Genomic DNA, 133,669 nt, shown 5'->3' with positions numbered 1-133,669 from the left:
GTATTTAAGGCATTTTAAAAATTATTTTTAAAAGGTTATGGAGGCACTTTACATAAATTCCTAACCCTTAGAGTAGTTATAATTAAAGTAAATCACAAAACAAAAGAATAAGGTAATATAATATTTATTAAATAATATAGAATGCAGCATTTGTATTAATAAAATATAATAAATATACGTATTTCATTATATGAAAATTTTGTATAGTCCATTCTCTTTAATATTAAAACCACATTCAATACTATATCTCAAAGAACTTGCATACCTTTCCGAGAAAACACACACGTATGAACAAGGAGATATATGTAAAATGTTCTTACATTGAATTTTGCTACAGTAATACGCAAACTGGAGTTTCTTGGAAATTAGTCAAGCTAATGACGTAGTTAGTAAACCTCTAGAGACATAACACTTCATGTCCTAACACGAAATGAATTTATTATTCTTAAAGAGCTAAATATAAACAGTTTTCGTGTCTTGAAAATGCTCTTAGTTGCTTAATTGAATACACTTATGTCTATTAACAATTAAATACATAGGCGGGGCGCAACTGGGTACACCCACTTTCCACCGCCTGTTTTCAGTCCTATGATGTGAGGAAGCGAGCCTATCGCCATATTGAGGACAAATTCTAGATTTCGGGCTGATAATTATTAAAAAAACTCATTATCACTTTGTCCGACCCGGAGATCGAACCTTAGCACTGCAATTGTACCTTAATATTAGGTTCTTATTTATGATATTCATGTATTATTGTACTGGCCAATTTGATCTGAAATATGTACTCTTTGGTAAAGAAAAAACATCGACATTGAATCCTCCCATACATAACGTCAATTTCATATACATAAGGACCTAATGCATAGCCACAGAGGCAGTTCATTTATTGAGGTCTAGGGAAAATGTTTTGACATAGTAGTTTGCTCTGACACTACATTGTAGGAACTTAAAAGCTCCCTCTAAGTAAGTTTATTAGCATAACAAACTCTCTATTTGATAATATATTTGCAATAACATAAATATAAGCGATCAATCTTTTGCTTGATCCTCGCATCAATCCTTAATATTCTATCTCCCCTTCATTCAAACCCAGAACATAGATCATTGAAACAAAGATACGTCGATTTTTGCAGCGATTGAACGGGGACAAGGGGTCATGTGGGACCATAGCGGCGTGGGAGAATAGTGGCGTGAGGTGTCGGAAGGTGGACCTCACTTCCCCTACCTCCCCTCCAGCGGCTACACCTGCAGTGCATCCAGCGCCGTCGGCAACCACGCCGCATGTGGTGGGGATGGAAAGGCGGCAGAGCATACTACAGGTATTAAGCAATCATGTACGGTCATGCACGTCATTAACTGACCAAACTCAAAGCTTCAAATTGCTATTTTTGTGCACCAGATTTTGTAAACAAAAACTAAGCTCAAGGTTAACCAAAGTGGCCAGATATAAAAAGATAATAAAATATAATCCGTTGTTCAAATAACCGAAAGAACGCGATGCACATCAATGAGGACGATATAGGCCCTAGCCTAGCTAATCACTCTATCTATGTCAACTAAGATGAAAGATCATAATTATAAATAAATAAAAGTGCTGAAAATATTCAGACCAAGCAAAATTTTATAACAAACATTTTAAACATATATAGAATAAATATTGCTCATATAATTATAATGTAAATATTTTTACATTGTCTGCAAACGATATTAAATAGAACCAAATAAACGTAGTTAATTTTGGGAATTTATTGAATTTCGAAATTCATCTTCAACATTTAGTCCTCAAATATTCCAAATATCGTAGAAACTTTTTTAATATGTCCAATGTATGTCATGAATGGGATATTAAATGAGAAACTAGCAAGTATCTCAATAAAAAGGTTACGTTAACATGTTATATCAAGAAAGGCTCAATTGATATTTTATTAATGTGATTGACCCAATAAAATTCATGAATCGATTTGCTAAATATGTGCCGATACATGACTTTATTATTGACGGGAAGTTAAGCATCTAGATATTTTACTATCATAAGCCAGGGTTGAAGTATGAAGAAGGGAAGACGGATCATACTTACATGATATATTCATAGATGATGACCGATATAATAGGTCATTCAAGTAGCTAGCACAAGGATACCCACACGTTGGGAGCTCTTTTATTACCATTTTTTTTTTATTTTGCTCTGTCATTTATTTCTTTGCGTATATTTTTATTTGTCACATGAAAGCTTTTTTTTTTATTTTATTGTCATTTATTTCTTTGCGTATATTTATATTAGTCACATGAAAGCATGAACTACCGTGGACATATTTTTTTCCCAATTGAGTTCACAAGAATTTTCATATATTTTACAAGACTTAAGATGGATGGATGTGGTTAACACATAGTGTAATCGGGGGAACGAGTTCCACTATCTGATACGTTATTCTTCCCAACCTGTGGGCATAATTAGGTCCCTCCACTAAAAATACATATTGTTTATGTGTAGCGTCTTGTCAAAAGTCCGGTGTGCTTGTATAATCTGGCCCTTGATAGGCTAAGGCAGGGTCCAGGGTCATGTTAAAGAAAATTGTTAGTCTTTTGGGATAAATTTTGAATATTTTTGAGACCGGTAAGATCGTGACCTAACGTAACAAATTGTTTGATTACAACTCTTTAATTGAACATAAATTATTTTCAAAATCATCTTCTCCAAATGTTAATTTTGAGATATATTTAGATCTAATATTTAGACAGAATATGGCGACCCATATTCCTAGAAACATGATCAAAGCAACATCTACGAAATGAATATCCATTTCAAATTAATTTATACATTGGATGTCTAGCAGTTTCATTTCAAACACCTATTTTCTGGTCTAGTTTTAATTATTCTTGTCATCTAAATGTTTTATAAGACAGGAGATATCAGTTATTTAGAATTCAGTAAATGAAATGTGTCGTGTATTTTATGGAATCTTGTATAGTATAGCTTCACCCCATTCGCTTTAGAGTATCTTCAATTTGTTTTATAATTTTAAATTAAAAGACTATAAAATTACATTAGGGGGCGTTCAAGTATTGTGTAACACAATACAAGGGAGGGGGTTCTTTTAAAATGTTACGAAGCGTTACAGAGACGGAGAGAGGGTTCGTACAACGCGTTACGTAACATTATTTTTTACGGGAATCCTTGATTGTATTGTACGTCATTTTTATTTTGTTCTCCCAAGTTTATATAATAATAATAATAATATCAGCCCTGTATTATATACTTGCCTACTGCTGAGCACGGGCCTCCTCTACTACTGAGAGGGATTAGGCCTTAGTCCACCACGCTGGCCTAGTGCGGATTGGTAGACTTCACACACCTTCGAAATTCCTATAGAGAACTTCTCAGATGTGCAGGTTTCCTCACGATGTTTTCCTTCACCGTTAAAGCGAACGATAAATTCACAAAGAATACACACATGATTTTTTAGAAAAGTCAGAGGTGTGTGCCCTTGGGATTTGAACCTGCGGACATTCGTCTCGGCAGACCGTTTCATACCCAACTAGGCTATCGTCGCTTTTTATAAACAAGTTTATAAACCTTTTTATTTTTTTTCAAAGATTACAACGTTAAAGAAGGTATTTTTAGTATTGCGTAACATAATTATGACTGAGATAAAATGTTCAATTGAGTGTAACTTTTTTGGAGGGGGGGGGGCTTACTGAAAAACGTTACGGCACTTACAGAGAGGGTCAAAATTATTAAAAATGCATTACGTAATACTTGAACTCCCTCTTATTAGTTTCATACTAAAATATCATAAAAGGAATGAGAGTTTCGTACAAACGATATCTGCATCACATTCTCCAGAAAACGACCGCAGACTCCGTTATCGCATCGAAAGATTTAAATAAAACAATTTGTATCTAGTTATTCTAGGAACGAAAGTGCTTATTTTAAAATCTCAACATATTTCTAAGAATCTGACCGTTGCGAGATATTGGATATATACTGATTGTTAAATACTTGCTTTTGCACGCGGGTCCGCCTACGTTAAAATGTTTTTCTGGAATTAAACTCGCACTTTGTATTATCCCGGATAAAATGGAGCCTATGTTTTATGTATACTCTAGCAATATATCGCTGAAAATTTCAATGAATTTCGTGTTTTAATTTTTGCGTGATACGTGTACAAAAATAGACGAACAGGCAATAATTTTAAAGTCTATTATTTTGTCTTCTGTTGCTCTAATAAAGACCGCCATTTTAGTTTATTCTCAATACCTTTAATGTACATTCATCGAATTGTTGCAATTTTGTTATGTGTATAGATAATTAAATTTCTTTTAAAAAGTTACGGATGTTTGTTCTAGGTTGCCTGGGTAGACGCCGATACCGGGCAAGAGCGTGTCCTGTGGAGGGAAATAGACAAGCTTTCGCGCGTGGTTTTCCCTGCCCTGTTTCTCCTGTTCGTAACCATGTACTGGCCAGTGTTGTTGCTGAAGACGAAAGCTTCTTCATAACGAGAAAAGCTTGTGTAGTTTGATGGTTTCAAGATTTCAATTGTGACTATGATAATGTTAATAGTCAAGTTCCGTCAATCATATTGGTCTAACGAACTTTGTTACTTCGCCGATGATTGGAATAATAATGGTCATCAGTTATGCCGGAGAAGTTAACTCCAGTATCAACTAGACACTAAACTTAGTCTTTAAGTTTTATGGCGTAGAGTACAAAATGGTACAAAAATATATCTGTGCTTATAAAATCTCTTTTAACAAAAACACCATAAAGCCTTATATGTAGACGAAATGCACGGATGATTCCATGATGTAGTAGGAAGTGGGTTCGAGTCTAGTAACTCGAACTTAGATGGTATGGTGTCGTTTGGTGTAATGTTTATTATCATCATTTGCGTTTAATGCTAACGTCATACTACGGTTATGATCTAATTCAAATTTTAGCAGAAGAGTTAACAATCAATGGAAGCCCTTTCTTCATTTTAAGATAATTGTTAGATCTACTTCGGAAGTATGAGTGATAATGTTGTTTCTAAACGAGATTACTAAATGCGTATCGCACTCTTAGAACTAAAGTGATCTGAAAGTTATAATTTCCTGGTTTTGTTTAAACACAAGCTGCCAAAGCATGCTCTACCCTATAACGAGAAAAAGACAAAATTATAAAATAGAAATAGAGATACTCACTTTCGACTTCCACCCAATACACTGCTTACTAAATTGTATTCAAATCTTTTGTATTCGTTTCCCACAAAGCTTTTTTGAGTTACGTCACCTTAGTTCTAAAGGTGCGATATATCAAGTGACCGAGGACGTAATCACATGGCATTAAAATGTTTTGGAAATTATTGCAGTCCACCTCTCATCTGTCAAATGTCTAATAACGCCATCGTGAAGTTATTGTGATAATTCATAGCTTCACCTTTGTTTCTCAAATGTCTAATGCCATCGTCAAATTATCGTTATAGGTTCACTTTTTTGCCAGTAAAACGCATTATCATTACGTGGGGTTATGTTGGGGAAACGTATATCAGAACGGTTATGTTTAAGCGGTCTTACGGCCCACTCTTGAGTATAGCATCATCCGAGCGATCGTGGGACCGAATCCCTAACCTATAGAGGTTGTCGTTGTGAATTTATAGATACCCACACCGGCATACCAACTAAAACCCGTGATGGTCTTCGGTACATACGGAAAGTCATAGCTTCCCCACGGTTCATCTCTTCATGCCTAAAACTAGTGTGGCCCCAGTATTAACAGTTACTATAAAACGTTATCCAAGTGTTATCTAAGCTGTAACGTTAGAAGTCACAAGAATTAATTAAATCAGACACCACCCATTTATTGAGATCAAAGCTACTTTAACGCCGCAAGTTGCTTGTTTCGTATTAATTGAGCGAAGAATTCCAATAACTTTGAACTGTATTCCCTAGCTTTGTGGTAGAAAATCAATAATTTATCCACTTAGAGATGGTTTCAATGAACAATTCTTATCGCTCAGACAGTGAAAAAGGACCAGAGTAAAGTTTGTTTCCCGTGTTTTAAACTTACTTCGATTAAATAGTTTCATTTGGAAAATAGGCTGTTCATTTGGAATTCGTCGTATGTTTTTATGGCAATTCCGCTACCAAATTACTATATAACATAGTCGATTGGGCAGTAAGTATTAAGTTCTAAAGTCATTATTTCAAGTGGGTACATTACATTTTGGTGAAAGGGTATATGTATATACTTTACAAATATTTATATTATGTTTAAGATATAAGAAATATTAAAATAATTGTAAAATACTTAAAATGGTCAGATTGGCTTACTCTTGGTTTTAAAATGATTAAATTATAAAAAATGCATAAAAAATTTAATACTATATAAATAAAACTGATATTTTTAAAATTCATTTAAAATGTTATAATTGGTACGAAACTACTATTACATACAAACAAAATTAATAACTGAGGTAGATAAATAAAATTATAAAATCAATGCACAATAAAAACATATCATAATTGTAAAAAAGGAACCAATGATATGTAAAGCATTTAATCAATCGACAATATTTATTTTTATTAGTAATTATAGAAAAGAGAAGGCATTTTATTATTATTATATTCCTACTACAAACTATTGTGTAATAAATTTATATTGTGGGATTTAATAATAGATGATTTATTTGGTTATTTACGATAAATTTTAGAATTAAGGTGCTCATAGGTAATTTAGAACAATGTCAAAGGCTGTTTTTGACAAGAATTTTGCCTTTTAGTACCAAAATATCTTGTTCTTTAATTAATTATTCTTGTTAAAAACAGTCAATGTATAACTTAAGGTCTTGTACATCGCGTCATAAAGATTAGTGTCGCCATCATCAATTGAGCTTTAATTCATTGTGATAGCTTGACTGTTAATCATACATACCTATAGTCTAGTTTTTGTTATTGAAATTTCTGTTGATAATGTTGTATTTTAAATAATCTTGCAAATAAATTGCGGCGCGGAGTTGTCTGTAAGCTCTGTGAGAATTTTAGAGCTATACTGTTGAGTAAAGCTGGTTTTGAAATAAATCTTTCTATTTTCTATTAAAAAAGGTACGATATTGGGGCTTAGAAGCATCGGTTCGTTACGTATGTTTAAAGAGATTCTTTTCGCAATTTCAAAAGTCTAATAATAAATATATTTAAAATAGCAACTAAAATCTATTATTTGAGCATTACTTTGCATGTAATAAAACATCATTGTCAAGATCAAGATATAAAGATGTTATAAACATAATAAAAATGTTTAGCACTGTGGTTGTTTGTTGAAGGTGATATTACGATTTTCCTTTAAAAGTGCATAATGTGATCTAGCCTTTACCTCGGACCTAATATAGCTGGCAAAATGCGAGTTACTCCTTAGTTTTCTTTGAAAGATAACATAGTATAATGGTCTCGCCCTATATAACACCACGAGATGGAATACGCATGGCAAAAAGTGGATGCAATGGTTACCCCTTTTGGAAATATGATCCACGTATCTCTGTGTGTTAGCTAGGAAAGATTATAAGTTATAAATCGTTTTACGACAAATAAGTGCTTTTCATTAATTATATTTGTATAAAGAAATTAGTATTTTAATATTGATTTCCATCCATAGAATGAATAAACTGATATTCATTAGTCTTTAACAATCAAATCAATTTATACAAAGATGAACGTCTTAATTGGAAACACTTTGATTCTATTTAGTAAATGAAATAAAATAATTTAAATATGAAATGATTAGTTCTTATGACTGTTATTATAATAATACATATCATTATATACTTAGTCTGGCCATAAATACTGTTACACTTAATTATAAAAAAATATTACATTTGAATTTCGAATCTGTCATTTTTATACGATTGTTCATTGTGTTTTCTCATTTTGGCGCCAATACATTGTAAAATATTTTGCGATATTAAAATGGTGTGGGGTGATAAAGAGAACCGAATCGCTGTGATAGCATTACACAAAGTAGGTATGGAGCCAAATGCAATTTTTAAAACTCTCCATACACTTGGTATTAGTAAAATGTTTGTGTACCGGGCTATTAATAGGTACAATGAGACCTCCTCTGTTTGTGACAGAAAAGATCTGGCCGTCCACGTAGTGTTCGTACGAAAAAGGTGGTCAAAGCAGTAAGGGAAAGAATTCGAAGAAATCCTGTCCGAAAGCAAAAGATTTTATCTCGGGAAATGAAGATAGCACCTAGAACCATGTCGCGTATTTTAAAAGATGACTTAGGACTTGCAGCCTATAAGAGACGCACTGGCCATTTCTTAACTGATAATTTAAAGAAGAATAGGGTGGTAAAATCGAAACAACTACTGAAGCGGTACGCAAAGGGAGGTCACAGAAAAATTTTGTTTACGGATGAGAAAATTTTTACAATTGAGCAACATTTTAACAAACAAAATGACCGTATTTATGCTCAAAGCTCTAAGGAAGCTTCCCAATTAGTCGACAGAGTGCAACGTGGACATTATCCGACTTCAGTGATGGTTTGGTGGGGTGTTAGCTATGAAGGAGTGACTGAGCCATATTTTTGTGAAAAGGTATCAAAACATCGGCACAAGTGTATCAAGATACCATTCTTGAGAAGGTAGTTAAGCCCCTTAACATCACCATGTTCAATAACCAAGTATGGTCCTTCCAGCAAGACTCGGCGCCGGGTCATAAAGCTCGGTCCACGCAGTCTTGGTTGGAATCGAACGTTTCGGACTTCATCAGAGCTGAAGACTGGCCGTCGTCTAGTCCCGATCTTAATCCGCTGGATTATGATTTGTGGTCAGTTTTAGAGAGTACAGCTTGCTCTAAACGCCATGATAATTTGGAGTCCCTAAAACAATCTATACGATTGGCAGTGAAGAATTTTCCCATGGAAAGAGTGCGTGCTTCTATTGATAACTGGCCTCATCGTTTAAAGGACTGTATTGCAGCCAATGGAGACCACTTCGAATAAGCTTTTTATATTTTTAATTGTTTTATATTTATGTATTAAACTGACACACTGTAAAAGTAATAAATGTTATTTGCAGTTAACAATTTTCTTTTTTCTTTATTACAATATTTATGGCAAGACTAGGTATACTTATATCCAGTTTAGGATGTAATTGATTACTTTTGCAATTAAATTAGTAAACAGGATTGGATATTAACCGATTAACTTGCAATTAGACTTAATCCGATTATGGTGAGATTAATTGTAATCGTTAATCGAGGTAATATTATTAACTATCGTAATTACATATTCGATTTTTGAGTTCATTCCACGTATGTTTGAAAAGTGAGTTGTACTAATGTCAACAAATATAAAGTAAAAATATATTGCCTAAAACCTAATTTTGAGTGGATTCCTAAAGTCTAAATTAAATTCCAAATATATAATTGTAAATCTGATTTATAAATTTAAAATGGAACTGTATGTCGTACGTTGTGTAGGTACGCATTGTTCTTTTATTTTATCTATAATATATTCATGCATGGAAATAATAATCAATTACCAATTATGCTTACAAGAATATAATCCGTTTTCCAATTATAAAATGTAATTGAAATTTTACTCCCAATTACATTTTGTATTCGTAATTGTTAATTTGTAAATCAATTGTTTTTTCCCTATACTGCTTATATTTAAAAAAAGTAGTATAAATATTATACTATGTAATTGTTATATTAATTATTTATGTAGATGATCAAAGTTCAATTGTTTTCAAAATAATAAAATTAAGTGTGGGTGGAAACATATTTATATTTATGAAGATAATATGTGTATCAAAATATCGACTCAAAATTATGCACCATGAAAAAAATTATTTTAATCTTAAATTTGTCATTACTTGAAATTCTTATGACGTAAAAATAAATGTACAATTTTAAATAAAAATATTTACATTAAAAATCAAAACGTCCAGAATTGATGATAATTAGAATACAAGCTATTATACCTAACGTAAATTAACTTAATAATTGTGGAAACATCGGCCCATGTATTTATAAATCGGTGCTTCAAAAATAATCTTTTATACAATTCAATAGAATTCAAAATGCTAAATTAAATATATATTATGTACAGATGTGATTGCTTTAGTGCTAAGTACAAATGCTCGTTAACGTCCATTTTGCATTAAAATATGGAAAATTCACCCAATTAGATTGGGTGATGAATTTTGTTTGTTCACTGAGAGAATTAAAGATTGTTAAACGTCTCTGTTTGTTTTATTTTATACCATTGCTAAATTAACAAGCAACTTTATTAAAATGATATAAGTCTCTTATTCTTCTAAAATTAAACGAGTAAAACAAATCATACGCCTTACTTTATTAAGATTAGTGGACCCAGCAGATTTGTCCTGCCACAGAGTTCCTTCTATGTAGACCAACTACTATCAATCAGGAACTAACTAATCTCTCGCAAAAATTTTAACTGAAATGGGCTAAGTATTTTGGAGATACGCGTGTATGAAAAAAAAAAATATACAAGAATACCTATCACCCAAATTTCCATTGTTTCTCGTTTTTTCCCATTAACTTTCAAAACTATTCTTTGATATAAACCTTGTCGTGATACTAAGAAACACAACATAAAAGGAATCAGTCAAGCCGGTCGAGCCATTTTCAAGTCATGCTCTTACATACACATGACAACTGATTATTATTTATACATATAAAATGGCAATGCGCTTTGTCAAATTGTTAGCATGTTTAGATATAGTCGTATACTATAACATCACCATTTATAACAAACCCATGATACAGGACAGAACGTTAGATAAAATTAAACTGTAATAATTGAGTTTAAATTTTAAAACACTTTTATTTGAAGTAACAAAAAATTCAAATAAAGAAAATTGAATAAAAATAAATTGCAGCAAACAATTTCAAGCATTTGACTTTATTGACTGCCTGAACAAATTAAATAGCAATTCAAGTATAAACAACTGTTTGCTTGTTTTTAAATCAAAAGGCTATTGTAAAATGGAATAGCTATCTTAAAGCTCATATTTCAACATTTTGTTTCGAATCTGGTAACTAAATAAGTATTGGTAAAATTTAAATTCACGTCTAGTTAGTGATTAGTTCGCAGTTGAAAGAAAATGTAAAATAATTAATAATCATGGATATTTCGGCCTTTAAAATTTCGTCATATTAAATTTTAAAGGCCGAAATATCCATGATTATTAATTATTTTACGTTTTTCTTCAACTGCGAGAACTAATCACTAACTAGACGTGAATTTAAATTCTTTACTTGCCAATACTTGTTTAGTTACCCAGATTAAAGCCGAAACAAAATGTATGAAAATGGACCTTGAGCTACCACCTTAAACATCTTTATAATACAATTGTTCGTTAATCGTTTTGCTTGCATTATTTTTTTATTTATAACAATTTATTGTACACCAAAAATCATAGAACAAGAAAAGAGAAAAAAAATACGAATGGCGGTCTTATTGCACAAGGAAATCTCTTACAGACAACCATGGGATGTATATAAGAGACAACGATTTAATTACTATAAATAAAATTACTGAGATAGAATAAAGATTATTTTAAAGGGATTTTGTGCTTTTGGAAACGAGAAAGCATATTAGTATGAGAAGTAATAAAAAAAAAACAATGCATAAACAAACTTTCTTATTAATCTGGTTTATTTAATGAAAATGGGGTTTATCACTACATTCAATGTGATTATGTTATCCCTATAAACAAACTTTAAAACATTCCTCTCTATAATTTAATATCGATGTAGCTTTCAAAAAAATTTCATCAGACTATTTTCGAACAAAATTAAACTATATTTCAATACTTTTTTAATGCTACCTTCTGACATTTTTGTAATTCGGTATTGTTCTTTTTATGTTTCCAAAAAAATGTTCGAATTGAATTACCTACCTACTAAATTACAACAATATAAGTAAGGTCAATCATTACTTCACCATAATTTATTTCTAAATCGATGTTTTCCACAAGCCGTTTACATACGCGCCATGATGGCTCACAAAGCAATGGCAATTGTAACTTCACGGTGTTAAAGTATAAAGAGTGTCCACAGACATGAGCGACGTAGGAAGCCACGTATACCAACGAGAATATATTACATTAGTGTCACAAAGTATGGACGTGTTTTTGCATGTTAAGTCCAATTTAATCAACAAATTCTAATACAGTTAAAAAGTAGTTTAAAAAATTCAAAATCTCAATTCCTTTGACCTTTTATGTTCGCACAAAAAAAATAATTTTGTTAACTAAGATAAACTTCAGAGGGTTTACTTTACTTTGAATAAATAAAAGGATATTTCGATTGAATTTACTGTGTGGAAATTATTGAAATTGTTTCGCTACTTTTGTGGATGACTGTACTAAGAAATATCTAAATATAATTACACAAACTTTTGTATTCTTAAAATTAGTACGATACAAAACATCAGCAACCAATGGTCCCATAGATAGATAAATATTTATACACCTACAACATTGACGTAAGTATATTCTATAGACACTAACGTCCATATAAACTGTTCAAAATCTGAACTAAAATGGCAACCAAAACATTACTGTTATAACCTATTTATTCACTTGAACAACAAATAATTTTATTTATTTGACTAATATTTTTTATTGAAATCCAGGTTTACACTTCACACACTCGAGTTCTTATATTATGAGCGGCACTTCGTATAACAGCACGCTGTCAATCATACTAAAGTAAGGTGTACGGATTGCAGTACAGTTGAGTCAAACGCAATGAGTCTACGGAACGCCAGATCTAGTACGTAGTAAATACATATCGGTGCCTAGCAACCATTCCTTCGTATCATTCAAACTCGATTCCTGACTTGTCATTCAAATAATCTTATCTTCGGTTTATCTTCGCTTCGACCGCAGCCGCATCTTTATCCGCCCGATCTCGTCAACATAAACACGGCGTCACGCGTTTTTCAACTAGAAATCATGTCACGGTCATATCACGCTCCGCGGAGGCACAATAGGTTACACTTCACGGTGCGCGAACTGGACAGCGTTTTGTCCTTTATAAATGCACAAATGCAATTACATTTCTATCCACGAAGAAAAAACGCGACGAAAATAACAACGCGGCTTAGGTTAAGGTTGCGTTGCGGTATTTTTAATGATGAAATGAGTCTGTCTTTTGCAAAGTTGCGAAGAGGCAGCACCTCTTCGCACCTCTTCGCTTCGTAGGATATATTTGATATCCACCCGGATAGCGACTATCGTACATGAGTTACTAAAACCATAGTGGCCCACATAAGTGTGTCGCGTTCCGGGATTCATAATCATCATCATCATCAACCGCAGGGTGTCCACTGCTGAACATGGACAAAAGAAGATTTCCAGATCGCCTATTGGAGGCGTTCCAGGATTAGCCTGGGTATATTCCAGTGAAGGGTCCATATAACATGATTCTTGACGGCTTCTCTTTCGTAATTTATGTGAAATGTAATTATCAGAACGATTTGCAGATTGCATTTATGTATATTAGTGTCTGTATATTGTGTCGGGTTTCCCTTGAAAAATTTCAACCTTCGCCACTAGTATATCCGGTTCCAACAGGCCGGCATAATTGTATCGACTGTCAAAGGGTAATCATCACTCGTCAGTGGACATGGGCGCCGCCAATATTAGTTTTAGGGACACAACTCTGCACATACGCACATTCATTAAGTTTTTTTTTTCGAATTCTAATCGCGCGGGTTTTTAAAATACTTTACCACAAAAATAACCTCCGTGGTCATTCACTTCCCATTATTGAAAATTTATTCAGTGACATATTTTTGACTGCCTCGGTGGCGTAGTTGTATTGCATGCCCGGTACAATAGCGCTCTGAGGTCCTGGCTTCGAATCCCGCGTCGGGCAAAGTGATATTTGGGTTTTTCTGCTCAGTATCAGCCCAGAGTCTGGAATTTGTGCCCGATATGGCGATAGGCTCGCCCCCTATCACATCATGGGACGGAAAATACTTGGCGAAAAGTGGGTGCCCTAGTTGCGCCTCTGCATACCCCTTCGGGGATAACATGCGTGATGTTATGTATGTTATGTATGTATGCATATTTTTTGTTTAATTTATGCGAAGGAGGGTGTACATGCATCTACCTGTATCCCCTACCAGTGCCAATATCAGTGAACATTCTATTGGACCCCACTCCACTTACCATTAGGTACAGTAGGGTCATTGTCGTGCATTTATAAAAAAAAGTGACTAGGAGAGAATACCTATAACATTACCGACTGTATACATTTGAATACAAAGAGCGTACATCTTCTTCTTCTATACTTATAATAAATCTGTAGAGAGGTCAATTCTGTACATGAAATATATTTCCAAAATAACTATCAGGGGGTGATTAGGGATCGATACTGATGCCAAAAATGCAATTAGTAAAATTTTGTCTGTCTGTCTGTATAACCGTTATAGAAACAAAAACTACTCGACGGATTTTAACGAAACTTGGTACAATTATTTGTCATACTCCTGTGCTGGTTATAGTATACTTTTCATCACGCTACAATTAATAGGAGCAGAGCAGTGAAGGGAAATGTTGGGAAAACGGGAGACGTTACTCAATTTTTTAAGCTTCCGTCGCGTGTGCAACCTTAATGGTTAAAGCTACACAGAAATCATGTATGACGGAAATGTTCTCCTTAAAATTATGTAAATAATATCTCACGACAGCATATGTCTATCTTTTATGGTTGACTCACAATAACACATGTAACTCCCGATAGCTTAGCATTTCGAAGCTTTCTTATTATATTTGTCTACTCTTACGTTTATAACACTCTCAGTCATCCCTAATTAAAAAAGTAAACATTATTAAATATTCCATAAAAAAGAATCATAGATATCGGTATAGAAACACCAAAGTTATACATGAAATACGCTAATAATAAGCCATCATGCGTGAATACTGAATCATGCTATAAAGATTATATTTGTATATATATAACGTCGCGAACGCACAGGCAGGCGGCTTGCTTGGCACCTAGAGTCTAGCGAATCACCTAGCGAGTAGCTTCGTAAAACGAACATTCTCGAACGTTCGCGACCGGCTCCATTTTTGAAGTCCGAAATCCACGCGGGCGAAGCTGCGAGCGGAAGCTAGTAAATAATAATTAGTTATGTCTCACACAATTTGATTTAAGTATTTTTAAATCTACCTATATGTCAGGAGAACGGCAAGCTCGTCATTCAATGGTAAAAATGGTATGTGGACAATAGTCTGGCTTTTATGTTTGTATATTTGTTTAGTCTAAGATTATTATGGAGTTTTTAGCATGTAACCGTTTTTTGTCCCTAAAGTAAATTTTAAAAAATTACTTGCATGATATATAGGCGTTCAGTGTCATGTAAGAGATAAAGGAGAATGCCATTCAAAGAGTCGTATCTCCGACTTTGTATACGAACGATGCCTACAAGGGTACCATTAGATAGGTCACATACGTTACAACGGTCGCCCAGACCGTCTCACTGGTATACAATTCAAATCACAAGTTACTTACACTTACGGCTATGTTCAATAAAACATACTATACATTGTACTTAGAATGTAGCGTAAAAAACGACACGTGTCGTTTTCTTGGAATTAATTAAGACTATCACGTGACTGAAATATTGGTCTCACGATCAATCATAAACATCAAAATTAAACGACATTGACTTACAAGTCACGTTTTTGCGCGACACTATAAGCTGTCCGGGTAATTTTAGTATTATGTTAATAAATGAAACTATAAATACTTATCTCTTTGAAAAGAACACTTTACCATAAGTTATTCTAATCATATATGTAAAATAAGAAAGTGTAAGTTTCGAATAAAATGAATATGAATTAAAAGTAATTCTAATTTTACATTCCTTAAGGCAAATACTACGAAGAGAATGTGTCTGAGCGGAATCAACATACTTTCAGTAAAATATACACACACATATGTACACTATATTCGCACAAAATTACAAAATTATGAAAAAATCAGAAAACTAAAACCCAGACTTTTGGCTAATATAATTGTTATTCATTTATGACTTTTCGCACAATGTTAGCAGAGGCCTTTTTATTGGTTTGAATGACGAGACGAACTTGCCTTTTACCTGATGGTAAGCGATAAGACGGCCCATAAACAGTTGAACACCATCCAAGGCCCTGAATTACGAAGTATTATTTGGCATTCTAATGCGCTCGCCATCCTGAGACATGAGTTGTTAAGTTTTATTATGTCAAGTAGTTACACTGGCTACAATGCCCTTCAACCGAAACACAACAGTGATTTCACATTGCCGCTTGGCAGCAAAAATAGGCATTGAGGTGCTACCTACCCAGGCGGACTCACACTATAATTGACCTACCAGCAGTGAAAATACACTAAAGATTAATATGATTTCATTTAGTAAAACAGTGTAAAAATTATCATTTTCTTTACAAAATGTGTATATATTATACACATTTTGTAATTGAGTATGATTGAATAACTAGTTCATAAAATGTAATAAACACCAATGTTGTACAAATGTTGATAGAAATAACTTGAAAACAACGTAGTACAACCCACACGTGTTCAAACACATAATTATTTATTCGTAAGAAAAACAATTAGTTGCATTCCACGATAGCACACGTTTGTAAGTGGAAAATATAAATAAATTAAGTTAATCAGCTTAGCGGATATTTATAAACCTCATTGAAATTAGACAGAGTGTAATGAAAATTTAAACCACAACAAACGTAATTGTTGTTTAAGTCGAAATTTCTTTGGCTGGTATTTCGTTCGCAAAATTCTCCGAATAAACTTAGAACTGGCGTGTTAAAGACCTAGCTATTTAATTTAATGAATAAAATTAAGATGCCGCGAAGGCGTTATCAGGTGTACCTAATTTACAATACAAGGACCTACCTAACAATTCTAGTTTATTTTATAATTTCGTAATTACAAAATAGATTAAACATAAACATAGAAATAAAGGAATATATTTCTAAATATAATATTAATAGTTAATACAGTGTAATTTTAAATGACACCCACACACACAGGGTAGTGTCATGTTTGGGAATTAACGTAATGTACTTAGTCTGGCCATAAATACTGTTACACTTAATTATAAAAAAATATTACATTTGAATTTCGAATCTGTCATTTTTATACGATTGTTCATTGTGTTTTCTCATTTTGGCGCCAATACATTGTAAAATATTTTGCGATATTAAAATGGTGTGGGGTGATAAAGAGAACCGAATCGCTGTGATAGCATTACACAAAGTAGGTATGGAGCCAAATGCAATTTTTAAAACTCTCCATACACTTGGTATTAGTAAAATGTTTGTGTACCGGGCTATTAATAGGTACAATGAGACCTCCTCTGTTTGTGACAGAAAAGATCTGGCCGTCCACGTAGTGTTCGTACGAAAAAGGTGGTCAAAGCAGTAAGGGAAAGAATTCGAAGAAATCCTGTCCGAAAGCAAAAGATTTTATCTCGGGAAATGAAGATAGCACCTAGAACCATGTCGCGTATTTTAAAAGATGACTTAGGACTTGCAGCCTATAAGAGACGCACTGGCCATTTCTTAACTGATAATTTAAAGAAGAATAGGGTGGTAAAATCGAAACAACTACTGAAGCGGTACGCAAAGGGAGGTCACAGAAAAATTTTGTTTACGGATGAGAAAATTTTTACAATTGAGCAACATTTTAACAAACAAAATGACCGTATTTATGCTCAAAGCTCTAAGGAAGCTTCCCAATTAGTCGACAGAGTGCAACGTGGACATTATCCGACTTCAGTGATGGTTTGGTGGGGTGTTAGCTATGAAGGAGTGACTGAGCCATATTTTTGTGAAAAAGGTATCAAAACATCGGCACAAGTGTATCAAGATACCATTCTTGAGAAGGTAGTTAAGCCCCTTAACATCACCATGTTCAATAACCAAGTATGGTCCTTCCAGCAAGACTCGGCGCCGGGTCATAAAGCTCGGTCCACGCAGTCTTGGTTGGAATCGAACGTTTCGGACTTCATCAGAGCTGAAGACTGGCCGTCGTCTAGTCCCGATCTTAATCCGCTGGATTATGATTTGTGGTCAGTTTTAGAGAGTACAGCTTGCTCTAAACGCCATGATAATTTGGAGTCCCTAAAACAATCTATACGATTGGCAGTGAAGAATTTTCCCATGGAAAGAGTGCGTGCTTCTATTGATAACTGGCCTCATCGTTTAAAGGACTGTATTGCAGCCAATGGAGACCACTTCGAATAAGCTTTTTATATTTTTAATTGTTTTATATTTATGTATTAAACTGACACACTGTAAAAGTAATAAATGTTATTTGCAGTTAACAATTTTCTTTTTTCTTTATTACAATATTTATGGCAAGACTAGGTATATTTTAAAATGTGGCCTACGGTAGATCGTAATACTAGCAGCTTGCGGTTCCGCCCACCTGAAAGGCTATTCTCGGAAATACCGTTCCCCTATTAGTATACCATTCCATTACTTAATAAAAAAAATTCAAGTAGTTCAGCAGACTTCACTGCACCTGATGGTAAACGGAGAGAGGTCTAGATTGAGTGTCAACTAATGAGAGATGATTATCCCTCGTCAATCGATACAATTATGCCGGCCTGTTCGAAACTGGATATACATAGATCTCAGAACGCGACACATTTATGTGGACTACTATGCCGGGTTCTACCTTATGCATGGTGGTCACTACCCAGACCGATACAAATATCCTACAACCAGTCAACAGGTCGGAAGGACAGCTCGCCTGAAGTTGTGTCACTGTAACAGCAACTGTAAATGTAACAGTAACAGCAAATCGAAGTAATAACAGCGTGCTGTTGCGTTTTTTCTATGATAAGTGAAAGATAAAAGTCAACAGTTGGACCGATGCGCACCCATATTTCTTCACAAAATGTGGATGTGTTTGGGCCGTAAAGATTTACATCAGATATTTTCTTATTTCACATCATGGGACGGAACACTTTGCAAAAATTGGGTGCTCTGGTTGTGCCTCTGCATACTTCTTCGGGGATAAGCACGTGTAGTGTGTTTGTGTGTGTGTAGTCCCGAGACATTGGTCACTTAGTTTCTTTTTTTCTTACCGTACGCTTAATTCCTACTCCATAAAAACTATGTATCAAGCCGGATGAAAAGAATCTTAAATAACAATGATTGTAATGAATGAACTAGTGAACGCGGAAGGTTCCAAGGCTATCCTATCTAAAAACTTCAACAATCCATCAAATGAATTCATCCGCATTGTTTGAAGTCAGCCTTTATGATTAGAAAACAAGGTATGGGTGGATTATAGAGTTGGCTTTAATTCTGTTAGTAGGAAAAATATAGAAACCGTAATGTTTTTAGGCTTTCCGCAAATGATTGCAACTTGTTATCGATATAATAATAACTTCTCTAATGAATTCTTCAGCAAATTCACCAATAGTTACTGATAAGTTTGTAAATTCAACTCCGATAGTTCAAACCTATTGTATGTGGTATAGCTATTATAAAAAGTTACCTCTGTCTACCCTTATGTAAAGCGTGACGTGCGTTGTGATGTTACTATAGAATGTCACAAATATTATGATTTTTTAGGATTACGCGAATGTTAGACATCGAAATGAAACTAGTTTTGGATATAATCATGAATTTTTATATTATAATTTTCTCCTGATATTTCGAAGACTGCAGATTTCGGGGTCACGGGGTAGATGCAAACGTCTGTCTGTGGACGAAAATTATAATAAATATAAACATAACAAAAATTTAAAATAAAATCTGAAACTAGTTTCATTTCGATATCATAATTATTACACACTATGGGTTAGAAAATTTTTATGAGACATACTTGGAATAATAATATGTGTTAATATGGACCAATGTTTTAATATGGACCTAAGAAAATCTCTATACTCTTATAATAATATTTTAAAAACACAATTTCAACTGACCGTTGACTAAGAAATATGGGCGACGACGATGTTCAATAATAAAAATATTGGTATTTTTTGGCATAAAACTGCAATATTTGAGCAACTAATTTGGAGATGTTGAAATGTAATATAAAAAATCGCTGTCTGTTTCGACTTTTATACATGGAATAGGTTTTGCCTGCGGCTCCGCCTGTGTGAATTTTTTCCAGGATAATTATTTCCGAGGATAAAGGTAGCCTATAGCACTCAGGTATAATGTTTCCTATTAGTGAAAAAAAAAATCAAACAAATAAAATATGATACTATGTAGCAATGAATGTAAAACTGTGGTGCATCTTCCAGTATTAAGAATATACAGGGCTATTTTGTCATTACGCTACTAAATCAAACTACATACTTATCTACTTGAAAATAACTCTTTAAAATAAGTTACTTGAGCCGAAAATGTAAAATAAAAAAGTGTAATTTTCGAACAAACAAAATTTTAATAAATATTTTTGGTAAACATTCGTTATTAATGCATGATTTTTGCCATAATGTCAGCAAAGGTGAAGACGAATATGTGGTTTCATTTAGTAACGCACCATCAAAATGACCCCGTATATCTGCCAGGGAACAGTCAATAGACAACAGATTATAAAAACTTAATAAATATATCACAAACATCTTACGTAAAACTTAAGCGAAGTAACATTGGAGTATATGAAGCAGTCTTTCAAGCGACGAGATTTCCTCGTTTACCTTTTCTAAAAGAAGATCTGCCAGTGTTAATACCTGGCAGATATATATTTTTGAACACTGGAGCATTATCCTTAAAAGTTCAATGTACGCGTTTATAAATATCTCTTCCTTTTTTATTGATGCTATAACATAACGGAGATAATAAATAAAGTGAAAAACTTTACGTTTATGCACAGTACACTTTTTATTGCAATTAAATGACGAGACGAGCATCTAACTCTCCTGATAGTAAGCATTGCAACCGGCCATAAACAATAGCAACACTAAACTTTTAGTAACAAAGTACTGCATGGCACTCCGCAGCGCTCGTCAACCTGAAACATAAGAAGTCAAACCCATAATTCCCAGTTAATTACCCAGAGTTGACTAACCCGGTGGCGTAGGTAGTTGTAATTGTATACGGTACGAGTACGACTTACACTGAGATCGTAGGTTCGAATCCCGGGTTGGACCAAAATAATTGTTACTGGGTTTTTCCGTCTTAAAAAACACTACTCAGTCGCAGCTCGAAATCACGAATTTGGCTGTGTGAGACCCCTGTGCCTCGGAAAGTACTAAAAGATGTTGGTCTTGTTGGTGTTGATCATGTCAGATTGCCGTCGAACTGGACTGTGAGAGTAAAGGAACAGAGAGTGCATCTGTGTAGTGCGCACACCCTTGTGCACTATAATATCTCCTGCTTACTTGGCTGTTGTCCGTTGAGATTGATCGCCGTGGCCGAAATTCGGTTAAGAATGAATCAATGCCCAGTTATTACACTGCCTATAATATTGTTCAAACCGGAATGAAGCAGTACATATCCTGCTGCATGGCGGTAGATATAGACATTTGGTTGACTCTGAAAAAAAATTAACAAAATATATATCTTGAATGACCGATTCTCGTCCAAAGGATCAAAGGGCGAATGAAATGTTTTAGTTACTAAAGCCAAGATGTAAGTACGTTAATAGTTAAAATTTTATAACGTAAATAATAATTTTATTTCCAGTAAAAACGATAGAGATGTCTCTAGAGGATAATATGAGTACTCGTAATGGTTAAACGTAATAAAGTTTTAAATAATCAGACGTAGCATCAGTTTAGTCAGTGTTTCAGTATATTCAGTAAAAACTTATACACATCAAGCCGGTATCCCCGGAGGGGTGTGCAGAGGTGCAGGGTACCTACTTTTCGCCTATGCGTTCCGTCGCATGATATCATAGGGGGCGAGTCTATCGCCATATCGGGCACAAATTCCATACTCCGGGCTGATATAACCCAATATTAATTTTGCCTGACCCGGGATTCTAGAACCCAAGACCTCAGAGCGGGTCATACCGCGCACGCAATGCAACCACGCCACCGAGGCAGTTAAGATACTAAGTAAAAATGATAAAGAAGGTAGTCTTAGTTTCTAGTAAAATGTGGGGAATTTAATTGTAACACGCGTTCTAGTTAAAGCTGGAATGACAAAAATAAGACGTATGTTTTTTTCCGCGAGGGATTTTCCTTTGATTTACGTTGAGCATCGTGAATCGTTTCTAATTCATATGAAGTTAATAGACGTAATAAATATAGATATGTTAGTAAATATACTATATAATAATAAATATAGAAATATTACATTGGTATATATATACACTATATATTTTTATAAAAGTGTAAATAGTAATGAAATATCATTTCCCGTACTTTACAAAATCAGGAAGTTATTTAAAAACGTTCGTAAACCTGTATATTTAATTATTTTTTTGGATATTGTATTGTAATTTCTTATTGTAACTAAACAGGTATAAATAATAGGCTTGTAGCAGAAACAAAAGTAATATAGCTTTCTATTAGTAAAATAATTTTCAATATAGATTTTGTAGTTGCAGAAATTAGCCCATGCAATCCTACAAACATACAAATATTTCCTCTCTACTATCTTAATATCGGTTACGTAAGTTAAAATGTCGGAATATCGCTTCGAAGACACAATATTTCAATACAGTGACTTCAAAAGCTGAATTTTACTGTAATATTGAATTATTTATATCAAAAATAATACGGTTAATAGACATTTTATTTCCTATAACTAGGTACCGAAGGTTGAAAACAACAAAAATTACCATAAACAGCATACTTGGATAAACCTCACTCTTTGGTGGAGTGAATGGTTGATCAATCATGCATTAGGCATCTCGCTCGAGAAACAAAACCTTGGTTTTTCAAATTTATACAAATTTACCTAAATCTCTCGCCTCAAATAAGTTTTTTTTTCGATATTCGTATTGCGGATAAATATTTACCCTGGAAATACTTTTTTACGCGGGTGGGGCTGCAGGCATATTACTAATGTGCAATCATTCTACAATCCATGTCAGTTATAAAATAAATAGGTCCCTTTATATCTGGAGTTCGGCGTTTACCTGGCGTAACCAATATTTCGTAACCTACCTCTGTCAGAAATATGCAGGCCGACGTTACCAATTATAATTCACGCACGCATTAATTGGGTAATTTGTAGATTTAAAGCATTATGATGAGATAAAATAACGTTTTTATCGAATTTTCGTAATTCGAATTATCATTTTAACGTGTGAATATGCTTTTTGTATGTAAATTAAATGGTTTTGGGTATTCAAAATATAATATGAACGTAGTTTGGAGGATCTCTCGTATACTAAAGTGATAAATAAAAAATAGAATAATATCAGCCCTGTATATGTATTTTATTCTATACTGTTCTATTGCTGGGCACGGGCCTCCTTTACTACTGACATGGATTAGGTCTTAGCCTATCACGCTGCCCTAGTGCCGATTGGCAGATTTCACATAGCCTCAAAGTTCTTGGAGAATTTCTCAGGTATGCAGGTTTCCTCACGATGTTGTCCTTCATCGTTAAAGCAAGTGATAATCAACAAAGTATACCCAAATAACTTTAGAAAAGTCAGAGGTCTGTACCTTTGGGTTTTGAACCTACGTACATCTGTCTCGGCAGTCCGTTCCAATCCCAATTAGGCCATCGCCGCTATTTACTGCGTAGAACGAAAGTTATACTAAGTAAATATTACAGTCGATTGTATCTATTAGCCCAATGGATTAGCAAGCTAAAGTGTTAATAGGCAGGGCAAATATTACGCAAAACTGACGGCGGGGCATATGTTCTAGAATGGAGACCACGTACCGTCAAGCGCTGCGTCGGAAGTCCACCTGTAAGGTGGACAGACGACTAAATAAAGGTCACCAATCCACGCTAGATGCACGTCACTTTTTAACAAGTCCGTCTGGATATATTTAAAGGAGTCCTTTTCCCAGCAGTAGACTTCATGTGGCTGATGATTTATCTATAAAGTCGATCTTTTCTCAAGCTGCAGTCCAAATTTCTCAAAGAAACGACGATCGATACGAGAACGATCTCCATAACTATTTCATAGAATTACTGTAGTAATTCGAATTGGTCTAGCGTAATGGACACACTTAACGCTTTAATAAATTTGTCTGAGATGTAATCTATATTATATTGTAACCGATATCTAAATGAAGAATATTACATTTTTTGTTTTATTATGTCGAAGAATGAACCCACAACCATACCTTTACTGACTACTACAATTGATTTATGAAAACAAAACACGTTTAGCACATGTAAAGTGAAAACTGAAATTTTAGCACTTACACTTTACATACTTTCGTTGTTAGTACAGAAGTTACCCAATCAGTCAACGCACCTTCAATGCTTTGTGAAATGGCCACACCAAATTTAAAATAAGATTTTATTTTCGCGGGCAAAATACGCCTTATCGCTACCATCACTTGGGGGGTGTGTGGAACGGTTATGTTGGTTTCATCAGTCTTACAGCCCACTGTCGACACTCGGGAGTATAGCGCTTATACTTACGCTGTACACCTTTGCATTGTTTTTATGGATGTTCTAGTATTATTGATGTTTTTCTATAAATGTTTAGTAGTTGTTAAATAGTATTATTTATAAATAAAAATACAAAAGATTCAATGGATAATTGATGACAACAAAAACCCGGAGTTTCTTCCTGCCTTTCTTCTTCGGGTGGTCATCGTTTAGGTAGCTAGTGAAAGGCTGGTAGGTTAGCTAGGTAGGGTTTTTATCGTCCTCGCCGGTGAGGGTCGTGACGCGTTCCTCCCTTTATCTTTATTAAGATTATTTCTTCTTTCCTGCCAGCCCAAGCTGGCGTTTTTTTGTTTACTTTTTACACTTTAATTTATTGTATGTAGTTTATTTTAGCGACTTTATCTAAGTAATAATTAAATATTCTCATGTACCCTGACTTATCATAAGTGCAACTATGTTTGCCTACGTGATGAATAAGCATTTTATTTTATTTTAAGTGTGACTAGAATTAAAGCGACCTATATCCGAAATTCTTTTTAGTCTGTCTTTGACCCGTAATATTTAAGTTAAAGAAATAATATTTACAGCGTATATTTCACGCCTTAAAGAATATTAATTCTTTAGTTGGATTTTTCAAAGTTATTTTTAGAAAGGCCTCTATAATGGCAGGGTGCAGAATGCGGCTTATTTGTAAAGAAATACTCAATCAAAGTCGTTTTATCTCCATTATATCGAGATCAATAATGTCTATTCATTATAAATGAATTCTGGATGTGACGTATAGATGTGTAAAACGCGTTAAAACTTTTAGTCATTTTATTTCAAAAAAATTATGATGTATTTTTAATCTAATTAAATTAATATCTCCTATCCTTTTTTACTATGATATAAAATTAGTCAAATATATACATATTATAAAACAAAGTCCCCTTTTCTGTTTGTCTGTATGTTATCGATTTTCTCAAAATCTACTGAACGGATTATTATGAAATTTGATATGGAGATAGTTTAAGATCTTTAAAAGGTTATAGGCTACTTTCTATCCCGGAAAAATATATAGCGCGACTTTTATCCCGGAAAACTTCTTCACGCGGGCGAAGCCGCGAGCAAAAGCTAGTATATTATATACTAATTTGACAATACATAAATTAAAAATATCTAAAAAAAACGGTACATATGTTCTTACTTATCGCTTTCCTTTTTGATTTATATGTATTTTTCTTTTATTTCTGAGTCCATAAGATCCTTATAAAGTTATGCATCGTCTTTATGTACTGAAACATTTAATTGTGAGTTTCTATCGAAATATCGGTGCATTTTATATGTTTTATTACGAGTTACAACTATCAAAATATCGTTGCATTTTATTGTCATTGCAATAATGTCGTTAGTTGTAATAAATAAACTTTTTGTCCACTTTCGGATATTGCAAAACGCTGATGATTCCGTCCGTGGCTAATGTATTTTTAAATAGTTTTCAATATGTTAGATGCGTAATAAATATTGGTTTTACATTAATGTTACAATGGACACTATCTGGCCAAGCTATATTCAAAAAAATATACATTATACTCATTAAATAAAAACATTTAAGATCTGTTATTTATGGTCTATCTTTTTGCTTGTTATTGCCTATTCGCCTGCTGGGATAGGATCGTCAATAAAAGAATGCAAAATCATACAGAGCTTGTATTACAAAGCACTGCTTGGCACTCTGCTGCGCTCGTCACCTTAAGTCGTAGTATCCTACGATTACATACATACGATTAAATCCTACGATCCTCGTGATGATAAATTAAGTACTTGATCGATAACTCTATAATATAGAGATATAATAATAATAATAATAATATCAGCCTTGTATTATACACTGTCCCATTGCTAGGCACGGCCCTACTCTAGTGCTGAAAGGGATTAGGCCTTACTCCACCACACTGGCCTAGTATGGATTGGTAGAATTCACACACACTCAAAATTCCTATAGAGAACTTCTTCAGTACGCAGGTTCCTTCATGATGTTTTCCTTCACCGTTAAAGCAAGAAATAATTCACAAAGAATATACATATAATTTTAGAAAAGTCAGATATCTGTGGTCTCGGATTTGAACCTGCGGACACTCGTTTCGGCAGTCCGTTCCACGCACAACCAGGCTATAGCCTAACTATATACAGTGTTTCCCAACAATAATTAGCAGCATCTACGCGATGCTTTGCCGTGGGATCGGAGCTGTGTACTAAACTATACAATAAAGTTTACGCAATTTTTATACACCTTGCGAAATTCATCGCGTGTTACCTTACGTAACAAAATCAGTAATTTGCAAGTTTCACATCAATGGAATTGAATTTATGCACGGTAATTGTTAGGTGAATTTTATGGGTGGTTCAATAATTTCCGAATTTAGGTCATGATTGGAATGTTTACACTCAATAATTATTTGTAGAGAATTTAGTGATATTGGAATGTGCTATTTATGACTGTATTGATAGAAGCTGCATTCGTAGGCTCACTCTTCATTTCTTCTTCTCTTACATCACTACCGTTATCTTTTTCAAAATTGTTACAACAACTAACTTGAATAATACCCGCATCACATTATCATGATCCTACATTGCATTATATAATACTAAGGACTTTGCCCAGCATGTTGATTTATTGGAAATTTTCTTTCCCGAGCGACCTCACCCTGGATCATACAACCAATAAATCTAACATAGCTATCCACCTATCGTCTAGGACTGGCTCGTCTCAATCACGTTGTCCATACATAAAAAGTATCATTAATTACACAATATTAACAAAAAAGAAGAGAACCTATTCACACAAAATAAAACCACAAATGACTAAAATCATAACCTTTCCTTCGACTTCATTAGCCAAGATATTCAGTAACGTTAACACACCAATTCTAATCGAATGTTTCTAATTACTCGAAGCACGCAATTTAAATAGTACACTAGTTGAGTGCTGAGCTAATTCCCAAGCGGCAACCGGTTAGCGTCGAGTTCGCGGCGTGCCCACCCAAGCGTTTATTCGAAAATTACATCCAGCTTGTCTACAGATTTCTTGCTTGTTTACATTTTTTATAGCTGAGAAAGGGTTTCATGGATGTGTCACTGGCCATCTTTATCTTCAGCCAGAGGAGGTTCATAGCTGAATATACGTCTCCCCTAAAGATTACTAGATCGACCAGTTACAGGCAGTCTGCATCTAGTGAGTACTCATATGTACTATAGGACTTTCATCAGGTCTTGGTACTGAATTTAAAGGAAAGATATAAAAATTGGGGATTGAATTTCCCCATAAAGCAGGCCGTCACTTCATTTTTGTTCTCTGTGGGATAGAAATACGTTCATGAACGATCCAGCTTATTCCTGTCGCCACATGAGACTACAGCTCCATCACTTTTTTATTAGACTATCGTTAGATTTTATTCAGGTTTCCCTTCGCACTTGTATCGAATATGTATTTAAAAGTAATATATAGTTTAGTTTTATTCCCTGACAATTGTAAGTAGACATAATACGTAAAGAGAATATAACACTATGTATAACTGAGACGTATAATAATGTTACACAGACACTTGTAGGTAGAATAATAAAATTAGTTTAAAAAAAGGTATCCTTTGAAGGGGCTATTTCGGTTTATAAGGCTGAACGAATTCTGGAAAATACGCTATAGAGTCTGCCACGGCAAATAAAAAAAAACAAACCAAGAATTAAGAGCATAAGACTAGGTATTAATATTACTTGCGAATTATAAGGTCCTGTTATGATGTTTATCAAAATGATATATATGTATGTAGATAATAATATTAAGATATTAATTATACGAAATCCATACATTTGTAGTTATGAAGTTTGTATGTCTGGTACGAAGTTTAATATTCTATGCTACACTGATCATTGGAAAAATACAGCTTCCAGTGATCTTACTCATCGCATTATCAGTGTAGGGAAATAATAAACTGCTTCCAACAAATCGTTCTGGTTTTTTTGCCGAATGCGTATATCATATGCCTGGTGATGCACGTAAAATTAGAATGTGGTATCGCATTCAGAATCTATAAAATGGTCAACAACTTCTTTTCAATCACAGTCCCAACGCAAACAAACATGGTTTGGATAAGATAACAAATGATAATAAAAAAAATAGCTAGTCGCGGCTAGATCCCTTCAAAGCATAACTTTATGGTGTAAACCACAAAACAACGCTGATTATCTGTAGTTAACATGTAATGATGTAGAAGAAGGTCTATTAGATTAATTTGGAATACTTTAGTCGTGACTTATGTTCAACAGTAGACTTACAAAGGCTTAAAATGATTATGAATATAGTAATGGCATAGAGTGAGATTTTCCAAAAAGTAACCCGAGTTAAAAAAATTGCCTTAGTTAACATATTGCAGCCAATCTAAGAGAAAACAAAGACTAAGACAAGCGTAAATAAACCTGAAAGGGAAGCCGGTAGGAATCGAGTTGTACAGGCGCTTCGCCACTTGTATATAGCCATCGATAATGCCACGCAAAAATATTTTCTAATACCTAAATTTTTCGACAGCAGCTATAAAATACCAGTCATGGGGACATTCCAATGAAGCTAATAAGAGCAAAGATGTGACAGGGTGTTCTTTTCCTAGCATGGCAAAGTTTCGTAGCACAATAGTTTTTGGCAAGGTAAGATAGTTCTACGAGTACGTACACTACAGTTTTATTATCGAAATACCGGTCACAATCACTAAATTTATAGCGTTCTTGCCGGACATACCTAACTACGCAGATACGCACCTTTTACGTGAGTTTTTCATGGTGTTTTTTTTATACGAGTACGGCTGTGACCCTGATGGTAACTGACTGCAATAACTAACTGCACCTAATGGTTTGTGGAATAAGGTTCAATAGAATGTCGACTGACGAGAGATGATTACCCCTCGGCAGTCGACACAATTATGCTGGCCTTTTGGAACCTGGTATACAGGCTGATCCCGGAATTCGATACACTTACGTGGGCCACTATAGCGCGTTTTAAGTACTTGTGTACGGTGGTCTTTATCTGAGCGGACATAAAATACATCATACCACCAGCAGTGTAAACGCTTTTGACATGTCTAAGATGTTTTTATTACATAGATATGTTGTCCGAACTCAATACTGGCAAGACGAAAGCAAGGTAATTGCCCGAAATTCGCTTAGTCAACCTCCAACCACTGTCGCGGCTAGTCGGCTTACTAATTTTTTGTATTTTTATAAATAAAATGCCTTCCTGTGTTTTTAGACGATGTACAAATTTTACTCCAACTCTGAATGAAAAAAAGTTTCATTTCATACGTTAGTATACACTATTTAGCTTATTTTTTAACTAATAAACGCTTTTTATTCGACTGTCATGGCGACGGGGCGGTCGACGCTCGGGCCCACTCGGGCCGTATCAATGCGGCTGTGTAGGTATGTGACTATAGTAAATACTGCGCTGTTTTTATGTGCAATTTTGTTAGTGTATAATAATATCAGCCCTGTATTATATACTTGCCCACTGCTGAGCACGGGCCTCTTCTACTACTGAGAGGGATTAGGCCTTAGTCCACCACGCTGGCCTAGTGCGGATTGGTAGACTTCACACACCTTCGAAATTTCTATAGAGAACTTCTAAGATGTGCAGGTTTCCTCACGATGTTTTCCTTCACCGTTAAAGCGACCGATAAATTCACAAAGAATACACACATGATTTTTAGAAAAGTCTGAGGTGTGTGCCCTTGGAATTTGAACCTGCGGACATTCGTCTTAGCAGTCCGTTCCACATCCAACTAGGCTATCGCCGCCTATATGTCGCGTCTATTTGTAAAACATCATTGACTAATGTGTGGTGTATTTCCATAGATCATGAATATGGGAATATATTTTTTTATAGAAAATTATAAAATCTATTAATCTTAAAAGATTGCTTGCTTAAAAGTATTTCATGAAATATCCGCTCCGATATTACATAATATTTCACTAAAAGAAAATTCCATTAATGCTGAACGAGCACAAAACTAGTATGCAAACAACAAAGTTGTTCAAGAAAACAAGCTCTTATGTTTTTATAGTTTTCTTTGATTGAATAAAGTCTTTTTTCAGTGCAAATAAAAAAAAAGTAAAGTGAGGATATGATGGATAGATACCTTTTAACTTAAGATCTCGAGCGAACAGGTTTCTTATTTGACGAACCTTATTCTCAAAATACATTCTTACTTTTATTTTCAAGTCAGTTATAAAAGCAAGCTTTTACAAGTCATTGGACGCAGTAGATCGCTACTATAGGTTTTTTTTTTATAACTCACAACCCGACCAAGTTTGATTATTGGCAAAAAGCAAAAATCGATAGCTGATCTTGACGTCAATATTCAGTATCAGTTAACTAATAGTCCTATTAAAAATTTTACGAGTTATTTTTACGCGAATTGTAGATATTGAAATAAAACTATTTTAGGATTTATCGTGGTTATATATTTTATAATTTTTTGCTGACGTTTCGAACACTACAGCCTTCATGGGCACGGGGGGGACTGAAGTGTTGGTCGTCCGCAGAGTCAAAGTTATAATGTCTACCTACATTTTACAATTATACAAAATATTAAATTGTTTTAGCTATTGACGGTTCGGTATGTGAATTTGAAGTTGAAGTGATCTGAAATCTGGCAGACGGTCTTTTGGGTTCCGATTTAATTAAATGTAGAACTGGATTTGGATCTGAAAATCCTAGGCTTGAATTGGTGTTCTTTGACAATGATTTGTGACTTATCTAGTAGAAAAAGTAAAATGTAGGTGGATATTGTAACTTTGACTTTCGCCGTGACCATGAAGGTTACAAAGTCTGTTTTGAAACGTTGTGAGAAAATTATAGTATAAAATTGCGATACAATCCGTAAAATCGTTTTATTTTAACGAGTTAGTTTAAAAATAATACCTACAAAACAGATTTGAATCGAATGAATATGTTTTGTTGTCAGAATTTATTTGCAATAAGTACACGCATTTATTAGTCTTTAAGGGGAGTCTAAACCTTAATCATACTATCCATTCCGTTTGCTAATTTAATGATATTATACCAAACTGCTGTGAGACAATGAGACGATATGATGTATCATGTAACAATGCTGTAGTTACATTTCGTGAGTTAATTGAGATTCTCGAAAACACAACGTTCACCTTCCTCCGTCCATCTCAAATACAAGCTTGTAATAATATTATTGAAAACTACAAAAAAGTTGTTCAAGAATGATCTTTTAATATTATTTTGTAGTTTTTTTCTTTTTTTTATCGTTAAGGGATCAATGTCTTTTGTTTAAATAGAAAGAGTAAAGTTAGGTATAATTATAATCATCAATTCACTGGAATGTAATTTCTAAAATATAGTTATTTTTGGAAAGGTTCTACGGAGAGTTTTAAATTGTTTCTAGAAATTTGTTGGTAAATATAATGTTTAAATTTCGCTAATTTCCAATTTTCTTAAAAATACTAATAATTTGTGCTTAAATTCCAATGAAGTCCTTCTACTATTAGGATCTTAAAACATTATTACTTCTCATATACAATATGTTGTGAATTAGGGGTAAAATTAAATAAAGCGAAGTTGAGTTCAAAACTTTTACCCAAATATTTACGGTAATTGAACTTCAATTCATTAAATTCTTAATACTGATTAACTGAAATACAGCCTTCAATACTGAATCTAGAAACCTAAAATTTTGTTCAGGTGGGCACATAAAAGACAATTTGAACAATGTTTCCGATACAAATTCAAATTCCTTAGACATTATGGGTGTAGCAGAGTTTGTAACTGTTACTAACCGCTTCTGCGATATAACGTACCCTATTGCAGCAACATCCTGTATATAACTTATTATTAATTTGTCTTATATAATATGCCAGTCGTTTTATTAACGCTGGGACGACGCATACATCTTTGGACTTTTGGGCAATAATATACGATCGTATTTATAACCAACCTCCATACCTACTTTAGTAATAATTATAAGCAGCTCATAGATTTAAAGAAGATAACATAACTTTGACCTTTCCAAATTTTGTACAATTTAAGTTATTTCATTAAATCCGTTTACACGGCTGGAGGAAGCTTCAAATATAGAATTTCCATTTCATCGACTTATACTCGACAATTATATGCTGATACTATAAGTAATATATCTGACAGACATAATTACACAATTCATATTCATTGTTTGATCCAATATAGTATAATATGATAAGATTCTGGAAATTATCTGGGAACCCATGAAACTCTCCAAAAATTTCATACAATTATCATCTTAGACAGTAGACTCAGTTCCTAAGGCTCAGATATTCTGGAATGTTGGTTATAATAAGGATTCTGGAAATTATCTTGAAACTCTCGACAGGCTCAAGCTCATTCCATCATGGGACAGAATATACAAAGCTGAAATCGGGTGCTCCAGTTGCGCGTCGATGTTTGTTCGTCCGTTCGCGTGAATGTGGATATATCTGAAAACTCATAAAACTCTCTTTCCAAATGGATTGTGTACCCTCCATATTTTTTAGCATTAGCAGTGGTGATTTCCTTTCGCATTGCAAATATGGTTGTTAATTTAGCAATGCCTTGTCTCTCATCTATAAAAATAACACTGACTGTATTAATACAAATAGTATTCATAATAATATTATGCTATTGCACCATATCAAGCATATAAGAACAATAAAACACCTGTGCTGTGATAAATTCTGTTTTGTATTCAACTGGCGTGTGACATTTTGTTATAAAAATACATTTTGTTTGGTGTATGTAATTTTGTTAGACTATAATCATATTACGTGCAGAGATGATAAAATTTAAACAAATTTCTATTCCTTTTTCAATAATTTTCTCTTTTTCTTCCTTCTTTTATTAGACGTTCTCTCGGTATTACGCCAGGATCTGACGGTATTCTTACATGTAAGTTTTGCACGGATTTGCTCTTTTAATAATCTCTATCTGTGATAGCTTTCGCCTGCGACTTCATCCGTGTGAATAAGGTTTCGGGGTAAATATTTTCCCGGGATAAAAACCAGTCTATAGTATTCGGACATAATGTAGGTTATTATCAGTGACAAGAAAATTCAAAATTGCTTTGTTGTTCTTGAGGTTAGTGCGTTCAAACAAACCTTTCAGCTTTATAATTATATTAATATAGTTTGGCAGATCTGAAAAAAAAAATAAGTATGCATTCTTTATTTAAATTTTACTTTATCTGGGTATGTGATAGGTCCAATCAAAATATTTGCCGTGAAGGATAAAAATACTTCGTTTCGATTCGTATTAAATCATTCAATTCGCCTAGGGTTTTACTGATAGTAAAAACAGAAACTATATTTTTGCAATCGTCTTGTTGAGTTGGAGATAATTAGTCTTCTGTTACCCTCTAGCCAACTTTCAAACAAGAACAAAAAAGTCGTTCATACAGAAACATTCGAAATAACCTACACTCTAAACATTTGCGCCAAATCCTCAGTATATAGGTAAATATATTTTAATGTTTCTTAGAAACTAATTCACAGAATGTACAATTTGACGAAGTTTATCAATCAGTCCTTGTTCGGTGTATTTACTTAGAACATTACCCTTCGAGGAACATATACTATGACACATAGGCTACAATTTATAATGATTTTTTGGCATTTTAGTCATAATTTTATATCGATACATATCAAGTAAGTCCAAAAAAAATTGCTGTGTGCGTACGCTGCCTAAACCGTTGGAGTTAGACAAAAATGATGTAGCGTAGAATTGTTTGTCTTAAATAGTCCTAAATAAATGTCCGCGACAGCATATATCTACCTTTTATGTGGAAGCCACTATGAACAAAATAGTGAGCCATAAATATAATTAAATCGGATACTTTTTTTACAATGCTAAGCGGGACTTTTATCCCGGAAAACTCCTTCACGCGGGCGAAGCCGCGAGCAAAAGCTAGTAACCAACATTACTGTAAAGTTTCATCCAAATCCGTTTAGTAGTTTTTTCGTGAAAGAGGAACAAGCATATATACATCCATCCTCACAAACTTTCGCATTTATAATATTACTAGGGTAATGGCACTTAGTACTTACTAATCACCGTTTTGTTAATTACTTCGTATGCATCGCATTATAAATAAAATATAACTCATTTGATCATTGGTTAGTATACTATAAGCACATTCTTCTACCTGTCATTTTCAAGCGTGTTCCTAAAACGATTCCATTGTTTTTACTTCCAGCCACCAGCCTCTTCAAATCCGTGTACGAGATCACATCCTGGACAAATCATGTTAAAGGCTATACAAAAAATGTTTCTTAGTAACGCTCTTATCTACTTATCGTACATATTATAAAACTAAGTCCACTTTTCTGTCTGTATGTTATCGATTTTCACAAAATCTACTGAAGGTATTTTTATGGAATTTGGTATGGAGATAGTTTAAGACCCTGGAAAGATTATAGGGTTTCAATATCGAGAAAATATATATCGGGACTTTTATCCCGGAAATATCCTTCATGCGGGCGCAGCCATGAGGAAAAGCTAGTGTTTCTTGTAAAAACAACAATATTCACCAAACAATGTATTCATTCTTAGCAAAGTTTAGCCTGTTGGTTAATGATTTATTTTATAGTAAAGAGTACGGACTAATGATAAAGTCGCCTGATTAAAGGTGATCCAAACACCTATAGATACAGCACCACATTAATGTATCGATGTATTTTCTTAAAATAAAATGGTCAATACAGGACAAACGTCGTGTAAACAGGTCAAGGCTCTAAACCGTAAAAGGTAAAAAACTCCAATCCCCTTTCCCCAAGTCATTGAACTCGCATTCAAATGCAGCTTCTCACAGGGTGGTTAATGAGTCAATCATTTCGCGAGGTGTACAAAAAGTGCCAGTTTACTCTGATACTACCCTCCCCGCGGGTCGTTGCAACTAGCGCCCACGAAGGGGAAGTACTTACAAGCAGGTAGGCCTAGTTATACTGGACGTTCCGAGGTCCTGCGCTAACGCAGTTTCGCAAGCCGATGCAGTGTTGTTGAAGTCGTTGTATGGACGGTACGTGGTTATTGTGATTTGCGCAAGTGATGTGCCGGTTATTACGTTAGTTAAAAGGATATTTTTCTGGTGAGTAAAAATTGTCTTACTGTTCCCATAATGTGCGTAATGATTATGAGTACAAAATATTGACGTGAAAATTGCGTTGTGTTTTGAATAAAAAAAAAAAATCTTGAAAAAAATATTTTTTTTACGTATATTACGTATATGATTTTTCCTAGGTATTTTTTTGCAGTTGCATTTTATAAAAAAAAACGATGCGCAATAATAATGTAGCAATTAAAGATGTTTACGATGGGAAATGAGGTTTTACCTACTACCTACACACTCAAGGGCATGTCGTGATGGTGTCCAATTGTGTGCATTCATGTGCAATTATACGCATTTAAAATAAATGCGTCAATTATTACTGTCCTAAAAAAATATATTTGAATACATGAAAAAATCGACGTAAACAGAAAGCGACGGTCATGTCAATAAATAAAATGGCACAAAAGGGTATAATATTGAAAAAATATTTTAATGAAGTCCTACTTTTTGATTTATACAGATTTTTTATTTCATTTCTAAAATCAACTAAGACTGGAATCTCCGTCGACTTTTATTAAAATGAAGACATTATTTTATAACATTCGGAAAATTCCATTCAAAATATTTTACTTCAACAAAAAATTATCTCGTTCATTGTTAAAAAACTAAGGTATTTGAATAAAAATATTAGATTTTTCAAAAAACACCTAATTCTACATAATTATGTTACAATACTAAATATGCGCACAATTAACTTAAAATAAAATAATTCCTAATTCGCAACATTAATTTAAGTTATAAATTAAATGAATCAATTACAATGCTATTTAAATTTAGACCGTAATTTAATTATGGATTAGGTACTTGTAATTAATTATTAACGACTTGTGTTTTACATCGATATGCTGTGACGGTGAATGTGCTGTAAACAGCGCGGTTAGGGTTTAGAATTCCTGGGTAGACAAGCATACCAGAAATACTACTTATGCCCGATGTGTTTTTAGGCAGTCTCCTCATCACATTATTGTATTGGAAATATGATCAATAAAGTTGATTTTATTATTACAAACGAAACAAATAATCATGTCTTTCTTAGAGGTAGGCAGAGGGGCAACTAGGGCACCCACTTTTCGCCCTGTGTAGCCTGCCGCCAAACGAGCACAAATTACAGACACCAGGCTGATACTGAGAAGAAAAACTGTATAATTTTGTCCGACCCGAAATTCGAACCCAAGACGTCAGAGTGGAATTCGTATCGTGCATCCAATACAACTATGCCACTGAGACAGTCTTGCTCCTTATTGACTGCCTCGGCGGCGTAGTTGTAATACGTATGCGGAACGAGAAGACTACCGCCTTGATGTCAAATTATCAGCTCAAACTTAGTCGGTTCGGAGAAAGTTGACGGTGTTACCCACGTGCATCAGAAAGCACTTAAAGCCCTCTTGCACCTGATCTCTCTCCGGTCATGTCGGATTACCGTCTCACCATTACGATTACGAAAATGTGTATTGCGCACAAGCTTGCGCACTATTATCTCCGTACCTGGCAGGTCTCCTTTGAGATTGGCCGCTCCGACGAAATTTGGCTAGGAAAGATACACTATTACTACTGTTAACATGTTTACTATGAAACTTCCATGAATTACTGCAGTGATTTAATATGATTTTTCATTTACAAAGCCGGAGCTAGTAGGGTAGATATTGACGATATATTTAACATCTCCAAATGGCTCTGTAAATTCGTATGACGTCGGTGGCAAGTCGTGACTAATATTGCGTATATGGGGAAGTCCTAAGTATATAGAAAAGTGGCTAAACTAATAGTGTAGATATTTGGCCCATGTTCATGGTGTATGCTTGGTCTGTGAAGCGAGAGATCGCAGGTGTCGAATCATCGTAAAGTAATCAGTGCGCATTATTTGATCTGAGTATACAATAGTTAGTGTAGGATCATAATTGTGATTGTGGGTTGTTATTATTGTTTCTATGGATATTAAATTAACTGATCTTTGTAACGAAGTCATTTTCAATATAGTAAACAGCATTTTTAACCAACATCGTAAAAAAGGTTATAATCCATGTACATTTTTTAATTAGTCAACGACTCAAAAATTGGTAGCCAGTATATAAGTAATGTTAAATTATTTCTTTTTGTTAGTGGTTTTTGAAGGCGGTATAATTTTTTGTTAAAAGTTTTTCTTTTATAGGACATTCTAAATTTTATTTACTTAGATTTTGCGTCGACAAAATTATTATTTCCCTATGAAAAATACATTATGTAGTAAGTAAGAATTGTGCATTTTATATTAATATTGTCATATGAACGTTTCTCGACCATTATGTTTAATAAATCATTAATAAGAATTTTCCACTCTCCAGATCCGGACCAGACCAGATCTAGATAGATTATATCTAAAATCCAACGTACCAAGGCTCATATTTGATTCTAGCCGTACCCACGTCTTTATAAACGTGGATAACTTTAATGTCTGGTATCCGTATTTTAATGAAATCCTACATTTTGCTCGTGGATAATTTTACTAACAAATTATTAACAAATCCTATGTTCTCTAATTATACTCTGTCTCCGTAAAACCTCAATGAAACTATCTTCAGTAGTTTTGAAGCTAACAAACATTCAAACATATTCAAATTCTCGCATTTATAACAATTCGAACTGCATCTGCATTTTCCGAAAAGCTACAACGAAAATCATTTGTATAAAATATGTAATAAACACAAGGTTTTAATTAGCCAAGAATCCCGCCATTTTAATATTATCAGCATTAATTAGCTTTGTTGAAATCACTTAGCGGTTATTACTTATGCAGTAACAAAGTATGCAATATGTAAGTCGATTAAGACAGTATTTATGTTCGTTCTACTTTCCACGGCTTAGGTACTTTTTTTTGACGTGGCATACGTTTGTTAGCCTAACAAGGGTCGATACATACATAGCGAATTTTCGAGTACTTTAGGCGCTTCCAATGAAATTCCCTTGAAAATTAAGCGACTATGCTGAGGGCAACCCACTAATGGGTTACGAACCTCGACTCAGGACAGTCACTGGGAGAGAATGAGACGTCAACGATTAGGGAATGTTAATAAGGTTTGGATTAAATGTAGTATAGCTTATTGCATAAGTGAACATTCGCAAGACGACATCGGATTTAATTGTGACAAGGTTTGGGATTTAAAGTTAACACGAACTCGTTCCACAACTGCAAATTATCTCGAATCATTGCGTGAAAAATGGATTATTGAATCTATATATAAATTTGAAGAGTTTGATTGTTTGTTCGTTTGAACGTTCATTTTGTGCTATAGGCTATTCCTATCCCGGGAAAATATTTATCCCGAAAAAAAATGTTCACGTGGACGGAGCAGTGCGCAAAAGCTAATGCGTTATAATATTAATTTAGTACATTGCATCTTAATAAAATATAATATTGCGAAGTTTTAATATGAATTGTGTAAAATGAACTGTATGCTTACCTTCGTGAGTCCGTTTTGCAATGTTACATTTCTAGTTGAGACGAAATTTTTTCTCGCGGGTAATACCCGTTGTCGCCACCGCCCACCGGTGGGGATGGGTGGTACGATTGTATCAGTTGCACTGGTTTTGGACCCAAACGACGCCTGAGAGTCTAACGTCTTCTAGGAAAGCACTGGTCGAATCCTTACCACTACGTTATACCCTACACAGTCGTATAAGCCAAAATTCCTCGATGGCTTTCTTGTGACGGCATGTCGGTTTTTCAAATACTTTGTTGCATTAAACTTCTAGGAGAATACTGGTCGGATCTTTAACGCTACGTTATACCCTAAAAAGGCATACTAGCCAACATCCCTGAAAAGCTCTCTTGGTACAGCATGCCGGTTAATCGGATATGCTGTTGCAATAAAATAGTCACAGAAACAGTCTCTTCAAGTTCCTTTTATACAGAAAGTAAGGCACAGGAACTTAGTACAGCAAAGAATGATCTCAGCCTCTACAGGAGAAAGCCGGTTAGACAGGAGACTAAATAATAGATCACAAGTTGAACAGGTGACCTGGTGTTGCCTGTCGTCTGGAATAGAAAGAAATATTTATTATTTAAAGATTTCAATTATCAGACAATAAATTGGATTCCAAGTACAATATATTGAAATGACAGACAAAAATTTTGCCAGTAATTCGTCTGTTACTATAATATTCGAGATGTTTAAAAACATACAAAGTTATATCAACAGGCATTGGAATAATAACGTACCTATTTCTGCAATATTTATGTTTAAATCGTAACCTTAAAGTTTTACTGAATCACATATTGACACAATGACTTAGGTAAGTGTTGTTTTCCTTCCTATTATTACCTGTGCTGACCTTTGATGACTCCTAAACAATCAATTTAAAGGCCAACGAAAACTTCCTTATCTTCTTTGGCTCTCTGGTTCTTTCATAATGTCACTATCCTTATCTTCATTGGTTTTTAGATCTATGTACAATGTATTTAATATCTTTATAGTATAATTCACGACGTTCAAAGTATTTTTGCCACGCCAACCTTCTGTCTAAAATGGAAATAGCCCTCCCTTCTCTTTAATACAAGAAAAATAATGCCACGAGTAGCGAAACGTGAAATTTTTCAAAAGGAATTCCGCCACAACGTATAGATAACTTATCTGCATAAATGCGGTCTGCAAATCATTTTAATGATAATTAGATTCTACAGAAATTCTATATAAACGGAAGCCGTTAGGATCGGATTATGTAGATCCATCACCACTGCCATGAGGCTCACCAAACATCCTAATACCATGAAAATGAGTTTATTTTTACACATTCAATTTCTTACTGCTCTAACTGGTGATCATGTAATTTTGCAAATACGATATATAGGGGTACAGAAGGATATATCGTATCTTTCATCCAAAAAGCACTGTTCCCGAGGAATTAATTTACAGAATCAATATTAACACCCCCATGTACACGTTGTCATGCCTATCTATAGAGTCGTACTCCCCACTTTAAAAAGCAATGAATTATACGAAATCTACAGAAATATAACAACAATTATCAATATTTTATCTGCCAATAATTGACAGGAATATAACAGATAAATGTAATGAAATATTTCTAAATAATTTTTATTCCTAGTCCCACTTTTTCTTTACGTATTGGTAATTTTCCCACGGGTTTACTTGTTTAGGTGGTCATGACAACCACTTGTCATTTACTATGGTTTAAACTGTCTGTCCGTTGGCAACTTCTATAACAGACAAAATACATGTGTACGTATTAATAATATCGGCGCTATATTATAATACTGTCCCACTGCTGGGCACGAGCCTTCTCTACAACTGAGAGGGATTAGGACAGTCCACCACGCTGGCCTAGTGCGGATTGCTAGACTACACACCCTCAAAATTCCTATAGAGAATTTCTAAGGTATAAGTTACCTTACGATGTTTTTCTTTACCTTTAAAGCAAGCGATTATTCATAAAGAATACATACATCATTTTTAGAAAAGTCAGATGTGTGTGCCCTTGGGTTTTGAACCTGCGGACATTCTTTAATATTTACAGATAATCTTAATAATATGCATGATGTCATTTAAATAATGAATCCTTTAGTAAATGTTGTTTTCAACTTCGTCTTGTATATTGCAAAAAGTTTAAGTACTTATTTACCTGCCGACACCTTATTTTTAACCGACTTACAAAAAAGTAGGAGGTTCTTACTTCTTTATTTGTATTTTTTTATCAATTTATTGTACATAAACATAATCATTCGAATGGCAATGTTTACAATTTAGTATTATTTAATTACTCGCAAACAAAACAAAATTTATTTTTTACCTTGCAATGCTTGTTGAAGTCGGTGTTTTTCTTAAAAGATTTTTATTTCTTATTACATTGACAAGCGTAATCTTTTGCCTCTGTATGCACGTTAAGCTGCTTACTGATGAGTAAAACTCTATAATATACAGCCGGTCATTTAGCAAGACTTTTTTGACTGGCCGACATAATTCTAGCGATAGTAGAGAAACCTTTCTTACCATTGGTTTCGAATATAGACTGCTATACCTGCTCTCAGATTGTAGAGTAGTTACTGTACCATGAAATAAAAAAAAATAGGGTTTTGTGTTTAGGATCTAACATCACAAATGACAAATCTTTAAGATTCTGTCAAACTATCTGTAAACCGCATCGCAGATATAAAGAAAATCTAGTAGCTATGTTAAAAAATTGCATAACTGCCTCGATGGCTGTACGGCAACACTCTGAGGTCCTGGGTTCCAGTCCCAGGTCGAGTAGGATATTGAATTTTCTTACTCATTATTAGCCCGGAGTCTGGAATTTTGCCAGATATAGGGCTGGGCTCGCCCCCACTAATGACGAGACGGAACACACAGGTAAAAAGTGGATACCCTGGTTGCAGCGTCGCCAAAACCGCCAGGGATAAAGGCGTGTTGTGTGTGTGTGTGTGTGTGTTTTATTTTTTGTTTTAAGTGGCTATCTTAGTTGATAACCTTAAATTAATATGCGACGTATAACAGACGCTATATTGGTGAAGGTTATGGATTGCCAGAAATGCAAATAAATCTTTAGCATGTATTCAAAGCACGTAAGCACTTACGTACATTATCGTAACCGGAATCTAACGTCTGGTAATATAACATGCAAAAATATTAAAATATTTAATAGTTTCTTATATACCAAATTAAAATTCGAATACATTCAAGTTTAAGAATTTACTTCAAGATGTTTAACATAACTTTAAGATATATGAAATGAATAACAATGCATTTAGTTTAATGTCAAGTTATTCGTTTTCACATCTTTAACTTAATCTGTTATGTATTTATTGATATCATTCGGTTTTTTATTAGTTTTAACTTATAACACAATGTCAAAGTTGATTTTCAATTTAAATATTTCCTGATATTAATTGGTTATTAATATTCTTGATAGACCATTAGAAATACTTTTTCAAACTTATTTCAGCCTTTAGTATATTATTATCATACAATTTTAAAGACAATTTAGTTGTAGGAACGAAATTGTCTTGTATTATGTACTATTCAAGACATAATAAGAAATAATTAAACTATTAAACATTTCCAGGTAAAATTTAAGTTCTTGTATTGTTCTCTCTATAAGGAAAAGCATTTATATATACAAGGAAGTTTAACTTAACACAATTTAAACATAAACCGGTTGTTATTTAAAATGAAAGTCTAAAAGATAACTGCAAGTTAATACTAAAATTTATACTATCCAAACACAGACATAACGTTTTATTCCCAAAGGAGTAGGCTCAGATGCAACGAGGGCACCCACTTTTTGCCAACTGTGTTCCTTCCCATGTTATGGGAGCAAGGGTCCATAAATTCCAGACTCGGGGCTGATAGTGAAAAGAAAAACTGATTTCACTGCCCGGCCCGGGATTCGAAACCGTATCCTCAAAGCAGTGGTCGAATCACACAAGCAATACACATCGCCATCAAAGCAATATACCAACCTGTATTATTTACTGTCCCTCTGCTGTGCTGTTCTATACTACTGAGAGGACTTAGCCCTCAGTCCATCAAGCAAGTCTAGTGCTGGTTGCGTGATTCCAAATACCTACTTAAGAAGATCCTATGAGGAATTTTCAAGTATGTGGGTTTCACAATGACTTCTTTCGCTGTTAAAGTGAGCTTCAATTCCTATGGAATATGTAGACTTACATATCACTGTGAAATGGTTTAAAGTTTCCATATGAGAGACCTAACACTTGGGTTGGTATATCCGCCACTATGTCCACCAAGGTTGGTACCACCGTCACCAAGCAGCATTGTGTAGACACTGTTGCGTTCCGGTGTGAAGAACATTGTAGCCATTGTAACTACTGGACATAATAAGACTTAACATCTCATATCTCAGGATGACGAGCGCAGTGGAATACTAAAGAATACTTTCTAATTCAAGGTGTTAGATGGTCTTTCTACTGTTTATGGCCGGTTGTATCGCTTACCATCAGGCGAATAGCAAGCTTGTCTCGTCTTTCAAAACAATATATCTGCGGACAGTTTTCTCGGCAGTCTGTTTTTCAACTAAGCCATAGCTGCTTCATGTTAAATCGCGAAATGATTCGTTTAAATTTACGCAAGACGTAATCTGTTTAAAATGCTCTCGAGTTTGTCAGATTGCCGTTGAGAAAATGACTATTGACCCAGATTCCTTCGTGATTGATTGTTGATGCTAATGTTATCGATTTGGATAAGAGATCAAGTAGGATAAGTTTCTTATATTCAGACGATCATTTCAAGCGAGAAATGATAATGCCATTTTCGAAACTTCTATGCCTTTAAAACTATAGATTTGTCATTGATTTTTTAAATACGAGCACGGCATAATGCACCCACTGCACCTGATGGTAAGTGCAGTGGGGTCCAATAGGATGTCGACTGACGAGAGATGATTACCCCTCGACAGTCGATAAAATTATGCCGACCTGTTGGGACCGAATATACACAATTCTAAAGTTAACTGATATTGATAATTAAAAATTATCACTAGATATTGATCTTGGCTGAGATTTGGCGATTAGACATTGTTGACTAGTAAATTAGTTTATGAATAGATTTCATTTAACGTACTTAAATGAAATGTTAAATTTTAATACCTAACTATAATAATATAATACGGATGAATGGTTCAAATATGTTTTGGTAACCGACGGTGTAATTTCAACCGTAAAATTTAATACATTTATGACACATATTCATCCAAAGTTGTTTCTTTTTGCAATTTCTAAAAATATTACTCATTTTAAGTTCATTTTTTTACCTGCCATTGGATGCATAATCTTGATTAAATGTTGAAATTAGTAAACATGGTCGCCATCTTGATTTTATTCGATTTAAGGCTAACTGATTTCAAAATTTATTTCTGGGTGTATCTTTAGTTACAAAGGATAGATCTAATGTTAACATTGAAAATTTTGAAGTTCCCCTTTTTAAACCCAATCGATTTCAAAATCGACCACCCCACTTACTAAGGTTCAGTGGAGTCACTTTGTCTTGTACCCGTATAAAAATAATGCTTTCCTGGAAACTAATTTATCTTACGCAATGTCCCTTCTTTTAGAATTTCATCAAATAATTTAATGTAATAAAAAGATAACTGCCAATTTAAGTACTTAATGCCTTTTTAAATAAACGATCTCAATCACTTCTTTCGATCTATCTATAAAATTGACCAATCATAACAAAGTATTTTTGACATGCTTACGAATAACTTATTTTGATTGGTTCATTCTTAGAATCGGATTAAGATTGAGATTAAGATCGTTTATTGAAAAAACGGTTAATCGAGTATCTAATGAGTAGTATATTTGTACCTCTAATATTGAATTCTAATTTGAAGATCAAGTAAAGGTAAATGTAAAGGTAAACGTTCGCAGGGATGCCCCTACTCTTGAATCCGCATATGCAAAGTGCATGTGACAATTCAAAGGTCGACTTACTTTAGTCAACAATATGACTGTACTATACATATATTTATAAAGATACTTCATAATGTTTTAATGTCGTAAATTGTGCGTCCTTGAGAAGCTATGGGGTCTGTATAAAATATTTAATGAGATATATTAATCGACTGTTAAGCCTGAGTTTGAGAATGAAGAAGGCCTAAAAAGATAGACTATGAGAGTTGAAATATGTGCTAGAGATAATATTGTTACCTATAAAAAAGTAAATAATGAAACAGCTAGTTTGGTGAATTAAAGAGAAAAATAATCACAGATGCCTAAATACTGGAACAGCCAAGTTGAAAGTTATTTTGATAAGTTTATATATTGCTTTTTTATGCTTGTAATTGATTCCGAAATTTATGAATCTTCAAACTTGATTCTGAAGGTCTTAAAGTGAATGAACTTAGATTAAAAAAATATTTATTTATAAAACTGCATCAAACATAATCACAAAAATACAAATAGCATTGGAATTTTGACGTCATTAGTTGAATTAAAGATTTCTTTGCATCGAAATTCCCCAGTTCGAAGACATGTATGAAATACGCCAGTTGCGTTGACGTTTGCGTAAAAACATTCGATTGTATCTGCATTCGAAAATGAATTATCCCTTATAAGGTTGAAAAAAACTCGCCATGTTACCTCAGGACATCGTTACGATCCCTATTCATACTTGTAAATTGAAAAACCTCCTTAATCTTTGTGACATAGTGTGCATTTATGCACATTGCAATGTTATTTTGAAGTATTAATTTCGAAACATGTTGATAACTTACCAAGCACCGTGTGAAATAATATATGTCATATACCAAGTAGGTAAGGTCTATTTTACTTTATAGTGTAAACTAGTGCTATGGCGATAAGTCTGCATGAGCCATCGATAAATTTATTGACATTTTCAAGTTCGATCAATATGATGGAAAAGGGCTTAAAGTTATCTTTATGGAAATGGCATGATAATAACTCCATTCATGTCATAAAAATAAAAAAGTTAAATGTAAACAATCACATATCAGTTCACGTGATGTTATTTTCAATTTAAAAAGGATCTCATTTTAAAAATATTATTTTCTGACAGGCACTATGTTATCAGGAGGGTCACGAAGGCATATAAATCCTTGGAATAAACTCCCTGCATCGTTGTTCGCCGACAGCTATGACTTCTCCTTCTTTAAACAAGGTTTAAAAAGAGTGCTCACTTCCCGATAGGCCATGCCTTAGCTGTACCTCTGGTATTGCAAAGTCTTTGGGCGACGGATGATGCTTACCATCAGACGGACCGCTTGTACATGTGTCTGTTAAGGCAATTTAAAAAAAAATACCCCAAAAAGGCGGAAATATTGCAGATACGCTACTTAAGAAACTCGAATAGGTATTTTAAATAAATTCGAATGAACGCAGCATTGAGCTAGAAAACGTATTTCCATAAGAATATTAGTCAATGTGCACTTGTGACGAAGATCAATTTATTTCATTTTACTAGGAACTAGCCAAGTGTTGTAACTATAATTATTTGCCTTCTATGACTCAAGCGTGTTGAATGCAGACTCCGAGGTCGCGGGGAACCTTTTACCGAAACAATAGCCATACCTACTGAGGTTACGCGCATTCAGAAATCAAACTGAGTTTAATTATGACCACAAATGTATAGCAGAGATCCCTTGTAACTATGAAAATTAAACTAATTTTCGGATCCGAAAAATAGGTTAATTTAAGCTATTAGGCTAGCTAAGTATAAGGCCGTCCATTGTGCATCATAGGTATAAATTCAAATTAAAAAATCTTTATTTGCAAAATAAATTCTGTGTTTGTTAACGATTCTCCATCGTGGTGGACTAAGCCTGATTCCTTTCAGTGGTAGAAGAGGCCCATGCCTAGCAGTAGGACAGTATATAATACAGGGCTGATATACAAGATATGCTAGTTGTTCAAATATAAATCTAAAGTGTACCATGTTTGGCCGGTGTGGCCAAAGTTCAACGAGTAAAAAGGAACAAACTGCATATTATATAAGTGGACTTATTTTAAAAATTAACTTATTAATAAATTACATAACTATCAAAAAATCACTGTAGGTTTACTAAATTAATTAATAAATCTAGGGAATATCTTAATATGATGTTGAAATGATTTGAAAGAAAATATTTTTGATTTTCCGTTTAAAGTGGTTACAATTTAGTGTAGATGTACAATACCAAATACAATAATAGGGCTTCGTAATTTTATAAGCTGACAACAGATGATTTAATCAAGAATGTGTCAATAATAAACTATATCAAAATCCCCTAGATATTCAAATTTATTGCTTCCTCTTGAGACATTAATTAATAATAAGTATCATAACTCCATTTTCTTATTACGATAGCGCCATGTGCAAATAAACTTCAACAAACATAAACATATACACATTTATTACACAAATTAGTAGTCAATCAAATTGTTCTTACCCAAAAATATACTGAAGTATAAACGAAATAGATGAATTGTTTCCGACTTGGTCAACATAAACATTGTTCTGTAACCTCGGAAACGTATGCCTTGTGACATTTCGAACAAGGTCTAATTGATTCTGACGAACAGGTAAATATTCTTTGAGTCAGTACGTCACGGTCATCGACATACGTCATCAATGCACGCTGGAATTCATTTCCTACTAATCTTTTGAATATTATAAATGCTTGATCAGCGTGGCGCGCTTTAGGGGAGGCCTATGTACAGCAGTGGACAGCTGTAGGCTGATGATGATGAAATGCTTGATCAGAGTGATTAACATTAGACATAATTAGCCTTACCATCTCCTGTCTCAGGACGGCGAGCGCGGTGGAATACCAAACAACTTTGTAATTCAAGGTGTTGGATAGTCTTTCTACTGTTTATGGGCGGTCGTATCGCTCACCATCAGGCGAACGGCAAGCTCGTCTCGTCATTCAAAGCAATAAAAAAATTAGATTGGGGTCGTTTATTGGAAACTGCTGTAGGCGAAAAAGGGTGATTCAAATACATGAGTTGAAAACGATTTCGTAAACCTATTGGTTTTTACCAGCAAAGTCGTTAGTAAGTTATTAAAATTCCCGTTTTTACAGGATAGCGTTTGTTGTATGACATTTCGAAAAACTCAATTTTATTTAATTTCTAGTGATAGTGTATCTTAAATCATGGGTCAAAAGATAAATCCGATAGAATCAATGTCATCTCATTTATCAAAATCATAATCACAATTTGATGAAACAAATAATCATAATACAGGTGAGATCGGAATGCTTTTCAACTTGTCGAATAAAAAAGAATGAACGATTTCTAGACATTTTTATTCGTTTCGCGATATAAAACAATATAACATGACTCAAATCTCGATTTTTTGACGATGTTCATAAAATATTATGTTAATTAATAATTCTTGAAACTATTTACATGGTAGTATTTTTACATAAGAGCTCGTTTAATTTCATGACTACTATTTAAAGTTATGCAAATTATACCTAATAGTTTCCGCAATGCGGTTCTGTTTCTATCAAGAAGAAACACTGCTGAAGTATAATATTATAACATTAAATTATAAATATAAAATTTTTCTCTTCTCGGAATCGTAACTAGGGTCCTCACACTCTAAATTACCGCTAACTATCAAGCGATCTGTTTCGAAGACCTAAGATGGACAGATATTCGTTACCATAACCTCATTTATATGGAGGAATTTTCTAACCGCACCCATGTGATTCTTGAGAGAGCATGGCAAGGCAATAATTGCCCGAACTAACAGGCAATACTTGCCGAGCCTAAAGCCTAATAGTAGGAGTCTTTTAACGGATACTTAAATAAGTCAAGATACTTCTACGTTCGAGAAAAATGCCATCGTGTAAACAGTCGTAGCGAGCGAGAAAGTGGCTCGAGCAATCCTTGTGTGGCATAATCGCTTATGTCTGGACATTATGATACAATAATTTTCCGGCTACTATTGCTAGCAATAATTGACCTAATAGGAACTTCATGAACTGTAAAAGCTAAGTAAAATCTACAAGAGTTGACACAACAAAAACTTCGTAATTTTAACAAAAGTAACATTGACTTTGTTACTGGTAAGTAACTGTTAATAAATCAAACAAACAAACACACATCACGCATTTAACCTCGAAGGGGTATGCAGAGGCGCAACCAAAGCACTCACTTTTCGCCAAGTGTGTTCCGTCCCATGATGTGATAGGGGTGAGTCTATAGCCGCCATATCGGACACAAATTCCAGACTTCAGGCTTTTACTGAGCAGAAAAACCAAAACTCACTTGGCCTGACCTAGGATTCGAACCCAGGACCTCAGAGCCCTGCCGTACTACGCATGCAATACAACTACGCCGAGGCAATCAGTCTTAATAAATCCTTTGCTCATATTTTCGAGGTACAAACAACCTCTTATGAAATCAGGTCGCAAGGAATGTTGATAATCTATTGTTTATTGTCGTTGACCGATAAGTGCAAGCTAATCTAATCGTCATGAAATTCTTTACAAAATTAAACATTACAGAGAAGAATAACTTTGAAATCCATATCATGTAGACATTTTAGAATTATTTATGGCTAGAACTGCCTCGATGACGTAGTTGTTGCAGTGCTGAGATCTCGAGTTTGATCCCCGGGTAAAGTGAAATTGGATTTTTCTACGCAGTATCAGACCGGAGTCTGGAATTTGTGCGCGATATGGCGAAAAGCTCGCCCCTTATCATATCATGACACGGAATACGTACGGCAGAACGTAGATGCATTAACTACTTCTCTACCTTTCCCTTTGAAGATTGAAGGTGTGTATGATTTACATAAGATTTTTTTTTTTTATTACTATTAACACTGTCTTATGCGAAAGCCCCGCGTTACTCGCCTTGTCTATTTCAATTACTAATCAGTAATTAAAAGACAAGAAGCAGAGTTTGAGTATGCATTTAGTAAATATTTGTTCTGTGAACAAATATTTACAAAATGCTGTACTATCCTTTAGGACAATAGATGATAATAAAACTCTTCTTAATATTACGAAACTTCTTATCAATCACAAAACAATTGATGCGCAGAATGTTGCTCAACATAGCATCTTGTAGTAACCAGGAAATAATATCCGTAATGCCACATGCATCTTCGCAACATCAGACAAACTATTAGCAAACCGTAGCATCGTCTATTGCGTACAATATAGTGGTCTGTTTGCATTATTTTTCTTTGAATAACCATTAAAAATTACGTTTCTATCTACCAAGCAATATAAATTAAAAACTGTTATGTTGCGGTTTAAATAATGTTTTCGCTATCTACTGAAATATAATCTAATATGACGCGTAACAACTAAAGAATAAAGGTGAAAAGCAGTTTGCTTTTTAACTCAAAGTTCTGTATGGTGTTGAAAGAAAAAAAGTTTCATTGTTAACACAAAATGCAGTAATAAAAAATAAAGTAATTTTTACAAACAACTAAGTTAAACTGCAGCTTAATGCTGCTGCAACAGCTGCAGTGTTGGTACTGTTTTTGAACAATCTGGTACTTAACATCATAGTGTCTCTGTGCATAAAAAATAAACTAAATGGTAAAAAAAATACTATGCCAATTATCAATAGGCGAAACTATCAAAATCCTTGCCTATTTAACAATTCAGAATAATAATATTGTCTCAACAAAGTCCCTCTTCAGTTTTAAAAATGAGACCGATTTTGACGCATTTTACAATACTGTTCATAATATTTCAGTACATAAATAATTCAAGAAAAATGACGGCGGAAAATAATGTTAATATTATTCCTTGCGAACAATGTCGCTGACATAGCATTTTATAACCTACGGTATAACTCTTAAATTTATATCATAAAATTTTCATATATTGAAGGCTCTCAAATCTTTATATTTCAATAATGTGTCCTTAGAATGCGGCAATAAACACGACTCAACTCCCTGTCGTTTCATTGGGATTGGTTGATAGGCTATCATGTGACTGACGTATGGGTCTCTCGACCAATCACAAACCTTAAAATTAAACGACATCGATTTACGAGTTGCGTTTTTTGGGACATTCTAAGGGGTTGAATGGCTTTACTACTATATGAAGACAGTCGTGACACCATAACGTGAATCATAACAAGCTTTAGTGACGCTTCTAATGTTAAAGAGCCCGTTGTAGATATATTTGTCTATACCATAATAGGCATGCTCGGTATGAATACTACGAGTCGTACCAAAAGCCAACGTGAAGCGGCAGTTTGCTGGATTTTTTTTTGCCGATTTTTTTTTGTATATAATAATAATATTACATACAAAAAAAAAATAAAAAATTCGCCAAAATTTTTTGTATACGTGCACGATAATTTGTCCTCGCTGCACCTGATGGTAAGTGGAGTTGGGTCCAGAAGAATGCCGAAAGACGAGAGATGATTACCCCTCGACAGTCGCTACAATGATGCCGGCTTATTGGAACTGGATATACACAAGATGATCCCAGAACGCGACAAACTTATATAGGCCACTATGGCGGGTTTTAACACCTTGTGTACGGTGGTCGCTATCCGGACGGATATAAAATATAAACTAACAAAGTTTTCGTAGGCCTAAACACCTCTTCCCTCACAAACCCCTTTTTCTTTCCGTTTCTTTAAGGTCTAAAATGCTGTACTATCCTTTAGGACAATAGATAATAATAAAACTCTTCTTAATATTACGAAACTTCTTATCAATCACAAAACAATTGATGCGCAGAATGTTGCTCAACATAGCATCTTGTAGTAACCAGGAAATAATATCCGTAATGCCACATGCATCTTCGCAACATCAGACAAACTATTAGCAAACCGTAGCATCGTCTATTGCGTACAATATAGTGGTCTGTTTGCATTATTTTTCTTTGAATAACCATTAAAAATTACGTTTCTATCTACCAAGCAATATAAATTAAAAACTGTTATGTTGCGGTTTAAATAATGTTTTCGCTATCTACTGAAATATAATCTAATATGACGCGTAACAACTAAAGAATAAAGGTGAAAAGCAGTTTGCTTTTTAACTCAAAGTTCTGTATGGTGTAGAAAGAAAAAAAGTTTCATTGTTAACACAAAATGCAGTAATAAAAAATAAAGTAATTTTTACAAACAACTAAGTTAAACTGCAGCTTAATGCTGCTGCAACAGCTGCAGTGTTGGTACTGTTTTTGAACAATCTGGTACTTAACATCATAGTGTCTCTGTGCGAAAAAAAATAAACTAAATGGTAAAAAAAATACTATGCCAATTATCAATAGGCGAAACTATCAAAATCCTTGCCTATTTAACAATTCAGAATAATAATATTGTCTCAACAAAGTCCCTCTTCAGTTTTAAAAATGAGACCGATTTTGACGCATTTTACAATACTATTACATAATATTTCAGTACATAAATAATTTAAGAAAAATTACGGCGGAAAATAATGTTAATATTATTCCTTGCGAACAATGTCGCTGACATAGCATTGTATAACCTACGGTATAACTCTTAAATTTATATCATAAAATTTTCATATATTGAAGGCTCTCAAATCTTTATACTTTCAATAATCTGTGTCCTTAGAATGCGGCAATAAACACGACTCAACTCCCTGTCGTTTCATTGGGATTGGTTGATAGGCTATCATGTGACTGACGTATGGGTCTCTCGACCAATCACAAACCTTAAAATTAAACGACATCGATTTACGAGTTGCGTTTTTTGGGACATTCTAAGGGGTTGAATGGCTTTACTACTATATGAAGACAGTCGTGACACCATAACGTGAATCATAACAAGCTTTAGTGACGCTTCTAATGTTAAAGAGCCCGTTGTAGATATATTTGTCTATACCATAATAGGCATGCTCGGTATGAATACTACGAGTCTTACAAAAAGCCAACGTGAAGCGGCAGTTTGCTGGATTTTTTTTTGCCGATTTTTTTTTGTATATAATAATAATATTACATACAAAAAAAAAATAAAAAATTCGCCAAAATTTTTTGTATACGTGCACGATAATTTGTCCTCGCTGCACCTGATGGTAAGTGGAGTTGGGTCCAGAAGAATGCCGAAAGACGAGAGATGATTACCCCTCGACAGTCGCTACAATGATGCCGGCTTATTGGAACTGGATATACACAAGATGATCCCAGAACGCGACAAACTTATATAGGCCACTATGGCGGGTTTTAACACCTTGTGTACGGTGGTCGCTATCCGGACGGATATAAAATATAAACTAACAAAGTTTTCGTAGACCTAAACACCTCTTCCCTCACAAACCCCTTTTTCTTTCCGTTTCTTTAAGGTCGGCAAGGCATCCATGATCCTTCTTGTAAAATAAACCTTTATTAACGGGGTAGATCATTTAACATCAGCTGAAATATTTACTCGATTACCGGTTACCATTACTTAGTTATTAAATTATACAAATATAACATCAAATGTTATTATAGAAGTTTAAAATCAATACATTTCAGATAAAATTGCACACAGGTACATGAATGACAGAATCGTCACACTGATAAAGAAACCAAGCATATGTAGGCTAAGTACTGTATCTAACGCACCTTGAAATACTGTTTTTTATCTGTATTCACTCTAGCTATGCAGTTACTATCGATGTGGGTCGAATTATGTAATGCACGTAACCAAATAAAGGTAATTGTCACATAGACCTTAGAGCCTTGAAAATCTAGTTATTCTAATTTATAGTTAGAATGGTAAATGCTTTGCGTGTTTGTGAACAAAATCCAGATCGTTTTAACGGTCTCCATTTTATTACAAGGAGGTAAAGTACGAAAATTAACTTTATATATTGCTTTCAGTAGTAATGTACGTAATATCTTTAAGCAAAGACATACTTACGTAGTGTGTTCAAAAAGTATCGCGAATTTTGTGTATTTTCAAAAATTATTTATTTATTCGTGAATATCTATTTTGTCCCCTTCAAAGTAATCCCCCAGGGACATTATACACTTGTGCCAATGCTTTTTCCAATCTTCGAAGCACTTCAAAAAATCATTTTTTTGTATCTTGTTCAGCTCCTCCTTCGAAGCCGTCTATGCCTAGGTCCTCGGCAATTTCTCTAACGGTGATTCAATGATTGGCCAATACCATTTTCTTCACTTCATCAATTTTTTCGTCTGTTGTTGAAGTTCTCGGGCGTCCGGCACGCTGTTCGTCGTTCACATCTTCTCGGCCTTCTAAAAACATTTTGTACCACCGATAGACGTTGCTTTTGTCCAAAGTAGCTTCTCCGTATGCCACAGTCAACATTCGGAATGCATCCGCGCACTTAATTTCGTTTTTCACACAAAATTGGATACAGGTTCTTTGTTCCATTTTTTTGAATAGGTAAAAATCGAAGACGAACCAAAACACGTGCAAGCAAAGCAGCTGTCAACAATTAACTGAATATTCAAAATGGCCGAACTTGTCAACATAAGTGAGAGACATATGTACCTACATAACGCCACAAAAAAATCTAAATTCGAATATACGTAACCCGCGAAAATTCTAAATTCTCGATACTTTTTGAACACACCTCGTACTAGAATCTCGTTGAAGAATGTTTTAAAGTAACTTATTTTAAACATACCTTAAGCGGGTTGAGGTTAGAAAGAAAATTGCAGAAGTCGTCTCCTGCAAGCGATTTTCATCGTGTTACTAGTCATGGCAATTTGACTTTGCAAAATTTGTAACTTGCACAACTTGCGGGAACTCGCGTATTTATAGAACGATTAAAATAATTGCGACAGTGTAAATTCATAAGCAAGTTTTTTCACAATATAATCCTGCAAGAATTTGGTAGTTTAAACTGTAATTATTATCCTTTTTTTATAATCATATACTTGCCGCTGTCTATCTCTACACCAACCCAAGGTGGACTTGGACAGAATCCTCTTAGCAAGAGGTCCATCATGTGTACAAAGTGTTTTAAATAAATAAATAACTTATCTTTATGATTTTGCTTGTGGTAATAATATATCTCTTGTTGTCCGTTTTTCATATGTAATAGTTTTGCACTTTAAAAAATCTATACCTAAACGTTATATTATAAAGGTGTCTGATTTGAAACACTGATGACCTTATGTATTAAATTACTGTTAATTATAAAATAACTAGAATATTACGTTTGATACATTTTAGTCGACTAATATTTAAATGTCAAAATATGCGATTGCGTTTCATTTATGAAGTTTGAATGTCAGGTTTCATACATCCAAAGCATTATAACAAAAAAGCAATATACGAGTATAAAGTTTCGATGAGTGTCTGTATTTTTATTTCAAGTGCAAATGACGGGCACGTAAATGATGATGTAAGCGGCGATAGCCTAGTTGGGTGTGGAACGGACTGCCGAGACGAATGTCCGCAGGTTCAAATCCCAAGGGCACACACCCCTGACTTTTCTAAAATCATGTGTGTATTCTTTGTGAATTTATCGTTTGCTTTAACGGTGAAGGAAAACATCGTGAGGAAACCTGCACATCTGAGAAGTTCTCTGTAGGAATTTCGAAGGTGTGTGAAGTCTACCAATCCGCACTGGGCCAGCGTGGTGGACTAAGGCCTAATCCCTCTCAGTAGTAGAGGAGGCCCGTGCTCAACAGTGGGCAAGTATATAATACAGGGCTAATATTATTATTATTATAAATGACAGGATAAGCGAGTCGTTCGTTGATAATTTTGACTTATAACATCGGTAAAGTGACCCCACTGCAGCTGATGGTCAGTGGAGTACGGTCCAATAGCATGTCGATTGACGATAGATGTACCCCTCGTCAGTCGACATAATTATGCCGGCCTGTTGGAACCGGATATACACAGGCTGATTCCGGAACGCGACATACGTGGGCCGCTATGGTGGGTTTTAACACTTTGTGTATAGTGGTTGCTATCAGAGGATATAAATAAATACCATCAACAACAACAAAGTTACGCAGCACACCACACTCAACTGAGACATTAGATGCTTTCTCATAATAGCCTAATTACAGTACAATGAACGTAAACCGAAACACGACATTGCACTTTTCGGCAGAATGTTCCTACTCAATAGAATTGCATACGATAAATCGGTATACCATTGATACCTAATACTATGGTCATAGTACTCGGTGATAGCTGCTTCGCCCGCGTGAAAGCCTGGTACAAAAGTCTTTAAAACACTGCAAAATGACAGCGCCATCAATTTAAAAATTCCAATAATATCCCATAGGAGTAAATTATTGGAATAAAAAATAGTCTATGTGTTAATCCGTTGGACAGGCCAGATTAAAGACTCGTCTGCCACCGAGTTCCATAAACTAGAAGATACAATGAACAGATACCGTTGGAGACAAATAATCCTAAATGCGATACATCGAGTGATGACCACGATCCTCAGTCATGAGGGACCGACTACAGAGAGAGAAATAGATGTGTTAATCCGGGACTTTAGTGTGTGTCAAGCGTAGCTATTTCGCTTATTTTCCATGGGATTAAATTACTGGGATACAAAATAGTCTATGTGTTTATCCGAGACTTCTATGTGTCAAATGAATTCAGCTGTTTCTATGTTCACTTCTGACAAACACAAACTTTTGCATTTACATAATTAGTAAAGTACTACTAATACAGGGTCATTTTGATATTGCGTTAATAAATGAAACTATATACTCGTCTTTACTCAGCTAACATTTTGTCTAAAATTATCCATAAATAAAGAATATGTTCACCAAAAACCCCTGCTTTAATTTTCATATTTTTATCATTTTGTAGTTTAGTGCGTATATAACGTGTGCATGAGTGTATTTTTGAAAGTGTGATGTTTCCGCTGCACCGAATTCTCTTAAAGTAGTATTTTTAATGATATTTATTTTTTGGAACTTCCTTTTTATTTTACCTCTTAAGTTCGAGTAACTTATGGTAAAGTGTTATTTTCAAGTATACATGTGGTTTCATATAGCAACGCAATGTCAAAATGACATTACAATACGAAGTGAATAATAAAGTACAATGATACGGATACTATAATACAAATTGAATATGAAGTATGTAGTAGTATGCGTAGTTATGTCACTCAATAACTGCATGGTGACGTGATATCAAAATGTCATAACTGTCCCAAACACGCGGCACCGTTACTGCAGCACTTGCATGATGTTATCACGCGCATACATCCGGCTCGTTACGTGCTTTGTGTCCGATCAGAGGCCCGATTGACTGACGTCGAACATCATTTTTAAGGTTAATGCATATTGCTTTTAAATCTGAAAATCTTCAGGGGAGTTCAATGTCCGACAGTGACTTCGTGTGGCTGATGATAATGTTGAAAATCATAACAATGAATAGATTTTAGGTCATCGATAGAAGTGTTCGATCTGACTATAAACATTAAAAACATAAATCTTATCCTTTTTTATATTACGTGCGCATGGAGATAGAAATATTGCCCTATATGACCTTAATCTTATGTCTATTTAGATTACGATGAAATAAAACATTATCTCCATTGTTTAGACAGTATTTTGCATTTGTAGATGAATGCTATATTTGATACACAAGTCGATGGAACATTTTAATAAATAATTATTCAGAAATCGATTGATATGTATTGATTGAGTGGATGTCTATCATGCTCTTTTAAAGAGAATTTGTTAAAATGGTTATAGCAAAGCTTGATCGCTTAGAAGACTTCCAGGGTAGTGCTACACTAATACAAATTTATATCGCACTTTAAGCGAATCTGCATATTTCATCAATTAAATTACAATTGTATTAACTTTATATTGAGATTTTTCAGTAAAGATAATTGAAATTCATTCACATAGAATTAACTCACTACTGACTCAAGAAATTTGTTTTCGCTAAACAAGTAAATTGTTGTTTCTCCAAACCGTTCGATGAACTCAAATTCGTGGTAATTTTGTTGAAATTAAATTCAGTTTTCAGAAAAGCCAAACCATTTATTAACACATATTTTAGTCAAATTATTAATTTTAAAAAATGTGCTTCAATAAGTATTATTAACCCTTCAAACAAAATGAATAGACGGGCCTCATGTCACGAGCATTCTATTTCACTCAACCTAAGGTGTCAAGAACTGATGTATTCAATATAAGCTACTAAAAGTATTTTCTCTAAAGAGTAAAAAAAATATAAAATAGATACGAAAATAGTGTTAAATTTACATATATTTCAAATAGTAGATACTACTAAAATATTTCTATAACTTACTAACAGACCTATTTAAATCTAGTTCCAGCATGGAGACATACAACCAATAATTCAATGTTTATAATAACTGTACCATCTGATATTAATCCAGCTTTACTGCGAGTTGACGTCAGTTTGACTAAATCGCTTCCCTTTCCTTATACACGTCACAGGCTTAACGTCGCGGGACGTTACTGACTATGTATTAGAGGGAAATCCAATGGCTATTACACCCGAGTATTAATTTGTTACCTGTTTTCCTGTATACAAATACGTGTATGGAACTTTGTTCATCGCTAAAGCAGGAAATATTTTATTGTATTAGTCAGATTTCCTGACAGATTTTTGGATATGGAAATTGGATACTGGTGGTAGGCCTCTTGTATGTGAAAGTCAGCCGGAGAAGGTACCACCACCATGTCTATTCCTGCTGTTGAGCAGCAGTGTATAGTCATTGTTGTGTTCCTGTTTGAAGGACATTGTGGCTAGTGTCACTACTAGACATAATGAGACTTAACATCCCACGTCTCAGGATGGCGAGCGCAGTGGAATACTAAATACTAAATATTTTATATTTTAAGGTGTTGGATGGTGTTTATACTGTTTATGGGTGGTCGTATCGCTTACCATCAGGCGAACGGCAAGCTCATCTCGTCGTGCACAGCAATAAAAAAAACATGGATGAAACTTTGGATTTTCTATGACCATCATTATTTCTTTTATTCCCTTATGACTGATCTAATGGTACGACAAATATCATTCTAAACCTTTTTCGTTTTAGTTATATTGTTAGTGAAAATAATTTACTATTATTATGGGTTATCAAGCGACCTACATAGTGTTTTATCTTTAAAACTAGCTGTGTCATTTACTTTATTTCGTATTAGTGTTGTTTGTTTTGAATCTGTGTCACCGAATTTCAGTTTAATCGTCTGTATTTGAGCAGTTGTTATCAAATATCTTCTTAGATAAGAAAGATGGATTAGTTCTGAGAGTGAAATATCACTGTAGGTATTTATCTGTATCAACTATATTTACCTATTGTATGATTTCGGTAGCTTACGTAGCATGTTTACCTTGAATCATTTGATGCTCTTCTGTTTAATGCATACGATAAATTGTAATAAGTTTTTCTTTCTGATATATAGAGTATAAAATATTTCTGCTCATTGTACTATTACTCTTATAATACCTAGTTATGAAACTAATGTGCTCGGATCACAAGAGAAATGTTAAAAATGTTCGATTGTTTGTATAACCTTTTCAATATAATATTACAGTTACCTTGCTCATGTATTTTGGAAAGTAATTGAATGTTGGTCACAGGGAAATAGCTAACGAACATTAATCTTATAAACATACTATTAAAAAATTATTTAGTTTCCTATGATTCAACAGAGTTAATAGTATTCGTAACAATAACTTCAAAAATTGCGTCATGTCAGAAAAACAGTTTGTCAATCCTATTAACACTAGCAAAGGTTTATTCAACATCCAAAAATCTCAATGACTCAATGACAAACATAAAAAAGAAACTATACTCGACCTAATTAAACAGACTTAGACGTTTTTAACATTTGACTACGAGTTTCTTCATTTTGCAATTCGAAGTTTGCTGCAGTGCTTATACTATAAGCAGTCATATCAAAATCAGTTCAGCGACCCTTTTGATTAAGTTGTTAAAAAGCCGTATCGGATACAGTGTTGTTTCTATTTATATAAAACCAATTCGTCCGTTTAATTATAAGCCTCGTGATTAGTCATAACTATTTTTCTCAACAACTGTGATAATAAATTGAGTGCCTCGGTGGCGTAGTTGTACTGCATGCGCGGTTCTGCAGTGGTCTGAAGTCTTGGATTCGAATCCCGGGTCAGGCAAAGTGATATTTGGGTTTTTTGCTTAGTATGAACCCGGGGTCTGGAATTTGTGCCCGATATGATTGAAAACCAGCGCTGCAGCTGTATTGCAGCAGCATTCAGCTGAATGAGTAGCCCATTGTTGGCACATAAATTTAACTATTTGTAAAAAAAAAATACTTTATTTTTTGTAACTGCATTTTGTGCCAATAATAAAACTCTTTTTCTTTCTATATGGCGATAGGGTCGCCTCTATCACATCATGGGACAGAACACACTTGACGAAAAGTGAGTGTCCTGGTTGTATAGCCCTTCAGGGATAAATGAGGGATGTGTGTTTGATTTTTTGTTTAGTGATAACAAATTAACGGTCTCTCAGCTCATAGATACTTTATTTAAAACTAGCTTTTGCTCGCGCCTTCGCCCGCGTGAAGGAGTTTTCCGAAATAAAAATACCACTATATATTTTTCCGGAGCAGAAAACAGCCACTACTATCTCTATACCAAATTTCATAAGAATCCGTTCAGTAGATTTTGAGAAAAACGATAAAATACAGACAGACAGAAAAGGGGTCTTTGTTTTATAATATGTATGGATATCGTTTAATTGACGCGCTGTCTGCTTGTTACTCTAATGAGAGAATCCGATATACATAAACCTTTGAAATTTCAACTGTTCCATTAAGTATTGTTTTTTATATTTTTCGTGTCGAAATAGGATAATTTTGCGGTATTGTTTGTATAATATTTAATAACCTAGAAATATCTTGATTATGTGGGCAGCCTCACAAACTTTAGCTCTGTGTAACTTTAGTGGAGTCTGGAAACTATTAAAGCCTGGTCTAGAAGATTAAAATCCTGCTTTAGGGACGCCATTTTTGCTTTTTAGTTTTAAAGTTAATATTGTCAGTATAGGAAAGTGCAATATTTAACCACAAATTAGCGAAGTATTTTATTATTCTGGTCAGATGATAAAACTTAATTTACAGCAAATATTATAAAAATTGCTGCATTAATCGTCATAAGTCAATCGTTAGGATTTCGTCGATAAATCAATGTTCCGTTTTTATTGTATTGTCATGCATTTTATTTGACCCAGACCACGTTATAATAGTCATAATAGAAAGCTGCCGGTGTTCATATTACTATGTACTTACGATAGTAAAAGTTTATTCCTTTTATAGTATGAACAAAAATTTTGAGATAAACTAGCTTTTGCTCGCGGCTTCGCCCGCGTGAAGGAGTTTTCCGGGATAAAAGTCCCGCTATGTATTTTCTCGAGATAGAAAATAGTTTATAACTTCCCAGGATCTTAAACTATCTCCATACCAAATTTCATAAAAATCCGTTCAATAGATTTTGAGAAAATCGATAACATACAGGCAGACAGAAAAGGGGACATTTTTATAGTATGCATAGATAAGTATTATATAATGTATATAAGTATTAAATAATGAGTATAATAAGTATTATAATATGTATTACTAATTATGTAATAAGTATTATATAACCCTATCACCGAGAGGGTTAATGCCTTAGTCCACCACGCTGGCTTAGTAAGTACTGGTTGGCAGACTTCATATACCTTCGAAATTACTGTCTAGACCATTGATTTCCAAAGTGGTCCAGGTAGACCCTCCAGGGATCTATGAGAGACGGGGGTCTACGTTGGCGTGACTAAAACTGGGGGTCCACAAAAATCTGATTTGATAGTAAAATACTAAAATGTTGACTTAACTTCACCTATCAATGTAGGCAGATAATATTGACAGGGGTCGTAAGAGGCAAGGTGATCCCAAACCCCACGCGGTGCTCGGGTCTAGCTATAACTATTTGTAGGTCTGTTTACTTACAGCAAGTAATGATATAAGTGGTTTATCAAGTGGAATCAGAACTTGCGGCATAACGTTAAACTGACGATGAACAAGACGATTACTCGAAGTCAGAGCACGTATGATGGCCGACCTTAAGGCCGGGTTTTCCCTATAATATACGATGATACCTTATATTATGCGTTTGGAGTCATAAATCAGTTAACCCGGAACCCTTACGTGTGATACAACGTAAGAATTTTCCTTAATCGGTTACGAAATGCTAAGTGTATTAGATTTTACTAGGAATTTAATGAAAACGATCATTTTATCCTGACGTTGGGGCTGGCATTGTGGAAATGTGACCAAAAATCACCTAAGAACAGCCGCCAAAAACACCTAAGCCGGCATAATTGTGTCAACTGTCGAAGGCTAATCTCTCATCAGTCGACATTCTATTGGACTCCCCTCCACTTACATTGCGTAGTTGGCTCATATTACCGTCCAAGTATAAAAAAAATATATGTAAGATTACAAAGAAAAATAGAAATAAGGATGTTAATGTCTAATGCTTCTTATGTTTACGCGAATTTTACATACATACATACATAACATCACGCATTTTATCCCCGAAGGGGTATGCAGAGGCGCAACTAGGGCACCCACTTTTCGCAAAGTATGTTCCGTCCCATGATGTGATAGGGGGCGAGCCTATCGCCATATCGGGCACAAATTTCAGACTCCGGGCTGATACTGAGCAGAAAAACCCAAATATCACTTTGCCCAACCCGGGATTCGAACCCAGGACCTCAGAGCGCTATTGTACCGGATATGCAATACAACTACGCCACCGAGGCAGTCCGCGAATGTTAGACATTAAAATTAAAGAATTTTTTGGATTTTATTGCGATTTTCATATTTTAATTTTCGCCCGACGTTTTGACCACAAAGGCAGCAAAGTTTTCGCAACGTTGGGAGGAAATAAAAATATAAAATTCGAGAAATAGTTTATTTTAAAGTTATTGTCTCCTTCAACCAAAATCATCACGATTAAACTTGATTAAACATTCAACACATTAGTCACGGTAATTCACACAGTAATTCAAGACGATAAAAGTTTTTAGACGAATGCACATAGAATTCACAAAATATTTCCTTATAGATATTTAGTTTTGTCTCATTGGTCTAATGGAATAAAACTTAGGCCATAAAATGGTGATATCCTGGTTACCAAGGTCGTATCAATTGTCAGATTTTGTTACATAAAAATAATATTCTTATAAAACAAAGTCCCCTACCGCATCTTTCCGCCTACACGCAATAAACTAAGAAAATATCAAACTTTCGATGAAGTTTGCTATGGATATATTTTGAAAATCTGGGAAGGACGTAGAAAATTTTGAATCACGGGAAAACTGTCATGCCGGCGATGTCGCGAGGAGCCTAGTGTAAAACAAAATAGTGTGAAGTATTAGTATTAAATTCTCCTTTTTATAAAATTTGCCAGTAAATAAGGCTGCAAGCAGGTTATCTGATGTTCAGTCTTTACTGCCAACAGACGCTCTTCAAAGAGAATATAATCACTACGTTTTAACGCTCTTGATATAATCAAATTAATCGTTCATGCACTTCTTAAAAAAGGAAAGAAGTTAATGGAATTTTTATATTCCAAAACGATGTTTATAAGTTTATGAGGGTTAAATACAGCAAAATATGGTTAGTGTGTAATTATAATTAGTATTAGAACTGGGTATTATATTAGTATATATTATATTAGTATTATTATTACCACTAAATGACTATAATACGCTCCCTTCATGTCGTGTTCGAATAGTACCCAAAATTACGGTTTAATTTGTTAGCTTCTGTCCGGTCCTTCAAGAAAATTGTCGTGACGTTTTAGCTATGTTTTTGTGTTTATATAGTAAATCCGATTAATATTAAAGCCATCATAAAGGTACCAGTCATAATTCTGACACAGAATTAGTCACTTATTCAATCTGCTATTGGAAAAAAGTATGAATTTTCTCATAAATATTTAAGTTTATTAAAAAAGTTGCTCCGTTACCGGCAAATTATATATTTTTAATTAATTTTATATTAAATTTATTGTTATTTTAAAGTTTTAGAAATGGCACAATATTTAAGTTAAATGCTAATTAATAATGGAGCTTTGAAATGTTTGTAGTTTGATGTATATTTTTTTTAAATATATTCAATCATATAAACGATTTTGTTTATATTATTGAATATTTTTTGTCCTTAACAAATACAAATTACAAATCATTTAGTACTCACCGATAACAATACACTCAACGTCTCCAATAATTACATAAATACTTTTGTATTTGAATAAAAATAAATAGGCGACCAGGAACCCGAACAGACAGCCGTTCAACTAAATAATAATACATGCCATTTAACACGAGATAATTTATAAAAATTTTCGATACAGTTGTCTACATTTGCGTTCTATGATATGCTAATTTGTTTATTCTCGTTTCAAATTAATATTATTTGATGCATTATGCAAAAACACGTCTAAGGGTGCGATCAAACTGGCAATAAATACTTTGCGATTTGCATTTTGCGTTTTTCAGGACGCGACTTGTTATGATCCAGGTATATTGTCTACATTGTACATAACAATATTTAAATCCATAATTATATTTCGAAATGAAGGCTTATAAAGTATATTCCAAAACACTCAATTTTGATTCGCTTTTAAAGAATAAAATAATTATTATTTCAGTTTGATTAAAAGCAAATTCAAGCGCAGGGGAGCCTTAAAGACACAATTTCCTGGAAATCAAAACAAAATCCTCGACAAGGGATTAACAATTTCCTGGAAATCAAAACAAAATCCTCAACAAGAGATTATTACTAAATTAACTAACGGAGCGTGACGTGCAAATCGGATTGTAAGGTTTTAAATCTGACCGTATCTTTACATTAAGTTTGTTTTTTAATATTAATAATATATTTCATTCTGCTATAAATCAGATTAAAATATGTGGTCCGGAATGCTAATCAAATTGGAAACGTAAATAATAGTTTGTAAAATCAATTCTATCGACATCGTTTCTTTATTATTAACTTACTATAGTTCGAAATAAATAATTATGTCGTACCATTAGTCAAAGTTCCGGTTCTTTTTCACCATCCTACATAAAAGATATATTTTTTTCACTACTTAATGACCAGACGATCAGTTTCCTGGCTTGTCGGTCAACGTCCCAAAAGAAACACCAACTTTGAATTAAGCCAATATACTCGAACATAACTCATGCCAATTGCAGTTACTGTAAAGTTATGCAAACTGGAACGTACTATTTTCGAAATTTTCTTCAGAAATTTGGCAAAGAGCCCGGAATAATAAGTGGTTATTACACTGGAGAATGTAAAGGCACGAGTGCTGTAGGGAATCTCATTTATGCATAAATGTAGACGTATCAAAGTAGTTTTAAATTTTTTTAATTATGAGCTCATGTAAGCGATAGTATGGCGATTTAAATAATATATTAGCCCTGTATTATATACTATCCCACTGTTGGGCACGGACCTACCCTACTATTGAGAGGGATTAGGCTTTAGTCCACCACGCTGGCCTAGTGCGGATTGGTAGACTTCACACACCTTCGAAATTCCTTTAGAGAACTTCTCAAGCATGCAGGTTTCCTCTCAATATTTATCTTTGCCGTTAAAGCAAATAATAAAAATACAATAAAAGACAGAAGTATGTGCCCTTGGTTTTTTGAACCTACAGACATTCAACTCGATAGTCCGTTTCACACTCAACTAGGCTATTGGCGATTTTAGTTCACGTCAAAATTGCTTAATTGATTTTAATGCAGCGTTTACTGTTGTGTTCATGCTGTCCGTTAGTAAACATATCATGAGAAACAGGCAAAGATGCCAAACACAGATAAGACACATTGAACTTGTTAATCCCACTTTCTTTGTCGAGGGTCAATACATTTTTGCCATACAAAAGCAATAGCTAACATGCATTAAGGCTCCGCGGAGATTCTGTAAGTTGATGTTCTAGACTTATTGAGACTGAATAGTGACGGCGAACTACGAATATTTCAATTTCCTGCAATAATTACATAATTTAAACTTGATTAAACTAAGTTGCTTAACGTAAGAGTTGCCATTATTCAACTGGTGACTAATCTATCTAATGTAACAATCGATAAAACCTTTTGGAAATACTAGGACAGATGACATGGTAACATTAAACTTATCAACATTTTTACCATTTACATCAGACACTTATTCGTCGTAAAGCAGTCGGAATAAGTGTCATAATTAATGCAAAATAAGCAGTTAAATATTTATCGACCTTGAATAAATTTGTCAAAACATTTCATGAGAAATATCATATAATGCTACATTGTAAAATTCCGAACATGTTTGTGTCTAAGGACTGTGTTTGGTGTAGTAATTTAGTTGGAAACATGTTGTATTCGTTGTTGTACTTTCAAACAAAGAACGAATAAAATATAACACTCCTAGCATCAAATAAAGTAATCTACATACATTCATACACGAAGCAAAACCTTTGTACCCTTTATTACGAAATTACGCGACGTAGGACTATGAAATTTGGCTCAGTTTATAAAGTTAATTAAGTTGGGTTGAGTGCAGAAAGTATTAAGTAAGTAAAAAATATTTTCATATAATACGCATTAGGAACAATGACGTTTTACAAATAGACGCGTCATACACTAACAAAATGGCACATAAAAACGGCGCACTATTTACTATAGTCATGTACCTGTACATATAATTACAAATTGGCTCGAAGAAGGAATAAAAAGATGCAGCATACATTCGTTAGAAAAGGATATATATATAAGGATATATATATATATATATATATATATATATATATATATATATATATATATATATATATATATATATATATATATATATATGTAATAAAAACATTTTTTTTTGTATAGGGCATGCCGTTGTTACCCCACTGAACCTGATGGTAAGTGGAGCGGGATCCAACAGAATGTAGACTGACGAGAGATGAGTACCCCTCTATAGTCTACACAATTATGCCAGCTCGTTGGAACTGGACATACACAAGCTGATTCAGGAACGCGACACACTTACGCGGGCTACTATGGCGGGTTTTAACACCTTGTGTACAGTGGTCGCTATCTGGGCGGATATAAAATATATCCTACCGCCAGCGTTACACACATTGAATAATCAAAACATTACAAACCACAATTCATTTTGTACGTATGTACTCTTTTTTATGATTAAGGTCTGTGGTCAAATTGAGAAAAAAAAAAAATTTGCATGTTTAAAATTCATATAGAGAAAAATCCAATATTGATTGTATAGATTGTTTAACAAATGATCTTAATTTCTGTTACAAAGGCTGTGAATAACATTCAATGTCGTACAAAATTAAGATCCGTTTAAACAAATAACGACGCAGCATGGCAAAAACAACTCCATATGAATCGACATAAAATCATATACGAATATGATAATTTATATAGGATAAATAGCTTTGCAATCTAGAAATTCACGTATATCCCGACGTACACCCCAGAAAAATTAGAAGTATATGACATAGAAGCCACAGTGACATATGTGGGTGGAAGCCTTTTTATAATTGAAGAATAAAACGAGCATGCCGCTCGCCTAATGATAAGCCTATTAACAGTAGCAACACTATACAGAATTTTGAATAACAAAGTACTTCGCAGCTCCCCACTGCGTTCGTCATGATATTATTGTCTGTCTTGTTCATTGATCATTAATACCACTCATATTTTGTAAGCAATAAAGCCTAAAAGTCAGTTTTTGTCGTGGAAATATGCGCCATCCTTACCATAAACGGAGAGAGGGAGTCACCAGTCTTACAGCCTAATGTTGACACTCGGGAGTTTATTACCATCTGAGCGAGTGTTAGGCCATGTTCCTAATATTATGGTACTATAATGTATCTTATGGTACCGTCATAGTACCATGTATGTACATACACCGGCATGGCAAAACTAGGGATGGTCTTCTTTAACGCATGCGAGACTACACCGGGTATTCTATGACGAAACTGCCTATGAACCACCACTTTACACAAAACAGATGGGAAGAATCAGCTTTGCTGTTATTTTCATCAAACCCTTGTAACCTACTTAGTCGATAGCTTATAATTCTTTAAAATAGCATCACGGCTAAACCATTTTAAATGGTAGACAGATTACCAAACCTGCATATCGCTAGACAGTATCGAATTAGGAATACAACTATGCTACCTAGCAGGTTCATTGGCTTACATTCTACTCATTATAGACTATAATTTAAGAATAGGTTACTAATATAGTATAGTAGTAGTAGCTCATTCACGCTAAGTTAAAAAAACATCAATACATAGTAGAAGAAACAATAACAATACATGTAAGAAACATATAAATTGAAGACAAAGGCGCTAATAACCGCTACGGTGAGATCACTCGTCCATCACATCTCAGTTAGCAAGAAACGTGACAAGTGACTCTTGAATGCAAATTACTGACATTTAAAATTGTGTGCTGTGATATAGACATTAAGTACTTATTGCCAGTCTTCATGGATCAGTCTGAGGCAGCCACGAGGCTGAGGGATCGATGATTTCTTCATGATTTTTCTGGAAATAATTATCTTGAACCTGAGTTATAATATAGTGCTTTTTTTTCCACAATTTTAGATTTTACTCCAGATTCGTATTTTTAAGGCGTTTTCCGAAATACAACATTTTTTTTTTTATTAAATTCATATTACTTTGAAAGTGAAGTATTGAGGATAGATGAGTTAGATAATTTTTAAATAAAATATACCGAAGTTTTATTTTCTTTTCCTTATTGTTTAACCAATCAATATTTCTTTATTTCTCTTTCTTCTTACTTACGTAGTTTGCTAGACTGATCTATATTCTACAACTCTGGTAGTAATGTAGAGTAATAATTTTGCTATCACCTAAATTTGACGTCCTATTATAGGTTGAACGCTTTTACGTCTTGAAAGGTTTTGTTATTATTGTATTTCTACCGAAGTAAATATGATTTACCCTCATCCCTTGTCAACTTTTTCATCTTAGGCGGTTATTCCAACCCGAGACGTGTGTTTTCTTTATTGAAATTTCTTGAATAGAAATAATAATTTGAATCCTATTTTTCACAACTTAGGGATGAAGTCTATGAGAAATCTGGGGATAGTGTCGGAGATGGAGAAAATCTTACGAAGCATAGTTTTCGTAACAATAATACCAACCTTGTGTTATGTACTGTCCACTGAGCACGGACCTCCTCTACAGCTGAGAGGGTTTAGGCTTTAGTCCACCACGCTAGCCAAGAACAGGCTGGTAGCCTTTACATACCTTCAAAATTCTACATGCATAATTCTACTAGATATATATGAAGCTAGCTAGTTCCAATAACTTGAGTAACACACTTTGATCGTCGATAAATGGGTTCAGAAGTAATTAAAGCTACTTAACGGTGATGTGTTTCCTTATTTATGTACTGAACTAGTTCTTATCTTAATTGCAGTTATTACTTAAGAACTTGATCTTTTCCGTAAATAAAAAAGTTTAAGTGTTAAAGATATGCACAAATTATCCATTTGGGCGAGATTGTAAAAGTATGTTCTATTTCTGTGGTGCGGCAAAGACGAATGGATCTTATATGTACTGCAGAAGAAGTTTTTTTACTAGCACTGCAGTGACCCTACTGCACTTGATGGAATGGGGCCTGACGTGAGATGGTTACGCCTCGGCGGTCGATACAATTATGCCGGCCAGTTGGAACCGGATATACACAGGCTGATCTCGGAACAAGACATACTTACATAAGCCACTATGGCAGGTTTTAACACCTTAGGTACGTGGTTGCTGTACAGGCCAATACAAAATATATCCTACCACAAGCAATGAGAGAAGTTTAAATGACGATTTTTAAGCATTTAATATTGTATTATATTGTAAATTGGTTTAAATAACAGTTTCTAACGATAGCCGGGAAACTTTAATGTGTAAACTAAACTCCATTAGGCTTAGAATAAAATTTCAATAAAGACAAACTTAGCGCAGCAGAAACTTTTGACTATATTGATATAAGGATTGAACAGCTCAACTCTGAGATGCGACAGTATTGTTAGACGTTTCGGAATTACTTGAGACGAAATAACTGATCTTATGATCAAATTTATGCTTATTTGATGTCATTTAACCAAATCTATCAATGCGTGTATATTATGGATCGTTTTATACTCCTGATAAAGAAGTCACAAATAAAGTAACAAAACTTTTAAATAATTATATTTATAATGATTTCTTAAGTTTACGCGAATGTTTGACATTTAAATTAAACTATTTTACGAATTTTATCGCGGTTTTAATATTTTACTTTTCTCCCGACGTTTCAAAGACTTTGCAGCCTTCATGGTCACGGGGAGGACTGAGGTGTTGTTCAGCCGTAAAGTCAGAGTTATAATATCTACCTACATTTTATAAATATACAACTTTTAAAATTTATTAGCTGTTAGTGGTCTTTGTAATTATATTTACAATTTTTTTTTTATTTTCAACCATTTCTTTCATTTTTTTTATCCGTGCTCGGCAAAGTGTTCCCACTGCATCTGATGGTAAGTGGAGTAGGGTCCAATAGAATGTCGACTGACGAGAGATGATTACCCGTTGGCAGTCGACACATTTATGCTGGCTTGTTGGAACCGGATACACACAGGCTGATCCACGATCCACGAAGATTTTAACACCTTGTACGGTGGTCGCTATCCGATGAGATATAAAATATATCCTACCACCAGCAATTTTCAAAATCAGCATTATAGTGTAAACAATAACATCACTAGAATTTTAAATACAAATCAAGTTATCGCGCTGCGCTCGTTATCTTGCGTGATTGAATAGTTCTATGATCTCCTGTAATTTTATTAATTTCTAAATGTCTCAAATATGCACACTAATCAATAACATCACTAGAATTTAAAATACAAATCAAAGTTATCACGCTGCGCTCGTTATCTTGCGTGATTGAATAGTTCTATGATCTCCTTTAATTTTATTAATTTCGAAATGTTTCAAATATGCACACGAATCAATAACAACAATAGAATTTCAAATATAAATTAAAGTTACCGCTCTGCGTATCTTATGTGATTGGATAAAACTATCTGGAGTAATTTTATTTATTTAAGTGTTCCTAATATGCGCACACTAATACCTGGCCGAAGGATTACATACCAAGGTATTCCAAAAACTTAATAAACAGGAATACATGGTGAAAAACCAGTATTAATTATTGAAGATCATCATAAATTCATTTGTTATGATGCACGATTATCCTTGAGATCGTGTGTTGATACTTGAAATCCAACTCACGTAATGCTGAGTTCCATCTGAAGCCGGATTTGTTTAACTTTCTTAGACGAGGGACAGAATTTTACGGAAAATTCAAGTTTTTAGCATATTGCATACGCTATTAATGTTTTTTGTAAACTAGTTATTGCTTACGGCTCCGCTCGAGTAAAATGTCTTTTTACGAATAAAAATATCCAATATAATAACTATATTAGATAGGTGCCCACGAATTAGCAAAATAATTGTTACCGTTTGATCCTCCTCTTTGAGATCTGATATTACTATTATTTATGGCCACCAGTTTATCATTCGAGTGGTTTCTTCATTTCATCAGTTCTATCCAAAAAAAGGAAATCAAAATAAATTAAAGTTTGAGCATCTTTACGAGTGATTTTTTTTTTATTCTTTAGATACACACACACTTGCCTTTTATTCCTAAAAGGGGAGGCAGAGACGCAACTTGTGGACCCACTTTCCGCTGTTCATATTCCGTCCCATGATGTGATAGGGACGAGCCTATCGCCATATCGGGCTCAAATTCCAGACTACAAGCTGGTACTGAATAGAAAACCCAATATAATTATTATGGTTGTTTACATAGAATATAAAAAAGTCAAAAGTTGCGAGGTAACTAACATAAAAAGAATACAGTCGTATTGAGAAACTCCTCCTTTTTTGAAGTCGGTTAAAACTAAATACAACACCAGTCTCTAAACATTGTATAGAAAGATTACGTCGAAGGCGAAACCAAAATACATACAATGTACAAAAGCAAGCGTCGTCACAACGTTACGAAATTGTGTGGCAATATTCCGCACATTTGTTCATTGTGATCGAGGACCTTTGAGAGTTTGATCAAAACTACATTCTCTTATAGATTATCCTGTGGCGGTAATAATAAATCCAGATAAGCATATTTTAGTACAAGTATTTGAAGTAAGAAATGTAATTTTATACCGGGATGACGATAAAAGTATAATTATAATATATGTTAATAAAAAATTTTGAGACTTTTATAATTAAATTATAGTTAAACATCGTTTTTAATGTATACTAAAATTATTAACGTACTTTAATACATTATTCCCGAAAAAGTAGACAAAGGCGCAACTGGTATACCCACTTTTCGGCGAGCGTATACCGCGTCCCGTGATATGACGGGGGCTAGCCTTTCGTTATCATCATCACATCATCATAATCATCAGTCATAAAGTCCAGAACATAGGCCTCCCCCAAAGATTTCCAAACCGGGACCGGGACCTATTCAAAGCGGCGTCCATGTAGAGTGTTCCTGAGACCTTTATCAAGTCGTTAGTCCACCTTGCCGGTTGACTTCTTACGCTGCGCTTACCGGTGGGTCTCCATTCGAGACTTTTTTGCCACATCTGCGCCAGTTCTGCGAATTATGAACCTTTCTTTATTTTTGGCGTTAATTCCAGACTCCAGGGTGATACAGAGTAGAAAAACCCAATATCACTTTGCTCGGCCCGGGAATTGAACCCGAGACCTCAGCACTGCAGTAGTACTCTAATACAACTACGCCACCGAGGCAGTCATTTTAATGTTGCAAAATGAACTGCGATCAATATTACAAAACCTCCGTGTTGGTCTTTTTACGTACACAATTGAAATAGCACTTTCGGTATTATCCCAATCAGAGGGAAGAATGATTTAGATGGATTAGGATAAATTTTGTGAGAGTCAAAAAGTAATAAATTATCAGTTTTTCAACTGGTTTCATCAATTACTAATACTGATAAAGTTTTTTAACCTCATACAAATATTATTAGATTTGGTTGTAAATATCTCCTGAGAGTTGTGCGCGGTATCAGAGCAGTATTGAATTCCAACGCCGAGCCTCGTTGTTGATTTTTATTTGGACAGTCATTGTACCTAGTTATTATTATTTTATTTACGTTATTATTGTCTATTATGTATTAAAATAAAACTATTTTGCAGATTTTATCTCGTTTTTTTACATTAAGGCTACAAAGTCTTCGAAACGTCGGGAGAAAATTATAATATAAAAAACCGGGATAAAATAGTTTTATTTTAATTTCTAACATTCGCGTAAACATAATAAATCAATATTATTATATTGTATTTTATTTATTTAATTATAAATAAACCCACACTCCAACTTCTCCTTGAAAAAGATTCCATCGTACGGTCGTCTGGAAGAGATCATTTTAGCGATAACACCGTCTAAAGTTACACTAATAGTTAATAAGTATTTGTGTTTTTATATTCTTTTACTAATGTGGTGTTCAATAAATAATTATCTATCTATCTAGTTTTATTAATTCGGAGTCTCAATATTGAATGCCTTAGATAGACAAATTTAAATGCGTTGGTAACATTTTATTCAAAGTTTTGGGTAGCTTGTTACGAACAAGGTACAAACATTTATAGTTATGTATCTACATTATTATAAGTATAGATCGGTAGCAATCTAAGTAATCTAAAACCTAAACGATGTAATGGTGTTGACACTGATCAAGCAGGCATTGTTGCTGGTGGTAGAATTAATTAGTCTTGTTTTTGTCTTGTTTTTAACTTCCTACATAAATTAACTGCATGTTAAACTTCAATTATTATAATATTTCATTTATTTTTAAATTATATCGTTTGTAACCGTTAATTAGTTAAGTTATAATACTATGTATTTAAATGTAAGCTGTATTTACCTATAAGTTGGTTTGTCATATTCAGTTTAACACTATTCTAAGCATAATATAACATAATGTAATAATGTGAAAACCGTTGGTAGACCTAAGAAAACAAAAAAAAAATATATCAGCCCTATATTACATACTGTCCTACTGCTGGGCACGGCCTTCCTCTACTACTAAGAGGGATTAGGCCTTAGTCCACCACGCTGGCCTAGTATGGATTGGTAGAGTTCACACACCCTCAAATTTTCCATTGAAAACTTCTAGGGTATTCATGTAAGTTTTAGATAAGTCAAATGTGTGCCTTGGGATTTGAACCTGTGGACAATCGTCTTGGCAGTCCATTCTACATCCAACAACGGCTATCGCACTTCAACAATAATTTCACATGAATTGACTCATATTTATTTTAAAACAGTGTAATCCACGCATGTGTTTGCACATAAACGAGCAATAATACGTGAAGGATACATATTCCTTTAGCTATCTACAGTAAAAACATAAAATAAATAGACCTTCATTTGACGCTACACTGACCCAGTGAACCGGCATAAGTTATTGCCCTCTCGAAAACAAAGGAGGAATTTACAAACTAGTTTATAGTAAAAAAACCATTGTAAATACAGTCTTGCAAAATAAAAGTCTATGGATAGTCATTAGAAAGAACGAAAGTCTTTTGACACAACGTGATCCGCAATAAACACAGACCACCGCCAATCTAGACAAGGAAGTAAAGTAGTAAATATTCTGTAATGTTTGCACAGGAATTGTTTATTGCATCCTATATAATATTACAGGGCGTTGACCTCAAAATGGGACACGCCAGATCCTGCCCCAACCTAGTCGGCAGCTTTGTTTCACAATTGAAAGCTTGCGGCTATACGAAAGTGTATTGTATAGGATTTACTTACAGCTTATTTTCCAAAGCTGACGTCGGTGTGCTCTACAGTATGCATAGCTTTTATTTGTTCGTTATATATTCTAAAGGAACTTGTCACCTGTAATTATTTCTAAGGGTTCTGAATTAGGGGATATTATTAATTTTAGTTTAGCTTGACAATAATAACTAATATCTGGATGGATAATATGAGACTTTCCTGCCCTCACACCCACCACTGGAACTGCTCTAAGTGAGGGTCAGCAGTCGCACGTATTTTATGACACCGAGCGATGTAGCTTGGCGACTCTCAGAGAACTCTAATAGGTCTGGAAACAGTAGACAAGTAATAAAGAATGATATTATAATATAAGAAAATAAATACTAACACAACAAATAATTATTGTTACGATCAGAAAGGTGTTATTTATAGTAATCACTCAATAACCAATAAACAATCTAGATCACGTCTAAGTTAGTTAAACGTTTGAAATGTGGCATTATTTATGAACTAGAAATTATTAAATCAGAACATCTTTCGCACAATTTGTATAAAATTCAAGTTTTTATTTAAACCTACTACACAAAACATGTATCATTGATGAATCTTTGAATAGCATATCATATTTAACGACGAAAGAATATCATAGTTTCATACACGCAGTCTGGCCAATAGTTTAGTAGGTAGGCATTGGGCTGGTCACATATGTTGCCGATAAGGTAACCGCTGGAGTAAGCGTATTCTGGAGAGACCGCGTCTTGACAAACTTAGCGTGGGGCGCCCTCTAGTCAGATGGCGGGATGACTTGCACAAAAGGGCCGGCAGCAACTGGATTTGTAAAGCTACGGCTAATCATGATGAAGAGACTAGCCACTAGAATTTGGGTTAAACGACAGGAAATTTGAAACAAGAAATAGGTCTACAGTTGTAATCTTTACTCTCACCAAAATGAGCCTTCAAGGTTTTTATTCAGTCGTAATATACCAAAATTAGAATCTAAGAATAATACCAGTCAGCCCAACACAGTTGTAAGTCATGCGTGTTATTTTACGGAAAATAATTATGAATTGACTAGCTTTTGCTCGCGGCTTCGCCCGCGTGATAAAGTTTTCAGGGATCATTTTTTTTTGGACTTACATGATGTGTATATATTAGGACGAAATTACACAAAATCATTATAAATTGTAGCCTATGTATTATTCTGATCTATGACCAATATTACTGTAAAGTTTCATCGAAATCCGTTCAGTAGTTTTTTCGTGAAAGAGGAACAAACATACATACATCCATACATCCATCCTCACAAACTTTCGCATTTATAATATTATTAGGATAAAGATTTGACAAAGCAAGGCTATCTAATTTCTTATAGAGATTTGCATGTAATAACTCACGCCTTTAAAATTCAAATGGTTGAAATGACTTCCTAAATCATAAATTGTCGAGACATAACCTAGAATTTATTGATACATAATATTATTCTGACGTCAGATAAGTTCAAAATACAGTTTTATGTTTCGCCGAAACTGTAATATATTGTTCAGGTTACTTTTGATCGTTTAGCCTGCATATTTTTATATGCATAACTGTTTATAGTGCCAAAGCTTCGTTCACTTTCAATTTGTGCATTCAAAAACAACTCGCTGGTTAGTTCTTGAGTGAAAATATTTTATAGTAAAGTAATATCTTTTAGTCTCCATCATTCTTTTCTTTCCTTACAATGTTTATCGAAGTATACATAATGTTTTTCTTAGGTGAGAAATATTGGAGTTTTCTAGTTACATTCAGGATCTGAAATTTAAAATCTTGATTTTTTGCAATGTATCTGTATCATTGGCATTCAATATAAAAAGTCTAGCTTTTTTCTATTTTATAGGAGAGAAAAAGCGGCGATAGCCTAGTTGGGTGTGGGACGGACTGCCAAGACGAATGTCCGCAGGTTCAAATCCCATGGGCACACACCTCTGACTTTTCTAAAAAATCATGTGTGTATTCTTTGTGAATTTATCGTTCGCTTTAACGGTGAAGGAAAACATCGTGAGGAAACCTGCATACCTGAGAAGTTCTCTATAGGAATTTCGAGGGTGTTTGAAGTCTACCAATCCGCACTAGGCCAACGTGGTGGACTAAGGCCTAATCTCTCTCAGTGGTAGAGGAGGCCCGTGCTCAGCAGTGGGCAAGTATATAATACAGGGCTGTTATTATTATTATTATTATATAGGAGAGAGGAAATGTTGATAGAAAAAGTGATCCCTGATTACTCTGTAGGTATTGCAAATAAAACTATTTTACGGATTTTTATTGCGGTTTATATATTGGTCACGGGTAGGTAGATATTGTAACTTTGACCTGTCGGATGACCAACATCTCAATCCGCCCGCGACCATGAAGGCTGCAAAGCCTTGGAAACGTCGGGAGAAAATTAAAGTATAAAAATCGCGATAAAATCCGTAAAATAGTTTTCTTTTAATGTCTAACATTCGCGTAAACATAAGAAATTCTAGGCGTTTTAAATAGCAGGGAAACGTTTGATGAAGTTACATTCCTTCCTTCGTGAAAGGCTAGTAGGCTAGCTAGGCTAAGGTTAATAGTATCGTCTTCACCGGTTAGGATCGCGACGCGTTATCTTTCTATATCCTCTTACCTACCAACCCGAGCTGACTATTTTATTTTGCTTTATATTTTTATATATATTTTTGCCCATATTCATAAACATTATTTAACTAAAGACGGAGCTACGTACGGAGGACGTTTCTAAGCTGAGAGTTATTAGTAATAGTTTACGCAGTCTACTATATGGAGGGAAGAAAAAATGAAATGTAATCAAATAGTGAAGGAAGGCGAGTCAATAAAGACGTGCTTTAGATTTTTATGATAATAGGTATCTGACAATATGCAAAACAATGACTTATTTAATGCAATCACTATAAATCCGTATTCATAGACGTTATTTATCTAAGAACGTAGCATTGTTGTGATAACAAGTCTGTTTCTCAGCCTTGTTTATCTGACAGCTTGCTGTTTATTCAGCTTTGTTTATCTGACAGCCAACTAGATTAAAGTTGTATCTCAATATTAGCCAATCACAACGGTCCTATGTCTACGGACTGCGAAGGCTGCCATGCCGTCAGCGCTGAGAAACAGACTTGTTATCACAACAATGCTACGTCTCTTAGATAAATAACGTTACTGAATAAGGAGTTCATCATTCATTTAAAACCGAAGTTATATAAGTGATTTAAACGTAATTTAATAAGAATAACAATTATACCTATTTATTGATTTAAGTATTCGTGAATCATCGTTTACTTTATATAATAAATAAAGTATTTTGTTTATTTTATAGAGTTACAACTTTACAAAGTTTGAGAAATGCAAGTATCGTAACAATTGTTTTGCGTTTTGCATAATAATCTATAAGATTAAAATTGGAAACATTTAAATATTTTGTTTACGGATCATTAAGTGTATTTTAATTGGCTTGAATATCTCTGTGGCATATCAAGTATTGTTATACTGCGGAAGTTTTCCGTCACTGTATAAGATTAACATAATTTCTGATATTGCAGAATGTACTCTACCTCACTTTACATATAACTTCAATTTCTGTGTGTCGTCAGAGGTCACCTAAATTTATAGTTATGAGATAAGAAATAACATATTATAATTCGTATTCTCAATAGATTTGGAGCAGGTAATTCATAAAATCGAAGAGCGAATGAATTATACAAGAAATTAGTAATATTTTTATATAGCAAATTGGCACGACTATCGCCAGTCGGTAAAATTATGTCGACCTATTTGAAACGGGATAATACACCGTGTTTTGTACAATTATCCTAGGAAAGTATATAATTTATAGAATCTACTAAGTTCTGAATGTATAAAGAATAGCGGCAATCAGGAAACACTTATTATAATTGTTTCTTCCGATGTCATAATATTGGATTTGTTCAGCTACTGTTGTAGCTATAGGTATAATAAGTAAATTAAAGAAAGTCATAAGAATTTGATTCCATCATTACATAATGGAACATCTCTAGGTGTATATCATATTTGATATCCAATGTCTTTCAGTTCCTGTTTTACTTTAATAATAATATCAACCCTGTATTATATACTTGCCCACTGCTGAGCACGGGCCTCCTCTACTACTGAGAGGGATTAGGCCTTAGTCCACCACGCTGGCCTAGTGCGGATTGGTAGACTTCACACACCTTCGAAATTCCTATAGAGAACTTCTCAGATGTGCAGATTTCCTCACGATGTTTTCACCGTTAAAGCGAACGATAAATTCACAAAGAATACACACATGATTTTTAGAAAATTCAGAGGTGTGTGCGTTCCACAATCTAACTAGGTTACCACGCTAATGCGCTGTTGTTTTTTTTTACTGTACTAGTATATTAGCGTAAAAAAAAAAACAAAATGTACTTTGCCAAACAATTGTTCAAAAATTGCAATTACTTAAGTCGTAAACGATCTTAAAATCGTAAGCGATCCGAGTAAACACGAATGAAAAATGCATGGAACACAAAAGTATGACTCAACGTTGGTTTTTGAGAGACAAATCAGACTCGCTCGATCCAGCTTAAAGCATTGACAAATATAGCTAAGGCGTCGCTGGTACAGGCATTATCAGCAAAGTTTTTTAACACGAAAGTAGATTAAAACCCGAACCAAAATCGAAATTATTTAAAAATCTTCCATTTCATTTTCAATCTCGCCTCAATAAAATGTACCTACAATTCATATCTTGTACAAAGCAAACAAAATATAATCTTTTATAAGGGCAAGGCTTTTGTAAGGCTTAAGATTCAACCTTAAACAAAAGTACACAAAGCATAATGGTCGGATAACACATTTTGTCCATTGTCATTTAAAAATATGTAACTCTATATTTTGGGAGTTTTCAATTAAAAAGGAATTCTCGAAAGCAGTTTTAGATACGTAATTTTAATCTACCTTTATTGAAAAGTAAAATTGTTGACTGGTAGACAAATAAATCAAGGTAAAAGGCTTCGTGGGCGAAACCCGATGCGCTGGTCGGACCAAATCCGCTCCGCTCTCGACAGCAAGATGCACGAAGCAATCCACCTTCCAGAGAACCGGCACCATTGGCGCAGTATAATTCGGAATAAAGTTATCCGTGTAGGGGGTCACGAACCTCAGCATTGAGGACATCGACGCAAGGAGGACACAAATAAATCATATTCTTCACTGCGAAGCCGACATGAAGTCGGACCAGAGACGACTAACTGAAAACAGTTTAAAAAATAATTTATAACCTAGTGCTGATTCATTATAATATTTATAAGTTAACCTTTGGCAAACACCTCATTAGTAAAATAAGTGCGGGATGGCAATGGAACAGTTTATCATAGAAGGTTACTTTATATTTAATAGAACCTCTAGCCAACTTATGAATTACTGACAAGAATTCAAGAGATAAAGTTATTAAAGACCATTTTCCCGTATTTTACTCACTTAAAATCCTATAATTAAGTAAATATAAGTTAATAGCACGAAAGTAGGTTTTGGAAAGTGTCATTGAAAAACAAGTTGGTTTATGTTCAAGTAATTATCGACGGTCATGCGAGTGGTACTTCCGATTATGGCGCTCCGGGTTCGCTTTCCGTGCCATGCGTTTGATTACCTCGGCACATTTCACTGTTTTTATGTTGCTTGAACGAGTTTGAAATTTTTTAAATTATGTACTGAAATATGTGAGGTGAATATTAATATTATATTGTATAGTAGAAGTACGGAGAGATAAAAGAAAAGAGACACGAAGAGCGGCGATAGCCTACTTAAGTGTGAACTAGACTGCCGAGACGAATGTCCGTAGGTTCAAAATCCTTTGGCACACATCTCTTAACTTTTCTAAAATGTGTGCATTCTTTGTGAATTATTGTGTACTTTAACGGTGAAGAAAAACATCGTGAGGGAACCTGTATATCTGAGAAGTTCTCTATAGGAATTTTGAGGGTGTCTGAAATCTACCAATCTGCACTAGGCTAGCATCACCGATTGAGGCCTAATACCTTTCAGTAGTAGAGGAGATGCCCAGCAGTGGGATGTTGTAATTCGGTGCTGATATTATCATTACCTGTATTATATATTATTAATATTATGTTGCACACTTGGTGACTTGGTTTGTAAGCTGTTTTCACATACATCTAATGCTGTATTAGTTTCACATGTGAGGAGATTTACGCTCTTGGATGAAACTTTAATATCTTCTTCATAGTCAATATCAGTATTATACAACCCTCAAATATAACTTTAAAACGGAACGCTCGGTATTGGGTTGCCAGTGGACACGCCCTAAGTCAAAGAAGTCATTCTAAGGGCCAATCGTGCGCGTAATTCTATCCCACTATTCGCACGAACTCATGAGAAGTATTTACGTTAATTGTTTTGTATGATCTATGATCAGGAAACTATGTGATGATTAAACGCACGAATAATATTTAATAATTCGTGCGAACAATGACAATTAGGTCGAGGGTACAATGTGACACAAAAAAAATAATACAATTACAAAACATTTCGATTTTAATTAAATTCAGTTCCACATTTATACAATAAAACAGTAAAAAAACAATATATCGGACACTAAATGCTTGTAAAGTTTTGTATTAAGTCATGACATAATGCAATGCAATAAAATTATTCAATTCCTTCTTATGTTCTGAGAAAATATATCAATTTATTTATAAGTGAGTATATTAAATGCATAAAGAGTATGTTTATTGTTTATTTCCGCAGTTTTATCTGTACTTTGCCAAGATTTTTAGCGACAGACAAGGTTTTATACCCTCTCACTACAAATTGACAAGACTTGATGATACAATGTAATCAATTATTCTTAAGGTATAAACAGACTTATGGTTAATGTATTTTTTATACGTGTACGCCTGAAAGTACGTGGAATGGGGTCCAGTAGAGTGTCGACTGACGAGAAATAATCGCCACTCTCTTGTCGACACAATTATGCCGGCCTGTTTGATACCGGATATACACAGGCTGATCCCGGAACGTGACACACTTAGGTAGGCCACTATGGTGGGTTTTAACACCTTGTGTATGGTGGTCGCTATCCAGGCGGATATATATTAATATTTCCTACCACCAGTATGTAATGCCATGTATATTTAGTTATATTTAGTATATTGTATAGTAGCTTATACGTACGCTCTTCATTGCCCTTTCTTCTATTTCTCTTATGTCCATGCAAAAGTTGTCTGTAAAAGATTGCCTTGAGCGATAAGACCGCCAATAGTGCCTATACTGCTTCATTATTAAGTAGCTACTATGTATATAAATGTATGTATGTATGCATAAAAAAAATTACGTATTCCAAAATATGAGCAACTAGGTGTTGCTTGCGGCTTCGCTTGTGTGTAAAGCATTATTTCCGATGAAAGCAAATGATGGTGATAATAAGTAGCTTGTATGGTAATTCAGGACAGGGTCTTCCCGTGTACTAAATTTTATCTAAATTCGTTCAGTTGTTTCTGAACTTACGTCTAATCATTTTATAAACGCATTTATAATATAACTAAGAAGTAAGACTAAAACATATTATTATCTTAAGAAATAATTGCAATGACCATATAATTATGACGTATATGTAAACAAACAAAAACAAAAAAATAAGTATGGCGTATGAGGTACGGGACCTCCAGTGTCTGAATCCAGCTCGCCATCGCCTGTTTTCGTAGACTGTTCTATATTAAATTGTGAAAGTTGGGACAACGTAAAATGGCGAGAGGACGTTGACCGGGCCTCGTCAATCATTCTTGAGTAATTGTTGAACCGAGTTAATTTCATCTTGTTTGAAGACTTTCACGTGAAGTCACGGGCAAAAGCTAGTGATTGGTGTAGCCGAGGTTACCGAATATTTATTTACCGAATTTTGTCGACAAGGTTTTATTTTCGAGATAAAATTTTCTTTATAAGTATAACGGTGTCAAGTACTATAAAGAAATAAACTGCGTGTTTTTGACAAGTACTGATGGGTGTAGAAATAAATTGTGTTAAGATCTTTTTGAATCATTAAACGACACATATTAAGATTAAATACACGAGATATAATATTAAAAGTGTTGTAGAGTTTTATGTTTCAAGAAGAACGATAACGGTGTATTCGACTTGAAACAATTTAATCATTTTATAGCGGCGTTAGCCTAGTTGGGTGTTGAACGGACTGCCAAGACGAATGTCCGCAGGTTCAAATCCCAAGGGCACACACCTCTGACTTTTCTAAAAAATTATGTGTGTATTCTTTGTAAATTTATCGTTCGCTTTAACGGTGAAGGAAAACATCGTGAGGAAACCTGCACATCTGAGAAGTTCTCTATAGGAATTTCAAAGGTGTGTGAAGTCCGCACTAGGCCAGCGTGGTGGACTAAGGCCTAATCCCTCTCAGTAGTAAAGGAGGCCCGTGCTCAGCAGTGGGCAAGTATTTATATACTTATAATATATCATAATAATATCAGCCCTGTATTATTACAGGGCTGATATTATTATGATATTATTATAAACATTTTAAATCAATTGTCACTTTTTTTATATGCACTTAAGCCGATTTCACTTCCTTCAACTCATTAATTTAATGACAAAGCAAATTATATTAAAACAGTATTGACAAAACATTAGTACAAATTTTGTAAACGAAGCAGTTTTGATTCGAAAAAGGCTATCGGTGACATTTCCCTTAAAATAGTGTTTCCTCTGAAAATTAAAAAAGTAGTTGTGATGTATATTTTACCACACAAATTAACCTAATAACACCTTTAAAATCCAAATATAAAACATTTCTTTTAGGAATATCCGTTATACCTAACATAAATATTTTCTGAGATACAAATTACGTATCTTCCTATCTAAAAATGATTGCAACAATAATTCAATTAATTATCTCCGGGATCAGCCTATATCCGGTTTTAAACAAGCCGGCATAATCATGTCGGTTGGCAAGGTAATAATCTGCAGTCGACACTCTATCTGGACCCAACTCTACATACCAGCACGTGCAGTACGTACGTAATTACGTTTCACGTAAAAACATTTCAATGTTTTATTTTACAATATCCTACACGTAAAGCATCTTTATATAGCTCCCTATAAAAACAACAAATAAAATTTGTATGAGTAACCCAACAATGCATTATTTGTTCCGCCAAACCTGGCTTTGATAGCCAATAGTGTACCCATTACGAATATTTGACGCATTACAGGTGACCGCATCGTTTACAAATGACCCTATTAGTGGTCACATATAAGTTATTAAAGTAATTAAAGCATAAATAGTTCTGGAACTGAGACAGTTTCCATCGATTAGTGAGATATTTTCCATTGTAAAGTCATAATGTTAATTGTATTATATACAGAGTATCACGCCTTTTTCCGTTATCAGGGGTAGGTAGAGAAGTAATACAACTACATTTCACCAGTTATGCTAGATCTTATGTAAATGGGGGTGGCAAAATTCCAGATTTCATAAAATGTTACTAGTGGTAAGTCTCTCATATATGAGAGTCCGCCTGGGTGGTTCCACCGTAATGTCTACTACTGCCGCCAAGCAACAGTGTGTAGTCACTGTTGTGTTCCGGTTTGAAGGAAATTGTAGCCAGTGTAACTACTGGACATAATAAGACTTAACATCTCATGTCTCAGAATGGCGAGCGCAGTGGAATACCAAACAATATTTTGTAACTCAAGTTGTTGGATATTGTTTTTACTATTTATAAGCGGTCGTATCGCTTACCATCAGGCGAACGGCAAGCTCGTCTAGTCATTCAAAGCAATAAATAAATACTGAGTTAAAAAACCGAATAATATTGGGGTCGAACCATATGTGAGGTAGGTACCATGTATGCAAGGGCGTATTACGTAGAAAGTATTAACACGTGCAAGTGGAGTATCGGGGAACCCTATTGTCGCACGTGCGGTTCTGACGTATAAGGAAAGAAATGGGGGATTTTTCATGCCTCTGGAAAGTACTGACAGTAAGTTCACGACTATATCCCTAATGAGTCAAGCAGAGGTGTGAACAAATATGTACTATATTCGGTCAACTTCTTCACTTTATAATACAGATTTCATACATACATGTTGAGTTTTCTTAATTTGGGCTTACATTAAAGCTATACGTTATAATGTTTTCACTATTGTAATCGTAGTATTAAGGCTGCTGGAAAACCTAATAAATAAATAAGTAAACTATAAAATAACAGTATATTATGCACAGTCAGCCATAAAGGAAGATTCAAAACTTCACAACGCTCTATCACATTAACTTAAATCAAAATAAACTTTTTTCTTTATCTAAAAAAAAATCTTAAAAAGCTGATTTTAGTAAATAAAAATGATTGTTCGGAGGACAGGAAGGACACAAAAGTTTTAATTGATTTAAAATTTGTTCAGCTCCTTTTGTGGCTGACTATACTTTGGATTATGTAAATCACCGTTTTTTAATGGCTTTAGTAAAGAGAACACGGTTGTTGATAAAGACAACAATTTAAGCGCGATTTGAAATTTGTTTAGCTATTTTTATGGCTGGCTGTACTTTATATTACATATATCACCTCTTTTTCAATCAAAGTAAGCCCGCATTTATTGACTCCATTGCATACACCTACTTTCTTAGTTTCTAAGGGTTAGCTTCAACACCGACAACTTAAAAAAACATACAAAACCGTTTTTGAAAAATACTATACCCGATAACAGAAGTATATTTAAATTTGATTTAAATGATTACGTTCAATCCAAGAAAACTATACAGTCTGTTATAAACATGGTATTTATCGTCTTACATATCGTATACAGTGACGTTGGAGCGTAATTGGCATATAAGTTGTATTTAAGATAAATAGAGGCCTGGTTACATAATAACTGACAACAAGTTGAATATATTGAATGCCTTGACATGATGGCATTACACGATAATACCTTATATAGGAGGCCGTAGGGTCTACAGTCTATTTCTTGATATAAATATTTAATAAATACTAAATTGAAGCAACGATAGCCTAGTAGTGGAAAGAAATACCGAGACGAATGTGCGCAGGTCCAAAGGCCAAGAGCACGCCTGTGATGTTTCTTATGTTATGTACGTATTCTTTGTGGATCATCGCTTACTTTATGGTGAAAACGTCATGAGGAAACCTGCAGACTTAAGAAGTTCTTATAGAAAGGAAATAGAGGGTATATGAATCATGCCAATATGCACTTGGCCAATGTGTTGTATTACCTGGAGTCTCAGTAGTGGAGGAAGCCCGTGCCCAGCAATGGGACAGTATACAATACAGAGCTAGTATTATTATATAATTAATATAAATACTAAGTTAGCAGAAGTTAACCATGACCTCGAGACGGTTATAATAGAAGTGGTTCGCGGAATATGTAACTCATTCGTTATTGTTTTTGTCTTCTCATAAAACATAAAGTAGTTAGTATGCTTTAACATTTGTTAAGCAGAACTACGATAAAAAAAGAATAAAAATTCATTAAAAATTAAATATAATAAATTCTCAACATACACAAATTAAAATTTATCAGACGGGCAACCAGGTACTAGAACTATCCATTCCCGGAAAAAGACCTAGAGGAAGACCAAAAATTATGGGCAAATGTGCAACGCGAAATGGTAGCATGCAATATTTCTGATGACGACGTCATTAATAGGGCGAAGTGGAAGAAAACTGAAGCAAGGCTGACCACATCACCATGTGGGAAGATTAGTCAGGAGGAGATAAATTAAAATTTACGGTTACTTTCAACAAGTTACTGTACATTCAATCTACACAACTATTTAAACGATACACTAGGTTACTTCACGGCCGTTTAATTGCGGATAGCATGAGTACTACGTGTGTCGAGGTAAGCAGCAAATCGTGATGCAACACGATTCACAATGATCTCTTATTTCTAGAATAAACATTGATTAGTGTATTTTTATAGGCTATGAGCCACTAATTCTGTTTGATACGTAGATCGGGTTACAAAAAGTAATTTTTCAATTAAATATATTCTGTTACATGGGATTGGGGTTTGTTTTATGTATAGCTAGATGCTATTGTCTCGAGGCCGAAAAAAGTCGCACGATATGAGAGAGACCAATGCCTAACAGTGGGACTACAGGTTGTCGGTGATGGGTAATAATATTGATATATTTTGTATTCATGGACTCTGTAAACTAGATGGAATTTCCATAATTTTCGCCGTTATAACCATGCCGATTATTGAAATCAAATCTTATTACTCAAAAAATAAGACGCTTGCAAAATTTGTTTTGCTTGAGGCAAAATGCTTCAATAACTCAAAATTACTAAAATATTTTGCGTACTTGCGTCCTGCTTTGAAAGCAAGAAAGAAATAGAAGGAAGTAGACCATTAATATTTTCATCTCTTTCCTACCTTTCTATTTGATTAATTCCGTTGCGGGATAAAAACAGATAAGTGCTTGAGACTCTTTGAGTTTCACTACTTACTGTCATAAAATGCGTGCCAATGCGATCCTGGCTTACAGGAGTTGCTGTGGTGGGTATGAGGGCTGGAACGTCTAAATAGGAATTATCACTACATCCAACACTAATTTACATGAAACACCTGGTCCGTTACTATCTTTAGTTAAAACATCAGTCATAATGGTGTGAAATTATTTTGGGGCTATCTTACATACGTCAATTTATATAATCAGTTAACACAGTCTTCAACAAATTTTTGATAGACTTTCTAGAAGGGTCGATATAACGCGCACATAAATTGAATAATTTCCTGTGTTGTTTTGTTTACTGGCACTAAGTAATTGCTTTAAAATTACAGTAGGTATAGGTGAAGTACATTTTAGACGCGTGTGTGGCGTGGATAATATATAAATATATTATACTCCACATCTCAGTCACATGTGCTTTTCCGGTAACTACTGACGCAAAGATAATCGAAGTACCATAACATCGGTTCATCGGTTCCTGCTTTTACTAAAAGTATACAATCATTCTAAAAAACCATAGTATATACATATTGCTAAAATTATTTCACGATGAATTATACTAGCTTACTGTTTATTATTCTGATCAGGTTCGAATCCTGGGTCGGGTAATAATAATGGGTTTTACTCTCAGCATCAGCATGGTGTTCTAACTCACATTATGGCTGAAATACAAATCACAAAATAATTGTGCTCTGGTTGCACTTCTGTCTATTGCGTAGGGTATACGAAGCATATGTGACTTTATGCGCAGTCCAAAAAATACAATACACAATTGCATTTGTTAAATCCCCTGACACTGTTAATGAGCTTGCTATCAGTTATCCCCTTCGTTACCTTTTATACTTACTATAGACAATTCAAGAGACAAAGACAAGATGGATTTTAAATCTTAGTATAAATATTATGTGTAGAAGAAACTTTTTACCCTGACGCCGGCTGAAGTCAATTTTTCTTGAACATTATTTATCTTCGTAATAATATTTGTTAATTTCATAAAAAAATATTGAAATTGATAAAAGTGACGGTTATTTTTCTTTTTCCAGAGGCTTTCGGTTAACTAACCCATTCATAAAATACAAATGGCTGAATATAATAATATTTAAAAATTATATTTCTCTATGGACTGATTTTTCTATAGTCAGATAAAAGTAATTTACTTAAAGATCTATCAACTAAATTAAAAAGACTAAAAAACAACATAAAAACCTTATTTATACAAATCATTTATATATGTAGGTATAATACTTTGATTCATCGATATTTGTTATAAACTGATCAGGCCTTGACGCAATATAATAAAACAAAGTAATACATTTGATGAAAAATTCACAACAATTGTGTATTTCGGCGAAAAAAAATTAAACTACAACATTGTAATATGGTAATGAAAATGTAAACTATTGTTTTGGCAGAAAGTTATGTGTCCAGAAATAATTAATGAATGCTTTGTTACAGACCAACCGCCGCCATGGGACAGGACGAGAAAAAGGGGACTATTGTCTTGGACAATTTCAATTCGACGTGAGTTAATTTTTGATTTTTTAATCAACATAACAATTCGGGATACATTCCATTCAGAAGTTGAATTTTTATTCCAAATCAATAAAAAAGAAATAGAAAAGTTTCAAACATTGCTCAGGTAATTAAAGAGGAATCATGTATGTAGTACTAATTAACAAAATTCGTAAGCAATTCAACCCACGTATTTGGTGTATTTATGTATTTCTAAATTTAATCAGTTCCATATTTTAACACAATATGGCGAGGTTTCTTATTTCCTGGGTAGCCTATACTTCTGTTTATAAACAGTTCTTTTTATCACCAGTTGAACGGGTATCTCATTTTTTTCAAACTTAAACCTGCAAATAAGACTTACTTATTTACGAAGCATCGTATCATATTAATCTTGAGGATGTACAAGTGGTTTTCCTTGTTAAGCCCTTAGTGTAGAATGATGACACAAATAAACTACTTGACACAATTCTGCCGTACGTAAAAGGTTCTGGGTACAGGGTCAAAAAGTCTATTAGTCTTCCATTCATTATTTAAGAGCACTTAAATATTGAATGATTACCATGTCGACATGGTAATATGGTACCAATACCAATTAGTACCATAATATTGTACCAATTTCACAATAAAACTAACGCAAAACAGCTACTGTTTGGTACAAATCTCCTTTTTTTCTTTAAATATCAATAAATCATCCATAAGTCCTCTGCCGCTTTCAAAAGATTACTAAATGAACCACGTTACCTCTGGCATTTTCCGTTCAAAGGCGACGGACATTCAAATCTTGCCCAAATTCACTAACCGCAGAAATCAGCATCGCTGTTACCTCATTGAGAGGTACCATTCCGGTTAAATCCATCTTTGCCAACCAGGAGTTTCGTTTTCGAACTGAATTCATTTTGTAAAATGTTCAATATAGCAAAATGTTCGTTATTTTATGAATTTTATCGAGGTTTTAATATTTTACTTTTCTCCCGACCTTCCCCTCATGACCATGAAGGCTGCAAAGTCTTCGAAACGTTGGGAGAAAAATAAAATATTAAAACCGCGATAATATTCGTAAAATAGTTTAATTTAAATGTCTAACATTCGCGTAAACTTAAGAAATCAAAATGTTCGTTATTTCCAGTGCAAATTTAGCATCAAACCCCGGATTTCAATCAACACTGAGTCTCGGCTCAAAGGAAGTTATCAATGAGAAGGCTTACGACCCCTTTGAACATAGGAAAGTGGCGCATCCAAATTCGTAAGTAAATAGTCTGGCACATTTCATTGTAAATGCGATTTTGATCCATTTACCACTAGAATGTCCTTCACAAGAAGGTGGTTCAGCCTTAACTTTTTTAAACAAAATAAATAGGTGGTTAACAACAGTTAATGCTTTGATATTATTATATTTTACCTTTTATATTGATTTCGTTTTGCTTTTATGATATTAGCAACAATACTTGTTTTCTAATTTATAAGTATTTGTTTGCTCATTTTTAGCTATAAGATTACTATAAGTGAAGGCTTGTTATTAGCTATCAGTCAACTAGTTTAGTTATTTAGGTTTGTATAGCTGTAAATCTTCCATATCTCAAATGAATAAATGTTTTTGTCTTTTATTACCTATTTTACATTGCGGTTACGATGTCACTAGCTTGTAATTGCTCCAAGGATAATAATAGTCGAATAATTAAGTAACTTACAAATACAAAAGCCGACATCCGAGAATATGGATTTTTTAGGACCAGTTAAGCATTTTCATAAATATGACAATTTGTTTGAGGCTTTAATACTTAGTTCCACAAGTATATTGATGGTTGGTTGAATATAAAAATTGATAATTAATTGCAGAAGTATAGGGTCATTAGTCCATCTGCTAAAGTCTTCGCTCGGTTCTGGGATCCTGGCAATGCCTGCGGCCTTCAAGAATGCAGGTCTTGTTGCCGGAGCCTTAGGAACTATCGTCGTAGGATTCATTTGCACACATTGCGTTTACGTTTTGGTAAGTGGATACAATATAGTTTTAGCTGTAAAATATTTTATCGTAGTTACAACGAAATAAGGTTGAAATTTCGTTCCACCTTACGCAAACTTTGCCAAATTAAGTTAAAAGAGAATTAAAGTTTTATATATTTTGTTATTATTAAAACCAAATGTATGTTGAATTTTGTTAGTACCTATTATGATCGCAATTATTGTTTTATATTCCTTCTAAAAAAATACAAGCAAAACCCTATGGCATCGATAACGATATCTTGTAAGGAAATCCATAAAACATGACCTCCGCACGCTAAATAGAAAACATGTGGTAACTTTTTAATATTAAACTCCTAATAATTCCTAATAATATTAAAATTAATAATTTTGCATTATATCAATATCTACCATACAATATACTGGCTCTTCGGAGTCCACAGTCTTCATATTTACAACTAATAATTTTCTTGTACGTAGAAATCTATTTGAGTTGCATTATTCGTTTTTGATACTTAACTGTGCGCAGGCGTTGTTCAATTTGATCAGCATCGAATCAACTATTAAGTATAATTACGTTCGATTATGACCTTTAATATCTATTTCAGAGAACACAATGTAAATGCAACACTTTGTAATTCTTAATTCTGGAAAACTTTGCTATTATTCATTGTCAGGCGTATATTAAAATATAGTTCGGAGGATTCGCGTGAAACGTTTTTTATATTAATAAAAGGATTTTTTATACATATATATAAATATTAAAATATTTGATTAAAACCTTTGTTATAACGAAATTATTTTATTATATGAAATGAATTTTAGGGAATATGACAAAATTCTTTGAGGAAAAGTAATCTCACGTAACAAAAATCAAACTGAACTTTGGGAATCCATTTATATCAGGAAACATTCAAATAAACGAACGAAATTATTTTTCCTTAACGCCGCCGAAAAAGAAGAAAAGCTATATTCCTTTCACCAAGAAATATTTATGCACCCGATCTACAAAGTAGAAAAAAATTGTAAATTCAACGTATAAACATAAAAGAAACGTGGTGCAAATTCCAAATATTTAGGGTACCTTTACGGGAATCTTTATAGGAACACTTTCTTGTCCGTATGCCCATCTTTCTGCCTCTCAAGATCCTTTTTTCTTAGGAACGCTTAGAGGTATTATGCTGAAATTTATATCAAACTAGCTGACCCGACAGAAATTGTTCTGTCTAACTATGAATTTGAAGTGCGCAATCGCTGACAATTATTTCAAGCAACTGACAGTTATGTAAAATTGAATTATTGTCGTTGTTTTCTTAAATTTTCTATTTATCCGCGCTATTTTTTGAATTTTTCTTTCATAAGAACCTTCTCATGACAATAACAAACACAACAAAAAAAATAGTGAAAACGGTCCAGCCGTTCACTCGTGATGGCTTGACCAAGGGAAACAGGGATTAATTTTTTATATATATAGATATTGGGGTGTACTTTTTGTCGCATATTTTGGCTTATCTTGCTATTTTACAAATGAATCAAAAGCCATAGGATAATTCCTGTTAAACTACTACCAATAATCTAGAATTTTGTAAAAAGCAATCTCTTACAGCACATGTAAAGAAAAAATCTAAAAACCATAAATAAATAACAAAAATAAGCTAGTTTGTACGGAACCCTCGGAAAGAAAGTGCGGAATTTTATTGTGTTTTTCCGTTCAGGTGAAAACCTCACAGGAAGTCTGCGTCGAGGCAAAAAAACCGTCAATGGGTTTCGCTGAAACTTGCGGCGCTGCACTCCAATTTGGTCCTAAGAAATTACGACCGTGGGCTAACTTTGCAAAGTAAGTTTTTACTACACATCTTATTCTAGAATTTGCGTTATGTACATTGTTTCATGGGTCACATTGCTGTGATATTATGCCGTTTAGCATGGACACGGCTTTATTTATTACCGAGACGATTTAGACCTAGCCGGATACGGCTAGTGCGGCTTGGCAAACTGCACATACACTTTTTCAACCATCCAATTGTCTTACGTAACCTAAAGAGAACAGTTATTAACTAAACACTGAACATTTATTGACCAACCTTCATTAACATTATTCTAATTAAAACCTAATTCCATAATCGACCAAAAATAACATCGAATACCCTCTCAAATCTAATGTTGCTTTAGGTTGGACCCATAGAGACAATTGTGGCTAATATTTAATCTATTTTAATTTCTAGAACGTTTGTGGACTACGCGATGACAGCCACTTACTTAGCAGCACTATGTGTATACATTGTTTTTATTGCTGAAAATTTCAAAGAGGTAAGTGATCCGTGCAAATTTATTTTTATTATTAGCTGAATTTACCTACCTACCTGTCTTGATATGACTATTAGCTAACTAGGTTCCTAGGCTTTTGTTGGTAGTAGAATCAATTTTATATCCGCCCGCATAACGACCACCGTACACAAGATGTAATAACCCGCCATAATGGCTCACATAAGTGTGTCGTGTTCCGGGATCAGCTTGTGTATGCGGTTTCAACATGCCGGCATAATTGTGTCGACTGCCGAGGGGTCATCATCAATCATCTCTTATCAGTTTATATTCTACTGGACGCCATTCCATTTACCATCAGGTAGTGGGGTCAATTGCTGCACCCTTATAAAATTACGATCGATCTTACTTCGGTGCCATATCCCCTTTAAAGACCGGCTCTTACCCAATGTGGGGTGGGCACCACATCTTTTTCAATGGTGTAGAAAAAATTGGGCTTGATTATACGATCAACTACTTGAATTAATTTCCCTCTAAATGGTTCAGATTCGTCTAAGTCCCATTAAAAAAAAGTGCCTCTGGAGATAATTGAAAACGGGTTTTCATATTGTATTTTTTGTAAAATGCAGAGAATTCTTAAATTCTGCAAAAACGTCAACACAAATGAGTTGTTATCGACAGCGTTTTTACACCTCTCATCTTGTTTTTTAAAAAATACCTTAAATTTAATAATTCAGAAACATTCTTTGCCCCGAAATCTTTTTTGTTGGAATTCATAAAAACTTTCTCTAAGTTGATTATTGGATCATAAAATACGAAATTTTGAGCTCCAGGTTTTATGTGCCACCAAATTAACACGTTTTAGAAGTGTGACTTATGTTGCGTAATAAATTGTATGTAATAAGTTAGTTAGCCTTAAGAATTGTCACACCTAAATTGTAAAAGTAATGTGAGCTACAATGAAACAGATTCTGAAATTCTAAAAGCAATTACTGTCAGACGTCAGATTAATTATTTCCTGGTAACAATTTGACAGCATCAGCGCGGTGCTTAAATGGTAAACAGTACATTATGATTGCGTGAAATTCTTACATTTAAATTTATCACAGTATCAAGCACAGATTGGAATCAGACTCATTTAGTATCTAATAATATAAAAGATTCTTTGACCTGACATTGATCTCTGAACTTTAAAGCATTCAATTTCAAATATTCATTAATTCAAATAATCGACAACGACTATAAAATAGAAACTGAATCTATTCCATTTCAGTGTTTAAAAGAACGAGTACATCTCATTTAAATTTCTAATACTCCATTCCGATTCCAATCCTTTATTTACATTTAATTTCACAATCTATCCTGATTGTAACCATTCCATTTTTTTTTGTGTATCGGACCTCGCAGTCTATATCGCGAAGAGCCTGCAAATGGGATACTGGAATCCCACGGCTTAGCGACTGCAGGGCCCTGGAGGAAAGTTGGGAGGGGATAATTGGGGGAAGGTAAGGAACCCTCTTAAGAGGGGTGGAGGGGATAAGACCAGGATATGTTTTCCTCATAGACCTCAATACGTATTACATGTGCCTAGCTGCGGCAAATTTCCTCCCATGCATGGGCGTGCATTCAGTGTGGAGACCAAGCGCACAATAACCATTCCATTTTCACATCAGGTACTTGACGTCTACATGCCAGAATATCAACTGCCGGTGGAGGCGTACTGCGCCCTGACTCTAGTGCCGTTGGTCTTGATCTGTCAGATACGGAATCTAAAATACCTGGTGCCTTTCTCTGCTGTTGCCAACGTGTTCCTGGTCATCTGCTTCGGTATCACGATGTACTACATCTTCAATGATCTACCGAACCCTAAGGAAAGAGAGATGGTTGCCAGTGTAACGCAATGGCCTCTGTTTATCAGGTAAGATTTTAAGAGTAGTTTTTTGTTGGTTAAAAATTTTATCTAAACTAGGATAGCATTTGTATAATATTCCAAAACATTTTCCACGATACTCTATTTCAAAATCAGCCGACATTAAAAACCTATGTAATGTCCTGACCTCAAGTTGGATGAAATCACAAACAGTTAGTGTAATCAGAAATTCATTTAATTGACAGTTTAAATTCTTTTGATAGTTGAAAAGTTTTCTTCAGCTATTAATTCACTAAGGGCCAGTGTAGTCACACCAACGTCAGTCTCAGGGTCGTGTAACAAATTTACTGCATTTTTATGTACCTGAGTAAATTTAATGTGACTATTAGTATGCTATCGTTGTTGTGCATATATCAAAAGTGCTGATGTAAAATTACCTTAGAGACAGATGAGCATCGTAAAAAGTTTGATCTAGATGGATTTACTACTTAGCTTTTGTGATAATGCTTTTTATATACGTTTTTAGTGTTATTGTTGATTAACCTGTGCTATATTCAAGTAAAAATACTCTACAAACAGAATCTTCTTTATACGGTTTTTTACGACGTTTACGAATTTTAAGATATTCAATTTAAAGGAGATACTTGTTCACAAATTGTATACTTTACGATAAATAAAAGGAGGAATAGCAGGAAGATATAAAAGCTACCCGTAATAATTGTGAGAAACCTAATGCTGTCTTGGCCAACCTTAATATAGGTTTTAGCCTAGCTTAGTGACTAGCCTTTATCTAGCTACGTAAATGGTAGAGCGGGGTATTCTAATACACTGCGATTAATCTTATCTCGATTTAACAGAATGAATTGACATTTAGGAATAATATAGTAGAAAGCATTATGGTGTTGATTTATGCAGATGCTTTTAATTTTATAACGGATTATGTGCATTTAATACATTAGGTATGCTATAGATTGTATCTAATTTTAGAGATATAAAATGTAAATTATAGTCAAATATTTTATTTAAAAATAATCAGTTCTACCTTATTGCAGTAATCGTTATTACTTCAAATGTTACCTATCTTGCTATAACTTAAAAATATTCGTCGCTTCGTTAATTTTTTGCCTCTCGGGCATGTTTTCTTTGCAAAATAATGGGTCATTATATATTTACCTCATTTAAAGCCCATTTTAAAGCTTTTTGACCGTCGGATATTTTGTGAATTATTAAAGTTATTATGATCTATTTGTAAGGTATACATATACCGAAAATGTTCTGTACCTTTGTAAAAATTCTTAAAGTTACACAATCATATTAAAATATTCAGAAACTGCTATTAAATACTTTGCCATGTGACTGCTAACCATTTGGGTCCTATGCCGCCCGCATTGATCCACTATTCTCTTTCAACGATTTAATTTCTGCTGTCTTATAGCACGGTTATCTTCGCAATGGAAGGCATCGGCGTGGTGATGCCGGTAGAGAACGAGATGGCCAAGCCGCAGCAGTTCCTCGGCTGTCCAGGAGTCCTCAACATTGCCATGACCATCGTCATATCCTTATACGGCATTGTTGGGTTTTTCGGATATATCAAATACGGCGACGACGTTCGTGGCAGCGTCACTCTCAATCTACCAGCTGATGATTTGTAAGTTCCAAAGAACATTTCTATCATTACATCTAGTTTCCTTAACAGACGGGAATGTATTCACAATTCCAGTTGTAATATTCCGTGGTGGCTGTAGTGGTAAACATAATATGCTATCTGATGGTATGCTCGTTCTTGGTAGATAAAAAGGTGTTAATTTCATACAACAAATCAGGGGTTTCTTTTTATAATTGTTGGTTAACTGCCGTCTTAAGCCAACAATTAACCTTAATTCATTAGTCCCAAAATCAACAAAATTGTTGTTCCAGAAAGTTTAATTACCGCAACGACGTTAAATTTAATTGATCACCAAGTTAATTCATTTCAAACAGGATAAACAAATAATTTCGTTTAACGTACCTCTGATTTCCGAGTACGGTAGCAATTAAAAATTTAACTCAAAATTGAATGAAAATGAATGGATTATATAATTTCTGTAATAGACAAGTTATTATAGAACATTATTATTTACATACATACACAATATGTACATACATTAATTACATACAACAAACTTCTACACACTAAATAAAATGTAATTTGTCTATCTAAAAAGAATGTAAACATCCAATGTTGATTGGTTTCTGTACGAGCCAATAATGCTCATACAGCAATTGTCGTGCATATATTCATCGATATGTCGTCGCGCTAAACAATTATAAACAAACTTGCGACTCAGATAACTAAACGTACAATCTTTACTTACAATAAACTCTTAAACTTCAAAGTGGTTCGGCATTAATTATTATGGCCTACAACAAACACAAAACTACTACCGGGCATCGTCAACAACGAAAGCCCCAACAGTTCCTAACACGACTAATATCGAATTCACAAATTTGAATTCAAACTGCTTTGGTGATCCTAAACATAAAGTTTCAACATTATTGCAAACATGTGGAATCTAACATGCAACTAAATTTGAGACGGGCAATTTTTTTATTATAATGTCAATTTTCAGCTTGTCACAAAGCGCCAAGATCTTGATGGCACTGGCCATCCTCTTCACGTATAGTCTGCAGTTCTACGTTCCCATGGAGATGATCTGGCGTCAACTCCACAACAAGATCTCGGTGCGATACCACAACATATCTCAAATCAGCATCAGAACAGCTGCTGTTGTTGGTTCAGGTTTGTTTATTTTATTTATTGACCTGTAGTATGATTAAAACACCATCTGTTTTTTTTCTTTTTCTTTTTAGTTTCTCTCTACTATAGCCTATAAATGTTTGTATACACACAACAATCTTATAGACAAATTTATTTATTTATAATTTATTTTTTTATTTATTATTATTCACCATCGTTACATAATGTCTACAAGTCTTATAATTAATAGAAGAACAATTCAAGACATTAAAAGTACATAACTAGTGGTCCTCACACTAGGACAGCCTGTATCATGAGACAATATTATTTCATTTTGCTATATTCTATAATTAACCTTTACCAAATATTGAACTTTAATCCTTCATTCTTTATTCTTTTTCCTGAATATATTAACACTTTCCCTGGCAATGTTAATTATGGGGTTATGTTAGGTTTTGACTCTTCCAATCGTTGCTATAGATTACTAATAAATTATTCGCAAACAATTCCTTCCCGTCCTCCTACCAAACTGACCAAACAAAATAAGCTAAGCTGTATTAAATAAAACACCAATCTACTTTGGAATGTCGGCGCGAAATTTTTGGTTAGGCAAATATTTAGGCCATGCTCGCGAAAGGATTTAATGGCGATATAATTAAAACGTAACTTTGCGACGCTTCAAAACGTTTTATATAAAACATATTCGTGGTTAGACTGAATGAAATTAATATTTTGTCACAGAATACAAAACAGTATTACCTAATGTTAATAAATAAAGCGAAGTTAGAGTTAATTTGATCAAAGCTTTATTAGATTTAATTGTTCAACATGTCAGTTCTGAGTATAGAGGTTCGATCATACAAGATTTAATAAAGCTATAGGAGCAAGCAACATATTACTTCAAACGTTAGGAACAAGATCTGTTGATTGAGTTAAACTATTTCAGAGAATATTAGGAAGGGCGTATCGTGTCGAACTTAGCAGTAAGTTTGTAACTTCGATACTCATGTGGTTTAGTAATAAAAGCGCCTAGTAAGGTTCTGTTCACATTTTTAGCAACTTGTCAACATAAATATTATAATATAATAATAATAATATCAGCCCCGTATTATATACTGTCCCATTGTTAGGCACGGCCGTCCTCTACTACTGAGAGGGATTAGGTCTTAGTCCACCACGCTGGCCTAGTGCGGGTTGGTAGACTTCACATACCCTTGAAAATTCTTATTATATATATATATATAGAGAATTTCTCAGGTATGCAGGTTTCCTCATGATGTTTTCCTTCACCGTTGAAGTAAGCGATAATTCACAAAGAATACACACACATAAATATTATTGTGATCAAATTAAATATCGACTGTTGGTAGGTTAATTGATTTCGGACCCTTTCCCGAGTAAACGGCCTTGGGCATTATCCCGTACACTTTTTGTGCACGAGTTACAGCGGGGGAGATATTTACGAAAACGTTTTATTCAAGCTTAAGTGTTTTTGAAAATTTTAAACTACTAAAATATTCTCTATTAAATTAAATTGTCTATTTTGGTTGCAAATTAAAGTTATGTGTAGTTTAGGAAGAGATTTACGGAATCAACATTTTTAGTGTTATTTTTATTGTGAAATTAATGACCCAATATCCACATTATAAAAAAAATTAACTACCACAGTGATAATAACATATTTTAGATTTTTTCACGTATTATATAAATTTGCTGGGACAGGGCCTTAAAAAAGCTAAAACGAGTGGAAGGTAACAAAATATTATGAAAATATTACAACACTTCTCTTCCTTATTTATTTCATATATATTTAATCACTTCTTTTCCTATTATTAATATTTAAATTAATTATATTATCTGAGTGGGCTTTTACTCTGATGACGTCAATTGAGTGCCAAAATTAAATATTAAATTTAATTAACACCGTCGCATTCGAATTCTCCATTAAGTAAATCATTTAAGACAGAAATATTTATGCTTAACTTAATTTTGTATCTATAAATATTTAGAGAGATTTATAAAACGAATCTCTATTCCGCAGCTAATTTTAAATATCTCTATTTTTAGGATCATTAATTAAAACTTAGATATGGTAAACGACTTTTTGTAGATCTTCTAACTTCCCAAACTAACTTAGTTAATTAATGACACCACCACTTATTTCTTTTCCAGTTGCCATCGCAGCCGCATTCCCAGATCTGGAATTGTTTATCAACTTATCCGGGGCCATCTTCCTTTCAAGTCTCGGTCTCCTGACTCCAGCTGTCATTGACACCATTCACAAATGGGACAGAGGCCTCGGCCGCTTCAACTGGATCCTCTGGAAGAATATATTCATTGCTCTCATCTCTCTCACTGCTTTATTTTCAGGCTCTTTTACTTCCATTAAGAGCATGCTACACAAATTTGGTAATACACATTTAGAAGCGGCTTTGAATAGAACAAGCATGTTTAATGAAACGATGGCTGTTTGAGGGTGAAAATCAAAGAATCATGACATGAACGTATTTAGCCGAATTAGTAAGAAGTTCTGTAAAGGCAAGCTCGTTGAAGTAATATAATGCTAATTTATTAAAGTTAAGATAATTGAAACATTTCGTCATTCGTATTTTAATCTCGATTTTTTTATTAGTGTTTGAGTAAAGTAATGTCATGTAAGCCAACTGTTTCATGGACTTTAAATAGATTTGACAGATAAAATTGTGACAAACTTCATGCCATACTTTTGCGTTTCGTTATTTTAAATTATCCAAAAATATGAGCTACAAATGTGCCTTCTAAAATAAATGACAACAGATAAAGTTCCAGAAGAAAAAATTACCAAACTCAGCGCTTATTTTTTAGATGGTTCGCGTGAAATTTTATATATTTTTCATTGTTTAACGTTTAATAATTTACGGTTGTTAAGTCTTTCTGACTATAAACTTGGTAATTTGGTTGTGATTTTATTAAATGTACGATTGTTAACACGTTAGAGTAAAAAATCTGGGGCTAAGCCTTTCGAATATTTTCAAACTTTACTTATAGAAAATTTATATCCAGAAAAGTTTATACATTTCGGATGATCATGTAGTTACAAAGATGTCAAACTGATCAGAACTTTGAGGAATACTTAATTAATTTATGCTTGTTTGTAAGAGAAATTTATTAATTTCCTTTTCCTTATATTATTTATTATTTTTATATGACTTGCTATAATGTTATTCCATAAAACTAGATTATAACGTTTCGTTTTAGATATTCTTATTCTTAGTAGAAATCATTGAAAATAGTCGTAAATGTCATCTGATTTCATTCTAGCTCGATTTATAAATAAATTATGATAACAAAAATCGTTAATAATGAGGATAAAATTTTAATTAGAACGGTATTTCTATATTTCATTCCGAAGCCATCTAAAGAAAGTTGTTTCGTATCGACTTAGTTTCTTAGTTATATATCTAACATATATAATATTGTAATATCAATTGATACACATGCAATTCTTTTTCTGCAGCCTTCGCAATCTCAATTTCATTTTTTGATATATCAATAATGTCTTTTAATATATCACTGATGTTATTTCTTCGTCTCAAACATTGGGAATCGTGACTCTAACTGTGTGCTAGTCTTCGCTATATGCAACCTAAATTTTACTGTGTTTTTTGTTTAAAAATATCCGAATATATTATTATTTTCTATTCACAATTATATTATGATTTTTTTAAGAGCATGTTTAGAGTTTTAAAGTTTAGAATCGCTTCGAATATTATTTTTTTAATTTCTGGAACAGCGCCACTAATCTATCAAATTGACAAAAATTTACACTTCTGTTGACGCCATCAATCCATTTTGTTACAGATATACAAATCTTTACCGAAGTTTAGTCTTATATTTCAACTACATTGAATCAGTCAGGAATATGACTTAGCATTTACAATTCCTTGCCTTTGCCTACCACCACGTTGCAATAAACGTGATTTTGCCAAATACAGAGATATTCAAATAAAAAACAAAATATATCAAAACTTGTTCATCCGCATTTACGAACGTTATCAAAAATATCGATCTGAATCCAAAAAAATGGACATAAAATTTAATGAAACTTTATAATACCTGCAAACCCGTATTTCTACGACTGGTTTTTCTAAAACAACTAGCTTTGCTCAGTGCTTTGCTACGCCAGTGAGTAGGAGTTTTCCGGGATAAAGGCCTGCTATATATTTTTCTGGGATAGGAAGTAGCTTATAACCTTCCCAGGGTCTTAAACTACCTCTATACCAAATTTCATAAAAATCCGTTCAGTAGATTTTGAGAAAATCGATAACATACAGACAGACAGAAAAGATGACTTTTTAATAATATTTATAGATTATTTTTAAAACTGAATGACGAGTCATGTTCGCTTGACTGACGACGGGCGCCATGCTTGCTCATATTCAATATTAACACTGTACCCAGAACTGCGAATGACAAGACACGGACGATGCAATACGTTTGTCACAGTGACGTAGATTTTGGATTTTCAAACAATTATCCTGCTTAAATGTGTTTACATATTCACGGTTGAAAGGCTATTAAGGGTCATTTTTCCCGGAAATTTTTAACTAGTTCAAAAAATCATAGAAAAATGTGCTGATTTTCAATATGTATGAAAATTAATGTCGCTAAAAATGTCGTTTAAGTCAATTATCCTTTCAACCATCGATATATTTCTCATATATCTTAGTGCACGCCGTATTTTAAACTTAGACATATATTACCAATTTTATATAAATGCCATAAAACTTTTCTTCGTGGAATAGTTAAGATTAGTATAGTGCGTAGGATATTTTATCATTTAAGACAAATAATATTTGACAAATGACTAATTTACTGCCGTTTTTAATAAACGATCCCAATCTCATTATTTAATCCGATTCCGAGAATGAACCAATTTTTTGACATGATTACAAAATGTAATTTGTAATCATGTCAAAAAAATGATCTGATTGGTCAATTTTTGAGATAGATCGAAAAATTGGTATCGTTTATTGACTATGGCGGTTAGCTTATAAGGTAAATCTCTTGCAATAGATGTATACGTACTTTACGTATAAGGAAAAAAAAGCGTGACGTTTCCAAATATACAGAACGTGATACATGAATCAGAAATCTTTAGCACTTTATACAAGCGGTCAAAATGCTGCGCAAGAGTTGCGTCACAGACGCTGGTGAATACTTTTTCCTTAAGCAGCATTCGAAATTATAATTAATTTAAATGAGTTGGTATAAAATGAGTAGATAGTAATAAGAAAAAAATGACATATAATTTTTATGTACAAACCATATACTTAATTCAGTTCTGGTCATATAATTTCGCGTCCCTGAAGCTAGTCACGAATGACATCAACTATTGTCAGAGTGTAGAGAATGACTGGGGGCATATATAGCGTTTATCTGATCATTGCTAATAGGCCAATATATTTTTTATAAAATATTTGCAAAAAAGTAAATCCAACAATCACGTAAATGTCATATTTGAAACTTAAATGTTTTGTCCAATGGTTTGGTTCGACAAAACAAAAATCAGAAACGAATAGCAAAAAATAATGCGAATCATACACATTACATCTGTGTGAAATCACATCGTGTATTAGGAGATAAATACAGTTACGGTAACTATTGACTTGTTTAGACACAATTTAAAGTTCGTTGGCCTGTACGTCTATTAAATTTTATCATCTACAGGCGGCTTCAAAAATAACTGAACAAATTCAATAGTTTAATAAATTTTTTCCTCCTCGCTTTCATAAATTATTCTTATCGCGTACAAGTGTTTGAAGTGTCGAATCTGTGTTAAATCATGTGATTTTTGAGGCCGACTGTACACTGAATTTTAGTACATGACTCAAGTGTTTAGATAAGATTATTTTCGAAAACATACCATTAAGTACAATGTTGTAAATCAAACAAATTAGCTGTAAGATGGATAATTAAATGTGATACATAATAATAATTATATAAATAAATAATGATTAAGTTTAACTATCTATTTATTGTGTCATTCACCTCGACAATTTGTTAACGAGTCGCAATGTACTTTAGTTGTTAATTGTGATTTTAGGTTCGATTTCCAGGATGGGTTATTATGTATGTAGGTTTTCCAACAAACACAACACATATCAAACTTGTATCCCCAAAGATGTTGTTAGATGTGCCGCCAACGCACTCATTTTTCACCATCTGTGTTCCGTCCCATGATGTGATGGGGGCGAGCCTTTTATAATATAACACTGAGCAAAATAAAACAAAATTACTGCCCGACCTGGGATTCGAACCCAAAACCTCACAAATGCCGTTCCGCACGGAAAACAATTGATGTTTATGGGATTTTCGATATGAAAAACCTCATAATGACGTTAACTATATAATACTCTGAGACTACGCACACCGATATCACAAATTATAACATGTACGTCACATAAATACAAATATTACATACATATAGCATTGTATACCACTCCACTTACCTTCATGTGCAGTCGGGTTACTTTGTCAAGCGCAAGGAAAAATAATTTCACGCCTCCGTGCGCGCAATGTGCTTAAAAAGGGTTAAAGAATATTGCCTTTACATAAATATATAAAATAACATCTGGGGTTGTATACTACATGGACCTTGTTGAGACTAGACGGAATTTCCATGCTTTTCGGCGTTTTTGGCATGCCTATTGTAATCAAATCTAACAGCTCATGTGATAGGACCCTTTCATTTAATTTTATCCGTGGTGCTTTATAACTAGCTTATCTAGTTGTAAACGTCCCTATCCTTGAGGTTAAATCGCCTCCTTACATCATGATTTTGTCACCCGCATTGCTCTGGAGGGAAGTGGACAATTAATATTTCCAACTCCTCCCTATCTTTCTATTTGATTAATTTCGTTGCGGGATAATGACATATTAGTTTTCCCTGAGACTCGCCGAGCTTCACTGCTCGGTGTCATAAAATGCGTGCCACTGCTGATCCTGGCTTACAGGAGTTGTATTGGTGGGTGTCAGGGCGGGAAAGTCTCTGTAAATATATAAAATACTTATGTAATCTAATTTGACCCGTATTCCACGCTAATAAAAATTACATGCACTAACACTTAAGAATTTGTCAAGGTTTAATGTTATACTTTTAAGGCCACGTGTAATTTATTGATTGACCTTAACTCTAATATTACCAAATAGTTCTTTGACCTAAAAATAAACAACACGCTATACAGCAGTAAATCTACATTTATATTTAAAATGCAATTCACAAAAGATGTCTTTCGTGTTAATTTAGAATATTATTTATTATATCTAGCTTTCTTACACACGTACTTTTATAAGTAGAAGGTTGGTACGTGAGCGTCCGCCTAGGTACCACCGCAATATCTTTTTCTGCCGCCAAGCAGCAGTGTGTTTCACTGTTAAGTTACGGTTTGAAGAACATTGTAGCCAGTATAACTATTGAATATAATAAGACTTAACATCTCATGTCTCAGATGGCGAGCGCAATGGAATACTAAACAATACTTTGTAATTCAAGTTGTTGGATAGTGTTTCTACTGTTTATGGGCGGTTTTATCGCTTACCATTAGGCGCATGACAAGCGCATCTCGTCATTAAAAAAACACGATTTGACCTCTTTAGCTACATATATTTTGTAACTTCCAAATAAACGAACCCGTATAACATTAATACTATTAGTTGGTTACTACAATCATGAATACTATAAGAATTAATAAATTTTATTACGAAAATCATGTAAATAATGAACCCCGTGGAATATTTTTATGATTCAAAATTCAAGTTCTTATTAACTTAAAGATTTACATAAAAAAAGTGTTGTAAGGACTATTCTATTGTACACTGAAGAAGAATGATAAACTACACGATTTCGTCAAAAATACCACGTATTACTACCGAATTAAAACCGTAATACAATAAAATTATTAATTCAAAGCGTTCTTAAAGATTAAACAATCTCACATTATTTAACGAACTTCCGATGTTTTTCCTCAAAAGGCGCGTCTACATGAACTACTAATAAGGCCTTTCACACGATACGTGTCTTCTTTCAAATTATTTTAAATGTATAAAAAAAAGTAAAATTAAAAATAGAATAATATTATTGAGTAATTTTTTTAACTCATACATTTTCGCAAGTACAAACGCTTATGTCATATTCAGGGATGTAAACAAAAAGTGCCTTTATCGAGTCTTGATGTGTTATTATGCGCAAGCGCACGGAAGTAGTGCGTAGACCCTTGACCCCCCATCGTAACTCTGAGCTGGTGGAAAATAACAGCTATATATCAACTCATATTAACTATAGTATAGATTTATATTATTCAGAACTATCTCTCTGCCTACCACTTCTACTGCTTTTACAAAAATACCTTTACTTGAACCTTAAAATTATATTAAATATAACAGAGACAATTCAGAAGTAAATAAGTAGATGTAGATATTTTACAACAATATTTTAGTATAAATTACTCGAATCGTAGATGTAAAATAAAGAAGTGTTAGTTTCGAACAAAATAAATATCAATAAAACGGCATTTTAATTTTAGACACTCTAATGCCACTACAACTAAAATAAGAGAATTCATCGCAGCTGCAACCTTTTCAGTCAAAAATACTAACGCGCACACCATATTCACACTAAACTAGAAACTGATATAAATTAGAAAGTAAAAAACGAGTATGGTTTCATTTATTAACGCAATGTCATAAAGACCCTATCCGTATTTAGTATTTCTTCTCCGATTATGTATTAGCCTTTCTCATTAACTCTTCATTGATTTCCCAAGAGCAACCGTTAATTACAGCCCAAAGGTATTCTGAAATGGAAATTCCAGAATTTTCGCGAAGGATCTATCCTTTAGGAATTACATATTCGGGACTCGAGTATTTTACATGTAAATACGAAATGAGATGTAGATCATAAAGTCGCCTATTTGTTGAAGAACAAGAACACATTTAACTAAATTAGTTTTCTCTGGTAATATTATAGGACGAACTAAGGTATTTCAACCAACTTCAAAAAGAAGGAGATTCTCAATTAGTAAGAACATATTTTCCGTTATTAATTCATTTCGCGTAAAATAATTTTCAAATTGAAGACATTGAATCAAACTAAAGAAAACACACATATTACTTACCGTTGAATGACAAAATTATGATAGGTTACCTTCCAACAAGCGTCCCCTCCTTTCATCATTAAATAAAATCAACATCATCTCTTACTACTCATCAGACGCCACATCACTCCGCTACTACGCTAAACGGTAAAGTGTAATGGAAGAATATGCCGTGTAGAAAAGGCAATACAAAATCTTTCCTAACCTAAAACAACGGTCGACAAAATGTGAATGGCCAAAACCCAAATCTATCACAAACGACTATTACGTGAACACCTCGTAACAATTACATAATTTGAAAGTGTGATGCATCATTTATTTTTATCGCTTGCAATTATACTAATATTATAAATACATTTGCATTTTACTTCCGTATGCATTATTAGCCTTTTATTTAAATTGTAGATTTCTTCAGACTGCTGAGACAAGCAAGACGCTCTCTTTGTGGTAAGCTGGTAATTTCTTATTTTAATCCGAATGTTAGACATCGAAATAAAACTAGTTTTTGGATTTTATCACATTTTTTTTCCCCGACACTTCGAAGATTGCGGCCTTCTTGGTCATGGAGTGGTCTGAGTTGTAGATCATCCGAAAAGTCAACATTACTATTTTACAATGATACAAAGTTCTAATAAATAGTTGAAGTCAGCCCGATTTACGCAGAATAACCTCAGTACCTTAAATAAGAATGAGGATGATGTTGGTCCATCTATGCAGAATGACCTCACTGTCTTGAAGACAGCAATGTAAATCAGAATTATAAATTACAAAGTTCTTTTTCTCCTTTGTTAGCTATTAGAAACTCACTTTTGCCAGTTAGAATTATAATTATGCAAAAAATAGATTTATAATAGACAAAATATGAACATATCTGTAATCTTAATTTTGTACTGTTTTCCTGAATGTAATTAGATCAAAAGTCTTACGCCAAAACCGGGATAAAATATCTCGTAAACTCGTAATGTTAATTTGTAATACCAAGGTACCCGTCCTTTGAACCTTTCCCTTCTTTCCTAGAAGCCTAATATATTATATAAGACCTAACAAAATATACCTGAAGTAGGCGATAATATTATGTACCAGCCTTAATCTCATAACTCAGGTAGCATCCAAATGAATTTATGTACACAATAATGAACTCTACGTGTATGTAATTACAGCAAAATATACTCATTATATTTTTATAGACATTGATGAGATGATGAAGTTGGTTACCTGTCGGTAATTGGTAGCAATACGACTGGCTATAGTCATTAACAAAGGCCAGAATTGGAATAGTAAAGTGGATGGCACCAGAAAATACACTGAACAAGCGGGAAAAGTATAAGAAAATAAATGTTCTAGAATCATGCAACGTAGCATCCATAGTCTCTACTTAACATTACGGTATAGAGACGTGATGTTATGCATGTATATAACATTCTCAGCTATACTATACTGTCCCACTGCTGGGCACGGGCCAGCTCTACTACTGAGAGGGATTAGATCTTAGCCCACCATGCTGGCCTAGTGCGGATTGGTAAATTTCATATGCCATTATTTTTTTTTTAGAGAAATTCTCAAAATTGCAGATTTCCACTCATGTTTTCTTTCACCGTTAAAACAAGCGATAATTCACAAAGACCGCACTAACAACTCTAAAGAAGTCAGAAGTGTATCGCTCTTGGGTTTCGAATCTACAGACATTCTTCATGTTTTGATAGTCAGCTCTTTCAACTCGGCTATCACCGCTTCTTTTATTATATATGTAAGATGTTTTATCTCATTAACCCAAAAATTCGCCCTATTTCCTAGTTTCGGAACATTGTGCTTACATCCATGCATTTTAAACTATCCAGACGAATTTCGTACGCCAGTGACTTAGGTACCTCAGTACTTTAAAATAATAGTGAAAATAAGATTATTTATATTAATTAACATAAACGATAACAAAAAACATCGTTTACTACCACGCCTTTGTTGGATGAGTGTTTTGTAATAACATATTGCAATTCAATGTTGCACGCTCTTATAGAATCAATATGGTTGGTAATTGCATGCAATCTACTATAGTATAGTCAGACAGCTATAAAGACTCTATTATTATAGATTTTATCGCGTAAAATAAATTGAATTACTCTGTATTGTAAGATGAAAATGTATTTGCAATTTAGTCCTTTGTAATTTTTGCGTGAAACATTTTACAAAATTAAATGTATCGTGATTTTATTAAATAAAATTATTTAATGAATTGAAATGGTTTAACTGAAATATTCTATTACAATAAAGTGTTCCCGCAGGAAGATTTCAATGAACCATATCGTAAATCAATAATTTGTTTTTTATTACAATGTGAGTGTAATAAAACTTTAAATTCCATTAAAACTGAAATAATTTAACAACAAAATACACTCAAATAGCCACTTCAAATTATGCCAACGTAAGCAGACAGGAATTCCAAAAATATTGTTCACATGTCTCCGTATAAATTTGAATTAAAGGATGATAAACAAAATCAGATAAAACTATTTCAAGATAATAAAAATGACAATGAAAACGCACTTTATGTAGATAGTAAAAAGGTTAAAAATATAATAGCAGTGGATGGTAAACAACCAGCAAGGTCGACAATGAAGGCTATTGAAAGGGACTCAAATTAATGCACGTAGTATTGCGAGTGTATTGTTAAGCCCTTCTACGACTAGAAATAAACACTAGTTTCACAATAGATTTTGTTTACAATACAGAATGCGATTAACAATAGCTATCTTGTCATCGTTACCCTTCTTTAATTGTAAGATGATCGAATAGAATAATAGTTGTAAAAGTTATTTGTAAGCATCTCAAAAATAATATTCTGATTAGTCCATTTCCGCGGTCGGAAAGAGTTGAGATCTTATCAAAAACGGTGGTTAAATTGCTATATCTCTTGGAATATGATTAGAATGATTTTGTGATATCTACAACTAGAGAGCGGAAGGACTATTTGACAGGACATCAATGTGTAATGGTAGCTGGTACCGACGTTAGATTTTGTATTGCTTTGAATGACGAGACGAGGTTGCCCTTCGCCTGATGGTAAGTGATACGACTATCCATAAACAGTATATATGCCAACAACAACTTGAATTACTAAGTATTGTTTGGTATCCCACTGCGCTCGCCTTCCTGAGATGTGAGATGTTAAGTCTTATTATTTCCAGAAGTTACAATAGTTACAATGTTCTACAAATCGGAACACAACAGTGACTATACACTGCTGCTTGGCAGAAGAAATAGACATTGCGGTGATACCTACCCAGGCGGACTCTTACTTATGAGAGACCTACCATAAGTTAATTCATGACGATTCAACAGAGCTTGTAAAAACTATTAGTATAAAGAGAATATTGAGTGTGTTTGAGTAAGTACCATTTCTAATGGCACATTATTTCCCCTTCATTCATTATTTTCTTTCTATTTCTATGATCTTTTGGTATTTTATTCAGTGGCGGAAGGGTTCACTTAAAATTACATAACTCACTTTTTTGCCTTATATAATAAAATGCAATGGAAGCTGCTAATTCGTGAACAAATAAAACTAAACGAATATTCAGAAATGCTGTATTCAGCCAAAATTTATCGAAATATCAAATGTTAATATAAAACAAAATAAGTATGTATTACAAAGTTCATAGATAATATAATATTCGACTAAAACATAAAACAAGTGTCGTAAAGTAAGTTGATGCTTTAACATAAACAGTTGTAAAGTTTAAAAGAACGATACAAGAGCGAACTAGTTTTAATCTAGAGTAGTGAGGGCTGTTACATCATCGAAAACTCAAAAAAGTCTGACAATAAGAAAAAAAATGTTGGAGATCCGCTTCAATAGCTTCTAAGAAAGGTTGCAAAATTGTATAAGATTCATATAATTTAATCTGTTTATTATTAATGTTTGGCTATTCTATACAACGAGAGCGTCATCAGTTATTCTAGAGCTATATTTGTAACAAATAGGGTAACCCAGTATGTTCATCTGCGAACGGTAAATGATGACGCCTACCCATTTCATTTCATGGGAATTTTTAAAGCGTAATAAATTTTTGAGTGACTTTACTCATTCGCTAAATTCATTCATTCACAATGCGGCAAATCTATTACTTCACATTCCTTCACCGTAAACCACCTATTTTTTCCCGGCGTAAGTTAACACTCATACTATAGACTTGGGGAAACAAGTGAACCTCATTTGCACGCTATTCTTGTTAATATTAAGGACTCACTTTATCCTGCTTATATTTTACTATTGTTGCGTTTGCTCGCAACCCCGCATGAGTTTTGAAAGTTTTCCCGTGATATAAATTACGTATGTCCTTACCAGGATTTTAAATGATCTAAAAAAAAACTTTGAAATCGATCCAGTAGTTCAACCGTATAAGTGAGATAGACAGAGTTACTTTCGCATTTATAATATAAAGTACTTAAAAGTAAGGATGCTATAGTCTTTATTTTGGAGTGGCATTGATCCTCGGGGTATGTTGTTGTGTATTGATTGTATAGTGTAAGAACGAGATTAGATCAGGAACCGGAACATTCTTTCATCGGCAAACATCCTGATAAAGGTCAACGAGATTGCATACAAGCCCATCCTTTGTCCCTGCTATGAGATGATTATAGATAAATTTTATAACACTAGACGCAATTTTAGTGTTTCGTATACTGATGATACGGAGAGAGAAATATGTACGTATTCGTTTCTATATAATTGTATTAATACGAAATATCTTAATGGTATAAGGTTATATCTGTTGAGAAATCGAGAAGACCTAGGTTCTAGGTTCTAGGGGATAGATTTGTGACGGTTTTTCAAATAAAAAATCTCACGTGATATACAATGGTGGATTTACGTCCAAAAAAACGAAATAAATCACACATCTTTAGCCCTGAAGGCCAAACATGACTGAGAGAGGTGCAATCATGGCACCCACTTTTCGACATATTCCGTCCCACGATGTAAAGACAATTCCAGGTACTGATACTGAGCAGAAAAGCCAAATTCCACCCTACTCGACCCAGGACTAGAAATCAGTACCTCAGAGCGGTGGTCGCACTGCACATGCAACATAAAGACACTAATAAAGCATTCTTAATTTGTTATGGCAAAATGTTAAGAAAATAAATAAAAAAAACAATCGAATTGCCCACTATCATGAGATATAAAAACCTCGGCATTTGTATGTGGCCTTTATTACCTTTTAGAGATATAGTCGTAAACTCAAGCAAACGAATATACAATTTAGTTATTTAGTCACTCCATATCTGCTTTAATTTATGTGTTTATACTGTATTCAAATTTCACTATTCTTAATGAATAACCCCCAAAACAGACATTTTATTATTGAATATATGCGAGAGGATTTTCATGTCTTCAACTTAAAGTAGTCAAAATTTTATATTCCTATAAAAAGAAACTAAGTCCTTTCTCATTTAAAATAGTTATTAAAGTGCTCATAAATAATGTCATGTTATTTATTCTGAAAGGTTTACATTTGCCGTGATTAAAATTTTATTTTATTTTTCGATACTATATGAAAACACGTAAAAGTCGTTCACCTGATGGTATGAGGTGTGACTGCCTTTAAAGGACGTCTTCGAAATTTTGGTATCACGAAGCATGACATCGAACCACGCTCATCATCTTTTGACATTGTATATTAGTGTCGCAGGTTTAAAAGCTAATTTAATCTAGTATAATAATATAATAATTATATCGGCCCTGTATTATATACTTGCCTACTGCTGAGCACGGGCCTCCTCTACTACTGAGAGGGATTATTGGTAGACTTCACACACCTTCAAAATTCCTATCGAGAACTTCTCAGATGTGCAGGTTTCCTCACGATGTTTTCCTTCACCGTTAAAGCGAACGATAAATTCACAAAGAATACACACATGATTTTAGAAAAGTCAGAGATGTATGCCCTTGGGATTTGAACCTGCGGACATTCGTCTTGGCAGTCCGTTCCACACCCAACTAAGCTATCGCCGCTGTATTCAATCTAGTATAATGGCAAAATCCTAATGTTTCCTTCGTCTAAGAAATTCTTTGAAGAATTTTCTAATTATAACAATTTACGTCCTCTGTGATCTTCATTGCTAATAGTATTTCATACGGTCTTATCGTTAATGAATCGTTGAAGATTTTATCATGTACTTATCTATACTAAATAAACAAAATCTCATTCATTGAGCTATAAATACTACCTACCTACCGTCTACCTAAATATTCTATGCAAAAAAACATTTTATCATATTATTTTTAAATCTAACACTTCGATTTAATAAAATTACTGTCATAGCAAAGCTATAATACATAAAATATTTTATAACAGCAATATTGGTTACAAGCAGTCAAGTTAAACGGTCCAATGATCGGTCAAATAAGTCGCTTACCTCACCAATAATAAAGTACTTGTATCCTAACTTGACTGGACTTAAGTTGACCACTTCAACCGCCCTCTGAGTCTCTAGTCACGTTAGCTTCGACACCGCTTGTAACTTCAAAGCGAATCATCGAAGTTGTTTTCCAAGCATTTTTATTTAATAATATGTATCGGCAAATAAACGGAAAGAAAATCAAATACCTTTAATAATATAATACTTTTTTCAATAAAAATATTGTATGCCAACCTATATTGTTGAATGAATGAAGGCCTAGACCACCTCAATGGTACTCAGCAGTGAGATGGAGTATTATAAATTGCAATAGATATTATGAGTAAGAAAGGGGATAGTTGGATAATTCGCTATCTCCCTTGCACGCCGGTGTTATACTGAGCGTTACGTCACGTGAGTGACGTGGATTGTACGTACTTTACCTTTTATGATTTGAATAATTTCAAAAAGTTTTATCTAAGGCTTCTATGTGTTTATGTCTTAAATTTTCGTTGGAGCAACTACTTTTTTGAGAACTTTTGAGTCTCAAACAACACTACGCAAGTTACAAACAAATATTAACATGTAGCCACATTTGAACAGATCAATAAGGTTTACTAATCATTTTAATTATTGCTTAAGAAGAGTAAACCGTCCGTGCCGAATGTAGAGACAATTCTTGCCAATTGACGAATAATATGATTCTTTAATAGATATTCAAAAGGCTTTATAAGTGGTTGAAGTAGTTTAAATGTGGTTTTGAGAGCTATGAACTGACCCGCGTAGAGACTGCCATTCGATGTCAAATACCGGCGACAATAACAATAAATGTTATATAGATTTTATTTAATCAGAGATGGATTACATATTATTTTATTTGTGGTGGGTGACCTATTTGAGTTTTTAGTAACCGGATCTCGCGCAGTTTTACCCGCGCAGAAAAACTTTTCCGCTACAAAATATTTAAATTACTGTAGGTATTTATAACGCCTTCTGTGCGACTGTATCGTCATCTAGTTTAAAAAACGCTTAAAAAATTAAATATTTACCACGGGAGCTAGTCAACGGCTAATAGACATGATAATTCTATTGATAATTACTATATTCGTAAATCCGGCCCATTCATAATGTAGATATAAAATTGGGTATAACGCAATTCTACTCCATCATGCTAATTTTGACTGCATTTCTACATAATAAATATTGACATTTGCAAATATTTACACAAGGTCATTTTGACATTGTGCTACTAAATGAAACCATATTCTTATCTTCTTGATAATAAAAACATAACTTACTCGAACCGGAGCTGTAAAATAAAAAAGTATAAGTTTCGAACAAAGTATATCAATAAAAAAGTCATTTTTAATTTTACACGCCTTAATGCAACTACTACTACACTAACGCCCGAAATTAATAATCAATCCTAATCCAATGTATCCTATCTAAGACTTATAATTCATTAGTTTTTTTGGATAAAGCGTGTCAATAACCAATCCATAGATTGAGTAAGCTATCTCTGACAATAATCGTTGAAGGCAAGCAAGGATAGGCGAGTTAAGGTATTGGCAAGCCGGTAGGAGAGCAATCGGAAGATAGTCGGCAATCTAAGATAGGTTTCAGTCTTGGATAGCACATACATTATTAATTTTGGGCGTAAGAGTATTCGTTGCAGCAGCAACATCATACTTTCAGTCAGGTTTACACTCATGCACACTATATTCTCACTAAACTACAAAACAATAAAAAAAAAAACAGAAAAGCAAACGGGGATTTATGTTGACAATATTCGTTATTCGTGGATGATATTTGGCACAATATTAACAGAGATAAAGATGACTGCGTAGTTTCATTTTTCAATACATTGTTAATATTATGATCCTGTATATTTTCTAAAAAATAAATTCAGTAAGGAAGGACGAATGAAGGGTTTTTACGTAATTGACATTCTAATTTAAACTTTCCGCTTCTGAATTAAGGACGAACTACTCGGTCATGTGTAAACAGAAGTTTTCTAATCTGTGATCGGATTTTAAGGGACATCGGCCGTGGAATAAATTACGTCACAGTATTACATGAGAAGTTTAATTATTTTCCGGATGAAAAAACATAATATGAACGAATTTAGTATTAAGAATTGTTAAAGATCAATATATAGAAGAGGCATGTTTGTATCAAAAGATACGTTTTATAAATCAAAATATAAAAAGGCCCGAATCCACCGTTACGTCTCGATACGTTATCGGTAAATAGTAAAGACTTTAATAATTAAACATTTGATAAGTAAGATACTGAAATTAATTTGTCATTTGGTTGCATCTTATCAAAATAAGTTCAACATATACTCGAATCTCTACTATATTTCGCGGCGGTATTAGAAACATAGAGTTATGTCTTAACTATTATATAAAAGCTATATCTGAAATAAAAGACAGAATGAAATAAAATAAATAAATAATATTATCTATGACACTGAAATAAATTAAGTTATTAAATTCTTCCCTCTTGGTATTAGGACTGTTATTATATCAATATTTTACAGTTTCTTCTTTCCAAAACTAACACATCACGTGATTTAAAAACATGAGACATTTGTTTAGGAAAAAGTACTACTTACTTATAATTTGCAAACGAAATGTCAAACCTCGAGTACCAAGGCTCGTAATCTCAAGCAAACAATGCTCGCTCGAGATTCGTAGCTCAATGTACCGGGCGTTGTAAGCGTGTGCGCACGCGCATTGAACAGTGTAGTTCTACGCGAAATATGAACTTTGTTTCAAAAAAGTGATCAGTGTTGTGATTGAATTGGATTTTAAAAAGTGAGTTATTTTATTTTATAAAAATATTTTTTTTTATTATTATTTCAGGAAATAAAATTAAAATATAATAAACTTAATTTAATATAGATTTTCTCCTAAATTCGATCACATATTTTTAATATAAATAAAACTAAGACAACTGAAATAAATATATAATAAAAATATTATTAATTTTATCAATCATATTTACAGTTAATATAAGCACCTAATATAACGACAATTTAATTTTAATACCTACTTTCATAAAACTACATTGCAAACTATCAATAATAAATTAAAAACAAATATTTTTAAGATTCTAACTCCTAAATCAATTTCTCGAAACCGCAACAGCTATAAATTCCAACTGTATATTTCAGCCCGAAACCAATAAATATTTGTTTTCAAAAAATAAAAAGGCAGACAGCCGTTTCTTTAACAATAAGTATACATTATAGTGTTTAGACACGGTTTATACATCAATGTCTGCATAAATTTTACACTGAACAGTCATTGTTATTTCATTCTAGAGGTTGAATATGTTAAATTGCTATATGAAATGTTTACATTCAAATGTAGAAATAGGATACAAAATACCTAAAGATTAATAATATCATTATTGTTTCCTGGAGGCTGTGAATAAAACACTTTTCCTGGGATCCCGAGGCTACTTTTGCCTTAATGTTAATCCAGCGCATGGTCTACATGCATGCTAAATTTGATCCAAATTCGTTTATATTGATCGGGCATTCAGACGTCTTAACAAACTTTAGTATTCAAAAAAAAGGAAAATTTTTAAAAATCATAACAAAAATCTGTCGTTAGATATCATGTACAGTAAAAAATAATGGATAATGGTAATCATTAAAATTAATTTTATTAATACATTGACATACTCCTTTAATATTTAAACAATTAATTCTGAGGTCAACGATACAATGTAGTTTTTTGTTCGTCACACGCTGGCAATATAATATATCATATTTTATGTATTCGTTTGGATATTAACTTGCTATTATTGTACTTAAAAATATGCAAATACACTTATATTCCCATCCATAAAACAAGCATTTGTTCCTAAATAAATTTTACGAACTTGGTGACATATTTAATTAACGTGTTTGCATTATTTTATCTCATACTTTAAGGACATAGAGATAAAAATGACATAAAATCTTAATAATAGTGCAACGTATGCGTTCGTCACTTTACTGCAGTTGCTAAGGCAATTCTTGCATATTAATTACGCGCTAATAAATTGATCGTCTGCGCGAGTTCTTAGATAAATCCTTCAATGAACTAAATAGTGAAATGCTTCGATGCAGTAAGTGTACTAAAGGAATGTGTAATAAAAATAATTTATTCTTCCCCGATTTTAAGAATACACATAAATTTTTTATCCCTAAAGGGGAAGGAAATGGTGTATCCAAGGTATCCACTTTTTGTTATGTCTGTTCCGTCACATAATGTGAGGAGACGAGCCTATCGCCGTGCCGAGCACAAATTCAAAACTCCAGTCTGATACTGAACTGAAAAACCCAATATCACTGTCCGACTTTGAATATCGAACCCGGGACCTCAGATTAATGTCATACCTGGCATGCAATGAAACTACGCCAACAATGCAGTTTTTAATAAAGTTACTCTATAAAATGTATGAGTAATTAAAATTAAAGTAAAGGGTATAAAAATAAATTAAAATTTGTCAATTGTATAGACTTTCTCGCGATTGAGCCTTAACAACATTTGATCACCACGCTGCACTCTTACATATTTCTAGATAAGAAATCTTTCACAATTAGATATTATACTAAAATTATTAACCTCCTTATTCATAGACGTTTTTTATCTAAGGACGGAGTAAAGCTGTGATAACAAGCCTGTTTCTCATTGCCCAACGGCACTGAGAAACAGACATAGGGCTTTTGTGATTGGCTAATATTGTTGTATCTCAATATTAGCCAAACGCAACGGCCCTATGTCTACGCACTGCGAAGGTTGCCATGCCGTCGGCACTGAGAAACAGACTTGTTATCACAGCTTTACTCCGTCCTTAGATAAAAAATCGTCTATGAATAAGGGGGTTAGAATGAAATCCATTATTAAATTTTTTTTCCCGTAGACAATTCTAATCCAAGACACAACTACAAACTCAGTTTAATAATATCAGCCCTGTATTATATACTGTCCCATTATTAGGCATGGGCCTCCTCTGATACTGAGAGGGATAAGGCCTTAGTCCACCACGCTGGTGTAGTGCGGGTTGGTAGACTTTACATACCCCCGAAAATTCCTAATAGAGAATTTCTCAAGTGTGCAGGTTTCCTCACGATGTTTTCCTTTAACGGTGAAGGAAAACAAACTCAATTTAGGGGCCAATTAATTAGTTGAGCATTTTGACTTATATTTTAACTGAACTGTGGTAATCTAAAAATTATATAATGATGTATATGTCTGTTGATGCCTTTTTAGTTATATAAGTATTACTAGAATAGTTCTCCACAAGACCGCAAGTCCATACTCGCTGCGTCACTTAATTGCAAAGGGTTGCGAGTACCTAAAGCGCTCACCCGAAAGTGCGGTATGTTTGTATGAGCCGACCCTTGTAAGTCTAACAAACGTTTGTCATGTTTAGAAATACCTAGGATAGTAAATTAACATATTTATTTGCGACCTTTCGCTGTTCGCGTAATGGTACAGAAAAAAACGACATTGACTTACATACTTAAATACAAGAGAGTTAACGCGTTTCCGTTTGAACCAGTTTTTAATTTTATTAAAACTTAAATATTAACACAGTTAAAGAAGTTTCCGTTAAATTATCATAACCGTTTTGGAGGGTCACGTAATTTTGTCATGGATTTTAATATACGTAAACCTTAGTCGTGAATTTCTGGTTCGTCTCGTACAACGAGTCAAATTTAATCAGGCTTCAACGCGTCTATTGTTTCCCAGATTTTTTTAAGGTTGAAAATATGTATTTTTATGGGCGTTGACGATAACAACTCGTTTCGTGCAGGGGCTTGGGAGTATTTCTCAAAAAAAAATATACGTACAGACATCCGTAAAACCTTTTCGTTGCCTACATTTATTCTAAAAAATACTGTTGTTTGTTGAATATAAAATAATGATTACTGCTTTTTTTAATTGGAAATATCCTTTTGAATTCATGTTAGAATTATTTTAAGTATTAGGTACAACAATGAAAAATGAACATTGAAACCTACACAGTTTTGTTTACATTATACATAGTCCGGATTAACTGGTTAACTGCTTCAGAAAAATGGCGCGAAACGACAGCATTGTTGTTCTCTTTCATTAATTCAGTAATATTTCTTTTCTAAATTTTATTTTAGGTGCTTGGTCGTAATTTCACGGCCACGTTGCTCTGTACACCCGCTTTCAGTAGTGTTCACTCACTTTTCACTATGTTAAAATATTTTTTAATTAAACCTCTCTGAATTTAATTGCATAAGTCTTTTCTTTTTTCGAATTCCCATCCTCGTCTAAAGGCTTCCTTTTTTGCTATTTTTAGATCTCCTCATATTTTGTTTGTGATTTCTCCTTCATGTAAATTAAATATCCTAAATCAATAACAACCAATTTAACTTCTAATTTTATGCGCTTGTATATTTGTACAAAAATTTATCACCTTGTTACGTTTGAAGTTTTCACGAGTGAGTCATAACTGACGCTAACTATATAAACAACCATGTTTGGAAAACTGTTTGCTCCTAGTGAAATCTTTGTGAACACTTTCTATGCTGTAGAAGTAAATTTTCTCGTATTTGAACGTAGCTGTAACTCCACTGGACCCGTTGGCAAGTTACTAGTTAAATAAGTCGATCTACGAAAAACCACTGCCTCGCGTATTCGTATTTCGCCCGCAGTACGATACCGCTCTGAGGTTCCAAATTCGTATCCCAGGTTGGGAAAATGGTATAGGATTTTTCTGGTAATTATCGGGCTGGAGTCTGGATTTGTGGACACAAATTTCACATCAAATATGTGATGTGACATTTGTGGACTTTATGGACTTCTGGGTATATAACAAAGTGGAAGTTTCTGGCAGTCGCAGCTCAGACTCACAAAGTTAGCTGTGTGATATCCCCTTGCATCGAAAAACACATAAAACAATGATGTGAACATATATAATATACAATATACAACACAATGAAATATACAACACAACAGACGATAAGGCGATAGGCTCGCCCCAGATGATAACATAGGATATAACACACATGGCGAAAAGTGGGGGCCTTGGCTGGTTCCCTGTCTACCCCTTCGGGGATAAAAATAAATGTGTGTTTGTTTAGAAAAACGGTAGATACAATTATCTTGATTCTGACTGGATGCCTGACGGTTTTAATATTTTCAAGATGCTCCAGCATTTAAATACTTACTAGCCCTAGAAGAGAGGGTTTTGTAATGTTGGACTCATCTGTTTTCCCATACAATTACTATTCAAGTGGCCTCCGGTTCTGGTCAGATTCATACCAGCTTGCCTTAATGATGTACAAGCTGACCTCGTAACGTGAATAGTCATATTTAGCTACTATGACGAGATTTTTACTATCAACATTGACCCCCTAAGAGCGACGATAGCCTAGTTGGGTGTGGAACGGACTGCCGAGACGAACGTATGCAGGTTCAATTCCCAAGTGCATACACCTCTGACTTTCTAAAATGATGTGTGTATTCTTTGTGAATTATCGCTTGCTTTTAAGGTAAAGGAAAACATCGTGAGGAAACCTGCGTACCTAAGAAGTTCTCTATAGGAATTTTGAGGGTGTGTGAAGTCTGCCACCCCCTACTAAACCAGCGTGTGGACTAAAGCCTAATCCCTCTCACTAGTAGAGGAGACCCGTGCCCAGCAGTGGGACAGTATATAATACAGGGATGATATTATTACTTATTATTCACTCCTATTGACTTGGGTACATTAAAAAAGTAGTACTATCTAATGCAGGGTTAATATTATTTCTGGACTGTATGGACTTCTGGGTATAATATAACAAAGTGGATGTTTCGGGCAGTCGCAGCTCGAAATCAGGAAGTTGATGGTGTGATATCCCTTTGCATCGGGAAAACACGCTAAGTCCTGCGCCTGATCTGTATCCGGTCTTGTCAGATTGTCGTCTCACCGAACTATGAATGTTAAGGAACATAGACTGCACCAATGCATTGTGCTCTATAATATCTTTTGCATACTAGGCTGATCTCCGCTGAGATTGGTGGCCGAAATTCAGCTACGAGAGATTCCAAGGAATAAATTAAACAACGATTGACGTAACATAATTATAACATCATAATTCTAAATATTCTTGCTGTCTGCGTCTTTTTCTTCTGTCTCTCCAAAGAAAGGTCTCATGAAAGGCATTTGACGTAACCCTCTCAATTATAAAGGCTCGTACTCAGCAGTGGGAGAGATTAATGACTGATATGCTAAATGATTCACTGCGAACACGACCTTAGATAGTAGATCAAGGCGACATCGAGGAGGCGAAGCGGAAAAATTGCTTCATTGAACATGTAGGCATTCTTATGTACTTCACGTATAATGTGTTTTAGGATTTTTAATGTATTTATTAGATGTAAGTATACCCCCACCTCCTTTTATTATTGGGTAGGCATAGACTATTAATACATTTATGGCATACAGAGGTATCAGTTCTATAATGGTCCAACAAATTTCCGGGAAATTTTGTTACTGAGATTTACATATCTTTACAAATGATTTCTTATATTTACGTGAATGTTAGAAATTAAAATAAAACTTTTTACAGATTTTATCATGATCGTTCATATTTTTTTCTCCCGACGTTTCGAAGACGTTGCAGCCTTCATAGTCACGGTGTGGACTCTCCATGAAGGCTGCAATGTCTTCGAAACGTCGAAAAAAATAATAATATAAATAACCGCGTTAAAATCTGTGAATACTTTTATTTCAATATCTATACAAATGTATTATGGGACGAACAGGTTGTTTAAACGATTATGATAATTGTCATTCAAATCCGGACACGAGGTTTTTTCTAACTACTACAAAATTGAGCAAATATAACATCTTAATTGAAGACCACTTGTGTTCAAGAAACTTATTTTTATTATATTATTTTTTTTTCATTTTCATTTCTATTTCATACTCTCTGTATATTATACAAAACAAAATACAAACGTTGTATAATAATAATATATAAAGTCTTATAACGATTACAAGATCTCTTTACAGAAAGGCTGTTGCGGCAACCAGAGGTCTTTATAAATTAGTCGAGTAGTAAGGAAAATTTCGAGGTGAATGACCTTCAGAATAGCCTCATAATACCAGCTATCATCGTTAAGCTGGTTGAATCCTCAAGGATAAGCAAGTTCATGATTGTGGCCTTAGATTAGCGGCTTTATTATTATATGGACAAGATTCAATTTATTTTCTCTATTTATTTGATTGTGGACCTTTTTATTTTCCGGCAGCTTTTATATTATATTATTAAATTTTGCAGCTTTTCCTGGCGTAAGTTATGACATGGAAAAGAGAAAGCTCTTTCCATGTCATATTCTTTTACACTAAATTCGTTCCAAATCTTCCAATTAAGCGTAAGACAGAAAAAAATATGTGGCTTCGTCTATTTTAATTAGTTAATTGGTTCTAGAATTCTCATGAGCCTTCATCGCAACAAACTTATTGAAAAGAGTCATATGGGCTGCACATTCGCTTTGTCTCTTTCTAAAGAGTTACTTTTGTGAATATATTGCTTCCATTCTCTACGTTAATTACATATAGAGCCTTTCATTGCGCAGTAGACATAACATTTGCGTTACAAAGACTTACAATTTAGAATCAAGATTGTGTTTTTTTATACGTTTTGGACAAATTTGCCCATCTGCACCTGATGGTAAGCGGAGTGCGGTCTAGCAATGGCAAAGGATGTAATTGTCTGAAAGGGAACCCAACACAACATATAAATACTAATATGTATAAATGACAGGACTTGATAAAAGTCGCAGGAACGCGTTGGATGCAGGCCGCTTTCGACAGATCCGTCTGGAAATCTTTGGGGGAGGCCTATGTTCGGCAGTGGACTTTATGTGGCTGATGATGATGCATAGATGCGTTCTGCAAATCATTTGAATGTTAATTAGATTCTACATAAACTCTATATAAAGGGAATCCAGTAGGAAACTCTTTGCCACTGAGATCTATTTCTATTTAAATCCCACATAAAAGTGAATCCGGTAGGAATCTCTTCACCACTGTGATCTAATTCTATTTAAATTCTACCATAAAGGCAAGCCGGTAGGAATCTCTTCACCACTGAGATCTAATTCTATTTAAATTCTACATAAAGAGAAGCCAGTAGGAATCTTTTCACCACTGAGATCTAATCCTATTTAAATTTACATAAAAGAAAGCCGGTAGGAATCTCTTCACCACTGAGATCTAATTCTATTTAAATTCTACATAAAGGAAAGCCGGTAGGAATCTCTTCACCACTAAGATCTAATTCTATTTAAATTCTACCATAAAGGGAAGCCGGTAGGAATGTCTTTGCCACTGAGATCTAATTCTATTTAAATTCTACCATAAAGGGAAGCCGGTAGGAATCTTTTTGCCACTGAGATTTAATTCTATTTAAATTCTAAATAAAGGGAAGCCGGTAGTAATCGGGCTATATGAACTCCTCGCCATTGAGGTCTAGATAGTGTCGACTAACGAGAGATAATTTCTCTCGCCAGACACGATTATGACACTTATTAAGAACCACTTATCATAGTTTTTTGCGCAAGATATAAAGTAGTCAATGATTATATCAACGGCCTTATGCAACATTAATTTAAATTTGAAGGAACTTAAAAATAATAATCTTATTTGCATACACGTGAGTTTGGGTCACGTGATCTGCTTAGAATGCTATAATTGGAATGCGAATCCTTCTTAGACGAGTTTATGTTAGAACGTAGGCACAAATAATAGACCTACTAAACTGAAACATCGACGTAGAATTATTATTTTTATCCTACATGGCCAGGTTAATTTCTATGCGTAGCTTCTGCTAAGTTAAGATTGCGTTATTGTTTTTTAAACGGGCTCAAGTGACCCCATTACACCTGATGGTAAGTGGATTGAGGTCCAATAGAATGTTGACTGACGAGAAATGATTACCCCTTTAGCAGTCAAAACAATTATACCGGCCTGTTGGAACCGGATATACACGGGCCGATCCCGGAATGTTACACACTTACGTGGGACCCTATGGCGAGGTTTAACACCTTGTGTACGGTGGTCGCTGTCCAGGCGGATATCAGCACTTTCCGTTGTTTGTGTGTTTAGTAGACAAGAATGCTGATCTAATAATTCCCCTTTAATTGCCATAAAGGTTTATGGTTGGCGATCCTTAGTTATCATTAAATTCCCTAATTGTAAGCCCGTTAAGCAAAAAACGTTTTCATGCAGAATGACATAAAGTAAACAATCAAAACTTTCGCCTAGACGGTCGTTTTATTATTTTAACACGACTAAGTTACTTGTCACGTGACGGGAATTGAAACCTAATTATCTTAGCAATAAAGGTTAACCTATAGTTTACATCCATCAAATAACGTAATGGCAAAGATAAGTTGCTGATAATAACCGATTAAAAACACTACCTTCAATAGCCACTAAGACGTGTGATTATTCAACATAAACATAATTGCTGGCCTCCTTGAGCAATAGACTGAAGATATAACTAAACGGGCAAAGAACCTTGGTCCAGTTAATAAATTCAAATCCCTTCACAATTCGTGTTATGTTAGCATTGTATTTTTCTCCTTTCTAATTTTGCACTATTGTTATAGATATTTTGTACAAAGTGAATAAGCGACAGTCCATTTAGTTAACGTATTGTCGATTTATACGAAGCATCAGTGTTATGCAACGTCACATAAGTATGTAAAGAAATACAAAACTTCAAATGGCGTACACTTTTGTGTTATAACATTTTGTTTTACAAAAAGAAAAAAATACAGTCGAATCGAGAACCTCTTCCTTTTTTTTGAAATCGGTTAAAAATATTAGGAATTTATCTTTCATTGGACATAGAAATGTTGATGATGATGGATGTTTCAAATTAACTGTATTTAATAACATCTAAGACAAGGATTAAAACATACGACTAATATTTTACCGTCAATTTCAATAAACAAAACACACATATCACGCCTTAATCCCCGAAATGGTCGGTATAGGTGCAACCAGGGCTCCAACTTTTCGCATGTGAGTACCGTCCTATGATGTGACAGGGAGCAAAACTATTCCCATATCGGGAATAAGCCCTAAAACCCTATAGTATCACTGCTTGACCCAGGATGATTGTAGATAAACCGTGAGATTATCCTGAAATATCCAGCAAAATTGTCTTTACCCTATCTTAAATGTCGCTACACATGGGAAATACTTAGGAATAGCTTTTGCTCGAACGCGTGAAAGAGTTTACCGGGATAAAAATCCTGCTATATCTTTCCCGGGAGAGAAAATAGCTTATGGGAAAGATTCCCAGGGTTTCAAACTATCTCCATACCAAATTCCATCGAAATTCGTTGGGGAGTTTTTAAATTTAGCGCATCAGACAGACAGATGCAACAGAGGACTATGTTTTACAATATATTTTTAGAACGTTTTAAGAGGGACAATTCTGTCATACATGTTTGTTACGTAGCTTTAACCGTTTACGTAGGGCACGCGACAGAAGCTGTCAAAAGGAATACATTTACCCCGCTTTTGCAACAATTTTCATTGATGCTCCGCTCCTATTGGTCATAGCGTGATGCATCGAATATTCAAACCAACAAACAAACTCTTCAGCTTTATATAATAGTATAGAAATATATATAACGTGTGTTAAAAGGCAGGAAAAACCATATCGTTTATAACATTTTTGTGCTTTAAAAGAACGAATAAAAATTCAATCACAAGATCAGTATTTTTTATATTTTTTGTATTGCAAAACCAAATTAATGTTGACATTAATTTATCCTTTAGTAAATTATTATCTTCATATTATATTATTAATTAATTAATCAGGTTAATATACAGTTTAATATGCCAATAAAATATGCATATAAATTTTTACATTCAAATGATTCATTATTGTTATAAAGTGGCTTAGAAGCCTGATATAAAGTTGCCTTCTGAAATAGATAGGATTTAACGAATTAAGTTTGACTACTCCAGGATCGCAATAATATTTGCAAGATTAGTAAAAGCGAGGGAAAATATTTTACATTTCAAATTACTTTTCCAGCAGTAGATGACTATCAAATATTCAAGTTATCAAAGTGAAAAAGTTGTCGAAAGCAGTCTTGAATATTGAGTCGGAAAGCAGGATTCTAGAATATATTTTTTTGTGAGATGGGGTATACAATTTTGGGAAATCTATTAAGACTTTTTATTCAAAACTAATCTGGAGTAAAAAAAAATCTAAACTAATACAGGTCATATAAAAACAAAACGCAATAATAATTTAACAATAATAAATAAATTAACTAGCTCAACAGAGATTAAGCATGTGCAAACATTTAAAAATATACAAACGATCATCGAAGAATCGTTTAACAAGTAAATAACGTTTTACCTATGATTAGTGTAAACACACAAATATATGACACACAATAGAAACCAATACCTTGTATATTTATTTATTACAATAGGAGTACACAACAGCACGACATATAACATTCAATGCTATAAAACAATAAGGTACAGCATTTGATAAGTGTACCACTAATAGATGTACACAGCATTTTCCACCGACAACGTCTTTAATTAAAAAGTTGACTGTCTCAGTGGCGTAGTTGTAATGTGTACGCGTTGCGAGTACAACTAAGGCGCTAAGGTTCTAGGTTCGAATATCAGGTCGGTCCAAAAATAAAACGTGACTGGGTTTTCCATCTTAAACATTACTCAGTCGCAGCTCAAAGTTTAGAAGCTGTCGGTGTGATATCCCTGTGCTTCGAAAAGCACGTAAAGCCGTTGGTCCTGCGCCTGATCTCTCTTCGGACATGTTGGATTGTTGTATGACGAAAATATGAGAGAAAGAACGGAGAGTGCACCTGTGTATTGCGCACACACTTGTACACTATAATATCTCTTGCGTACCTGATTGACCTCTGTTGTGATTGGCCGCCGTAGCCGAAATTTGGCCAAGAGGAATTCAATAAAATTAAAAACCTAATATTGAAAAGGAAGATAATTATAATATATCTTCTCGATATAACGAATTCAGACATTAATAACTTAGCTTACATCATCTTTGTAAGTCGCAAGAAATTGGAAAATTCCCTTTCATTATCCTCAAAAGAAACAAATGAAATGTGCAGTCAGTAAAGGTAAACCCCAAGAGTGTAAAGAACTTTGTTATCTCACATTCAAAAAAGAATTATAATTTGACTCTAATGGTCAGTGTTAACAATTAATCGATTCATTTTAGTACTGTAAGTAAACAAAGTATTATGTGTTTAAAATCTGTGTTATATTTAACGAGTCATCATACAAGCGTCAAGCAATAAGGCAGCCAGATAATCTGGACAAACTGGTTGTGGTGGGTAGAGTAGACGGCAAAAGACCTAGAGGCTGTACACCTACCCAATGGTCTGACACCATGATGAGAGGTCATGGGAATCCCAGTTACGGATGCCCTGCGGCAAGCACAAGACAGGATGGAGTAGAAGCAGCTGGTCAGCGCCACCATCAAGGTTTATCAAAGCGGGCACGACCTTCAGTCATAAATAAAACGACATCGAAGAAGATATACAAGCCTCAGATGAATCTGAAAAAGAATATTCAGAGATCTTACCAGGGGTTTTATTCCATACTCATGATAGATGGAAACACTTTTCAAATCAAAGAGACTAAATTAATCTAAATCCGATGTAATAATATGGTTTTTGTAATTTTTTCATCAAAGGACATTGAATTTACTGCTCTGATGTTATATGGCTAACTTCACACACTTTTTTAAGTTTGTAGCAGATTCTTAATAATAATAGCATTGACACGAATTAAGATATAGATAACACCAGTGGCGAAGAGTGACATTTACTGAAAAGTAACCCTTCACAACACATAGATACTACTAATAAACGGTTTGCATAAATGCGGTAGGTATGCAAATCGTTTCAATAATAATTAAATTTTACATAAGTTAGGAAAGGGAAGCCAGCAGGAATCGAGTTGTATCCATAAAACTCGATTCCTGCCGGCTTCCCTTCGCCACTGGATTACACTGACCTATGGTCTAACGCCTCTAGCTTCCATCTATATATAGCTGAATAGTTTGTTTCAACAAAAAATGGTTGAAGACTTCTATAAAATTCCAAGATCAGTTTGGTTTTCTTGATTGCGGTAATTATATTTTTTTTCTTCTTAGGTGCATTATTATGATCCGTATTTTCTTTAATTGCCCATTTATAATAAACAATCATACTAATTGTAAACACGAATCAATAAATAATAATATTGATTGTGGATTTTGGTTATATCATTTCAAGTTTTTATTGTCTTTTGAGACCTTGTAAATTATACCTATAGCAACGCCTTAGACAATTATTATTACTTTATAAAATTATTTTTCCTAATGATTTAACAAATGTCGTATAATTATATTTATTTTTACAATACTGTGGTTCGCTTTGGTTCACATTGGGTGTCAATGGGGAGCGAGGTTCCTCTATTTGATACGTAGCTCGCCCTACTTATTAAGGTTATTACTATACGCGAAAATATAAAACTAGTCTTGGGGAAAATCCTGCTTGTCTTTCTGAAATATCTGTCTTGGCCCGGCTGAAGGTAAATGAGGAAAGTTTATCGAGGTATACCTCTCATGTTGCTGAATCCCTATTACTGAACGGATTAAATATTGTTGAATATGTTTTAAGGCGAGAGTTCTTTTTATCCTTGCTATTATGATAAAATTAATTTGCTTCCCTTGATTTAATTACTTATAGGCAATCAAATCTATACTAATATGTAAAGTTGATAAGTTTGTTTGAACGCGATAATCTCAGTAACTACTGAACCGATTTTGTTTGTTTGTATATTAGATAGCTACATTATTCCTGAGTCTTGTAGGCTACTTTTTATCCTTCATCATTATATTCCTATGTCCCCTAGATGGGGCAGAGGGCATCCACAGTGCGCCGCCATCCCACTCGGTCTTGAGCTTCGCGTTTTATTTCGCTCCAGGTCTTCCCGATGTTCTTTGCCTCTGCGATGACGGTCCGCCGCCAGGTCTGCTTAGGGCGGCCACGTTTCCGCTTTCCTTGGGGATTCCAGTCTAGGGCTTGCCTCGGTATATGCTCAGGGTCCCTTCGGGCGTGTGGCCGATCCATTTCCACTTGCGGCGTTTAATTTGTTGGTCAATCGCAGTCTCACCGCAGCGTTTCCACAGATCTACGTTGGAAATTTTCTCAGGCCAGTAAACATCGAGGACACGGCGAAGACACCGATTGACGAAGACCTGGAGTCGGTGCGAGATGTCCTTTGTCACCTTCCACGTCTCGCATCCGTACAGCAGCACGGTTTTGACATTGGACCGGAATATTTTGAGTTTAACTCTCTTGGTCAGTTTTCGCGACTGCCACACAGGACGGAGCTGTGCGTAGATTGCTCTTGACTTGGCAATTCTCGAAGCGATGTCTTCTTCGGTTCCTCCAGTCTCCGACACTACGCTTCCGAGGTAGGTAAATTTGTGGACCTTTTCCACAGCCTCTGTGCCAATGAGCAACGGCAAAGAGCTTGTTACTCCGCATCTCATTTCTTGGGTCTTCCTGGTGTTAATGTTTAGTCCCATCACTATTGCCTCTCGCCGTAGGTCGTCTAGTTTAGCTTGCATGTCGGCGCGTGTGTGACTCAGCAGGCATAGATCATCGGCATAGTCCAGATCTTCCAAGATGGTGGACAGTCCCCACTCTATGCCGCGGCGCTTGTTGTGAGTTACTTTCTGCATGATACCATCCAAAACGACAAGGAAGAGGAGAGGAGAAAGGAGACACCCTGACGCACACCTGCGTGGACCGGTATGTCCTCCGAGACAAGGCCGTCGTGAGTCACTCTGCAGGAATATTTCCCGTAGATGGCCCTGATCAAGTTGGTAATTTTCTCGGGGACTCCAACTTCACGTAGGCGATCCCAAATACATGGCCATCTCAGTGTGTCGAAGGCTTTTCGAAATCCACAAAGGTTAAATACAATTCTCTTTGCCATTCTGATGCCTGTTCGAGGATTATGCGTAAGGTATTTATCTGGTCTATGCACGATCTGTTGGGTCGGAATCCAGCCTGTTCTTTACGATGAAGAGGTTCAACGGCCCTCGACAATCTGTCTAGGATAATCTTGCATAGCACCTTAGACGGAGTCGAGAGCAAGGTAATGCCTCTCAATTGCCGCATTCACTGAGGTCTCCTTCTTGGGCACGGTGATAAGGAGCCCTTTGTTCCAGTCATCGGGTAATTCTTCGGCTGCCCAGATGTTCTGCAGAAGAGGTGTTAGCGCTTTTGCAGCAGTAGGTACGTCTGCTTTTAGCATTTCCGCTGTGATGAGGTCGCATCCTGGGGCTTTGCCGTTCTTAAGTGACTGAATGGCTTTTACTACTTCCTCCCCGGTGGGGAGACACGTTAATGTCGAGGCTTGTTGCGGGCAGGCTGGCAGGTGTGGGTGAGGTAGCGGATTCTTCGGGGACTCGGAAGATCTCTTCAAAGTGCTCCCGCCAGCGATGAAGCTTTCCCTCCGATGTCACAATCAGCTGGCCTGTTTTGTCTTTCAAGGGCTTCCTGTTCTTCTGGTTCCGATTGCCGGCCAAGGTCTTCGTCGCCTTGTACATCTCCTGAGATTACCGGAGTTGGCAGCGCGTTGCGCGCAATCCGCAATGTTTTCCGCCCATGCTCGTCGATCGTGTCGGGTACTGCGGTATATGCTCCTGCGTATACGCCTATATTGCAGCCTTAGTTCATCGCGCACTGCCTCGTCGCTGGTCACCAGAAGTTGAAGGTGGAGCTCGCGCCTTTCCTCAATCAGATTCCAGGTTCTTTGTGACATCCAGTTCTCCCGTGTGTGTGATTTGTGTCCAAGAACGGCGGAGCTGGTCTCTGTATAGGCCATTTTAATGCGGTTCCACTCCGCGTTGACAGAGGAAGTGTCCGCTTCGAGGGCGGAGAAGCCATTTCGCAGCGCTAGCCTGAAGGCGTCACTTACGTCTGGATCCTGCAGTTTGTTGACCTCAAATTGCTTTCCAACCTTGGTAATAGCGTTTGTAGTACGAGCTACAGCTACTTTGAGTCGTATCTCAGCGACTATAAGATGGTGGTCGCTATCGATATCCGCGCCACGACGGTTGCGAACATCAAGCAGCGATGAGCGCCATTTGGCGCTGATGGCAAGGTGGTCAATTTGGTTCTTGGTGACTCCATCGGGTGAGTTCCAGGTGTATCTATGGTGGTCGCCATGTATGAATAATGTACCTCCGATGGTAAGGTCGTTGTCTTGGCAGAATTCCAAGAATCTCTCTCCGTTTTCGTTGCGGACTCCTAGCCCGTGTTTGCCCATGTGTCTTTGACAGCCGTCGTTTTCCGTGCCAACCTTGGCATTCAGGTCACCCATGACGATTACTATGTCCTGTTTGCGGATGTTCTTCATAGTCAGGTTAAGTGCGCTATAGAAATCGTCCTTGAGTTCCTCTGATGCCAAGTTTGTAGGCGCATAGCACTGAACGACGGTTATCTTGCGGGCTTTGGTGTTAAACTGAGCTGTAATGATTCGTTCTGAGATGGGTTTCCAGTCCAGGAGGCTCTTTTCGCAGCGTCGGAAAGGAGGAATCCCACGCCGTTTTCACGTACGCCTTCTTCATCTTCCTTCCCGGAGTACAGAAATGTAAGGCCCCTGGGCGTTCTCAGTTCTCCGAATCCGTTTCTGCGCACTTCACTGAGACCGAGAATTTGCAGTTTGTACCGTAGCATTTCTGCTTCTGCTTGGGCTAGTCGGCTATCTTCGCTCAGTGTTCGCACGTTCCAGCAAGCAATTCGTGTCCGTATTTTCATGCCAAATGTCGTCGTAGTGTGATCGGTCCGGTTTTGCTCTGTTTCAGTTTCTTTAATCGTTTGGGTTGAGGTAAGCGAGTGATTAGCCCACTATACCCTAGCCCACTGGTGGGGCTGCCACCTTAGAGCCTGCGGGCGTGCTCGGTTTAGTTTCAGGTTTCCTCCCTAGTGAGTAGATTCTGTTTTGAGGCGCAGAATATTCGCCTTTCGCCCTGCACCCTCAGCTCAGCTGCACCCTGTGGTGGCGGTCGCGCGTCTGCGCGGTTGCAGCAGTTCCCAGGAGGGCCGACGGGGACGTGGGTGACTCGGACTTGCTAGGGCTCTGCTTAAAGTAGGTGTTCCGCCACTAACACTGCAGATAGTTTCTTGGCATCCACTTTTTATCCTTGGCAAATGTTTATCTTGTAAAACTTTTTACGATAAGTTCATACATGGTGTGTTAAATTCATTAGCTTTCCTTGCTTTGCCGTAGTCGGGTAAAAAATTTGCCTCAAGTTACAATCGACATATGAACCATGAAAAGATAGGATATAGTCAAGTACACAAAAAGAATTATTAACTCAACTATTTTGCTGCGTGCTACCGATCAGATTTTTTTTTAATTCAGGCATAAATTCTCACGTCATGATTATATTTGACCTGACAAGATAAAAATGATCCAAGAAACAAGTCCGTAAGGTGGGCAAAAACCAAAACTGGTCCCCTTAAAATATCCGCTTTTACGTGGTATATCGATACTCGTGGCAAAATATGTTGTGGTTTTAAATAATTGCTGTCATAAAATTACATAACATAAAGACAAGTAAGTTAGGTAGTTTTATTTTTTCATATTTTGTCAAGATTTGTCTATAAAATAAATCGACTTGTGCGGCTGCTATATTTTCTCTCTAAGCTGTGTTGTTTTGTACGATCAGTGCAATTTTTAAACCGATAATTTTCTGGACGAAAATCACCACCATTCCCATTGCCTTAAAGCCAAGTAACATCCGCCATTGTTATGGAATTGCTGCTGTGAAGTCAATATCAAGTGACTTCATAATAATCATTCACTAGTTTTGCCTGGGGCCCCGCAAGCGTGCAAACTTTTACTAGAATACATATTTTCCAGGGTGAAAATTAGCTATAGCATTCAAGACTAATGTAGCTTTCTATTAGTGAAAAATTCAAAATCAGTTAACAGTTCTTAAGATTTACGCGCTTAAACAAACTCTTCAGGTTTATATTTTAGTACAGATAAAAACTTATTTAGGATTTTGCTATAAAACCAGCCCCTACCAGTCTTAAAAGGGCATACATTAAAATTATAATTATTTTCTGTAAAATCACGTCCGGCTATTCTTAAAAACTAATCCAAATATGTAAAATCCAATGTCCTCCTAAAATTTATCTTCTCATAAATAACAGCTAACATCCTTTAACCAAAAATAAATCAATAGGAAAATTTCGAACCGCAATGCTCTTGCATTTTAATCTGGAGGTCACCTTTAA

At 34.4% G+C, this 133,669-nt stretch overlaps 1 protein-coding gene and 1 pseudogene across 1 annotated transcript; both read left to right on the top strand.

The window, feature by feature from the left end:
• LOC119190198 overlaps nucleotides 1-4,480 on the top strand; it is a 29,308-nt pseudogene extending 24,828 nt beyond the window's left edge.
• A 31,072-nt stretch (nucleotides 4,481-35,552) lies between these two features.
• Nucleotides 35,553-103,788, top strand: LOC115448636 (proton-coupled amino acid transporter-like protein pathetic). Its single transcript, XM_030176128.2, has 10 exons — nucleotides 35,553-35,674; nucleotides 88,892-88,957; nucleotides 90,078-90,194; nucleotides 90,788-90,938; nucleotides 92,626-92,747; nucleotides 93,136-93,220; nucleotides 94,849-95,093; nucleotides 96,481-96,693; nucleotides 97,655-97,824; nucleotides 99,955-103,788. The coding sequence occupies exons 2-10, from the start codon at nucleotides 88,905-88,907 to the stop codon at nucleotides 100,254-100,256; spliced, it is 1,458 nt and encodes a 485-aa protein (XP_030031988.2). The 5' UTR covers nucleotides 35,553-35,674; nucleotides 88,892-88,904; the 3' UTR covers nucleotides 100,257-103,788.
• The last annotated feature ends 29,881 nt before the right edge of the window (nucleotides 103,789-133,669 follow it).

This window comes from Manduca sexta, chromosome 22 (genome assembly GCF_014839805.1).
Source record: "Manduca sexta isolate Smith_Timp_Sample1 chromosome 22, JHU_Msex_v1.0, whole genome shotgun sequence".
Lineage (NCBI taxonomy): Eukaryota > Metazoa > Arthropoda > Insecta > Lepidoptera > Sphingidae > Manduca > Manduca sexta.
This window is presented reverse-complemented; position numbering and strand designations above follow the sequence as displayed.

Coding starts and splice junctions, on each gene's coding strand:
- LOC115448636 (XM_030176128.2), top strand. CDS start 88,905: ATGGGACAGGACGAGAAAAAGGGGACTATTGTCTTGGACAATTTCAAT. Junction 88,958..90,077: donor TTGGACAATTTCAATTCGAC/GTGAGTTAATTT, acceptor CGTTATTTCCAG/TGCAAATTTAGCATCAAACC. Junction 96,694..97,654: donor AATCTACCAGCTGATGATTT/GTAAGTTCCAAA, acceptor GTCAATTTTCAG/CTTGTCACAAAGCGCCAAGA.